This window comes from Bufo gargarizans, chromosome 2 (genome assembly GCF_014858855.1).
Source record: "Bufo gargarizans isolate SCDJY-AF-19 chromosome 2, ASM1485885v1, whole genome shotgun sequence".
Taxonomy (NCBI): domain Eukaryota; kingdom Metazoa; phylum Chordata; class Amphibia; order Anura; family Bufonidae; genus Bufo; species Bufo gargarizans.
This window is the reverse complement of record NC_058081.1, coordinates 142,415,401-142,559,579: the sequence shown is the minus strand read 5'-3', so window position 1 is coordinate 142,559,579 and position 144,179 is coordinate 142,415,401. Positions and strand designations below refer to the sequence as shown.

The 144,179-nt window shown below is 43.3% G+C and overlaps 2 protein-coding genes across 6 annotated transcripts; both read left to right on the top strand.

The window, feature by feature from the left end:
• The first annotated feature begins 7,723 nt into the window (after window positions 1–7,723).
• LOC122927582 (cytochrome P450 1A1) lies at window positions 7,724–18,997 on the top strand. The gene is made up of 7 exons (XM_044279545.1): window positions 7,724–7,832; window positions 11,203–12,041; window positions 12,184–12,310; window positions 13,292–13,381; window positions 13,730–13,853; window positions 16,271–16,357; window positions 17,115–18,997. The coding sequence occupies exons 2-7, from the start codon at window positions 11,208–11,210 to the stop codon at window positions 17,416–17,418; spliced, it is 1,566 nt and encodes a 521-aa protein (XP_044135480.1). The 5' UTR covers window positions 7,724–7,832; window positions 11,203–11,207; the 3' UTR covers window positions 17,419–18,997.
• Window positions 18,998–66,387: 47,390 nt separating this feature from the next.
• EDC3 (enhancer of mRNA decapping 3) lies at window positions 66,388–142,879 on the top strand. 5 transcript variants are annotated; one of them, XM_044283238.1, is made up of 9 exons: window positions 66,388–66,448; window positions 68,402–68,591; window positions 72,587–72,855; window positions 79,274–79,330; window positions 83,032–83,076; window positions 116,813–117,166; window positions 131,985–132,138; window positions 140,091–140,308; window positions 142,141–142,879. In XM_044283238.1, exons 2-9 carry the CDS (start codon window positions 68,428–68,430, stop codon window positions 142,473–142,475), a joined length of 1,596 nt encoding a protein of 531 aa, XP_044139173.1. In that variant the 5' UTR covers window positions 66,388–66,448; window positions 68,402–68,427; the 3' UTR covers window positions 142,476–142,879. The 5 variants fall into 5 exon arrangements, with proteins under 5 accessions (XP_044139173.1, XP_044139176.1, XP_044139177.1 ...); XM_044283239.1 differs by having other exon boundaries at window positions 66,403–66,455; XM_044283240.1 differs by lacking the exon at window positions 66,388–66,448 and adding an exon at window positions 66,549–66,786.
• Window positions 142,880–144,179: the final 1,300 nt, after the last annotated feature.

The following is a 144,179-nucleotide window of genomic DNA, read 5'->3' as shown; positions in this document are numbered from 1 at the left end:
GTCTATGGCCTGCATAACAGATCCGTCCCGTTTCCGTTATGCAGGAGAGGACTCCCCTGCATAATGGAGACGGAACGGATCCGTTTTGCAGCCAATAGACTTCTATTATGACGGAATGCATTCCGTCATAGAATTGAGTTATGGCCCGTGGTAACGGAATCCGTAACGATATTCACCTTTTAGCACCAAATGAAGTGTGAACGAATTTTTCAAAATATGAAATTCGCTCATCTCTAGTAATAACTGTATATATAAATCCCTCACTGATGAAGGGACTACGGGTCCCGAAACGCGTATGAGAAGGTTGGGGGAACTACAGTATTGGCTTGCAAGCAGGATATAACTACAATTGGACTTTTCACTAAAATACTGAAGAAACTAAAAAGCTCACAACTATATCCGCAGAAGAACCGGTTCCAATTTATCACAGTGTCTCCGGACCGCTCCACTTCACACCGCTACAGCGCGGGTCACATGAGATGAAGTAATCGCTGATGTCAACTCTTACATACAGAGGCGACACGCACCTGCATACTCTACGCGGGACAACGGAGTACTCAAACACAGACGCATCAAGCACAGACGACATATACGGGACTGCGAGGGGGGCAAACGAAAAATATTTAAAGGTAAGAGCCGTCAAGTACCAAAGAACACGCGGGACGCCGTATCTAGGTGCATCGGCCAGCAACCCCCTTCCCCTGCACGTAAGTCCGACATACCATTTACCTAAACGCTGATGGCGATATTATAATCTGCAGCAGTTATATTGAATATAGTGAGCCTGAATAGAGCGGGACTATTAACATTTTTATTTGAGGAATAATAATTGAAAATAGACATTCTGGGCATTTATTGATACCGCTGATGTATACAGTGTTACGTTTATAGTGGTCCCATTGACACAATACCTTATTTGAGGATTGACTGACACCCTGGTGTTTATACCATTGGTTTATCTGGATCTGGAGGATTGCAGCTATTGCTACTCATTGATTTATGCTGCTAATCTGAATTCTCATACTGATATTGAACTAGTTCCACTTATTCATGCTGCTAATTTGAACTCTCATGCTAGATTTTTTATGTACGCGATATAATATCAACTTGCTATATAATTTTATATATTTTATATGTGTGGGTTTATTTTATTTTATTATATATAATCAGTTTAATAAATAATATGTTACTCTAATTGCAAGTGTGCCTGCTAATAATTCAAATAATTAAACATAGAAACATAGAATGTGTCGGCAGATAAGAACCATTTGGCCCATCTAGTCTGCCCAATATACTAAGTACTATGAATAGTCCCTGGCCCTATCTTATATGAAGGGTGGCCTTATGCCTATCCCATGCATGCTTAAACTCCTCCACTGTATTTGCAGCTACCACTTCTGCAGGAAGGCTATTCCATGCATCCACTACTCTCTCAGTAAAGTAATACTTCCTGATATTACTTTTAAACCTTTGCCCCTCTAATTTAAAACTATGTCCTCTTGTAGCAGTTTTTCTTCTTTTAAATATTCTCTCCTCTTTTACCTTGTTGATTCCCTTTATGTATTTAAAAGTTTCCATCATATCCCCTCTGTCTCGTCTTTCTTCCAATCTATACATGTTAAGGTCCTTTAATCTTTCCTGGTAAGTTTTATCCTGCAATCAATGTACCAGTTTTGTATGTATCAAAATTATGTTTTAATGGCGAAGTACTTACAGAAATTAATATGAAACTTATTGGAGAATAAAACACCTCCTCTAAACATATGTCCATATTTATGTATGGGCCTGAGAAAGGTCCCTGCAAGCGGACCGAAATGTCGCATGGGTGAATAAAGGTCCCCACTTTCTTTTTCACCATTGGATGTGCTGCGGTGTCTTTATTCATTTTGCATTATACACCTTGGTAAGGTGTCATCATCGCCGGCACGCAATCACTTGCCACAAGGTGTGCTGTCCTGAACTTCTGTTATATCATATTTATGTATGTATATATTGTATGTATAAATTATTAACACATTGCTGGAATTTTAAGCACACAAAAGGAGTTGCCAAATCTCTTGTTATTTTATGCAACGGTTTGATCAGTTGCACAAAAAAAGTACAAACAGCCAAGGCTACTTTCACACTAGCATTAATATTTTCTGGTTTATTGTCAATGGGGACAAAACGTAACTGAACAGAATGGAATGCTCCAAAATGCGTTACGTTCCGTTCTCATACCGGAGAACAAACATGGGATGCGGACCCACAATGCAAGTCAATGGGGACGGATCAGTTTTCTCTGACACAAAAGAAAACTGATCTGTCCCCCATTGACTTTCAATAAAGTTCATGACGGATATGTCTTGGCTATGTTAAAGATAATACAACCTGATCCGTTCATAACGGATTCAGATGGTTGTATTATCAGTATCGGAAGCGTTTTTGCCGGATCCAGCCAAAACGCTAGTGTGAAAGTAGCTTTATTCAGGTATAAAACAAATATGGACATATGTTTAGATGAGGTATTTCATTCTCCAATAAGTTTCATATTAATTTCTGTAAGTACTTCACCATTAAAACATAATTTTGATACATACTGTACATAAATTATTAAATTAAAATGTTGATACATAATCATTAAAGTATAATTCTGATACTAGATATATAGACTAGATAGATAGATAAATAGATAGAGAGATAGATAGATAGATAGATATGAGATAGATATCTGATAAATGGATAGATAATATATATGAGATAGATATCTGATAGATAGATAGATAGATAGATAGATATTAGATAGATAAATAGATAGATAATATATATGAGATAGATAGATAGATATTAGATAGATAAATAGATAGATAGAGATATTCGATAGATAGATAGATAGATAGATAGATAGATAGATAGATAGATAGATAGATAGATGAATAGATAGATAATAGATATGAGCCAGGTAATTAGATATCTGATAAATGGATAGATAGATAGATAGATAGATAGATAGATAGATAGATATTAGATAGATAAATAGATATATAATAGATATGAGGTAGATAGATAATATATATGAGATAGATAGATATCTGATAAATGGATAGATAGATAGATAGATAGATAGATAGATAGATAGATATTAGATAGATAGATAGATATTAGATAGATAAATAGATAATAGATATGAGATAGGTAGATAGATATCTGATAGATAGATAGAGATATTCGATAGATAGATAGATAGATAGATAAATAGATAGATAATAGATATGAGCTAGGTAATTAGATATCTGATAAATGGATAGATAGATAGATAGATAGATAGATAGATAGATAGATAGATAGATAGATAGATATTAGATAGATAAATAGATATATAATAGATATGAGGTAGATAGATAATATATTCGAGATAGATAGATATCTGATAAATGGATAGATAGATAGATATAAGATAGATAAATAGATAGATAATAGATATGAGATAGGTAGAAAGATAATTGTAGCTAGTCATGAAAATCTTAAAACATTCCGAGCATTCTAAATTGCCTTTCAGTTCCATTGGGATCTATATGGTTTCACATAAAAAATTATTGAAATGTGTCATTGAAATAATTGCCTATACATTTACAATTACAGGTTTATATTAGTAATATTAGAGATATAAATAATAGAATATTGTCAGGCATTTTACAATCTGTTTCAGTATTATAGAGGACTTTCTGGCCACAACTGATAGTATTTGTAGGAAATAACCTTTATTATCATGGATTGCCTCGCAGATATCGGGATATGTATGTACACAAGCAGACATGGTATATGTACATTTACAGTCTCAGCCCCGCTGTATGCACTGACATCATTAAAGGGATACAACACTGTAGAGATCAGGCTCCATAGCCGGCTCCTGCCCCGGATTCCAGGCCACCTTAAACAGTTAAGGTGGAGCTCCAAGTGCAAAAAGTGTAATCTCCTCCTTTGCTGCACTGTCTCTTTCAGTCCGCCCATTGCGTGACTGACCCAGGAAAGTTTGGCAAGTTTTGTCCTGAGAGTTAAACCATCTCCCAGTCCCCTTGTCACGCAATGCCCCAAACACAGTGACCTCTCTCCTCTCTCCCTGCCAGCACCTGGAGGGAGCTCTCTCCCCTCCCCCATCTAATGCAATGCAGAGACACAGCTGCAGGCACAGGGGATTCACATACACTCCACACGTCTATGTATTAACACGATGCTATGTAACCTATTAGTAACCTAATACCCCCCACCAGCCAGAACAGCCTTACATTGTGCTCACAAGAAGTCTGGATCCAATATGACAACTCAAACAGCTATCCATAAGTGGAGGTGTAAACTCATAAAGTGCAGTAATAATAATAATAATAATAAATGAATCAATTATCATAATCTTACTTTCATCATGAAGTGTATAATAATAATAATAATAATAATAATCATATAGTAATAATCATCATCATAGTAATACTGGCACCACTCATTCAAAAAAAAAAAAATGGTAGTAATAATAATACTAATATTTTTTTCTGTACACATTTTACCTGTATAATATTTGACCAGAAGTCTACATATTTAGTGATGAGGAGATCTAGAGACTACAGGCATGGTGTGATGCTATAATACAAAGCATATTTCCTATGTACAGGTCATGCTTATCTGAAGGGGGGCTGATATACTGGTTATTCATGCAGATTTATTGTACAGTATTTATTTTTTATGCAATTTGCTATTGTAACTTTTAATTTGGTTTAGTGTAACTGTCAGCTATGTTTATTTTTTATTTTTTTTATGGGGGGTGGGGGGAGGCAGTGAAATACATAATATACTTGTATAATGACAGACCAGAAACTATCAATAAAGCATTATTGTATTGTGCCACTAATGAAAGGCTTATGTAAAGCAGATAATAAGTGAGAGATCCCTGCCCAGTGCCCAGACCCTATTCCATAACTCATTTCCCCCTTGAAAACCATGGATACCCCTCATGCCAGCACACCTGACCCTTATCAGGGCACTGCTCCACCTTCAGCCCAAAGCTGTCACGCACATTGGCCAATCTTTAACCGGTCAGGGCAGGGTAAACGTTAACCAGAGTGCTGCTGGCTCTGACACTGGAATAAATCACTACCTACCTATTGTCCAGAGCCCCACAGCCCTGAAACTACTGTAACCAGCTACAGAACAGGAGCGGTCAGTGCTCAGTGCATATGAGGCATGGGGCACCATTATTTTAGGATTGTATGTTATTACTAAAGTTATACAGTCATAACTGTATACCTCAGTACAGTATAGTACAGTATATTTTATTTTACTGAACCATCACTCCACAAATCAAATATCCATTTATCTATCTATTATCTATCTATCTGTAATAAACTGGAAAATATAATTTGTTATTCTTTCCTGGACCTACACATCAATGTATATTAAACATTTGGATATTATAATTTGTTTTAATCTATCTATCTATGTATGTGCAAAAAAAAGCCAAGGCAGCACTCAAATATCCGTGAAAAAAGGGTATTTTAATCACCCATGTGGTAACAGCAACGTTTCAGCTCACTCCATGGAGCCTTTGTCAAGCCTTGACCTGAAACGTTGCTGTTACCACATGGGTGATTAAAATACCCTTTTTTCACGGATATTTGAGTGCTGCCTTGGCTTTTTTTTTTACACATATCTATTAGGACCTGTCGTGGTCTTCAAGGAATTGCACCAGTTTGGATTTGTGTGCTGCTCATCAACCTTTTTATACATATCTATGTATCTATTAGCTATCTCTCTGTAATAAACTGAAAAATATCATTCGTTATTCTTTCCTGGACCTACACATCAATGTATATTAAACATTTGGATACTATATATTTTTTTAAATCTATCTATTATCTAATCTATCTTTCTATCTGTAATAAACTGGAAAATATCATTTGTTATTGGTTCCTGGACCTACACATCAATGTATATTAAACATTTGGATATTATATTTTTTTTTATCTATCTATCTATGTATCTATCTATCTATCTATTATCTATTTATCTGTAATAAACTAAAACATATCATTCGTTATTCTTTCCTGGACCTACACATCAATGTATATAAAAAATTTGGATATTATTACTTTTTTTTATCTATCTATCTATTATCTAATCTATCTTCCTATCTGTAATAAACTGGAAAATATCATTTGTTATTGGTTCCTGGACCTACACATCAATGTATATTAAACATTTGGAAATTCATGTTTTACCTTTATTACTGTATTCGTTACCATACGATGCCCCTTGATCAGTATTGAAGCCTATTTGGGTTACTTTGGTAAGATCATCTGTAAACGAAACAATTGATGGCAAAACTCTTATTTCGTTATGCAACGAATAAATATAAAAATTACTCACGGGAACGCAAATATGAATTGCTATTAAATACTGAATTTGGTTATTATAATTTTAGGATAATAAGTGAGGTAACAGCCATTGGTTAATGTATGGGCACATCGAATGCGATCTACCTGAATATTAGAACAGTAATGTAAAAGGAATGTTGTAACAATGTGATGAAGCAGGACACACAAAGTCCCGACTGTCCCGACATTAGAGGGAACTGCCTATACAGCACCTACACAGTAAGGGAGAAAACTCCATAGGAAATAAAGTGTCTTTTTAGAAAATAATATACTGTACAGAATACAGAATATACAGTGAGCATTCACTGTAATTGTAAAGAACTGTAATATCTGATGGATGTTCATGTCATTCTGTTAATATTATATCATGTGAAGGTGACCAGACCATGTAGAGCAGTATTTCGTTTCTATGTGTGTGCTCCTGCTCAGGACTACGCCCGACTATTAGTCGCTACAGAGGTGAAGTCGGCCGATCACACAGGGGTGATGTACTATTACATCTACCCCTGTGCAGGTGACCAGACCATATAGAGCAGTATTTCGTTACTATGTTTGACTATTAGTCGCCACAGAGGTGAAGTCGGCCGATCACACAGGGGTAAATGTACAGTTATCAGCGCTCTACCCCAATTTAGGGGATTATGATGATGAAAGGGGGGGAGGTCTGTCCCTGCTGATATCACAGACCTGCTATTACCTTTAAGTTCAGCATCACATTATAATGATGGAGGTATTCAGCAGAATATGTGCTGCACATATTCTAATAGGAGAGGTTATGGGACTGAAGGTGTCCTGGGAAATATGCTGTAAGACACTGCAGTGCATGCTACAACCTGCTATAAGGCTATATGATGGGGGGGGCTCGTGTCTGTGCACCCACATAATATCCAGTGCACGCAACCTCTTCCACTATTTCACGCTTAGAATGATAGGTTCTTGTGCTAATGACTGTGACATATAGCTGGAATGATGAGAGGCGTAGTCCCTGGTCTTATAAAGGATGTGACAGCAGCCGTGCAGGATGGCTGTCATACAGTATATAATTGGGTGGCACATACAGAAAATCCTGTCTGCTGGGGGAATGGACTGTAGCAGCAGATGCACGCTGTGCTGTAACATTCTGCCTGAGCCTGCAGCTAGCACGGTATCATGCCCAGCCTGTAATACATCCTGCTGGCAGCGTGCACTTCTAATCTGCCCATTAGATCTGCTCCGGGAAGCGCTGGCTCCAGGTCTATGCCACCCCCTGCACCGGTGCCCGGAGCGCTCCTGTACTGTGGTCACGTGAGGTGGAGGCCTGGCCAATCAGGAGTCAGGGAGGAGTATATAAGAGTGAGCTCAGGCAGCTCACACACTATGGTCCTCCTGTAGGTCTTCTTCTGCATTGAAGCCTCCTCATCCATAAGATCTTCTGCTCACCTCCTGTTGAAGGTAGGTACTGAATGCTGCTGTTCGTTACTTTTGGGGCATTTAGAGTACTGCCTAGGTGTCTATGTTTGAACTTGATGAGCATTGTTCTGTGGGGTCCTGCAGCTCCTTTAGGAAATGTAATGCAGAAGTGAGTGTACAATATACAGGAAGGACTTGTGTGATGCAGGTCCATGGCTAGGATTGCAGAGGGGCTACCTGAAAACTGATTCTTTAAGACTTTGATACTGGCTTTAGTTAGAAAGGATTAGACAGTATTATAGAAGCTATGCTTCTGCAACATATTGTAGCTTATACTATTCAATAATCAAATGTATATATTTACATATCCGTCTGAAACATAATGGATAGTAAATCCAATATTAGGATAATTTCATGTCACACTCACTTGGGTGCTGATATGGAGAAGCTTGAAGGTGAGATCTGAGAACTTCTCTGACTAGGTTCCCATGCTGATGGTCACTGAAAATGTTTGAAGTCTCTAACCATGCAGAGAAGGATCACTAGTGGTGAATGCCAGCACTAGGAAGGTCCCTGCCAAACACCCTATAACTTACTTTTCTGAACCAACATGAGTATTAGGGCTCATGCACACAACAGTGTCCGTATTGGGGTCCGCAAAATATGGAGACCTTCTGGTGCAATGTGCATTTTCTCACTCCCCATCCATGTAAAGGATTATTCTCATCCACAAAAGAATAGGACCTGTTCTATAATTTGAAGACTGGATGTAGAGATGCAGACAGCACATGGATGATAGCTGTGTGTTGACCATTGATTTGCATATCTATAGAGATGAATCGGTCAGTTTGCAATTTGCAAAAAAAGCGTATCGGACACTAATGTTTAATATGGTCATGGGGGCGTAAACCCTTTTAGTTGGAGGATTGAGTGGCTTTTATATCTTTTTTTCCCCCTGTATGGCGTCAACATGTTCCACAGTGCTGTACACTGATGGTCTCCAGTTATGACAGCCAAGAACTCGCTCATACCATGCACTGTTTCATCTTTTATGGTGATTGCACTGTTAATTTTAATGGTTGCAATTGCTCTTGCGCACACATTATAAACACCATCTATAACAATAAATCATAGAAGTTACCAGTTTTAGCTAATATTATTGACTCATGCATTGTAGAGTCCTATACACAGTATAAAATGTATTCTGTTCAGTTACATAGGCTGGGTGCACGTACATCAGTAGTGTCTGGCATCTATAGACTGATAGAGCTGGACAGAAAAACATAGCATGCAGCATTTTTATGTCCAGCATTATTTTACATCTGGCATCATAAGAGTACGAATACTATGGAATCTGTTCTAGATTCAGTTTCTCTCTGGCGTCCTCTGCATCACGCCAAGGGGAAACTAAGCCGAGTCACTGGATATACGTGAAGAGGATCTTAGTGTTATTATTGGAGATGTATGTATACAAGAAACAATGTGTGCCTAGTTTGCCAATAGGTGTGTTGTAAGAATGGTCTGTAACTGAGGTTTTGATTTTAAAAAGGTTAACGCAGGTATGGGAATACCTGGGCAGTCTTGGTCTGCATCTACTTCAGCAGCAGGGTGTGGCTTGGTTACTATTATATGTTTAAGGCCTTATGCACACAAACATATTTTCTTTCCGTGTCTGTTCCTTGTTTTTTTTTTTTTTTTTGCGGACCGTATGCGAATCCATTCATTTCAATGGGTCCACCAAAAAAAAAGGAAGGTACTCCGTGTGCATTCTATTTCCGTTCCGCCAAAAAAATAGAACATGTCCTATTATTGTCCGCATTATGGACAAGGATAGTACTGTTCTATTAGGGGCCAGCTGTTCCGTTCCGCAAAATACGTATTGCACACGGACGTCATTCGTATTTTTTGCGGACCGCAAAATACATAAGGTCATGTGCATGAGGCCTAAGTCTGGGGCTACACTGCGATCTTGGCTGCGAAACTTGTCACGCCAACAAGGATCTCTGTGTTGCACCACAGCCATAGAACTGAGTGGGGTCGCAGCATGACACACAAGTTACTACTAATATAAAAATCAGCAAAAAAATTCAACCCTTTTGGAAGTTTTGTGATTCTGGGGTTGTGGAAACTTGCAAGTTCATTCAGTTGTACGACTGCGGTGCTACACAGTGAACACGTGATGGATGTAGCGGCCAAGATCACTGCCCTAGTGTAAAACTTTGTGCACATAAGTTTATATGTGCTAGTGTATCCTATTTATTGAAGCGATTATACTACCACCTCTTCAATTATTAATGATCACTTTTTATAATACTAGTTTACTGTGCAATATTAGTATTGTCATGTTAGCGACAAGTATATGATGGGCAATCCCAATTATGATGTAAAAATGATTTAAAAAAAATACAATATGGATCAAGTATGAAGAATGATAATATACATTGGGGGTCATTTACGAACAGATATACACCACTTTTTGGCATATATTTGTTGCAGATTGTGGCGCAAAAGTTATTTGCGTCACAATCTGCGACTTTTTCCCCTTTTTCAACACGCACACCAGATCTAAAAAAGAGGGGGAGTGGCGTGGGTGGGGAAAAGGGCGAGCAGGCCCCTCTCATTTATCATTTTCTACGCCTGTTTTAGGTGTAGAAAATGGTTTAAATCTAAACCAGCAAAGGAGTTGGTGTAGATTTAGACAAGTGTAAAGTCTGCCTAAGTTATGTTAACGTAGGCAGATGAACCGGCAGCGCAGGAGGGACAAAGACTAGTGTCTAAATTGCTGGTCTTCATAAATGGCCCCTATAGTAAATATGTATGGCAGTCGTCTTTACTAGTTCTCTAGAAATATTAGTAATTGGCCCAGACACACATTCCTCTTTTTCTTTCTGGAGAATGCTTCTATCAACAGTCATGTAAGAACCAGTGACTACATAAAAGAACATTTTATATAACCATCAAAGGCCAAAAGAGCTATTAACATTATATGGCTTGGGCCTAGGCTTTACACTACTTCATAGGATTTTACTTCAATTCTAGTCTTTGATGGAACTATTATTCATGGTTTTCCAACTGTGAAGTAACATGTAGGAAATGTTTCCTGTCTAGAGCCTTAGACAACCCACCTTATCCAATTACAAAGAACAGAACAATACAATGCCAAGATCTGAAAACTACTAGCATTTGTCTTAATGACTGTGATATAACTGAGGCAGTCTACATAATCATGCACGCCTTTGAAATTACATTGTCAGCTTGATTTCATTAAAAAATTGGGGCTATTACTACTATATAGTAACTGATGGTTTCGTGTTCAACAAACATTGTATTCCATAACACATGATCATATGTCTCGTTATAGTTAATCATCCTTCTTCATTTTGGTCCTTATGTTTGTATTTTTGTTTTTTAGACAAAATGATTGATTTAATCAGCTCCTTTGGGATATCTGCCACAGAGGTACTTGTTGCCTCTGTGATCTTCTCAATCGTCTTCCTGCTAATCAAGTCCTACAGTAAAAATGTCCCAAAAGGAACAAAGCCACTGCCAGGCCCAACGCCTTGGCCACTGATAGGAAATTTGCTCTCAATAGGCAAGAATCCACATATTAGCCTCAGCAAGATGAATGAGACCTATGGAGATGTGTTTCAAATCCAGATTGGCACAAAGCCTGTTTTAGTGCTAAATGGACTGGAAACGCTTCGACAAGCCCTGTTGAAGCAAGGTGATGTATTTTCTGCACGTCCAGACCTTTTTACCTTTCGCCTGATTGGTGATGGGCAGAGTCTGACATTCAGTCAGGATTCTGGTGACGTATGGAGAGCACGTCGTAAACTGGCACACAATGCTCTTAAGAACTTTTCCATCTCTCCCTCCTTGGGATCTTCTAACACAACTTTAGTAGAAGACCATATATCTAAAGAAGCTGAGTATCTAGTAAGGACATTCCAAAAGCTAATGGAAGAGAAAGGTGAATTTGACCATTATAGGTATCTGGTTGTTTCTGTAGCTAATGTCATCTGCGCAATGTGCTTCGGAAAACGATATGACCATGATGACCAAGAGTTTGTGGACATAGTCAACTTGACTGATGAGTTTGGGGCAGCTGCTGCATCGGGAAACCCAGCCGATTTCATCCCTATTCTTCAGTATCTACCAAGTCGCACCATGAAGAACTTTATTGATATCAATAAGAAGTTTACATCCTTCACACAGAAAATTGTTCACGAACACTACAGAACATTGGATAACGTAAGTACTTGCTGTAAATACTAGCTTGTGATATGGAGTTTTTATTATTTTAATATGTAGTTACAAGCTCTACTAAAATACTAAAACTTCAATTATAGTTTGATAAATGGATCTTCAAAAAATGTACCGTTCTCCATTTCAGAATGCCATTCGTGATATTACTGACTCCCTTATTCAGCATTCTCAAGAGAAGAGATTAGATGAGAACTTCAATGTCCAATTGTCAGAACAGAAAATTGTAAACATTGTAAATGACCTTTTTGGAGCTGGTGAGTTTAAACTATGTCCTAAAAGTGGATACCCTAAAAATTATCATGAAATCATTAATTAGTATCACTGTAGTATCTCGCTGAAGTATTGCACTTTAAAGAGGACCTTTCACTTGTAAAATCAATGTGAACTAAGTATGCTGACATGGAGAGCGGCACCCGGGGATCTCACTGCACCTATTATCCCCGGGTGCCGCTCCGTTCTCCCGCTATGCCCTCCGGAACCTTTGCTCTGTAAGTTATAGTAGGCAGTGTCTGCCCTTGTCCTGTGGGCGTCTCCTTCTCCTAGGCTGCAGCTCTGGCCAGTCGCAGCTCATAGCTCACAGCCTGGGAGAAGGAGACGCCCACAGGATAAGGGCAGACACCGCCTACTATAACTTACAGAGCAAAGGTTCCGGAAGGCATAGCGGGAGAACGGAGCGGCGCCCGGGGATAATGGGTGCAGTGAGATCCCCGGGCGCCGCTCTACATGTCAGCATACTTAGTTCACATTGTTTTTACAGGTGAAAGGTCCTCTTTAATAACTTCTTTATTTTGATGGTGTGTATATATAAGGCATTAATATGCATTTCCTTTAGTCTAGCTTCACATATATCAATTGTGCCTGGTCAGTTGCTTTATGCTGGAGCTGGATGCAAGTGATATATGTACACTGCAATTGGTGCACAGATCCGGTGTCTGTACACTGATAGCGCCGGACAGAAAAACTATATGACATCTTGCATCACAACTGATGCGACGGATATATGAAAACGATCCTATAAAAAAACCATGGGCTCAGTACTTGCTCAGTTCTCCTCCTGCTTTTTGTACTTCACTCCGGAGGGGAACTTAGCCGGATGACAGGATGTATGTGCAGGGGGCCTTAGTAAGTTGTCCCTGTTTGCATTGCAGAGTACCTTATTTACTTGCATGATTGTTCATAATGACAATTCTCATATTTTATGTACAGAAGCTAAGACTGCTGCATTGTTTTTATAGGGTTTGATACCATTACAACTGCTTTGTCATGGAGTCTCATGTACCTGATTGCCAACCCAGAAATACAAGAGAAGATCCATAAAGAACTTGGTGAGTTACTCCCCGCTGAATGACCTGTGTTAAAAAGCGTAGTGTTAAAATACTATTCGAATTGGATCAGATTAGTATTCATTTTTCTGGATCCCACATTTGTAAATTGTTTTAACTATTACCATTGTAACTATTGGTGTCCCTAAATAAATATATATATATATATATATATATATATATATATATATATATATATATATATATATATATATTTTTTTTTTTTTTGCTAAACACCTGTTTTGTCACCTACAGTATATTCATCACATTGACCACATACTCTAAGCACCTTGAGTAAACTATGATCATGTGATTACTTCTTCTACATGGGATATTGTTATTGTGTTACAGATCAGGTCATTGGTAGAGAACGAAGGCCAAAGTCATCAGACAGAGCTCAGCTGCCTTACACAGAAGCCTTCATCTTAGAGATGTTCCGTCATTCATCCTTTCTTCCCTTCACAATTCCACACTGGTGAGTAATGATATCATTGTGCATTTTAGACAAAAAAATTAAGACACTTATCAAATCTTTTACATTCCACAATAAAAGTGGAAAATTTAGTGTACACTGTTTCCGTGGCATAATTTTTTAATTTTTACCTCTTGCCACTTGTTAAATGTGCTTAGCGGGAGGGGGCAGCTTTAGAAACTGGTATAAATGATAGCTGAAATTTGGTGCATTCCAAGCCAACGGAATTAGGAATTGTAATCCCAGTCTTAGTATAACTGCCCCAATGTTTATAAATGGTGAATTGAAGTGACATGGACTTTATTTATACACTACGTGCAGAATTATTAGGCAAATGAGTATTTTGACCACATCATCCTCTTTATGCATGTTGTCTTACTCCAAGCTGTATAGGCTTGAAAGCCTACTACCAATTAAGCATATTAGGTGATGTGCATCTCTGTAATGAGAAGGGGTGTGGTCTAATGACATCAACACCCTATATCAGGTGTGCATAATTATTAGGCAACTTCCTTTCCTTTGGCAAAATGGGTCAAAAGAAGGACTTGACAGGCTCAGAAAAGTCAAAAATAGTGAGATATCTTGCAGAGGGATGCAGCACTCTTAAAATTGCAAAGCTTCTGAAGCGTGATCATCGAACAATCAAGCGTTTCATTCAAAATAGTCAACAGGGTTGCAAGAAGCGTGTGGAAAAACCAAGGCGCAAAATAACTGCCCATGAACTGAGAAAAGTCAAGCGTGCAGCTGCCAAGATGCCACTTGCCACCAGTTTAGCCATATTTCAGAGCTGCAACATCACTGGAGTGCCCAAAAGCACAAGGTGTGCAATACTCAGAGACATGGCCAAGGTAAGAAAGGCTGAAAGACGACCACCACTGAACAAGACACACAAGCGTCAAGACTGGGCCAAGAAATATCTCAAGACTGATTTTTCTAAGGTTTTATGGACTGATGAAATGAGAGTGAGTCTTGATGGGCCAGATGGCTGGATTGGTAAAGGGCAGAGAGCTCCAGTCCGACTCAGACGCCAGCAAGGTGGAGGTGGAGTACTGGTTTGGGCTGGTATCATCAAAGATGAGCTTGTGGGGCCTTTTTGGGTTGAGGATGGAGTCAAGCTCAACTCCCAGTCCTACTGCCAGTTTCTGGAAGACACCTTCTTCAAGCAGTGGTACAGGAAGAAGTCTGCAAGGTAAGAAAAACATGATTTTCATGCAGGACAATGCTCCATCACACGCGTCCAAGTACTCCACAACGTGGCTGGCAAGAAAGGGTATAAAAGAAGAAAATCTAATGACATGGCCTCCTTGTTCACCTGATCTGAACCCCATTGAGAACCTGTGGTCCATCATCAAATGTGAGATTTACAAGGAGGGAAAACAGTACACCTCTCTGAACAGTGTCTGGGAGGCTGTGGTTGCTGCTGCACGCAATGTTGATGGTGAACAGATCAAAACACTGACAGAATCCATGGATGGCAGGCTTTTGAGTGTCCTTGCAAAGAAAGGTGGCTATATTGGTCACTGATTTGTTTTTGTTTTGTTTTTGAATGTCAGAAATGTATATTTGTGAATGTTGAGATGTTATATTGGTTTCACTGGTAAAAATAAATAATTGAAATGGGTATATATTTGTTTTTTGTTAAGTTGCCTAATAATTATGTACAGTAATAGTCACCTGCACACACAGATATCCCCCTAAAATAGCTAAAACTAAAAACAAACTAAAAACTACTTCCAAAAATATTCAGCTTTGATATTAATGAGTTTTTTTGGGTTCATTGAGAACATGGTTGTTGTTCAATAATAAAATTAATCCTCAAAAATACAACTTGCCTAATAATTCTGCACTCCCTGTATGTTTACTACAAATTTACAGCACACTGTTTCATATATTACTAGAAAAGCAGAATTCTTAGTATGCTTGTAGTAAAAACTTCTTAATTAAGCTTAAGGGTATATTAGACGGGCAGATTTTCTGCCTGATCGCTGAGCAATTATAGTAATGCTCGTTAGCAATCATCTGGCAGTGTAATAGTGCCACTGACTGCACGATGAATGAGCAATCCAGATTTTGCTGGCGGCAGATCGTGCTGTCTAATTCACGATCTGCCGCCAGAAAACCACTGTAGAGCATGGTGTAGCGATTGCTTCTCCCCATGTTGCTGGGAAGATTACTGCATGTAATAGCAGCGGTCTCCTCAGCAAGTGAGCAGTCGATTGCCTGGGAGGGAACACTTCCCTCCCGACAATCGTCTGTGTGATCGGGGTGTCTAATACAAATCGATGACTTAAATGAGTTTACAAGACTAGTAACAATTTGGTCAAGGGTGGGAAGGCATTAAAGAAAAAAAAGCTGTACTTTTTATTCTACAACTAAATTTCCACTATATTTGAAATAAAATGCGTGTCCTCTTGTTACAGCACAAATTCTGATACCGTACTCAATGGTTACTTCATCCCTAAGGGCATATGTGTGCTAATCAACCAATGGCAAGTGAATCATGACCCGTAAGTATCTGAATAACAAGAAAATTTACTTTTACATATTTTAAAAAAAATGAAACACTGAAACAAAATGCTGAGAAGACGACAATAACTCCTAAAGGGGATGGCACCTTACAGAATATTCTCTGGGAGCAAGGAAATGGGATAAAACAACTTAAAATCACTTACAATAACAAAGTTCCCAGCAGCATCAGAAAATAAAAAATGCTACATGCATGTAACATTTCTTAGAGTCCTCAAACCTATTAAGTGCCACTAAATAGTGCAATTGCAACAGTCTAAGCAAAGGGACATTCAAATTGCAATGTGCATAAAAGTTGTGAGCATATGTAGCACCAATAAGGTTGGTGTGGAGATTTTTTGTTTAAAGTAGTGAGTATAGAACATATTATACCATACATTTAACTTGCACATATGAATGGAGCAACATCACATAGAGGCATAAGAGGCCCTGTTTGGCTGAGAAACTTTCAGATCACTCAATTGGGTCGGGCAGTTGTAATTACACTGCGCCACTACTGTAAGGGAGGCAGCTTGTAGGTAAATACTGAAGAGGACCCAATGCTCATGGGCGCAGAGGCCGCCGCTCACTGGTGGTGGTGTCTGAAGTCGGACCCCCACCGATCTCATATTAATTCAAGATAGGTCATCAATAGTATGCCACTGCACAACCTCTTAAAACCTTTCTTACCGATTGCATTTTATTTATGTTGTTGGGTTTACTTCCTCATTGAAGCTCAGTACATTTTTCTAATTCCAGGAAACTATGGAAAGATCCATTCAATTTCTGCCCAGAACGTTTCCTGAATGAGGATGGCTCATCAATCAACAAAAATGAGTCTGAGAAAGTCATGATCTTTGGTCTGGGCAAGAGAAGATGCCTTGGTGAAGCCATTGGAAGAATGGAGGTGTTCCTATTCCTCACTATTATGCTTCAGCAGATGCAGTTCTCCAAACAAGAGGGAGAGAAATTGGACATGTCAGCAAAATATGGACTGACAATGAAACATAAGCGGTGTTATCTTACTGCCAAACTCCGTTTTCCAATGATGCCTACTAGTTAGAAAAGTTAGCACTGTCTAACTGGACATGCTCACAGTTGTGTTCACATGGATATCCTGAACATTTTCTTTACTTTGACTTAAGTTTGAAGTCAAATATTGCATAAGCACGACGTTTAACAATTCATAAACACACAATGTAGGAGTGATACAAGAGACATTGTGGGTAACCGCACAGACTTTTCCTAATGCATAGGGTGAGAATCTTTTAAGAAAAAAAATCTCATGCCAATTGTCCTATATGAAGGAAACCAATATGTTTGAGCCAGCTATTTTTGTTAAGCTATCCGATGTGCTTAGGTATTCTTGCTTAGATTTTATATAGTACTTGTCTGTGCTGTAAAATATTCCTAAAAAGACCAAGAAATTAAGAGAAAAAAAATTATATCTAAATGTAATCTTTATATTTCTACCTGCCACTAGCTATGTACAGTAACTAGTAATTAATGAATCCTAACCACTACTCACTTTCTGATATGTCATCCAAGCCAAGCATTGGGCTCCCTTTTACTGCTGGCACAAAGGAAGCACATGGACAGCACACCGTTATTTTTTTTTATTTTTTTTTATACTATCTGTTGAGGAATCCTTTGCATTTTGCCCCCAGGAAAGGCTATGAACGTGAAGTTCCATTAAAGGAATTATCTGGGAGTTGGTGAAATTTGCCTACAAGCAGGGACTATTATTAAAGGGTCACTGAGCTTTCATAAAAGTTTGAGTCAAAAGTTTTGATTTGTGGGGGTCTGAATGCCAGAACCCTCCTGGGCACTAGAAGAAGTGCATATGGCGCGCTCTCTCCTCACTGCAGGGGATGGAATTGAAATGGACTTTCTATTAAGTCCATCTCTCTTCATCCCCTGCATTAAGGAGAGAGTGCGATATGTGAACGCTTCTCTCTCCTTATTCTAGTGATCTGTCAAAAGTTATGAAAATTCAGTGACCCTTTAAATAAACGGAAAACCAGCCCTCACCTGTGAATTCCCCGCCCCGGTGGTCACTGCCAGTACTGCATTGATTATTGCATTAACATGACCCTTGCAGTCAATCACTGGACTTAATGCCAATGCCAACATGTGAATGCTGAGGCCAATGATTGGCTGCGGTGGTTATCTCAATGATGTAAGCGACATCAGAACTGGAGCAGTGGGTGAGAATCTAATGAGGAGTACTTATTTTTACGTAATTCATTCCCTGCTTGTAGCCAAATTTAAAAGGTTCTCCTATAGCTAAGGATCCTTTAAAAATTTGCCGTTATATAGCAAATTCTTATTAACCATTGTATATAAAAATAATGCCAAATCTTGCCACACATGCTTAAGACATGAAGTGAACCACGTCTGGACTTGTATATTCACAGATCGAATGTAGTTCATGTTATACTGTGTCTCTGGTAGAAGAACCCATGCTACAGTTACAATAGGTATTAAATACAAGTTTCACTTTTAGGTGATGGATGTCTTAAAATATTCAGAAATAAGCTTTATGTGAATGGTATATTTTTGTCATGTTATAATGAAATACTTTGTGAATATTTGTATACTCTTTTGATCTCTGTGAGATAATAAAACATCATGGACAATAATCTTTATTTATATAGCGCCACCATATTCCACAGCCCTTTACAATTCAGAGGGTTCATGTACAAAACAAAAGAGATCACAAAGTTACCGGCTAATGTACAAGTGAAACACTAGGAGTGAGGGTCCTGCTCCTAAGCGCTTACGATCTATGAGGAAGTGGGAGTGACACAAAAGGTAGTTGATTGTTTTATATGAAGCGATCCAGTCGTCTTTGTACTGAAAGGAGAGGTGTAGGCCGACCTGCTAGTGCTTTGGGTTTGGGGATTACTGTCAGAAAATTGAGTTCAGGTCAGAAGAGTTGGGGGGGGGGGGGGGGTTTACTAGGGGAAGAGACAGTATAGGTAGCGTGTAGCTTGATAATTTGAACTGCTGCATCTCAAAATGCCCATACTATTATATATAAATGTATTTATCCAGCGCGGCGAATGCTGTAATAAAAAATGGCCGATTCACAGCTTCACCTCCCCAAAAATTGAATAAAAAGTGATAAAAAAAGTCACGCCCTCCATAAAAGTATAAAGGACAGATGACCCTGCAATTAATGAGACCTCACACAGCTCCGTAGTCTTAAAGGGGTTATCACAAGACTAATGTAAAAGCTGAATATCAGACATCATATAGTACATGACAGTCTCTTTCTAACAAAGCTAGAACCAGCCCTGTACCTCACATGGATCCAGAGATTATTATTTACTATTAAAGCGCCATTCATTCCATAGCGCTGTACATATGATAAGGGGTGCACATACATAATACAGACAATTGCGCTAAGCATAAACAAGACGAGTTACAAACTGGTACAGAAGGAGAGAGGGCCCACAATCTACATGGTATGGGAGAAGGACACAGTAGGTAAGGGGGAAGCTGGTCATGGTGGTATAGTGGCCGCAGGCTTGTCTGAAGAGGTGGGTTTTTTAGGTTTCTTTCGGTGATAGTCTGATATGTTCGGGTAGCGAGTTCCAGAGTGTGGGGGATGCACGGGAGAAATCTTGGATTGCTCTGCTAGATTTATGACAAGTTGGGGGCTCAAGGGGAGTGTCTTTTCTGCTGCAGCTCCGGGGGTGTGTCTCAGCTCTCCCTATCACAGCTCAGGAGGTAGTTGAAGGAGAAACTGAGCATGTGCGGCCATCTCAGTGAGCAGGACAAAGAACAGCAAAAGAACAAACAGCAGGTGGTGCTATACAGATACATTTTATTGAAAAACTCAGTTGGTATTCTACATTTTTTATTACAGGCAATTACAAAAGAATTCAAATCCAGGTGCTGGTTTGAAAATTTTTGACTATTTTTCATGGGACAACCCCTTTAACTATAAAAAAGTTATAGAGGTCAGAATATGGTGATGTAAAGAAAAAAATATTTTCCAATGTTTTTTTTTTTTTTTCCAGTATTAAAACACATTATACAAAAAATACTATACTAATTAAATGTCGCATTACTGTAATCATACTAACCCAATGAATTAAAGGAGTTCACAGGGGTTGTCTGTCACGGCTGAGGATGGGGCAAACCCTCAGCCGTGCGATGCCCGTAGATGTTAAGCGCTGCTTGGCCAGGACGACAGTATTAGGGAGCAGGTCACCTCCTATCGCGTCCCTAAACTGACCCTGACTCCTAACCATATGAGTCAACCCTGAAGGTGGGAGGACTCATACACCGGATGCCTTGGGGTCCCTGCTAGCCCTCAGGATTGCCCTGGAACAAGGAGCAGGGTAAGACAACCTGTTCTTCCTAGGCACGGAGGAACAGGAGTCTCACTAGCCAAGCTGCAAAGGGAAAAGAACATAAACAGCCTATGGATATGGCAGGAGGATGAAAAGCACTTCCACACCTACCTGCCACAGACAGACAGACTGGATCCCGTGCAATACAAGCAAGTGTCCACACCCAAACACCAATGGACACAGCACACAAACACACAGGAACCCAGATCCATAGGTGCATAACATAACAAAGGAAAACATCAAGTGGACATCAGCATAAACCTAACAGTCACAGTTTGTTTATGACCACAAGGGTGGCCCCCCACTGGCAGATGGAAATACCAGGAGAGTGTCTCCAGCAAAGCATGGCTGAAGCACCCCTCAGCTTCTGATCTCCAACAAGGCTTTATAGCCCAAAGTGGCCACACCCACACGGACACACCCAGTGCTCACAGCCAAGGAAGGGAATTAACCCTTCACACACCAGACAAGGGAAGACAGCAACTTAAAGGGGAAGTGAACACACAAACAACCCCGTGCACACCAAACATGGGAAGTGCACACCAATCACACAAGTTGCCAAGTGCAACCGCACGCACAACACAGCAAGCTGCCACGACACAGCTCAGGCTGCCATGCTGCCACATAAATAACTGTTGCCAGCGGCAACCACAGGTGAGGCAAATACCACAGCCCTCACCTGTGATTGAAAACCAAACCGCTGACAACCGCATGCGGTTCAGGAGTCACGGTCATGGCCATGGCCGTGACATTGTCTGGTTAGTATATTGATGACCTATCATCAGGATAGGTCAACAATATTAGATCGGTGGGAATACCGGCATTTGGCAGATCAGCTGTTTGAAAAGAATGCAGCGCTTGTATGAACGCGGTGTTCTCTTCTCTGTTTGCCTGCTTGCTGTCGACATTGCAGCAGTATACAGGTGTAATTGCAGCTCCTCCATCCCCATTCATTTCAGTGGGAGAGCTCCTTCCTATTCACCTTTTCAATAGCTCACGCTCAGACAGTAGCTGAGAGTAGCTCAGACCGAGACTTCCTTCACCCCAGTCACTAGGGCTGGCAGACCAGTCACTCTGTGACTGACTGAGGGGGAGAGATGCATTCCCCCCTGTTCAGAGCCCACCTGACAGTCTTCCAGTTTATTTCCCTTCACCAGCAGTGGCTTAGAAGAGTAGGGGTGTGGCTACAGTGTCCGGGGATGAAGCAAGTGTCCACCCTAGGTAAATCACAGGTTTTAATTAATTTTCCCCTATAAAACAATATATCAATCTGCTCAGCTCCTTCTGCTCTCCTCAACTCAGACACGTTGTGCAATGTGATAGGTTCCCTTTCAACTCCCAATAGTCGTTTTAGAGGGACAGTGTCATGGAACCATGAACCAGACGTGCAACAAGAGATGAGTGGAAATAAGAAGGCTTTATTGAAAATAAAGCTGTAAGGCAAAAGTCCAAACGGATGGCTAAACCGAAGCAGGGTCTTGCGAAACCAGAGATCAGGAACCAGAAGGGTAGTCAGATGAAGCCAGGATCAGGAACCAACAGGGTAGTCAGACGAAGCCAGGATCAGGAATCAGCAGGGTAGTCAGATGAAGCCAGGATCAGGAACCAACAGGGTAGTCAGACGAAGCCAGGATCAGGAATCAGCAGGGTAGTCAGACGAAGCCAGGATCAGGAACCAGAAGCAGCAGCAGTCTTAGAAGCATGTGAGCACAGGAGGACCAAGCAGGGAACTGAAGCCACAGACCTCCTATATATATGAGCTAGGCATCCAGCTCCTCCCAGTGGGAAGGAGGAGCCGCAGGGTGGGAGGCTACAAGAAACCCAGAAACCAAGATGGCCGCCAGCACATGTCAAACGAAGGAGAACAGCAAGGAGGTAAGACCATGACAGTACCTCCCCTCAAGGGCCCCTCCTCCGCGGAGTAAGGAACGGTTTCTGAGGGAAGCGTGCGTGGAAGGCTCGGAGCAAGGCAGGAGCATGGACATCTGCGGAGGGAACCCAGGAACGCTCCTCTGGACCATAACCACGCCAATGGACCAAAAACTGCACCCGGCCGCGGACCAGGCGTGAGTCCAGGATATTGCTCACCTCATACTCCTCACGATTGCCCACTTGGACCGGACGAGGCCGAGGAATCGAGGAAGTGAAACGATTACACACCAGTGGCTTCAAGAGGGAGACATGAAACACGTTGGAGATCCGCATGCCAGGAGGAAGCGCAAGGGCATAGGCTACCGGGTTTACCCTGCGAAGCACTCGGAAGGGACCAACAAAGCGAGGCGCCAGCTTGGGAGTGGGCACTCGAAGGTTGAGGTTGCGGGTGGACAACCATACGCGGTCTCCGACCTGGTAGGAAGGAGCGGGCGCTCGTCTGCGATCAGCCTGGAGTCTCTGGCGCTGCGCAGAGACCTCAAGGGACCTCTGGATCTGTACCCAAGAAGTACGTAGGACGGAAAGGTGATCCTCCACAGCCGGAATATCCTGGGGAGAGAATACCTCCGGTAACACGGCAGGTTGGAACCCATAATTGGCCATGAAGGGAGACGTCCCAGAGGAAGAGTTCACCGCCGTGTTCCTGGCAAACTCAGCCCAAGGCAGGAGGTCAACCCAATTGTCTTGGTGATCGGAGACATAGCAACGAAGGAATTGCTCCAAGGCCTGATTGGATCGTTCTGCGGCCCCATTGGACTGAGGGTGGTAGGCCGATGAGAAAGAGAGATGAATCCCCAACTGGGAGCAAAAGGCGTGCCAGAACCTGGACACAAACTGACTCCCCCGATCCGACACAATCTCCTTGGGCAAACCGTGCAACCGGAAGACCTCCCTGGCAAAAATCGAGGCCAACTCTTGTGCAGAGGGTAACTTCTTGAGAGGTACACAGTGGCACATTTTGGAAAACCGATCCACTATCATGAGAATGACCGTATGGCCTCGGGATGCAGGGAGGTCCACAATGAAATCCATCCCCAGGTGTGACCATGGACGCTCCCCGGTGGCTATGGGTTGCAAAAGGCCCAACGGAAGGTGCCGAGGGGACTTACTCTGGGCACAAACGGAGCATGCCGCTACATATGCGGCGATGTCGGAACGTAGAGAAGGCCACCAGAACAGACGTGAAACAGCCCAGGACAGCTGATTCTTTCCAGGATGCCCCGCGGCCTTGGAGTTATGGTAGGTTCGCAACAACCGAGTGCGCAACTCCTCAGGCACAAAACACCTGCCGTTGGGTCTCCCAGAGGGAGCACCAGATTGAGCCGCCAAAATCTGCTCACCCAGGGGAGAGGTCAGGCTGGTGCAAATGGCGGCCAGGATCTGATTCGGAGGTATGACCGAAGTCGGAATCGACTCCTCCCCGGACAGCTCGGAGTACTGCCGTGATAAGGCATCCGCTCTGATGTTCTTGGAACCGGGTAGGTAGGAGACCACGTAATTAAAACGTGACAAGAACAGAGCCCATCTGGCCTGACGTGGTGTCAATCTCTTGGCCTCAGAGAGGTAGGTCAGATTCTTGTGGTCCGTCAGGATGAGAACCGGAACCACCGAGCCCTCGAGCAAGTGCCTCCATTCTTTAAGGGCCTGCACGATGGCCAATAACTCCCTGTCACCAATCTGATAGTTGCACTCCACGGAAGACAGTTTCCGGGAGTAAAACCCACAAGGAAGCAGAGGACCCTCTGGTGTTCTACGCTGAGACAGGAGGGCGCCTACTCCCGTCTCAGACGCGTCCACCTGGAGGACAAACGGCAACCCAGGGTTGGGATGCGACAGAATCGGAGCCGACACAAAGGCGGACTTTAGAGCCTCAAAAGCTCGGATGGCCTCGGGCGGCCAGACCTGGGGATTACTGCCCTTCCTGGTCAGATCTGTGAGAGGCTTGGCTAGCATGGAAAAGTCCCTGATGAACTTCCGATAATAATTGGCGAAGCCCAAAAAGCGCTGCAGGGCACGAAGACCACTGGGCTGGGGCCACTGTAAGACAGCCGAAACCTTCTCAGGATCCATGGAGAACCCCTCAGCGGAAATGATGTAACCTAAGAAGGTTACCTGGGATCGGTGAAATTCGCATTTCTCAAGCTTACCGAACAGCTTGTTCTCTCGTAACCGTTGCAACACTCGTCTGACATCCAGAATGTGGGCCTCCATGGATTCAGAATATACCAAGATGTCATCCAAATAGACCACCACACACTGCTGCAACAGGTCACGGAAAACATCGTTGATGAATTCCTGGAAGACTGCGGGCGCATTGCACAACCCAAAGGGCATAACCAAGGATTCATAATGACTGGTCCTGGTGTTAAACGCGGTCTTCCACTCATCGCCCGCCTTGATCCTTACCAGGTTATATGCCGCCCTCAGGTCGAGTTTGGTAAAGACCGTGGCCCCTTTGAGGCGATCGAACAGCTCGGAAATCAAGGGTATCGGGTAAGCGTTCTTGATCGTGATGCGATTGAGACCCCTGTAATCGATGCAAGGCCTCAACTCACCGCCCTTCTTTTTCACAAAGAAAAATCCAGCCCCTGCCGGGGACGAGGATTTGCGAATGTGTCCGCGTGAAAGCGCCTCCCTCACGTACTCCTCCATGGCCTCATTCTCCGCTACCGACAGTGGATAGACTTTGCCACGAGGAGGAACGGCACCAGATTGTAACTCTATGGCACAATCGTATGGGCGGTGCGGAGGTAGGGCAACCGCACGCACCTTATCGAATACATCCCGGTACTCCTCGTATTCAGGAGGCAACAGAGAGTCCGAGGAAGTACACAGCAACTTGACAGGCCCATGGATGCAACTAGCCCCACACTGCGGTGACCACGAGAGGATCTCGGCCGATCTCCAATCGAAAGTCGGATTATGCTTCTGGAGCCAGGGGTACCCCAAGACCACCGAGTAGTGTGGAGACGAAATAACCTGGAGACAGACCGACTCTCTGTGAACGGCACCAATGGCCATCCCCACTGGAAGGGTCTCCTGAGTCACGTGTGGCGGCAGAAGGGGTCTGCCGTCTATCGCCTCAAGAGCCAGTGGGGAACCTCGAGGCTGCAGAGGAATGGAATTGGCGGCAGCGAACACACTATCAATGAACAAACCACCAGCACCAGAGTCCACCAACGCCTGGGTCGTCACCGAGCCCCCGACCCAGGAGAGGACAACAGTAATCAGTGGTTTGTCAACACGGGAAACCGGGGACGAGGAGACTCCACCCAAGATCTGCCCCCGACAGGATCTCAGGTGCGAGCGTTTCCCGGACGGTTCGGGCATGCCAACCGAAAATGCCCACCGAGACCACAGTACATGCATCGGCCCTCGCGTCTCCGGAGTACCCTCTCCCCCTCGGACAGGCGAGCAAACCCCAGCTGCATGGGTTCACCCCCAGACAAGTCATCCCCAGGAGGCGTGGGAGGAGAGGGAGGCACGGGTGGGACAGCAAACGTAGGCGCCAATCTGTTAGAAGGCCTCCGCAGGCTCTCCTGAAAGGAAGGTCTCTCCCTGAGTCTGGTGTCAATCAAAATCAGGAAAGAAATAAGAGACTCGAGCTCCACAGGTAGGTCCTTAGCTGCAACCTCATCCTTCAAGGCATCCGAGAGACCATGAGAGAAAGCAGCGACCAGAGCCTCATTATTCCAGCCCACCTCTGCTGCCAGGGTACGAAACTCAATGGTGTATTCAGCTACGGATCGTGAACCCTGTCTGATGGACATAAGGAGCTTCGCAGCAGAGGCAGCACGAGCCGGCACATCGAATACCTTCCGAAGAGAAGCAACAAAACCGGAAAACTCGGCAACCACCGGATTGTTGTTCTCCCATAAAGGGCTGGCCCAGGCCAAGGCCTTGTCCGAGAGCAGCGAGATCAAGAAGCCCACCTTTGATCTCTCAGTAGGAAAGGCATGTGGCAGCAACTCGAAGTAAATGCCCACCTGGTTAAGGAAACCTCGGCACTGAGTTGGCTCTCCCCCAAAGCGCTGTGGAAGGGGGGCAGAACCGGTCATACCCCGAAACACCGCAGGCGCAGCAACAGGTGTCGGGGTAGACTCTGGCGCAACAACCGGAGCGGCAGTAGGAGCGGGCCCAGGAGCGACAACCGACCCATCGGCAACGGAAGCTAAATGAGCCGTGCGTTCAAGCAGGGTTTGCAACGCCACAGCGAACCGACCCAACAGGTGATCCTGCTGATCAAGTCTGGCAACCAGCGTAGGTAGCGAGGATGGCCCTGTACCGTCAGAATTCATGGCTTGGTCCTAATGTCATGGAACCATGAACCAGACGTGCAACAAGAGATGAGTGGAAATAAGAAGGCTTTATTGAAAATAAAGCTGTAAGGCAAAAGTCCAAACGGATGGCTAAACCGAAGCAGGGTCTTGCGAAACCAGAGATCAGGAACCAGAAGGGTAGTCAGATGAAGCCAGGATCAGGAACCAACAGGGTAGTCAGACGAAGCCAGGATCAGGAATCAGCAGGGTAGTCAGATGAAGCCAGGATCAGGAACCAACAGGGTAGTCAGACGAAGCCAGGATCAGGAATCAGCAGGGTAGTCAGACGAAGCCAGGATCAGGAACCAGAAGCAGCAGCAGTCTTAGAAGCATGTGAGCACAGGAGGACCAAGCAGGGAACTGAAGCCACAGACCTCCTATATATATGAGCTAGGCATCCAGCTCCTCCCAGTGGGAAGGAGGAGCCGCAGGGTGGGAGGCTACAAGAAACCCAGAAACCAAGATGGCCGCCAGCACATGTCAAACGAAGGAGAACAGCAAGGAGGTAAGACCATGACAGACAGTCACTACTTTTGACCCATGTCCCTCTGTCCCTCTTTGTTCCTTAAATGTCCCTCTTTTTGATCACAAGTATGGAATTGTATTATTAAATTTACAATCAGTGGCATAACTGGAAATGAGTTGGCCCCACAGCAGATTTTGCACCCACCCCCCCCTTCCCCAGCAACTTCGTCACAAAACCGCTCTTTCCGTGCAATTTCCACTCCTGTGTCTAGTCAAGGTCAGACCAGGCCTGGCAGCCTCTGTCTGTTTCCTACACATATATACTGTATGTCATGTCACTGTATAAAATATCATTATATAATACTGTTGAGGTGGCCCTGACAAAATCTTTTAGTCCTTCTCCTAAATGGGCCCCTTCTGAGTTTGGGGACCGTAGCAGTCACTTCCCATTCTTCCACTATAGCTACGCCCTTGTTTAAAATATTGATCCAGAACATGTTTGTCCAGTTCCTATCTGTATATTAGAGCCTGTGATAGATAGTAATTTATTATTTGATATAAATCGGATTTTAAAAATTTCTATATTTGGATAATATTTGCGTTATTATGTAAAATAAAAAAATTGAAGTGAATAGATATGCATTTACACAATGAAGCATAAGTGAACCTCTTTGACCATCCAAAAAGTTGGAAGGTACAGTGCCTTGCAAAAGTATTCACCCCCTTGACTTTTTTGGTATTTTGTTACATTACATTAAGTTCAATGTTTTGTTAATCTGAATTTTATGTGATGGATCAGAACACAATAGTCTAAGTTGGTGAAGTGAAATTAGAAAAATATATAAATAAAACTATTGTTTAGAAATAGAAAACAGAAAATTGGCATGTGCGTATGTATTCACCCCCTTTGTTAGGAAGCCCATGAAAAGCTCTGGTGCAACCAATCACCTTCAGAGGTCACATATATAGTGAAATGATGTCCACCTCTGTGCAATCTAAGTGTCACATGATCTGTCATTACATATACACACCTTTTCCTAAAGGCCCCAGAGGCTGCAACACCTAAGCAAGAGGCATCATTAACCAAACACTGCCATGAAGACCAAGGAACTCTCCAAACAAGTAAGGGAAAATGTTGTTGAGAAGTACAAGTCAGGGTTTGGTTATAAAAAAATATCCAAATCTTCGATGATCCCCAAGAGCACCATCAAATCTATCATAACCAAATGGAAAGAACATGGCACAATAGCAAACCTGCCAAGAGACAGCCGCCCACCAAATCTCACGGACCGGGGCAAGGAGGTCATTAATCCAAGAGGCAGCACAGAGACCTTAGGTAACCCTGGGGGATCTACAGAGTTCCACAGCAGAGACTGGAGTATCTGTACATAAGACGACAATAAGCCATACACTCCATAGAGTTGGGCTTTATGGCAGAGTGGCCATAAGAAAGCCATTACTTTCATCAAAAAACATAAAGGCACATTGTGAGTTTGTGAAAAGGCATGTGGGAGACTTCCAAAATGTATGGAGGAAGGTGCTCTGGTCTGATGAGACTAAAATTGAACTTTTCGGCCATCAAAGAAAACGCTATGTCTGGCGCAAACCCAACAAATCACATCACCCAAAGAACACCATCCCCACAGTAAAACAAGGTGGTGGCACCATCATGCTGTGGGGATGTTTTTCAGCAGTCGGGACTGGGAAACTGGTCAGAGTTGAGGGAAAGATGGATGGTGCTAAATACAGGGATATTCTTGAGCAAAACCTGTACCACTCTGTGCGTAATTTGAGGCTAGGACGGAGGTTCACCTTCCAGCAGGACAATGACCCCAGACACACTGCTAAAGCAACACTTGAGTGGTTTAAGGGGAAACATGTAAATGTATTGGAATGGCCTAGTCAAAGCCCAGATCTCAATCCAATAGAAAATCTGTGGTCAGACTTAAAGATTGCTGTTCACAAGCGCAAACTATCCAACTGGAAGGAGCTGTGATTGCTGCAAAAGGTGGCTCTACAAAGTATTGACTTTAGGGGGTGAATAGTTATGCACATAGGGCCAGATTTATCATTACTCTGACAGCTCACTCCACTTTCACATATGGCTAAAGTCAGTTTTAGCCAAGTCAGATTTATGATCGGCCCTTTAAGACTGTAATAAATGTGGTTTGACGGTAGCAGTTTATCCGTCAGTAAGGAGCTTTACAAAAGTTGCACGTCTTTACGAAAAAGTCGCATGTTCTATTAAAGAGTCACATAAGATAAGCATGGTCCTCACTGGAGTGAAATTGCGAAATTTTTTGCAACTTTTTAAATAGTTGCAATAGTAAATCTGTCTAGAGAATCATTTATATAAGAAAACTAGCCCACTTTCAGAAAACTGGTGAGTATAGTGAAGAGCCAATAAAAGTCAAAAAAATTTCCGCAGTTTAACCCCTTAAGGACACAGCCCTATTTCACCTTAAGGACCAGGCCATTTTTTGCAAATCTGACCACTGTCACTTTAAGTGCTGATAACTTTAAAACGCTTTGACTTACCCAGGCCGCTCTGAGATTGTTTTTTCGTCGCATATTGTACTTCATGACACTGCTAAAATTGGGTCAAAAAAGTTAATTTTTTTGCATAAAAAAATACCATATTTACCAAAAATTTTGAAAAATTTGCAAATTTCAAAGTTTCAGTTTCTCTACTTCTGTAATACATAGTAATACCCCCAAAAATTGTGATGACTTTACATTCCCCATATGTCTACTTCATGTTTGTAGCATTTTGGGAATGATATTTTATTTTTTGGGGATGTTACAAGGCTTAGAAGTTTAGAAGCAAATTTTGAAATTTTCAGAAATCTACAAAATCCCACTTTTTATGGACCAGTTCAGGTTTGAAGTCACTTTGTGAGGCTTACATAATAGAAACCACCCCAAAATGACCCCATTCTAGAAACTACACCCCTCAAGGTATTCAAAACTGTTTTTACAAACTTTGTTAACCCTTTAGGTCTTCCACAACACTTCATGGCAAATGGACATACATTTTTAGAATTTAGATTTTTTTGAAAATTTTCCAATATAATAAATTTTTTCCAGGAAAAAAACAAGGGTTAACTGCCAAACAAAACTCAAAATGGGTTGCCCTGATTCTGTAGTTTGCAGAAACACCCCATATGTGGTCGTAAACTACTGTTTGGCCAAACGGGAGCACGTAGAAAGAGGGGAACGCCATATGGGTTTTGGAAGGCAGATTTTGCAGGACTGGTTTTGTTTATACCATGTCCCATTTGAAGCCCCCTGTTGCACCCCTAGAATAGAAATTTCAAAAAAGTGACTCCATCTAAGAAAGTACACCCCTCAAGGTATTCAAAACTGGGTTTACAAACTTTGTTAACCCTTTAGGTGTTCCACAAGAGTTATTGGCAGATGGAGAAACAATTTAGAAATTTCTATTTTTTGGAAAATTTTCCAATATAATCAATTTTTTCCAGGAGTAAAACAAGGGTTAACTGCCAAACAAAACTCAAAATGGGTTGCCCTGATTCTGTAGTTTGCAAAAACACCCCATATGTGGTCGTAAACTACTGTTTGGCCGAACGGGAGGACATAGAAGGAGGGGAACACCATATGGGTTTTGGAAGGCAGATTTGGCAGGACTGGTTTTGTTTATACCATGTCCCATTTGAAGCCCCCTGTTGTACCCCTAGAATAAAAATTTCAAAAAAGTGACTCCATCTAAGAAAGTACACCCCTCAAGGTATTCAAAACTGGGTTTACAAACTTTGTTAACCCTTTAGGTGTTCCACAAGAGTTAATGGCAGATGGAGAAACAATTTAGAAATTTCTATTTTTTGGAAAATTTTCCATTTTAACCCATTTTTTCCAGCAATAAAATAAGGGTTAACAGCCAAACAAAACTCAATATGGGTTGCCCTGATTCTGTAGTTTGCAAAAACACCCCATATGTTGTCGTAAACTACTGTTTGGCTAAACGGGAGCACGTAGAAAGAGGGGAACGCCATATGGGTTTTGGAAGGCAGATTTTGCAGGACTGGTTTTGTTTATACCATGTCCCATTTGAAGCCCCCTGTTGCACCCCTAGAATAGAAATTTCAAAAAAGTGACTCCATCTAAGAAAGTACACCCCTCAAGGTATTCAAAACTGGGTTTACAAACTTTGTTAACCCTTTAGGTGTTCCACAAGAGTTATTGGCAGATGGAGAAACAATTTAGAAATTTCTATTTTTTGGAAAATTTTCCAATATAATCAATTTTTTCCAGGAGTAAAACAAGGGTTAACTGCCAAACAAAACTCAAAATGGGTTGCCCTGATTCTTTAGTTTGCAAAAACACCCCATATGTGGTCGTAAACTACTGTTTGGCCGAACGGGAGGACATAGAAGGAGGGGAACACCATATGGGTTTTGGAAGGCAGATTTGGCAGGACTGGTTTTGTTTATACCATGTCCCATTTGAAGCCCCCTGTTGTACCCCTAGAATAAAAATTTCAAAAAAGTGACTCCATCTAAGAAAGTACACCCCTCAAGGTATTCAAAACTGGGTTTACAAACTTTGTTAACCCTTTAGGTGTTCCACAAGAGTTAATGGCAGATGGAGAAACAATTTAGAAATTTCTATTTTTTGGAAAATTTTCCATTTTAACCCTTACTTTATTACTGAAAAAAATGGGTTAACAGCCAAACAAAACTCAAAATGGGTTGCCCTGATTCTGTAGTTTGCAGAAACACCCCAAATGTGGTCGTAAACTACTATTTGGCTAAACGGCAGGACATAGAAGAAGGGGAACGCCATACGGTTTTTGGAAGGCAGATTTTGCTGGACTGGTTTATTTAAACCATGTACCCTTTTCAAGCCCCCTGATGCACCCCTAGAGTAGAAACTCCATAAAAGTGACCCCATCTAGGAAACTATGGGATAAGGTGGTTGTTGTTTGGGTACTATTTTAGGGGTAAATATGATTTTTGGTTGCTCTATATTACACTTTTTTGAGGCAAGGTAACAAAAAAATAAAATTCTAAAATTTTTCTACATTTGCTATTTAGTTTTGTGGAACACCTAAAGGGTTAACAAAGTTTATAAAGTAACTTTTGAATACCTTGAGGGGTGTAGTTTCTTAGATGGGGTCACTTTTTTGGAGTTTCTAGTCTAGGCTACATCAGGGGGGGCTTCTAATGGGACATGGTGTCAAAAAAAAAAACTGTCCATCAAAATCTGCCTTCCAGAAACCATATGGAGTTCCCTTCGTTCTATGCCCTGCCGTGCGGCTATATAGCCATTTACGACCACATATGGGGTGTTTCTGCAAACTACAGAATCAGGGCCATAAATATTGAGTTTTTTTTGGCTGTTAACCCTTGCTTTATTACTGGAAAAAAAGGATTCAAATGGAAATTTTGCCCAAAAATTGGTGTTTTGGCACCGTTTTTATTTTATATTTTTAACACCGTTCATCCGAGGGGTTTGGTCAAATGTTATTTTTATAGCGACGACTTTTACGCACGCGACGATGCCCAATATGTATGGCTCTCAGACTTTGGAGACACTAAGCAGGCATCCTAAAACTGCGGCCCTCCAGATGTTGTAAAACTACAATTCCCACCATGCCCTGCTGATGGCTGTAGGTTGTCTGGGCATGCTGGGAGTTATAGTTTTACAACATCTGGAGGGCCGCAGTTTGAGGAAGCCTGCACTAAAACTAATATTTTTTGGGGGAAAAAAAATTGTTTCTGTGTCTCCAAAGTCTGAGAGACATAGTGTTTTATGTTCTCTAGGGGACTGTTGGAGATTATAAAAATGTAGTACTCCATGGAAGTGTGATACTCCCTGAAGCAATCGATAACGCAGAGGCCCGGATGATCGGGGCAAGTGTCACACTGAGTAGTGGTGTCCTTCCGTATCCCCCTCTTGTGACACACTCTGCATCTTTTTTGGGTTCGTCCCTTCTTTCCAGTATGGGGGACCACACCTGGAAAGTGTTGGCCAGGGACGATCCGGGCGCCTCCAGTTCCCGAGGTACTCCGGCCTGCTCTTTCCCGGTCCGAAAAGATCAGGTCTTTGAGGACTGCCTCATAGAATTGGAGGAATGTCCCTGTGCTGCCAGCGCTTCGGGATAGTACAAAAGAGTTGTACATGGCAACCTGCACCATGTAGACCGCAACTTTTTTGTACCATGCCCGGGTTTTGCGCATGGCATTATATGGCTTGAGGACTTGATCAGAGAGATCAACTCCTCCCATATACCGATTGTAGTCGACGATACAATCGGGCTTGAGGACCGTTGCCGTGGTACCTCGCACAGAGACTGGGGTGGTGCTGTTACCGTGGATTGTGGACAGCATAAGGACATCCCTCTTGTCCTTATACCTGACCAGCAACAGGCTTCCACTGGTAAGGGCACGGGTCTCACCCCTGGGGATAGGTACCTGGAGGGGGTGGGCAGGGAGGCCGCGTTGATTTTTCCTCACGGTCCCACAAGCGAACGTGGATCTGGGCGGGATGCGGGGGGGGGGCAAGTGGCAGAGGGGGTCTGGGGTCTGGTAGCTGAAACAAAAAAGTTTGGAATAAATGTGCTTTTTTTTTTTTTTCTAACTTTTCCCTTCTATCCCTGCCTAAAGGTGCCTCTCCCTCACTGATCCTAACCTACCTGGGTGGCGATGGGTGCAGGAGGGTGATGGATGCCGATTAGGGGGACACAGGAGCTGGTGCTGGACGATGCTGCACGGTCAGGGTGCTGGACAGGAAGAGGAGGGGAGAGAGGAGCGCAGGAAGTTTGAATCTCGCGCCTCTCTCCCCTGCACCAATCAGCACCCTGGACAGCGGCGTTCAGCACCAGGGCCAGCTCCGCCTCTGCAAATCCTCGGACTGCGATTGGTGGTGTAAAATTACGCCACCGATCGCAGTCTTTCCGGTTCATCGGGTCACAGGACACCCGAATGGACCGGAAACGCAGAAATCCGCAGGTCTGAATTGACCTGCGGTTTTCTGCGATCGTCGATGCGGGGGGTCAAATGACCCCCCCTGCATTGTTACAGGATGCCGGCTGAATGATTTCAGCCGGCATCCCGTTCCGATTAACCCCCGCGGCGCCGGCATCGCTATTTAAAGTCATGACGTACCGGTACGTCATGTGTCCTTAAGGACTCGGGAAACATGCCGTACCGGTACGTCATGTGTCCTTAAGGGGTTAAGCGAATGTGCAAAAATTTGCGACTTTTTCACTCCATTATTCTGACTTGAGCTAATGATTAATCTGGCCCATTGAGTTTTCTGTAATTTTGTACTATTTGTTGTTTGCTTCACAATAAAAAAAAAACATCTTCAAAATTGTGGGCATGCTCTGTAAATTAAATGATGCCAATCCTCAAACAAACCATGTTAATTTCAGGCACAGAAATACGAAAAAAAAAAGTAAAGGGGGTGAATACTTTTGCAAGACACTGTATGTCTTTCATGGCACGTGGGCGAGCTCTGCAGCCTCTTTATGGTTTACATCCCACATCCAACTACAGAACAGTGACTTCAGATTGCAGACAAGTTCCTGGAAACCTGCCAATTCCCTAATTGTCTCAGAGCTGTGGATGGGAAACACATAAGGATTGTAAAACCTTCCGGAAGAGGCTCTGAATTCTATAACTACAAGAAATACTATTCAATTATCTTGATGGCCATTGTGGATGCCAATTATTGGTTTGTCGCCGTTGACATTGGAGCTTATGAGTGGACAAATGACTCGATGGCTTTCAAAAACTCAGTAATGGGACGCCTCCTGTATTCAAAGGACTTTGGATTGCCACCTCCGAGACCTTTGCCAGGTATGATGGCCCTCTAATGCCATTTGTGGTAGTAGGGGACGAGGCGTTCCAAATGTAAGAGAACCTCATCAAGCCGCACTCTAGCCGTGACTTGAACACTGCTAAGCGTGTGTTTAACTACAGACTGACACAAGCTAGACGACTGGTGGAGTGCGCCTTTGGCATTTTAGTTGCAAAATGGCGTATTCTCACCAAAGCCATAAATCTTAAGGTTCAAACCATAGACAATATAGTCAAAGCTTGTGTAGTTCTACATAACTATCTGTTATCAGAAGAACCACTGCGCCTGGACCCGCAAGAAGTTGATTGCACACTCACTAGGCTGCAACATCTGGGATATCGTTCAACCCTTGCCGTGGCCTAAATGATGGAAAGTTTCACCGATTACTTTGTTTCTGAAGCGGGCAGAGTGAGTTGGCAAGATACTGTTGTTTATTGTTGTTTAATCTGATCTTCTATTAAAGTTATTTTTTATATACACCTTGTGTCTTCATCTTATATATTTTTTTCACACAAGCTAATGCCACCCCATGCCATAGTTCACGTTGCAGCATCACTCTTGTGAACATGCACACAGTCCTGATCCTCATGGGTGGCATTAGCTTTTGTGAAATAAATGTGAAGGGTAGTAGCCACACATATGGTTATTAAAGGGGCTGTCTCATCTTAGAAAATTGGCGCATATTGCTAGTATATGCTCCACTTATAGGTGCGGGTCCAAAACGCTGGGACTCACACCTATATCGGTGACATAGCCTCACAAGGTGTTGTCTGTCTGGGTTCAGCTCTGAACCCGGACAACACCTTTAACAGCAGCGTGTCCCAGATTTCCCACGACCCGTTCTCAACCATGTTTTTGAACTCATGCACCTGCTCGGGCGACATTTGGTCCATTACAGGGATTAAGGTTAGCACATAAAGGTGGTGAGGGCTGAGTTGGGTTGAGTTGAGTCCCAGCGGTGTATCAAGTCATCCCTCATTAACATTATTCTGCAAAACCTTCTAGAGATTCAGACACGATCTCTACTAGGTTCACAAAATCACTGTGATGGCTCCTACCGGATCTTTGGCTGTTCAACAGGGCTCTAAAATTCTGGCGGAAATTTAAGAGCCTCTGTTTAACATAGGGACCCGGTAGGTGACCGAGACTGTCCTGAGCAGGTGCATGACGGACAGGAGGGCTGGGGGTGGCGGTCGGTTCCGGGTCTGCCTCAAGAGGTGGGTCAGGAGCCCGAGTGCTGCTGGCAGTTCTGTAGGAAGAAAAAAAAGTTAATAATTGGCCTTCAAATACTGCATCCAGGTTCTATGCTATGGCTACCTCCGATCGTAGACTGCCCCTTGCACTCAGAGGGAGAGGAAAGCAAACGCTTTTTCCAGTCCCCCCCCCCCCCCCAAAAAAATGACCTTCTTAGTGCTAGCGTCCGTCTTAGGATATATGGCGGCCTTGAGGTTTCTGCGGATCCACTCAGGGCCTGAACCTCCTGGTTGTAATCACTCTTAAAGCGGTCCCGCATTGACCGCCACCGAATGAGAACCTTTGGAACTGTAAAGGCCTTAACATAAAGCCTTAACATAAGGCTATTTAAAATCACATCTCACATACAATGACAGCAACCTATGACAATTCATTCAACTTATTAGCATTTAGATTAACCTTGGTCAATATGTAAAATAACCCTTACATGTAATTTTTATAGCAGATACCAGTATTGTTTAACGAAGTTTCACTTGTATCTTGACAGACACTATGTTCCCACCCCCAAAGCCCTCTAAGTAGGTGCTGTGGAATAAAGATTTTAGATATTGACAACCCCTGTTCAATCTGGGCTGTTTTTTATCTCCTGTCCAGTGCAAATATTCATTGCACAGGGAAATATTCACGGGTTGGAGGTCTGATGCCTCAACGTAAAACCATCATAAACCTGCCTGGAAAAAAAACGCTAACAGTTCCTAACAAAAAAAAAAAGTTAAACCAGAATTATATTTTCTTCAAGAGAATATATATAAATATACTTACAACTTGCCGGCCATGGTCCCTGCTTGGTTCACCTCCCCTCCTCTGCAGATGATGAAGAAGACTACAATAAAGTACATATCGATTAATGCAAAGAATACAACTGTATTTCAAACTCCAAGCATTGCTTGCTACTTACTGGCTGCGCAATTCGCCTTCTGCTTCTGGGTGGGCTTAGATCCTCAGATCGAGATGGTGGGACATAATACAAGACCAAATGCAGATTAAAAACGGTATATGAACATGTTTAGAGCGCCATTAACAGAGATATCACATTTATAAAATATTTGTTTCAAGAACTTACTTTGGAGTAGAGAAGCTCGTGCTTGCCCACCACAGAAAATCCATCCTATCTTTTTTTTTTTCTTTTTGTTAATGGCTTTTTGAAGATGCAAAAAAAGTAATAATTCCTACGATCATGTTTGTGAAGTAGAAAAAAAAAGGGCGTGTGGATGTGAGGCATGGCGGCAGATGTGAGGCACAGCGGAAAAAGTGAGGCACGGCAGCTGAGGAGAGGCATATGACAGCTGAAGAGAGGCATATGGCAGCTGGTGAGAAGCATGGGGTCTGACGAGAAAAACGGTGGCAGTTATAAGACATGGGACTCTAAATTGAGGTCTGAATGGGGTCATTCACATTAGGGTCTGAGCAGAGGTCTGATTGTGGGTCTGATCTGAGGTCTTGTTGGGGTCTGACAGAGGACTGATTCTGGGGCAGGGCCTCTTGGGCAAAAAATAGGTTGTATAGCTTTTTTGTATAGCTATATTTGTATATACAGTAGAGACCAAAAGTTTGGACACACCTTCTCATTCAAAGAGTTTTCTTTATTTCCACGACTATGAAAATTGTAGATTCACACTGAAGGCATCAAAACTATGAATTAACACATGTGGAATTATATAAATAACAAAAAAGTGTGAAACAACTGAAAAATATGTCATATTCTAGGTTCTTCAAAGTAGCCACCTTTTTGCTTTGCTCTTGGCCTTCTCTTGATGAGCTTCAAGAGGTAGTCACCTGAAATGGTCTTCCAACAGTCTTGAAGGAGTTCCCAGAGATGCTTAGTACTTGTTGGCCCTTTTGCCTTCACTCTGCGGTCCAGCTCACCCCAAACCATCTTGATTGGGTTCAGGTCCGGTGACTGTGGAGGCCAGGTCATCTGGCACAGCACCCCATCACACCTCAGTCTGGAGGTGTGTTTGGGGTCATTGTCCTGTTGAAAAATATATGATGGTCCAACTAAACGCAAACCGGATGGAATAGCATGCCGCTGCAAGATGCTGTGGTAGCCATGCTGGTTCAGTATGCCTTCAATGTTGAATAAATCCCCAACAGTGTCACCAGCAAAGCACCCCCACTCATCAGACCAAAGCACAGATTTCCACTGGTCTAATGTCCATTCCTTGTGTTCTTTAGCCCAAACAAGTCTCTTTTGCTTGTTGCTTGTCCTTAGCAGTGGTTTCCTAGCAGATCTTCTACCATGAAGGCCTGATTCACACAGTCTCCTCTTAACAGTTGTTCTAGAGATGTGTCTGCTGCTAGAACTGTGTGGCATTGACCTGGTCTCTAATCTGAGCTGCTGTTAACCTGCGATTTCTGAGGCTGGTGACTCAGATGATCCTCCGCAGCAGAGGTGACTCTTGGTCTTCCTTTCCTGGGGCTGTCCGCATGTGAGCCAGATTCTTTGTAGCGCTTGATGGTTTTTGTGACTGCACTTGGGGACACTTTCAAAGTTTTGGCAATTTTTCGGACTGACTGACCTTCATTTCTAAAAGTAATGATGGCCACTCGTTTTTCTTTACTTAACTGCTTTTTTCTTGCCATAAGGCCTCATGCACACGACCGTTGTGTGCATCCGTGGCCGTTGTGCCGTTTTCCGTTTTTTTTCACGGACCCATTGACTTTCATGGGTCCGTGGAAAAATCGGAAAATGCACCGTTTGGCAGCCGCATCCGTGATCCGTGTTTCCTGGCCGTGAAAAAAATATGACCTGTCCTATTTTTTTCACGGCCAAAGGTTCACGGACCCATTCAAGTCAATGGGTCCGTGAAAAATCACGGATGCACACAAGATTGTCATCCGTGTCCGTGATCCGTGTCCGTGATCCGTGTCCGTTTTTTCCTATCATTTCAATGGCAAACTTGACTTAGATTTTTCTTTCATTTTTCATGTCCGTGGATCCTCCAAAAAACAAGGAAGACACACGGACGAAAAAACGGTCACGGATCACGGACCTACGGACCCAGTTTTTGCGGACCTTAAAAAAAAACGTTCGTGTGCATGAGGCCTAATACAAATTCTAACAGTCTATTCAGTAGGACTATCAGCTGTGTATCCACCTGACTTCTCCACAATGCAACTGATGGTCCCAACCCCATTTATAAGGCAAGAAATCCCACTTATTAAACCTGACAGGACACACCTGTGAAGTGAAAACCATTTTAGGTGACTACCTCTTGAAGCTCATCAAGAGAATGCCAAGAGTGTGCAAAGCAGTAATCAAAGCAAAAGGTGGCTACTTTGAAGAACCTAGAATATGACATATTTTCAGTTGTTTCACACTTTTTTGTTATGTATATAATTCCACATGTGTTAATTCATAGTTTTGATGCCTTCAGTGTGAATCTACAATTTTCATAGTCATGAAAATAAAGAAAACTCTTTAAATGAGAAGGTGTGTCCAAACTTTTGATCTGTAATGTATATTAGGGCTGCAGCTATCGATTATTTTAGTACTCAAGTAATCTATCGATTAATCCAACGATTAATCGAGTACTCTGATAAGAAAAAACGAATAAAAAAGAATGTTTTCCTTTATAAAATTTCATCAGACCCCTGTGCCATCAGTCCTCTGTGCCATCACCCCCCAATGCCATTAGTCCTCTGTGCCATCAGCTCCCCCATGCCATCGCCCCCCCTCAGTGCCATCAGCTCCCCCAGTGCCATCAGCTCCCCCATGCCTTCAGCCCCCCAGTGCCATCAGCTCCCCCAGTGCCATCAGCTTCCCTCAGTGCCATCAGCTCCCCCATGCCTTCAGCTTCCCTCAGTGCCATCAGCTCCCCCATGCCTTCAGCCCCCCCCTCAGTGCCATTCGCTCCCCTCAGTGCCATTCGCTCCCCCCAGTGCCATCAGCTCCCCCCCAGTGCCATCAGCTCCCCCAAGTGCCATCAGCTTCCCCCAGTGCCATCAGCTCCCCCATGCCATCAGCCTCCCCTAAGTGCCATCAGCTTTCCCCAGTGCCATCAGCTTCCCCCATGCCATCAGACCCCTCAGTGCCATCAGCTCCCCCCAGCGCCATCAGCTCCCCCATGCCATCACCCCCCCTCAGTGCCTTCAGCCCCCCAGTGCCAGCAGCTCCCCTCAGTGCCATCAGCTCCCCCATGCCATCAGCCCCCCTCAGTGCCATCAGCTCCCCCATGCCATCAGCCCCTCCTCAGTGCCATCAGCTCCCCCATGACGTCAGCCCCCTCCGTGCTATCAGCTCCCTCATGCCATCGTCCCCCTCAGTGCCATCAGCTCCCCCCAGTGCCATCAGTTCCCCCATGCCATCAGCTCCCCCCATTGCCGTCAGCTCCCCCCATGCCATCAGCCCCTCCCCTCCTCAGTGACATCAGCTCCCCCCAGGGATAGATAGACAGATAGATAGAAAGAGATAAAGAAAGAAAGATAGATAGACATTAAAACTTTTTATACTTAACAGCCTCAGCTCCCCCTCAGTGCCATCAGCTCCCCCCAGTGCCATCAGTTCCCCCATGCCATCATCTCCCCCCAGTGCCATCAGCTCCCCCATGCCATCAGCCCCCCCCTCCTCAGTGACATCAGCTCCCCCCAGGGATAGATAGATAGACAGATAGAAAGAGATAAAGAAAGAAAGATAGATAGATAGATAGACATTAAAACTTTCTATACTTAACAGTTTGTTTGTCTTCCAAGATGGACGATCAGAATGGCTTCTGGGGGAGGGGACAATTCTTGAGCATGCTCAATGAGCAAAACGTTTTGAAACGGATCCACCTCAAACTGAGCCATTACAAACATTACATCACCCATTGACAATCATTATATTGGATGGTTGATCTGTTTGGATCCGCTTCATTAGGCGGACAGCAAAACGCTACAGGCAGGCTGATGCATACTGAGCGGATCCTTTTCCATTCAGAATGCATTAGCGCAAAACTGATCCGTTTTGGACCGCTGTTGAGAGCCCAGAAACAGAAAGCCAAAACGCTAGTGTGAAAGTACACTTAGTTTTACTCTCTTAGGCAATGAATCTCAATGTCTCAAGCTTGGCCGCTTTTATCTGTCTTTTACACCAGGGATGTCAAACTTGTGGCCCTCCAGCTGTTGCAAAACTACAACTCCCATCATGCCTGGGCATACTACAGCTATCAGGGAATGATGGGAGTTGTAGTTTTGCAACATCTGGAGGGCCATGAATTTGACATCCATGTTTTACACATTCAATTTTTTTTCCTTATAGTTTTTCAATGCTTCCTTGCTACCCTCCTGTTTTAGTGATTTGAATGCTTTGTCATGTATTGCTCCCTTGAAATTTCTATTTATCCACATTGTTTTTGTCTTGTTTCTCACCCTTTTATTCCCAAAAGGTGCGTACCTCTCACAATTAGAGTTCAGGAATCCAGAGGAAAAAACAGCAGTCTGGTTTGAAGTTGTTTGGCAGCAACATTTATACAAGCAGACAATGAGCGGTTTTTTCTCATGTTTGATTTCCAGTGTATTAAATGTTTGACTAGAGTACGTGACTTGAGATTCAGAGACTTTAGGAGGAGACTACAGTAAATCAGTTGCTTATCACTTCACTGTATTTTTTCTTTCTCTTTTTATTGCGCAATCCCCATTAGTATGTGTTTCATTACGGACAACGCAGTCCAGTGCATATCTTGTCTAATGTATGCAGTCCTGGAACAGCCGTTTGAGGGTGCATATCTTTGCAAATTACTTGTTTAGAATCGCACATCGTGTATCTAATCTCCAGCTACATATGTTTTTATTTTATTGTATTTTATTTTATTTAGGGACACATAATACAAATATAATGTGTTATCAATTGAGATGCTATATAAATATTGCCATTGACTGAGATATAAATATTGCCATTGATAGAGATGACTTGTGATGCTATATTGGGGTGGGTATATAGTCCAATCTAGGTTTTATTTGTTTAATTGTATAGTCTGGTCCACATTTTATTTAAATCCTTATATATAAAAGGAAGCTATAGTCCTATTTAATTATTATTGATACCACTGAGGATGAAACTCACCTGTTAAAGAGACGACTATATTCTATATAATGTGACAGGTTTGTGAGTGTCACTACCAGAGCTTTGAGACGTTCTCACAGCTCTGTGTCTCCACCCCTGTGATGATGTCACTTAGAGTTTGGAGGTGTTCTCACTGTTCTGTCTCTCCGCCCCTGTGATGAGGTCTTCACTCCCAGCTGTTCCTCCTGCGTTTGATTTCCCTGCCTTTAAATCACCCCTCCTCCTATTGCAGGGCGTGGATTATATTTCTCTTTTCAGTTGTAGCTCTGCCTTGAGTATCTTCACTTGTTAAGCTATTAGTTCTCTGGACCTGTGGATCCGTCTTCTCTGCGGCTGCAGCTCCATCAGCTAAGTGTGCAGACATTGTTGTGTACCTGGTGATTTTCTGACTGGATCTGAGGTGGCCACGGTTCCCTCCATATTCTGAGCAGGGCATCGGTGGCCGTGCCCCTTCCACTATTGTAGGGGGTTACAGGGCTCATCAGTCTTAGGCACGCGGGCATGCCTCGTTCCACCACATGGATCCGGGCATGTGCTTTAGCAGCATAGGGAGAGTGTTGAGGGTCTGACAGGGGTCACCCTTTCTCTTCCCTAGTTTGGGTCCGGTCAGTAGCTCTTTTTACTGTGTATGCTCTTGTTACCCTTAAACAGCCGTGACAGTGAGTGAGAGGTTTGGACTGGGAAAATAGGTATTTTCCTCCCAGTATGTGCTGCTGGGCTGATTTACAGCTAGGTGATGTCGAATACCGGACTAGATTTTAAATGCCCGTCTGGGTTTTGGCAGCACCTGGCTGTCCTTAAATAGGCAGCTGGGCTCAGAAGCCAAGTATCTGTGTTGGGATCTGGGAGCCTTGTATCTGGATGAAGGCTTGCTACCTGTTTGGCGTGAAAACAAGTTGGTGCTGCTATGAGCAAGGACTCAAGAATTGCTGCATGGTGTGAAATACCACCAACACCGCAAGGTTAGGCCTCTTTCACACTTGCGTTGTCCGGATCCGGCGTGTACTCCACTTGCCGGAATTACACGCCGGATCCAGAAAAACGCAAGTGTACTGAAAGCATTTGAAGACGGATCCGTCTTCAAAATGCTTTCAGTGTTACTATGGCACCCAGGACGCTATTAAAGTCCTGGTTGCCATAGTAGTAGTGGGGAGCGGGGGAGCGGTATACTTAAAGTCCGTGCGGCTCCCGGGGCGCTCCAGAGTGACGTCAGAGCGCCCCATGCGCATGGATGACGTCCCATGCGATCACGTGATCCATGCGCCTGGGGCGCCCTGACGTCACTCTGGAGCGCCCCGGGAGCCGCACGGACGGTAAGTATGCTGCTCCCCCGCTCCCCGATACACTTTACCATGGCTGCCAGGACTTTAGCATCCCGGCAGCCATGGTAACCACTCTAAAAAAGCTAAACGTCGGATCCGGCTGTAACGGACCGTTTCAGCAGAACAAGGGGTTAAAATCCGTTTAGGCGATATGCCCCTTTCTGAGAGACAGGCACAGCTACTGCAGAACACCAAACTCCCGAACTGGATACAAAATAGCACTCCAAACTGGAACCTCGCGAATAGCTGCTAGAAGACGAACAGGAAAAGCATACAGTCAGCTTACACTCCTGGCACTCAGTCTCCAACAGCATACAGGGAATCCCCCCAATGACGAGACAAGGCTCTGTGTTGAGGGTCAAGCAGTGGTCTGACGTGCTTCAGATACAGCCTCTTTTATTCATAAAAAACAAACAAACATAGTACTGCCCACAGGGTTTTGAAATCCAACCAATCAATATCTTACAACACACACAATGCAAGTACAGCAACCAATCGTTCACGCCCCCTAGAGGACCAGAAGGGAGACTGCGACACAGGACAGATACAACACATCCCCACAATGCATCATGGTTTCCTCCTCTCTGTCCCGGAGACAACCGAGGGCAATCCAATTATCTCTCAGGACAAAGGGGAGATCGCCAATACACATGTGGAGACAACAGGACAGACATCACCATTTAAACACACAATGGGACAATAGAAACACACCCAGCATATTCCTCCCAAGCTGACAAGTTACACTTATTATAAATTGATACAACTTTGTGAGGTTACATTGTCCATACATATAACTTACATCAATTTAAACAGTATAACTTGGGGACAAACCTATCCAAAATTCACTTGAATAGGTTCAGGGGTTTAAAAGTTAGCAAAAGTATCTCAAAGGGCCGTAATCCTGGGGCAGGAGGCCTTCAAACAGCCCCCTCCAAAACACCGGGGCGAGGTTGGTTTCGCCACACCGGCAATGCGCCGAAACGACGTTTAGCTTAAGGCCGGATCCGGATCAATGCCTTTCAATGGGCATTAATTCCGGATCCGGCCTTGCGGCAAGTCTTCAGGATTTTTGGCCGGAGCAAAAAGCGCAGCATGCTGCGGTATTTTCTCCGGCCAAAAAACGTTCCGTTCCGGAACTGAAGACATCCTGATGCATCCTGAACGGAATTTACTCCATTCAGAATGCATTAGGATAAAACTGATCAGTATTCTTCCGGCATAGAGCCCCGACGACGGAACTCTATGCCGGAAGACAATAACGCAGATGTGAAAGAGCCCTTACTTTTTATTTGTGTAAAAAAACTGATTTGATACATATGCAAATTAACCTGAGATGAGTCCTGTCCCTGACTCATCTCACGTACAGGACTCATCTCAGGTTAATTTGCATATGTATCAAATCGTTTTTTTTTACACAATAAAAGCACACAGAGCTATGGGGACTGGTTATTGCAGATGTTCTAGCGGCCATCTAGCAACCCATGTCCTCAGCTCTATACACAAAATCCCGGTGACAGGTTCCCTTTAAGATATATAATAGATGAAAGAGCAACAGTGGAAAGCTCACCAGAATAGAGCACGACACGCTACCATCCAATAGCTAATACAACTTGATAAATACTCTGGTGGTCGGCTCACAAGAAGTCAGGATACTTATTTATTATTACAGGAGTCACAGCTGGAAGAAACGTTGTGCTTAAGCTAAAACTTACGATTTAATAGATATACACTAAAACTAGTGTAAGATCCCTAAATCTACAAACAAACACAAAATATTGTTATATACTATATGTTGATGCTAGACGTATACAAGATGCGTGATGATCCCACCAGTACATGTGGCTGCACTAGGAGGTGCGGAGCAACTACAGCATCAACTAGTCATACAACATGTGTATAGTTGCTGGATATAAAATGGTAACCTCATGCACTGACAACACCTGTGTCAGAACCACTGTGGCGCGCTCAGATCACAGGAAGTCATATGCTATGACACAGGGTTACCCAGTTTAGGACTAAAAAAGTTGCCAGGGAGGAGGGGAGTAACCACATTTGTATAGGTGACCCTCAAAAATGAACACCAGGTAAGAAAATCCTCCCTACAGACCCCTCCATTCAGCAAAAACTCAAAGTCCTAACTAATCCAGCTGACGGCTATCTGCCTTGATTAGCATGTGGATGCGCTCTGTCCATGCCCTAAACCTATGTTCAAGCTCAACGTTACGCCTTGTGGAGGCTCATCAGGAGCTAGGTTAACTATAGGACAAACAAACCATAGGCGTGCGCACGGGGTGTGCCGGGTGTGCCTGGGCACACCCTAATCACACCCCTGTGCTCCGCCTCCTGCACTGCCTGCCAGCCGCCCCACACTAGTGTCCGACCGCAGTGCGCCGCACAGCTGCTTCATCATCATGTCAGAGACAGAGAGTGTGACATACTAAACTACATACTGCTGGTCTGGATGCTGGTCTCATCAGTGTAATCGGATTATCCACTAATGCATCCAGTCCAGACTCCACCCCCACTGCTCCGCTGTGCTGTGCTCCGCCTCCTCCTTGTCTCAAGTCTCCCGGCGGCCTAACGTAACGTCACTCACTCCGACGTCACGCGCCTGCTCCGCCTGCTTCTAAAGTGGGAGGAGCATGCGCGTGCGGCGTGACAGAGTGAGTGACGTCACGTTGCCGCCGGCTGCCTATTTTGAATGTGAAGAGCGGGAGCCTGCCTGCCCGCGCCCAGTAGTGAATGGATTCAATTTCTGATCTTCTTTTGTGCACTGCCAGCGGCCCAGCAGTCTGCCATAGTAAAAAGAAAAAGTCTGGAGAGGAGTCCTGACTGTCCCCAGTAAGTTAGTGAAGTTTCAAGTGATAGATAATGATTGTGGATTATTAGATAGTAGTATACATACTAGTACATACTTTGCACAAGTTTATTATTTACAACTTAAAGGGAACCCGTCACCAAAAAATCGCTTATTAAGCTGTTAATACTATTGAGGTTCCCTTTAAGTTGTAAATAATAAACTTGTGCAAAGTATGTAGTAGTATGTAGTACCTTATAGTGCTGCATAGTAGTTTCCTAATGCACTTTTTCTTCGTTTAGCCGCATTTAGCCTCCTGGAGAAATCAATGTTTTATTCAGTCGCTGCCCCCTGCTTCAAGTCAGGTTTTAAGTCAAGGGGGCAGCGGCCTAGGCGTCTCCAATCCTGCTCTCCCCGCCTCCGGCCACCTTTATTGACATGCCGGATCTCAGTGCTGGTACCGCGCTCCCAGCCCGCATGCGCAGTAAAGGGCTGCTGTAGAGTGATCCCGCCTCTGGCTCGTACACTCAGCCTGCTTCAGTTTCGCTACTGCGCATGCGCCCGGCATCTTCTTTAACTGCACTAGTATGTAAGGCTGGCGGGCGCATGCGCAGTAGCGAAACTGAAGCCGGCTGAGTGTATGAGCCGTTTTGATCCAAAGTGTGTGTGTGTGTGTGTGTGTATGTGTAATATATATATATATATATACATACACACACACGCGCGCGCGTGGCACGCATATATATATACACGCGCGCGTGGTGTGTGTTTGTGCTTTAGGGTGCACACCCTAATGCAATAGGCTGCGCACGCCTATGAAACAAACATGTAGGTGCCGTCAGCCTCTGGTGGTGAGGCGACAGCTCCGGCGCTATGATGGCCGTAATACGGCCGCCACTCTCTCCAGTTTAAATAGGGAGAAAAACCCCTCCCATGGCTGGGCGGATCCAGCAGCAGCTGGCGAGTCACATGAGGTTAGGCTACTTTCACACTTGCGTTCAGAGCGGATCCGTCTGAGACGGATCCGCTCATATAATGCAGACGGTGGATCCGTTCAGAACGGATCCGTCTGCATTATATTGTAAAAAAAATTCTAAGTGTCAAAGTAGCCTCAGACGGATCCGTCCAGACTTTACATTGAAAGTCAATGGGGGACGGATCCGTTTGAAAATTGAACCATAGTGTGTCATATTCAAACGGATCTGTCCCCATTGACTTACATTGTAAGTCTGGACGGATCCGCTTGCCTGCGCACGGCCAGGCGGACACTCGAACGCTGCAAGCAGCGTTCAGGTGTCCGCTTGCTGAGCGGAGCGGAGGCTGAACGCTGCCTGACTGATGCATTCTGAGCGGATCCGCGTCCACTCAGAATGCATTAGGGCTGGACGGATGCGTTCGGGGCGCTTGTGAGCCCCTTCAAACGAAGCTCACAAGCGGACACCCGAACGCTAGTGTGAAAGTAGCCTAAGTGTGTGAGAGACCCGCCTCCTTTCATGCCGCAATCCTGCACTGAATGTCAACACACTCAAAAAATATATATTTAACAGGGAACAATCGGCGATTCATTTCAGTACAATGCCCATGAAAAAACACAGATTGGGACAGAATAGAAATAGTGCTGAAGGAAGCAGCAGTATGTCATATCGGCGATCAGTCATCCATGTACCTGGATTTTCTGTCAGATACATTAACCCCATGTGTGCTGAGGTCATAGACACACGTATACATGAGCTCATATATGGGGAAATAGAGAATGATGACTCTGTTTAATTGGGACAGGGACCAAAAGGAAAAAAGTTTATTGGATCCATGGATCCGATGTGTATGGATCCGACAGTTCATTGGATCCATGGATCCGACGTGTCTTGGAGCCACATGTACTGGTGGGATCATCACGCATCTTGTATACGTCTAGCATCAACATATAGTATATAACAATATTTTGTGTTTGTTTGTAGATTTAGGGATCTTCATACTTCTCCCTAGTTTTAGTGTATATCTATTAAATCGTAAGTTTTAGCTTAATCACAAAGTTTCTTCCAGCTGGGACTCCTTTAATGATTGTGAAACGTAAACTTCCTAGCCGAGTTTTTCAGAAATATTTATTTATTATTACCACTAGATTAACATCAATAAAATTATGATTTTTAATATCGCATAAAAAACGCAGGACTATCGCAACTATTAAAAAAGTGGTCAAAGTAAGATACTAAAATAGAAGTGGATACACATAAGATATAAACTGTCAAATCAGCCTGAGCTCTGCTGAATGACATTTACGCTGGGTTCACACCTAGGCGTACTCTGTTGTGCTCTGTATGTGCGATTGTATTGGGCGTTTACATGCGCGGCTCCGGAAACAAGCACCATCCATTGTCGCGGGTTCCCGGAAGTCTATGTGCGGGAACACGCAACATTACGCCCCAAAGAACCTCCTGTACTTCTTGGGGCGTAGAGCGTTTTACAGCGCGTTCGTACGCGCTGTAAAATGCTCAGGTGAGAACCATGCCCATAGGGAATCATTGGTTCTTGCCTGTTGAGCGTTTTACAGCGCGTAGGAACACGCTGTAAAACGCTCAAGTGTGAACCCAGCCTTAACCACTTCAGCCCCGCTAGCTGAAACACCCTTAATGACCAGGCCACTTTTTACACTTCGGCACTACACTACTTTCACCGTTTATCGCTCGGTCATGCAACTTACCACCCAAATGAATTTTACCTCCTTTTCTTCTCACTAATGGAGCTTTCATTTGGTGGTATTTTATTGCTGCTGACATTTTTACTTTTTTTGTTATTAATCAAAATGTAACGATTTTTTTGCAAAAAAATGACATTTTTCACTTTCAGCTGTAAAATTTTGCAAAAAAAACGACATCCATATATAAATTTTTCGCCAAATTTATTGTTCTACATGTCTTTGATAAAAAAAAATGTTTGGGCAAAAAAAAAAAATGGTTTGGGTAAAAGTTATAGCGTTTACAAACTATGGTACAAAAATGTGAATTTCCGCTTTTTGAAACAGCTCTGATTTTCTGAGCACCTGTCATGTTTCCTGAGGTTCTACAATGCCCAAACAGTAGAAAAACCCCACAAATGACCCCATTTCGGAAAGTAGACACCCTAAGGTATTCGCTGATGGGCATAGTGAGTTCATAGAACTTTTTATTTTTTGTCACAAGTTAGCGGAAAATGATGATGATTTATTTTTTATTTTTTTCTTACAAAGTCTCATATTCCACTAACTTGCGACAAAAAATAAAAAATTCTAGGAACTCACCATGCCCCTCACAGAATACCTTGGGGTGTCTTCTTTCCAAAATGGGGTCACTTGTGGGGTAGTTATACTGCCCTGGCAATTTAGGGGTCCAAATGTGTGAGAAGAACTTTGCAATCAAAATGTGTAAAAAATGACCGGTGAAATCCGAAAGGTGCACTTTGGAATATGTGCCCCTTTGCCCACCTTGGCAGCAAAAAAGTGTCACACATCTGGTATCGCCGTACTCAGGAGAAGTTGGGGAATGTGTTTTGGGGTGTCATTTTACATATACCTATGCTGGGTGAGAGAAATATCTTGGCAAAAGACAACTTTTCCCATTTTTTTATACAAAGTTGGCATTTGACCAAGATATTTTTCTCACCCAGCATGGGTATATGTAAAATGACACCCCAAAACACATTCCCCAACTTCTCCTGAGTACGGCGATACCACATGTGTGACACTTTATTGCAGCCAAGGTGGGCAAAGGGGCACATATTCCAAAGTGCACCTTTCGGATTTTGCAGGCCATTTTTTACACATTTTGATTGCAAGGTACTTCTCACACATTTGGGCCCCTAAATTGCCAGGGCAGTATAACTACGCCACAAGTGACCCCATTTTGGAAAGAAGACACCCCAAGGTATTCCGTGAGGGGCACTGCGAGTTCCTATAAAAAAATAAAAATTGTCACAAGTTAGCGGAAAATGATGATTTTTTTTTTCTTCTCTTTTTTCCTTACAAAGTCTCATATTCCACTAACTTGCGACAAAAAATAAAAAAAAATAGGAACTCGCCATGCCCCTCACAGAATACCTTGGGGTGTCTTCTTTCCAAAATGGGGTCACTTGTGGCGTAGTTATACTGCCCTGGCAATTTAGGGGCCCAAATGTGTGAGAAGTACTTTGCAATCAAAATGTGTGAAAAGTGGCCGGTGAAATCCAAAAGGTTCACTTTGGAATATGGGTCCCTTTGCCCACCTTGGCATCAAAAAAGTGTGACACATCTGGTATCGCCGTACTCAGGAGAAGTTGGGGAATGTGTTTTGGGGTGTCATTTTACATATACCCATGCTGGGTGAGAAAAATATCTTGACAAAAGACAACTTTTCCCATTTTTTTATACAAAGTTGGCATTTGACCAAGATATTTTTCTCACCCAGCATAGGTATATGTAAAATGACACCCCAAAACACATTCCCCAACTTCTCCTGAGTACGGCGATACCAGATGTGTCACACTTTTTTGCTGCCAAGGTGGGCAAAGGGGCACATATTCCAAAGTGCACCTTTCGGATTTTGCAGGCCATTTTTTACACATTTTGATTGCAAGGTACTTCTCACACATTTGGGCCCCTAAATTGCCAGGGCAGTATAACTACGCCACAAGTGACCCCATTTTGGAAAGAAGACACCCCAAGGTATTCTGTGAGGGGCATGGCGAGTTCCTATTTTTTTTTATTTTTTGTCGCAAGTTAGTGGAATATGAGACTTTGTAAGGAAAAAAGAGAAGAAAAAAAAAATCATCATTTTCCGCTAACTTGTGACAATTTTTATTTTTTTATAGGAACTCGCAGTGCCCCTCACGGAATACCTTGGGGTGTCTTCTTTCCAAAATGGGGTCACTTGTGGCGTAGTTATACTGCCCTGGCAATTTAGGGGCCCAAATGTGTGAGAAGTACCTTGCAATCAAAATGTGTAAAAAATGGCCTGCGAAACCCGAAAGGTGCACTTTGGAATATGTGCCCCTTTGCCCACCTTGGCAGCAAAAAAGTGTCACACATCTGGTATCGCCGTACTCAGGAGAAGTTGGGGAATGTGTTTTGGGGTGCCATTTTACATATACCCATGCAGGGTGAGAGAAATATCTTGGCAAAAGACAACTTTTCCCATTTTTTTATACAAAGTTGGCATTTGACCAAGATATTTATCTCACCCAGCATGGGTATATGTAAAATGACACCCCAAAACACATTCCCCAACTTCTCCTGAGTACGGCGATACCAGATGTGTCACACTTTTTTGCAGCCTAGATGCGCAAAGGTGCCCAAATTCCTTTTAGGAGGGCATTTTTAGACATTTGGATCCCAGACTTCTTCTCATGCTTTAGGGCCCCTAAAAAGCCAGGGCAGTATAAATACCCCACATGTGACCCCACTTTGGAAAGAAGACACCCCAAGGTATCCAATGAGGGGCCTGGCAAGTTCATAGAATTTTATTTTTTTTCGCAAAAGTTAGCGGAAATTGATTTTTTTTTTGTTTTTTCTCACAAAGTCTCACTTTCCGCTAACTTAGGACAAAAATTTCAATCTTTCATGGACTCAATATGCCCCTCAGCAAATACCTTGGGGTGTCTTCTTTCCAAAATGGGGTCAGTTGTGGGGTGTTTGTACTGCCCTGGCATTTGAGGGTCTCCGCAATCATTACATGTATGGCCAGCATTAGGAGTTTCTGCTATTCTCCTTATATTGAGCATACAGGTAATGAGATTTTTTTTTCCGTTCAGCCTCTGGGCTGAAAGAAAAAAATGAACGGCACAGATTTCTTCATTCGCATTGATCAATGTGGATGAAAAAATCTCTGCCAAAAAAAAAAAATGGAGGGGAAAGGCGTCTGCCAGGACATAGGAGCTCCGCCCTACATCCATACCCACTTAGCTCGTATGCCCTGGCAAACCAGATTTCTCCATTCGCATCAATCGATGTGGATGAATAAATCATTGCCGGGATTTTTTTTTTGATTTTTTTTTATATATATATATATACACAAAGTGTTTGCCAAAGCATAGGAACGCCGCCTCCTCCTCAGCTCGTATGCCTCGGCAAACGTATCTGTCACTGCAGAGGAGAAAATCCCGTCTTGCAGCGCCGCATACACCGACTTGTGTGTAATCTGACAGCAGCGCAATGCTTCTGTCAGAATGCACATCGGTGCTGCAGCTAGTCAATCGGTTGGTCCACCTGGAAGGTAAAAAGACAAAAAAAAGAAAAAACCAGGCCGCAACGCAATAATTTTATTAACTTTGCAACAGAACATGTAACTTTAACTTTTTGAACTGAACATTAACGTGTTTGCTTACTGGTGTGTTTTTTTTTTTTTTTTTTACCTTTATAGAACAAACCTCTCCTTCCCCATGGGTCAATGTGCAAAGCGCAAATCGCCCAAAGATGTGGCGAAGTGCGTTATGCACTTTGTCCCATGTGAAAGGAGACGTTTGCAGCAGCAGTGAGTGAATGGGCCCTAATAGCCCTGTGTGCCTATCCTGGTGAGATGATCCCTATGCTAATAGTGTACCTGTGAGTGGTACTTCCGGAAACACTCTCCAAAGCATAGGGCAGGGTGGTCAGGACAGAAATAGCGGGTGTCACGCCTTATTCCACTCCTGCTACAGACACGACATCTTTTTCGGGGTGACGGTTGGGTTGAGGTACCAGGAACGACATTGGGGAAATGTCGCTCGTGTAGACGGCTAACTACACTGGTGGATGGGGCCACGGAACCTCCTGGGTACAGGAGGTTCTCGATGATCTCTTCCTGAAATTTGAGGAAGGATCCAGTTCTCCCAGCCTTACTGTAGAGAACAAAACTATTGTACAGAGCCAATTGAATTAAATATACAGACACCTTCTTATACCAGCGTCTGGTTCTGCGGGAAACTAAATACGGAGACAACATCTGGTCATTGAAGTCCCCCCCTCCCATGTGGAGGTTATAGTCGTGGACTGAGAGGGGCTTTTCAATGACACGGGTTGCTCGCTCAATTTGTATTGTCGTGTCTGCGTGAATGGAGGAGAGCATGTAAACGTCACGCTTGTCTCTCCATTTCACCGCGAGCAGTTCTTCGTTACACAGTGCGGCCCTCTGCCCCCTTGCAAGACGGGTGCTAACGAGCCGTTGGGGGAAGCCCGCGCGACTAGTTCGCGCGGTACCACAGGCGCCAATCCGTTCTAGAAACAAATGCCTAAAGAGGGCCACACTTGTGTAAAAATTGTCCACATAAAGATGGTACCCCTTGCCGAATAAGGGTGACACCAAGTCCCAAAATGTCTTCCCACTGCTCCCCAGGTAGTCAGGGCAACCGACCGGCTCCAGGGTCTGATCTTTTCCCTCATAGATCCGAAATTTGTGGGTATAGCCTGTGGCCCTTTCACAGAGCTTATACAATTTGACCCCATACCGGGCGCGCTTGCTTGGGATGTATTGTTTGAAGCCAAGGCGCCCGGTAAAATGTATTAGGGACTCGTCTATGCAGATGTTTTGCTCTGGGGTATAAATATCTGCAAATTTCAGGTTGAAATGGTCTATGAGGGGCCAAATTTTGTGGAGCCGGTCAAAAGCAGGGTGGCCCCTGGGACGGGAGGCGGTGTTGTCTCTAAAGTGCAGGAAACGCAGGATGACCTCAAATCGTGTCCTGGACATAGCAGCAGAGAACATGGGCATGTGATGAATCGGGTTCGTGGACCAATATGACCGCAATTCATGCTTTTTTGTCAGGCCCATGTTGAGGAGGAGGCCCAGAAAAGTTTTAATTTCGGAAACTTGGACTGGTTTCCACCGGAAAGGCTGGGCATAATAGCTTCCCGGGTTAGCGGTTATAAATTGTGTGGCATACCGATTTGTTTCTGCCACAACTAAGTCTAAAAGCTCCGCAGTCAAGAACAGCTCAAAAAATCCCAGGGCCGAACCGATCTGAGCTGTCTCAACCCGAACTCCAGACTGGGCGGTGAAAGGGAAAACTACAGGTGCGGCTGAAGTTGGGGACTGCCAATCAAGGTTTGCCAGCACCTCTGGGATTCTAGGGGCTCTACGGGCACGTCTTTGCGGTGGCTGCGACGGGGTCACTACTGCACGTGTCACCGTACCAGCTTCAACTGTCCTTCTGGTGCTCGCTACTTCACCAGGTTGTACGGCAGTGCTGGTACTAGGTCCAGGAAGGGCTGGGCTGCTGGTGTATGCCTCACCACGTAATCCGACAGCACCAGCCCCACTCTGCTGCTCTTGAAGCGGATCCTGCGCAACCTGCGGTCTAGCGACACGGGGCCGGGTACGCCTGGTTCTATCAGGGACCTCAGCCTCCTCGTCCGAACTTTGGGTCAGAGAGCCACTGCTTTCTACAGGTTCGTATTCTGACCCGCTGGATTCATCAGATGAGGGTTCCCACTCCTCATCCGACTGGGTCAGAAGCCTGTAGGCCTCTTCAGAAGAATACCCCCTGTTAGACATGTGGGCAACTAAATTTAGGGGTATTCCCTGAGACTACCCAAGAAAAAAAAAGCAAGCCTGTCTTACAAAGGGGAGCCTAGCGAAGTACCGGAGGCCGCTGCGGTTGATAAAAAATATCAAAACTGATTTTTTTATCGCCGCAGTGCGTGTAAATTGAATGTGCAGCGATAAAAAAAATATATTTTTTTTGTCACTGCGGTGGGGCGGGTGTGGGCGAACGCACGTGTGGGCGAGCGATCAGGCCTGATCGGGCAAACACTGCGTTTTGGGTGGAGTGAGAACTAAAGTGACACTAGTACTATTATAGATCTGACCGTGATCAGTTTTGATCACTTCCAGATACTATAAAAGTACAAATGCTGATTAGCGATACGCTAATCAGCGAATAACGGACTGCGGTGCGGTGGGCTGGGCGCTAACCGATCCCTAAACTACCTAACCAAGGGGCCTAAACTATACTGAAACCTAACGGTCAATACCAGTGAAAAAAAAAAGTGACAGTTTGCACTGATCACTTTTTTCTTTTCACTTGTGATTGACAGGGGCGATCAAAGGGGTGATCAAAGGGTTAATTGGGGTGCAGGGGGGTGATCTGGGGCTAAAGTGTGATGTTTGGTGTACTCACTGTGAAGCCTGCTCCTCTGCTGGATCCAACCGACGAAAAGAACCAGCAGAGGAGCAGGCAGCCATATAACAGATCATATTTACAAATATGATCTGCTATCTGGCACTTTGATTGGATTTTTTAAAAATCAGCAACCTGCCAGCCAATGATCACGGCTGGCAGGTTGCTGACTAAATACTCCTGTGCGAAATGCCGGCGCGAACTGCGCATGCGCGCGTGCATATTCGCGCCATCTCGCGTCTCGCGAGATGACGCGTATATGCGTGACTCTGCGCAGCGCTGCCACCTCCGGACCGCACATCTGCGTTAGGCGGTCCGGAGGTGGTTAAAGGGACTGAGACTATAAATTAATATATTGATTTTATATTGTTTTTATTGTGTATAGATTACATAAATTGTTGTAAAAGTCATGCCAGCCATATTTTATTTTGTTAAGTTTGCAAGGCTAGCAGATGAGGGGGATGTCAGTTCAGGGAGAGCACTGCTGCAGACAGACTCTTCCTCTGCCAGTCAGGGGAATGTCAGATCCAGTAAGCAGGGAACCAGTAGAGCAGGACAGGCCAGACAGGTGCTGGTAGTGGGAGACTAAATTATTAGGGGTACAGATAGGGCGATCTGTCACAAGGAACGCGAACGTCGAACAGTGTGTTGTCTGCCTGGTGCTCGTTTTCGACACATCGCGGATCGGGTTGACAGATTACTAGGTGGAACGTCTTTAAAAATGATTTTAGGGATTTATTACTGTGAGGGGGCACATATCTGGTCATTACTACTGTGAAGAAGGCATATATCTGTAATAACTACTGTAAAGGGGCACGTATTTGGACATAATCTGTGAAAGGGGCACAATGCTGGCATAACTACTGTGGTGGCATAAAGGGGGAATAATAATAATGTGGGGGCATTTAGGGGACTGGGTTGAATTAGTTGTTTACTTATGCTAGTGCAGAAAAAAAATTCACACAGCATATAGTGTCCCTCTTCCTTCTTTTCTAAAGTTCCTCCTCAACTGTTCTAGTCCTTCCTTCCATTCCTCCTCCAGTTCCCTTACCTCACCTCAGGTCTCTATCGGCACTATCTTCTCCTCCTATATAACGTAATTACCCTTCCCCCCAGTCACTAGATTAAATACTTCTCCCACCTTCTAGCCATCTTCTCACCCCGTTGAGGTGCAACCCATCCCTACGATAGAGCCTGTAGCTGACAGAGAAGTACGGCCCAGGATCCCACACCCCTCCTTCCTACACCAGTTCTTGAGCCACTTGTTAATCTCATGCAGCCTTTCTGGTGTGGCCCTTGATACCGGTAGTATTTCAGTAATAGATCCTTTTACTAAAAGTAAAAAGTACCAGTCACACAGCTAGACAAACAGTTAACTCTTTGTGAGAGAACAGCTCAATATTTTTAATATAGACCAAAAGAAAAAATTATTTTTATCCCAAAATGAGTGTGAGAGATGGGAATCCATTTTGTATCTGAGTACAAAGGGTCTTTAAGGAAAAATACAGAATGCTGACATGGCACTCACATGCCCCCACTATCTGTGTTCTGTTACCTAAAAATAAAATGTTGTTTCAATTTCATGACCTTGTATGATAACTTTTCTTGAGTTTGGTTTTGCTGACAACGTATGTACGCAAGCTGTCTTGTGCCTTTGGATGACAGCCAATAAACTTGCTATAAGAAGTGTGTGTTTTGAAACAGTAAACGGACTACTTGATTCAGCCATTTTGACTGTGTCAGTTTTCTCTGTGTGCGCACAAAACCTCAGTGGATTTGGACCCCGATAATTATAGAGAAAGGGTTAATTGCCCCAAAAAAACTTGGCGCCCAACGTTGGGCTCAACTAATGGCCCCTTCATCGATGTCCTGATAAACCCAGAGAAACACTAAGAGGACGTATAGACTTTCAAAGACAGTGCTGCAAGGTAAGAGCTTTTGTCTTACTTCCACTATGTGCCTCACTCGGTGTCTGTCTGAATCGGTACATCCTTGAATTGTAAAGGTCTTTTTATTGTAAAGCGAGATAAATATGGATTAAGGATCATGGATGTGAAGAAGTAGTTGACATTTGGATCAAAGTTGCACGTGAAGCAGAGACTGAGGGATGGAGAGGAGAAGTTGTTAAGGGAAGATTGCTGTATACACAGAAACAAAGAACTGACGAAACTGAGGTGACTCACAGAACAGCTGACATACCACCAACCCTTCACGTACCACCACCATATCCTTCAGCCCCTCCGAGGACTGCAAGTAACGGCCCTGAAGGGTGGACATGTAGGATTTGTGGGACTTAGAATCTTGACTGCGCAGAATGTTGTAGAGTTTGCAAAGTACCCAGACACACATCACCCGCTGGTATATATCCTGTGTTAACCAGGACCCAGATCATTCCTAACCCTCCGACTGTGACGCCCGGGTCTGCTGACAGTTCTGATGGGGAAGCAGCTCAGCCAAGCACTTCAGGGATAGGAGGACTGCCCTATACTTTAGCCGCTGCCTCAGAATATCATCCCTGGAGCCCTAAAGACCGAATAGGACTTTTGACCAGATTACCTGACCCGTTAATGAGACCCATGCCTACCGTTATGATGTTACAACAGATCCAGTCCACATATAAGGCAACTTCTAAAACAGATATAGGGAGAATGCCAGTGACCCCTGTAGCAGCTCATCTAAAGCCTAATTGCCAGCCTCCCCGGGTTAAACAGTATCCTCTTAGTCATGCACAAGAGATGGCCGTGGACAGTCAGATAGATGCATTTCTTCAGGCAGGAGTGTTAATTAAAACTATGTCTCCAGCCAACACTCCCCTATTCCCAGTTAGGAAGAAGCCAGTAAAGGGACAACCTGTTAGCTACAGAATGGTTCATGACCTGCGAGAGGTGAACAACGTAACAGTCTTGCAGACACTTGTAGTCCTAAATCCACGCACTTTGCTGTCACAGGTCCCTTCCACTGCTACCTGTTTTACTGTTGTGGATATTGCAAATACCTTCTTCAGTGTTCCTTTACATCCTGACTGCCAGTATTTGTTCACATTTACATTTAAAGGCATTGAATATTCCTGGACTGTTTTACCCCAAGGTGCACAGAATTAACCTACCATGTATATGCAGGCTTTGCAATCTGTTCTCACTAACTGGACACCACCTGGAGCGATAGTACTCCTTCAGTATGTAGATGATCTGCTTTTATGTGCGGAGAATCTAAATATCTGTAAGGAGGCTTCACTGTCACTGTTGATTTCCCTTTATCAGAATGGTTGCAAAGCCTCAAAAGACAAACTACAATTTTGCAAGGACAAGGTTGTCTTTTTAGGGCACTGCCTCTCACATTGTGCCTAGCATTTAACACCAGTAAGAAAGGCGATATATCCAGAGACGCTCTGATTAAATAGTTTGTTGTTCAATCACTTTTATTAAAGAAGTAATCACAAATAGGTAGGACATCATGTCCATAAACATTGTAGCATACACATCAAAGTATTATTCAATCAGGCTACTGAATGAGAATTGTAAGACATGTACAGAATAGCATCCCGCAATCCCAAGAACAATTGACCCACATAACACATACATATATGACAAGACAACAACATCACAAGACACACAAGGGTAGATATACAAACATGGAAGCTATCCTACCATGAAACCCAATTAATCATTCCAGAGCATCTGATGAATTATTGGCCCGAACTAACCAATCATGGAACTCTTGAGACCCTTTAAAGAGAAGCCATGGCGTCCATAATTTCAGATACTTCTGGTCCCAACCTTCATCCTCTGCTATTAACTCCTCCATCCTAAGTATATTTTCGAACGTCTCCAACCATTTCCCAACCTGTGGGGCATCCTTAGACTTCCAGTGCCTCGGCACCACCAAACGGGACGCTTGAACAAAAAATCTCAGGAGGCCCTGCTTAACTAAACGAATGGGACCTGGAACCATTGAAAGCAAAGCACCTTCTAGTGTCCATCGGGTCGTGGAACCGGACATCTTATTATATAGATCATTTAGTTCGGTCCAAAAAGGGACCATTTTTGGGCATTGCCACCAAATATGAGACATCGTACCAACTGCCCCCTCACACCTCCAACATATATTCGAGCATATCGGGTAAAAAGAGTGTAAGACGTCAGGAGTCCTATACCATCTGGAGAGGATCTTAAAATTTTTCTCCTGCAGCCCGCAACACATGGAGGACTTGTGAGATAGCGTGAATGCCTTATCCCATTGTTCTGCAGAGAATTCCCTGCCTAATTCTTTCTCCCATGCCCGTACATAGGGCAAGGAGGAGGGAGGTCCACCCCCCTTCTGAAGCAGCCTGTACATCAGAGATACCAAATGAGAAGGCGGGGATTTTTGGGTACACAGCGCCTCAAAGGATGTTAGATCCCTAGATAAAGAAGCGATCGGGCCCAGGGATGAAATTAAATTCTTGACCCCATTATAATATATCCAAGCTCCCCTCTCAGTTCGTCCCGGGAAAGAATCCAAAAGATGAAAGTGTGTCTTTGTTAACAGTTGATACACTCTCACATTATCCTCCCTACGTAAACCCAATATCTCCTCCCGCTCCACACCCATCGGGAAGTTGGGTTATTGAATATTGTCGTCATGGGACCCGGGAAGGACGTACACCCTGAGGATTCCGCACATCTGTCCCACACCTGATGGACCCCTGCCGTAAGGAACGGGAGCCTGTTACTACGTAAAGATTTAGACACCCACAGAAGATTCTGAGGGGTTCCCCCACTTCGCTCCTCTCGAAGTTAACCCATCTTTTAGAGGCCCCACCATGAAACCAATCCAATATATAAGCCTAGGATCGTCGCTCTGTTGTATAAGTGTATATCAGGGACTCCCGCCCCTCCCCTCACCTTCGGTCTCATTAGAAACTTTATCCCCAATCTAGGAGAAGAACCCGCCTAGATAAAATCCAGAAACATACTACGCATGGTTTTGAAGAACATACGCGGCATTGGGATGGGATGGTCCTAAGTAGGTACAGAATCCTGGGTAGCACATTCATTTTCAGCGCGTGTATCCTCCCAAACCACGAAAATGGTAGCTGCCTCCAAGCAGACAGCTCTATCCTAATCTCTGAAAGCAATGGGACAAAGTTCAACTGGTATAGATCCTTAAGTCGGGAAGGGATAGACACCCCCAAATAAAATATGCTGTCTGTTTTCCATTGAAACGGAAAGGCCTGTCAAGGATTGTACAATATTGTGCGGCACCGTGACATTCAAGATCTCGGACTTGTGGAAGTTCACCTTAAAGTTACTTAAATCCCCAAATGAAGAGAACTCTTTTACAATGTTCGGTAAACTGACAATCGGGTCGGAGCAATAGATTAATAGGTCATCTGCATAAATAGACATTTTAGATTCTAGGGAACCAAAACAGAGGCCCCGTATGGATGCATTAGCCCTAAGTTCCCTTGCCAGAAACTCCATGACCAGAATATACAACAGCGGGGACAGGGGACATCCCTGCCGTGTCCCATTATGGATCTCAAATGGAGATGACAAAGCCCCATTTACCCTCACCTGGGCCCTTGGCTTATGATATAAAGCCATTATTCTTAGCACCATGTTAGGACCAAGGCCAAATGCCCTCAGGGCCTCCCTCAAAAAATCCCAGTCGACACGGTCAAAAGCCTTTTCCGCGTCGACTGAGAGAAGGCATAAAGGCGAGTTCATGGACGTAGCCCTAGCAATATGTGCCAAGGATCTAATAGTATTGTCTCTCGATTCACAACCAGGAACAAACCCCACTTGATCTGCGTATATCACAGAAGGTACCTTCAATCTGTTGGTGAGAATTTTAGCATAGATCTTTACATCTATGTTGATTAAAGATATTGGTCGGTAGTTACTACAAACCAAAGGATCTTTCCCTGGTTTAGGAAGAACGCAGATGTGTGCCATCAGAGCCTGCGTCGTGAAAAGAGAGCCCTTCACAATGGAATAACACATATCCCTCATATAAAAATGTAACGTGAATCCGTCTGGACCTGGGCACTTGCCCACCTCCAGCTGTCTCACAGCCCCCTGAATCTCCTGTTCAGACACTTCCCCTTCTAGGTCTTCCCTAACCTCGGCCGACAGTTTAGGCCCCTTTAATCCCGATAAGTACTGTCTAATCTTCTGAGCTTTAAGTTCTGGAGCCAAGTCTGCGTATTTCCTGGTCAGATTATATAGATTCTCATAGTAGGCCTGGTATTCCTTCAGTATGTCCCTGGTAGCCTGTACCTTCCCACCTACTCTGCAGTTAATGGATTGAATATAACCCGAGGCCATCCGCGGTCGTAGTGTCCTCGCTAGAAGCCTGCCACTTTTGTCCCTCAGTTTATAAAATAACCGTTTAAGCTTACCCTGGCCACTAGATATTTCTGGTCAATGAGCTTCTGCAAAGTGGACCTGGCATCACACAGTTTCTGATATACCTTCAGGTCAAGGCTGTTTTTATGGCTCCCTTACAATTTTTGTAACAGCTCAAAATTCTGCGTGGAGAGCATTTTCTTTAACCTAGATGCGTGTGAGATTAATCGGCCCCTAATCACACATTTAAGAGCCTCCCATTTAATGGTAGGACTAGAGGGGTCTGATTTGTGAACCTCCACAAAATCCGAGATAGACGTTTTAATGTCAGCCATGCATACACTATCCCTCAACACATTATCATTTAATTTCCGAGAGCTTTCCGAGACCTTTGTACGGATGGGATCTCGCAAACCCAAAGCCACCCACGTCAGCGAGTGGTCTGAGAAAAGAACAGGTTCTATCCCGGCTTCCGGGCGTAGGTCCAACAGGTCGTGTGAAATGAATACATAATCCAGGCGGTGATACGAGTTATGAGACAGGGAGAAGAACGTGAAGTCCTTCACTGTAGGGTGGAGAACCAGCCATACGACCACCAAACGGAGCGAGTGTAGGTGTCTCTGAAATCCCGGGCCACCCCAGAAGAGATAGAGGACCTACCTGAGGACATATCCAATTTAGCTTCCAAAGGGAGATTAATATCCCCGCCCAGGATAATCGTCAGGCCGTCCGCAAAGTCCTCTAACGCCACAAATGCCGCATCCGCAAAACCCGTCTGACCTGTATTGGGACAGTAAATATTAGCAAGGACCAACAATCTAGAGGCAATATTTACTTTCAGAAACAGATAACGGCCTGGGCCGTCCTGGATAGAGTTCAGAATGGTGCACGGGACATACTTGTGAATGGCTATGGCAACCCCCCTGGACTTAGAATCAGCATTGATTCAATTGTTTGAACAAGCCCCATCTGAAGAAAAAGAACTATGGACTAAACAAGGGGCTGGGCCAGATGACCAGGGAATATGGAGAAACAAAGACAGAATTTGTCTACCATGCCCTCAATACCCTGCTATGGCTCAGGAGGCCCATGGGGCTACACATCTGTTGAAAGGTGCCATGGTAAGTGTGGTTAATGCAGGGTGGATTGCCCTGGGTTTTTCTACAGTAGCTGCTCGATTTGTACAAGGTTGTATGGTCTGTGCATTGAATAACCCTGGCCAAGTGCTGAAGACTCCAAGCAAGCACACCCCTAGGCCACTTTACCCGTTTCAGAGACTGCAGATAGACTACATACAACTGCCTAAGGTAGGAGTATAGGAATTTGTTCTCGTGTGTGTCAATCACTTTTCAGGTTGGCCAGAAGCCTTTCCAATAGCCACAGCCAGTTCCAAGGAACACTGCAAATAAACTGGTCAGTGAACTGATATGTAGGTATGGTGTTCCTGAGGTTATTGAGTCAGATAGAGGTTCTCATTTCATGGGTGAAGTGATGAGGGAAGTTATGCAAGCATTAGGGGTGACCCAAGCTTTCCATATGGCTTACCATCCCCAAAGCAGAAGCCGAGTTGAGAGCCTAAATGGCACACTGAAACTGAAAATATAGAAAGCAATGCAGGAGAACCAAAGGCCCTGGATAGAGTGTTTTCCATTGGCTCTATACTCAGTAAGGACTACCCCAAACAGGAAGACAGGGTTATACTCATTTGAGATCCTGTTTGGAGGTGCCTCTAGGATAGGGCTGTACTTTCCCCAGCAGTTGCAGATGAATAATGACAGTTTGACCAGTTACATGCAGGCCCTCACAAAAAGGTTGGAACACACATAAACAAGTGTTTGCTTCACTTCTAGATCCTGGCTCAGTAGAAGGAACTCACAGTCTGCAACCAAGTGACTGAGTGGTGATAAAGAGTCATGTGAGAAAAGGCCTGGATCCCAGATTTGATGGTCCTTTCTAAGTTCTGCTGACTACACACACAGCGGTGAAAGTAGAGGGAAAACCCAACTGGATTTATGCCTCACACTGCAAGAAGGTGCATCCAAGCTCATCATGTGAACCTGAAAAATGACTGCCACAATGCCTTTATCAAGCATAGTAGTAGGAAAGGTAGTAGGGAGGAATCGGGCAACTATAGGCCAGTAAGCCTGACATCAATAGTGGGGAAATTAATGGAAACCATACTTAAGGAGAGGATTGTCGAACATCTAAAATCCCATGGATTAAAAGATGAAAAACAGCATGGGTTTACTTCAGGGAGATCATGTCAAACTAATCTTATTGATTTTTTTGATTGGGTGACTAAAATAATAGATGGCGGAGGTGCAGTAGACGTCGCTTATCTAGACTTTAGTAAGGCTTTTGATACTGTCCCACATAGAAGGCTTATCAATAAATTGCAGTCTTTGGGCTTGGACTCCCATATTGTTTAATGGATTAGGCAGTGGCTGAGGGACAGACAACAGAGGGTTGTAGTCAATGGAGTATATTCAGACCATGGTCTTGTTACCAGTGGTGTACCTCAGGGATCTGTTCTGGGACCCATATTGTTTAATATCTTTATCAGCAAAATTGCAGAAGGCCTCGATGGTAAGGTGTGTCTTTTTGCTGATGACACAAAGATTTGTAACAGGGTTAATGTTCCTGGAGAGATACACCAAATGGAAAAGGATTTAGGAAAACTAGAGGAATGGTAAAAAATCTGGCAACTAAAATGTAATGTTGATAAGTGCAAGATAATGCACCTGGGGCGTAAAAACCCAACAGCAGAATATAAAATCAGTGATACAGTCCTAACCTCAGTATCTGAGGAAAGGGATTTAGGGGTCATTATTTCAGAAGACTTAAAGGTAGGCAGACAATGTCACAGAGCAACAGGAAATACTAGCAGAATGCTTGGGTGTATAGGGAGAGGAATTACCAGTAGAAAGAGGGAGGTGCTCATGCCGCTCTACAGAGCACTAGTGAGACCTCATTTGGAGTATTGTGCTCAGTACTGGAGACCATATCTCCAGAAGGATATTGATACTTTGGAGAGAGTTCAGAGAAGAGCTACTAAACTGGTACATGGATTGCAGGATAAAACTTACAGGAAAGATTAAAGGACCTTAACATGTATAGCTTGGAAGAAAGACGAGACAGAGGGGATATGATAGAAACGTTTAAATACATAAAGGGAATCAACAAGGTAAAAGAGGAGAGAATATTTAAAAGAAAAACTGCTACAAGAGGACATAGTTTTAAATTAGAGGGGCAAAGGTTAAAAAGGAATATCAGGAAGTATTACTTTACTGAGAGAGTAGTGGATGCATGGAATAGCCTTCCTGCAGAAGTGGTAGCTGCAAATACAGTGAAGGAGTTTAAGCATGCATGGGATAGGCATAAGGCCATCCTTCATATAAGATAGGGTCATGGGCTATCCATAGTATTCAGTATATTGGGCAGACTAGATGGGCCAAATGGTTCTTATCTGCCGACATTCTATGTTTCTAAGCATCATCGGGTCATGTTGAAGAACATGACAGGTGCGGATAAATATAAAACTGTTGGATCTACACTCACAGTCCTGTGAGTTCAAAGACTATGCCTTATCTGGCCATTCCAGTACCGTGGTCAGAGCTAGCCGATATGAACTTCAAAAACTTCCAATCGATCAGGAGGCCAGAAAGTGATAACCTCAACTTTAATTCTATAGCAGTCCCCCTTCCTATTGCAGGGTGGGTAGAGGTCCTTTGGTGGCAAGCCAATGTTACTGCCCTTAAAGACAAAACTGTTTGAGTATGGGACTTTGATGGGCGAAAATGGGCCAGAATGAAAGTGCTGAGGCTTCATTTAGAAGACTTTGACTTCCCAGTGTTAGTCTCTTTTGCACTCGCTACAGGATATGACCAAACTGAAGTTCCTATTATAACAGGGGTACAGAAGACCCTTCATAACGCATAATGGGGACATAATGACAAGTTTAAACAAGCAATAAAAGGATAGTGAAGATTGTAAAAATAATACTGGGGCTGTAGCTACCCCTAAGACCAACATGGCTGCTTTTCCACAACTGTTTAAGCTGAGCTGCGATTGGTTGTTATGCCTATCAAGGCCACGTTTCCCTATTCCTTCTATGGAGCTCAATGTCTTTCACTTCATCTAAGGAGCAAGAGGTGGCCACATTCCACACTCAATAAAACACGCCTACAATTGCACTACTGTGCACGCGGACATTTGAGAGTTGTAAATAGGAAGGCGTTTGCCGCTCGTTTCCATAGCAACCGCACACACTCCTTACACACCGGCAGTGACGTCGTTAAGTGGGCGCCCGGAACCGGAAGCTGTTCTTGGAGACTTCTTTGAGGTAAAAGGTGGGTTTATAACTGTTTACACTTGTGTTGTTATCTCCCTGCCTGGGCACCGTCGCAGGTTTGTTCAGTGTGCGGGTACGAGGCGGCATTAGCGGGGCTATATACTCACTGTATGTGCTCAGTGAGGGGTCCCATAGTGACCCATGTGCCCGCAGCTGTGGGACAGGTCCTTGCTGGAGACTCCACGTGTGGTCGCAGGGTTTCTTCAGATGTTCCCGCCCCCAGGACGCGTCATATAAATAGGAGACGGCTTGTATCCCTTGTCACCTCATGTAACGTGTCAGCTGGAAACCTGATTTACACAGCGGAAGACCTGAACGAGCCCCTGGCTGTATGTCCCCCATAAACATGGCGTCAATTGTTCTTTGTCGGGGGAGACTCGATAAAACAAACCCAGACACCTTCATAGCGGCCATATATTGTCATTCTGGAGTTTGGGAAGTTGTGTGACAACCCTTGTGGGAATTGTTGTGGTGGCCATTGTCCTTAACTCCTCAGTGACAACACTGATTCCTAACCATAAATGACCCCTCATTCCCTTGTGCGGCAGCGGTTCTTTTAGGAGCCTTCTTTGCAGGTTACAAGAAAAGCGCAGGAGGAAATATAGCAGCATGCAGAAGTATTTTATTTTCAGATGTGGATGTGATGCCCCCCATTATAGCCAGTGGCGGCTGTGAGTCGCTGTTGGTGTCTGGCTTATGGTGGTTCCAGCACTTTAGGTTTGTTTTTTGTCCTCCCTATACTGGAGCAGACAAGCGGTGAACCTGGCTTAAAGGGATTGGCTGGGCTTTTACTGTTTCAGGATAGGTCATCAATAGTAAAAGCCCAGACAACCCCTTTAAAAGGGTTGTGTGACAATGGGAAGGTTTTTGGTCCCCTGCACTTTAATTGACAGGGCCAAGCAGTGTAAATGTCACCCCACCTGGCCCTGTCAAAGTGCAGAGGGCGTGGCTGTTTCGGAGAAAGCAGAGCCTCTAGGTGTAACAGCAACGCCCCAATTGCTCCTAAAGGCTCATTAGCTTATATTATGCGAGCACATATGAACATGGGACCAACGCAGATGCCTTCAGCTGCCGAGTGCACATGTAACGGGTCAGCCAGTTTCATAGGTGCAAATAAGATGCCCTTGTAGTGATAGGCTGTCACTAGCTGCTTAGCAGGCACCCTCCTTAGGGCTTGTTTACACGACCGTGTGAAGCCCGTGCTGTGGACCGCAAATTGCAGTCCGTCCATGGGGCAGCCACGTGGGGATGGCAGACCTATTCACTTGAATGGGTCCGCGAGCCGGCCGTTCCTGGAAAAAGATAGAACTTGCTCTATCTTTTTGCAGTGCGGAGGCACAGAACGGAATCCCAGAAAGCACTCCGTAGTGTTCCGTTCCGTGCTTCCGTTCCGCATCTCCGGATTTGCGGACCCATTGAATTGAATGCACACGGAACGGTGCCTGAGTATTTTGCGTATCCGCATTGCGGCAACGGGCAGCACACGTTCGTGTGAATGAGCCCTTACTCTGGTGCCAGAAAGGGGCCTTACAGTGGAAGGAGCTCGTTACTACAGCTCTGCTCCCATTGACTTCAGTAATTGTAGTAACAAGCTCCCTCCACTGCGAGTTTGACAGAGCTGTTTATTTATGGCGCAGACTTCCAGCAACAGAGCTACACCCAAACAACTGATTGTCGGAGGTTTGGGGCGTTGGACCCCCCACTGATCAGCTTGTGATGGCCTGTTCTGAGAATAGACCATCACTTAGTAAAGGCTGGACAACCCCTTCAAAGCTGTGGTTGAATACGTTTATGTATGCATATGATTCCATAGACTCTTGATCACATCTTTCTGCGATGGTAAAAGGTTGCATGTGGCCAGATATCAAGCCTTCACCTAGTGTGATAATGTCTACTTCAACTTATATTATTATAATGCTTTTTACAAACTTTTATGTCTTCTAGCACTCTGGATAACTGAAGCCTGTACCATGGCAGGAGATTGGCTTGGGAGCATTGTATCTATAAATTGTGGAGACACCCTCGGAATGTACCAAGGCTGTGTATCTGCTGTTGATCAGATCAATCAGACTATATCACTCATGCAGCCCTTCCACAATGGGGTTAAGTGCCTCGTTCCAGAGGTTACATTCAGGTGAGTTGATAACTTTTTCTCATAGGCCCGTGCTTTTGGTGGCCATACTCAGGGTTTCAGGACTAAAGGTTTTATATGGAAGGATACATTCACTCAGGGTGGTATCAGTGCATCATTATTATGATGGTTTTGTAGTGCAACTGTCTGCAGTATTAATACCTGCCCATATGATTATGCCATTGAAATTCCTTTGTCATCCTTCCCTGTAGACATGTAGTCAAATGTAAAGCGCAATATAAAATTATGATGTTTATAAAGTTAGGTTCACATTGCATCTAAGGCTCTGTTAGGCTGAGTTCACACGAGCGTGACAGATTAGGTCCGGATGCGTTCAGGGTGCGTTCAGTTAAACTCGCACCATTTTGCAAGCAAGTTCAGTCAGTTTTGGCTGCAATTGCGTTTAGTTGTTCAGTTTTTTCCGCGCGGGTGCAATGCGTTTTGATGCTTTTTTCACACGCGTGATAAAAAACTGAAGGTTTACAAACAACATCTCCTAGCAACCATCAGTGAAAAACGCATTGCATATGCAGATGCAATGCGTTATTAACGCAGCCCCATTCACTTCTATGGAGCCAGGGCTGCGTGAAAAACGCAGAATATAGAACATGCTGCGATTTTAAAGCATTGCAGAAGTGATGCATGAAAAAAAATGCTCATTTGCACAGCCCCATTGAAATGAATGGGTCAGGATTCAGTGCAGGTGCAATGCGTTCACCTACTGCATTGCACCCGCGCGGAAATCTCGCCCGTGTGAACTCAGCCTTAGGGGCCTCCTCACAGAAGAAATATAGCACAGCATGCTGCTCTGTTTTGTCAGGTAAAATGCTTACCTTCACGCTTCTCCATCATTTGATGCGGAGTAATGTGACAGGAAAAGGTCAAGGGCACCGAAAGAGATCAGGGTACAGCAGAGTGATGAATGCCAGTCTGTGTAATGACTATGGGCCAGATTTATCATTAGCTCAAGTCAGAATAATGGAGTGAAAAAGTCGCAAATTTTTGCGCAATCACTAAAACTGCGCAAAAATTTGCGACTTTTTTCTGCTCTGCACTATACTCGCCAGTTTTATCAAAGTGGGTGTGTTTTCCTATGTAAATTAATCTCTAGACAGATTTACTATTGAGACTATTTAAAAAGTCGCAAAAAATTGCACAATTTCACTCCAGTGAGGACCATGCTTATCTTATGAGACTTTTTAATAGAATAAACTTAAATATGGATTATTTGCATATAATCACTCACATAAATCTTTGAAACCGTATTTTAGTGATCTGGATGAATTAAAACTTAGCTTTTATTCTAGCTCTTATAAGATAAATAAGATTTTGTTCCTCAAAATGAAAGTAAAGAGGTAGGTAATCGTAGATTGCTCACAGTATCCCACGATATACGGGACTTGTACTGAGGGCAATACTGAAATGTCCACAAGGGCAAAATATAAAGTGGCTGATGTATTCCAAACGTGATGTTTCAAGGTCTAGACAATTTGGATGGTACGCATCAGTATTCAGGCCACAAGTGGTCAGGTTTTGGTGCACACAGCCGCCAATATCTGACACGTCAAGGTGGACACATAACAAATATTAAACAACAAAAAATCTATATGCACAACGACAAAAACAACATAAATAATGACATGGATGTATGTGTATATCCGTGTTACATATTGCACACTCACACATCCACAGCATATAGGTGCACGGCGGCACCGCTTAAGAAAAAGACACACCACCAGGTGTCCTACCGTACAGATTTGATATACTCCAGGCACCTGTGTTCTTTTATGTCTTTATCAGGCAGGGTGGTCCTTTTCGGCAGTTGGAGGCTATTTGAAGGGAATAAAGACGATGATTTTTCTTTTCTATCCCTATAAGGCCCTCGCAGCCCTACAATAAGCCTCCAAGACTAGCCACGGGGTGTCCCACTAGTTGGGCCCCCGTCCGGAACCTAGCCCTGGAATTGTGGTCCCTAGAAAGGCCCTACAAGGATCCCTACATGCACGTTTCTGGGGTAGGGCAATGAGCCCTTCCCCTCATCAGGGGATATAGTTTCTGAGGGCCGGAGAATACAAAAAGAGAGTCACCAAAAGTGGTGACTCTCCTATAAAGTAAGGCGCACAGGTGGGTGTGCAACCGGCAATGGGAATGAAGGAGAGGAGACAGATAGAATAACGTCTCCTCCCTTCCGTCACTAAGGTGGAGCGCACAGATAGGTGCACAGCCACAGTGTAAAGTGGAGTGCACAGATACGTGCACAGCCGCAATAAGGATAGAGAAGGGGGACAGATGAAAGCGCCCCTTATCCTCTTAAGGTGCACAGGTTGGTGCCGCAGGCATATGTCTTACCTGGTCTGGAGATGTACGCGTCCGCTCTTTTGAAGGTTCGCGCCGGGATATCGGCACGTCGCACGCCATGATGACGTCAGCCCTTCCCTCAGTGCGGCGGCGGGCAATGATGACGTTTTGCCCTTACTTTGCGTGTCATGCCCATACGCCGATTGTGCGCTGCGCATGCGCGACAGTACGCGTACATTATGTTTCCAATACCATCGCATTAGTGCCTGAAATAATGTATCCAGGCCGTAATGCACAAGGATAATTATTGGATTCCAGTATACAGCCTCCATAGGTCAATGTTTATATTTATATTATACCAGCAGACCATCGTACTGGTAACTTGACTCTCATAGTGGGGCTGTATTCAAAAAAGGTGCTGTTGTTTTATTTATATGTCGTTGATCAGGTACTACTATCAGCGACACACAAAAGAATAAGAGAGATGGAGTATACATCGGGCGCCAGACAAAATAGTATATGTTGTGCAGGCGCGCTGTATAGACCTACAAATATAGAAATACGGACAAGGGATAGATATATGTATTTTCTTGTCCGTATACACGGGCGTATTGATATATAAGCTCCGTATAGGGGTGAGTCTGTGGGCAGCGGAACACGTGTCCAACAGATTCACTCAAAAACTCTGATGTGGGTATACAACATAAATTATTTAGTGGTATTTGTTGCGGTCTTGTTGATTTCGTTTTTTAAAAGGTGGTCAGCAAACAGTGACACCAAGCAGTTAATGGGTATTCCATCCCATGTTTCCCATGCAACCGAAGTTTAGTAAGGCAGGGTGAGGCAGTTTTAGGTATATATTTTTAGTTAAATCTGTATACAAAACAGATTGAAGGGGTATTCTTAAAGGAAACAACCAAAATGGAGGGACTCATTCAAACCCTTGGGGGATACCGTGTCCAGTTGGAAGGTCCAACGTGCTTCTCTTTGAAGTAGGAGACTTTTTAATAGAACATGTGACTTTTTCGTAAAGATGTGCGACTTTTGTAAAGCTGCTTACTGACGGATAAACTGCTACCGTCAAACCACATTTATTACAGTCTTAGGCTCCTTTCACACCTGCGTTCAGGTTTCCGCTCGTGAGCTCCGTTTGACGGGGCTCACGAGCGGCCCTGAACGCAGCCGTCTGGCCCTAATGCATTCTCAGTGGAGGCGGATCCACTGAGAATGCATCCGTCTGCCAGCGCTCAGCCTCCGCTCCGCTCAGTGAGCGGACAGCGTTCGGGTGTCCGCCTGGCCGTGCGGAGGCGAGCGGATCCGTTCCGACTTACAATGTAAGTCAATGGGGACGGATCCGCTTGAAGATGACACCATATGGCTCAATCTTCAAGCGGATCCGTCCCCCATTGACTTTCAATGTAAAGTCTGAACGGATCCGCTCAGGCTACTTTCACACTTAGAAAATTTTTCTAAGTTATAATGCAGACGGATCCGTTCTGAACGGAGCCACTGTCTGCATTAATATGAGCGGATCCGTTCAGAACGGATCCGATCAAACGCAGGTGTGAAAGTAGCCTTAAAGGGCCGTTCATAAATCTGACTTTGCTAAAACTGACTTTAGCCATATGTGAAAGTGGAGTGAGCTGTCAGTCGTGATAAATCTGGCCCTATATGTTTAACACAATTATTTTCTCATATAGGGCAGGAGACATTGTAGAGCTGAAGATTTTGGAGATTCCTGTAGATAGCGGACGGCAGACAAACATAAGTGTGACTACAGACTACGTAAATGGTACAGCAAAACAAAGGCCAATAGAGACAAGTAATGCACAGAACATCCCCCGTAGACCAGATGCGAGGAGCAATGATTCTGTAGGCACTTCCCCGCAACCATGCCCAAAAAGTTATGTGGACAGGCAAAGTGAAGGCCTCAACCAGCCCAAGAACTTTCGTCGTCGGCACAACTCATGTGAGTACTAACATGAATGGGAATAATGTCATTTAACCATGAGCAGATGGATTTTCACCACTTTCATGTTCCCTATATTCGGCTTTCAAATAAATAGCGACAGTCGTTCGTATTTCATTGTGTGCAATATATCACAATATCAAATTTTTCTGTAAAAAAGACATCTTTTTATTATTCCATGTACATTTTCTTCTTTTCTGCCTTCTGTTTAATTTGTTATAGGGAGTTTCAGATTTCTGTGACTGGTAAGTACTATGTTAAGTCGCTCTGGTTACTAATTGAGCTTTTTCATCAAGAGCTATGTACTATAGGATTCCACACAGATGTAGGTCAGGAGTTCTCTTCCTTGTTCACATCATTTATGATTACCTTTCCTAAATTGGTTCCATAAACCGTGGTTCTCTTTAAAAATACAAAATTATTATTGTGTTAATTTTATTGTCCGTAAAAAATAAAGTATTTTGTAAAATTTTCAGTTTTCCAATATATTTTCTGTATCCATACATCAACATTAAGGTCTTTGTTTTCTGACATTTTAATAGCTACCTTCATTTTTCACATTAGGTTGATAAAAATCTGTTAGTCATGTGATAGTACTCTTACTAGTATTTCCCATAGACTGCAAGCAGAGATCTTTTAATTAATCTTTTCACTTGTTTGTTGTTAAAGTATTGATACATAGCAAAACGTATATAATTTTGTATTGCTGGAATAATACTGATCCACAGAATAAGGCCTCTTGCACACGTCCTTTGTGTGCATCCGTGTCCCTTGTGCCGTTTTCCATGATTTTCTGTGGACCCATTGACTTTCAATGGGTCAGTTGAAAACTCGGAAAATGCACCGTTGTTCATCCGCGGGCGTGATCCCTGTTTCCTGTCCGTCAAAAAAATATGGCTTGTCCAATGAAATTAATACAGTAGAGGGGGGGGGGGGGGGGCGACCGCACTGGCCACCAATTAAATTAATACAGTAGAGGGAGGGGGTCTGCTGCCTGGCAGCTCCTGATCCCTTACAGGGGGCTATGATATGCACAATTAACCCCTCAGGTGCTGCACCTGAGGGGTTAATTGTGCGGATCACAGCCCCCTGTAAGAGATCAGGGGCTGCCAGGCAGCAGGGGCAGTCATGTACACAGTTCTTAGACTATTCTAACTTGAAGCGTCCCCATCACCATGGGAATGCCTCTGTGTTAGAATATACTGTCGGATCTGAGTTTTCACGATGTAACTCAAATCCAATGGTATATTCTAACAGAGGCGTTCCCATGGTGACAGGGATGCTTCAAGTTAAAATAAACCGTTTTTGCAGACTGCAATAAAAAAGTCAGTGTACATGAGGCCTAAAGCTAACTTGTCATTTTTACCACAAAGCAGGGCTCCAGACTAAAACAAATATCAAGGAGCCATTGGCTCCTAACCTGAAAAATTTAGGAGCCAAATTTAAATTTTTTTAGTTGCCAAATTTAAAATGCATATAATTCTGGTATAATAAAAAAAAAACAAACACGCATGTCTTACCTAGGATTGTCACGATACCAAAATTTGGACTCCATTTCGATACCATAAAAAAGTATTGTGATACTCGATACCACGTGAAAAAAAAACGCCAAAAAAGCCACGTGCGTTTTATGGCACGTCTGGACCATAATAGAACAGTCCTAACCTAATTTTTGTCGGGACAAGGTTACAAAAAAAAATGGCAAATTGCACGTTGTTTTTTTAATAACTACTCCCCCCCCCCCCCCCCCCCCTTAGGGGCTAGAACCTGATAGATATCTAACAGGGTGAATAGGACTTCACTCTCCCTGCTACCCTGTGCATAGTACACACAGCAGCAGGGAGCCGACTATGGCAGCCAGGGCTTCAGTAGCGTCCTGGCTGCCATGGTAACCCATCAGAGCCCCAGGCTTACACTGCTGGGGCTCCGATCGGAACTGCCACCGGAGTGCCGCCCCTGAGGTGTTAATAGCGGCGGATCGCAGCGCGCAGTCAGAGGCGGGGTGCCGGGTATGGGATATGTCTGGCACCCGCAGCGCAGCCTGCGTTTTTATTAAGCATAAACTATATTCATTAGTGATTCAGTGGCCACAGCGCCTCCCCTCCTCCTCCCTGCTATCAGCCCATTGGTGGCAGCAGTGGCACAGGGGGAAGGACTGCTTCATTCTCCCCTGTGCTGTTGAGAAGAACATAAGACGCGCTGCTGTCAGCGCGTGCCATGTCAGTTTGTGAAAGCGGCAGAGCAGTGGAGGGTCTAGGCGCAATTGGCGACAAGACTACAAAGTCTTGTCGCCATTTAGCAATTCTAGGTCGCATTTTCGACCATTTTGGTCGCCATCTGGAGCCCTGCAAAGTGAACGTTGTAAAAATGAAACCAGTAAAACACAGCAATTGTGCATTCATCCAATTCCACACCATTATTCATTTGTTTTCAGCTTCTCAATATATTGTATGGAATATTAAATGGTCCCATTAGAAAGTACAATTTGTCCCACAAAAAACAAGCTCTTAAATGGCTATGTGAACTGAAAAATAAAAAAATTATGGCTTTTGGAAGACAGCGGAAAATAACTGTTAGGAAGGGGTTAAAATATGACTTGTCCTGCAAAAAAACAAAACAAGCTTTCATTATAGCTCCTCTGTATTTAAACTTTTTTTTTTTCTTTGAGTAAAATGTGGTGGTGTGCAAAAAAAATAAAATAAGGAGAAAACAGTACTGACCTGTAGAATTTTATTTATGCTGCATGGGGAACAGTGTCAATTTAAATTGAATAAAATGACTGCATTTTTTCCCCCCCATTATCTCATAGAAACATTTAAAAGGGATAAGCCCTTTAGTACAGTGTTCTCAACTCCAGTCCTCAGGGCCCACCTACCGGTCATGGTTTTTAGGCTTTCCTTAGTATTGAGCAGGTGATATAATTAGTGTCAATGCCTAGGACTTACCACAGGTGTTCATTCTGTGGGATATTCTCAAATCCTGACTGGTAGGTGGGCCCTGAGGACTGGAGTTGGGGAACTCTGCTTTAGTAAACGTTAGTAATTTTTTTTTTATGTACCGCTCTTTATGGTGTCCAAAGGGGTTGTTTACACCTTTTACTATTGATGGCCTATCCTCATAATGGTTCTTCAATATCTGATTGGCGGTGGTCGTCTTGGAATAGGAGCCGTGCCGCAGTTACAAATTCCAAACTCCATCCACTGCACAGTCGACAGAGCGGTGTATTTGTGGCACTGGAGCCACTTTGAAATAAATATATATATATATATATATATATATATATATATATATATATATATATATATATATATATATATATATTTATATTCAGGCTGATAGCAGATAACTTATACTGATATTCTGTGCATTTTTATTTTAATAGTTTAAACTTTTTGGACGTGGCAGTATGTAATTTATTTATTGTTTTATATATTTTATATGTAAAATTTGTAAAGGGGGTGATTTATACTTAATATTTATTTTTTAAACTTTTTATTTTTTTATTTTTCATTTAAGAACTATTTCCCCCTTAGGGGCTAGAACCTGGAATCTTTTCATCCCTTTTCCTACTCGCCCTAATAGAGCTCTATTAGGGTGAATAGGACCTCACACACTCCCTGCTGCCCTGTGCATAGTACACACAGCAGCAGGGAGATTACCATGGCAGCCAGGGCTTCAGTAGCATGCTGGCTACCATGGTAATTGATAGGAGCCCCAGGATTGCACTGCTGGGGCTCCGATAAGAAGCTGCCACCAATGACTTTAATAGTGGGTGGGTGGGAGGGCGCACTGCGCCGCCAATGATAATTAACGTTTAATACAGGAGGCGGGTGTGTCGGAGCAGAATCGCATAGCCTGCCTCTGACACCTGAGGGGTTAACTGCCGCTGATCGCAGCCTCCTGTATTTGTATTATACGTTAATTGTCATCGCTGGACGCATTATCGGCAAGGTTAGATGCCGATAACTTTGAAAATCATTAATATTGGTAGCGCTAATAATCGGTCGATCCCTAGTATGGGGTTTAGGCACCCTGACAATCAAGTATTGGTAGCATGTCCTGAGGGTAGACCATCAATAGTAAAAGCGTGGACAACCCTTATAATGGAAAAATGTATTCTTTCCTTAAACTGGTATTCTGGTTGGTACAAATCATCCCCTATCCATAGGATACGTAATAACGTTAAGATCGGTGGGGATCCTACCGCTGTGATCCTCACCACAAGAACGGGGACTCCGTGCCCCCTGGGGGCCCCTTGCAGCTCCCCTGAACTTACTGCAGCGACTGGTCACACGTGTGCGGCTGCTCCAGTAATTTCTATAGGAGTTCTGGAGATAGGTGAGCACTGTACTTGTTATCTCCAGAACTCCCATAGAAATGAATAGAGCGGCCCCTACCCTTTGTATAGAGGGGATAACTTGAACCATTCCAAATACCCCTTTAAGAACTTAAAATTGTGAAGAATTCATATGGAAATAAAATGTTGCTAAATTGTATAAGTTTATACTAAAGCTGACCATACACATTAATCTAAGGTAACACAAGTGTTAAAACGTAGCTTTTAATAATCAATACTAAAATAAGAAGGTAAACACAAAATTATGGTGGGTTTAGTCTGTAAAAACCCCTATCTGTCTTGTGGTAGGATAAACAAATCTATAAAAATGTGGAACAGTCTTGGGTGGTAGAGGGGGAGAGCGTATAGATATACAGATATAGCCACTTGCCCTAATGATATCACGTAGACCGCTATCACTTTGTGGCACCCCGCAAAATTAAGCCAGTACAGACTAGTACCGGAACCTACCCTACGTCTTGTCCTGTGGCCTAACTGTGTTTGGCGCCGCTACATACTGAAACAAGCATGCCATTTGGTGCTGCATCTGAAATGAGGATGCGCTCCACCCTGGACCACGCCGTTGATACCAGAAGTGACTAATAAATCAATGCGCAATAGATCTATGTTGCTGAACTTGCCAATTTTGCCAACCATCTAATGCTTTTTGGACCTTTCTGACTTTCCCGCAATAATTGATGTCTGAATATTGCGGGAAAGTCACTATATTGCGGGAACGTTCATTAAATATGCATGGTTGGCCTAGCATGCATATGTATGGGAAGATCTAGTGAGATGGCTATTAGCTGACCATTATGTTGTGTAGGGTTAGCTTAGGGCTGCTTCACATCTGCATTGGAATCTCAGTTCGGGGCCTCCCTCGCAGAGTCCATCAAAAAGATTGGACTTAAAGGTCCTGCATGCAGTGCTTTCTTGTCCTGGAAAAAAAAAAAGGATCCTGAATGGAAACAGAACAGGTGCCATTTTAGTAAATGGAGTTTGTTCATCTCGGTTATGTGTGTATTGAGTCTGGCACTTCAGTTATTTATGTTGTAGTCCTCTAATGATGCAGAACAATGGAAATGTATAGTGGTTGTGTAAACTCCCCCTTAAAGGGAACCTTATGCCATAAAATGCAAATTAATCTGCAGGCAGCATGTTATAGAGCAGGAGGAGCTGAGCAGATTGATGTATAGTTCTGTGGGAAAAGATTCAGTAAAACTTATTTGGTTTATTAAAAAGTTAAAGTCAAGGAGACGGTCCTATCAGCGACTGACCGCCATCTCTGTATACACAGTCATAGAGGGAAGGCTGCCAGTAACTGATAGGACCACCTTGACTTCAAAGCATGGATGTAAATGGAGAAATGACAAGTTTTACTGACTAACTACTCTTTTCCTATAAAACTATATACAATCTGCTCAGCTCCTCCTGCTCTATTACACGCTGCCTTCAGCGCTGACATCCTGCTCAATGTGACAGGTTCTGTCACGGTCAACCTCCCTATCCAACTATCCTTATAGACACATGGCTGTAGTTCACCTGCATCATCATTGTTTCATCCAAGCTCCACTCATTTCTGTTACCAACCACTCTCGCTACTTTGCCAAATCAGCAAAGGAAGGGTGTCGAGAGCAATGTTGACACCCTCATTGCATCAAAAGAATAATTTGCATATTAGGAAAAAGTATTTCACGAGTGGAGCATCGGATTAACAAAAGAAAGAAGGTGTTGTAATCTGGTAAACTATAGAATTGTTGGCTCGGGAGGTTGATGGTGACAGGCTCCCTTTAAGAATACCACTTTAGCAAAGATAAGAGTTAGACCTATATGTACCTGTAACTACATTGAGTGAATATATGTATCCATGATTTGCCTTTTATTGTCACAAAAGACCTGTTTTTCTAGTAAGTGGACACAGTGATAATATTGCAAAGGCATGACATTATACATGGTGGAAACAGTGGTCATGATGCATGACCTTATCTGATTAAATGCTCTAACTGTAATGCAATCCATGTAGGAAGACTGGGTATTTATTTCCATTATTTCATTTGTCTTCTCCCTATTGCTTGCTGGCAGCCCCTCCCAAATGCCTTGGATTTTCTGTGGGGAGGAATCAGGAAGCGGATTCAGCAGGTATTTTAGCTGTTTAGGTGACTTCCCATTAACTGTAATTTTGAAGTATATCTGTGTGTGTGTTTATATAGAGTTGTATGTCCCTTTTTCGCCATGCAGTGATGCGTACATATCGGGCTACTGTGTACATTATGTTTTCTATAAATACAAATTAGTTTACATTTACTATACATTTATTATAGCTGTGCTTGAATTCTGGTATATATTATTTTTTTTTTTCTTTGTGATCCCAATACCAGTATTTTAGTCAGCAAAAGTACTGAACCTAAAACAAAAGCATGTTTTAAAAATCCTATTCGAGGCACCACTTTTTGAAACCTATAACTAAAAACTGCAATCCTTCGGTCACCTACATATTACTTTAGAAAGCATTATTGTGTGTCAGCATAATACTGACAAACTATTAGGCTGAATTTCTGGCCTAATTGACAGATGTAAATGGCAGATTTGTAGGCCATGGTCAGTCCCCCCACTAGCATAATAGAGTATCAGCCACCCAAAATGGCAAGGCGGGGAGTCAGAGGGTGATAGAGGGAACTCCCACCCACTGTTAAACTCCTTGGATGCCGCTGCTGACTGCAGTGTCTAATGAGGTACCTGTCCCAATTACTTACACCAGCCATGCTCATTTCCCACCACTGGGTTCATTCTTGCAGTGAGCAGGGTGTGAAAGGATGAGCCATGCCACTGCTGTCTCCGGATGATTCAGGGATGCCTGTTCACTCCTGAATACTGTAGAAAGTAGTATGTCCAGGAAGCAGTTAAGGCTACTTTCACACTCGCATTTGGTGCGGATCCGTCATGGATCTTCACAGGCGGATTAGTTCAGATAATACAACCGTCTGCATCCAGTCAGAACGGATCGGTTTGTATTATCTTTGTATTATTATTACAAGGACGGATCCGTTTTCTATTGTGTCATAGAAAATGGATCCATCCCTATTGCCTTGCATTGCGTTTTTGGCTCAGTTTCATCAAACTGACACCAAAACGCTGCAAGCAGAGTTTTGGTGTCCGCCTCCAGAGCGGAGTGGAGACGGGACGGAGTCAAACTGATGCCTTCTGAGGGTATCCTTTTCTATTTAGAATGCATTAGGGCAAAACTGATCCATTTTGGACCGCTTGTGAGAGCCCTGAACGGATCTCGCAAACGGAAAGCCAAAACGCCAGAGTGAAAGTAGACTAACTTTGTACAAGTGTTATCAGATGCTGAATATGGACCTTTTCTTTGCTAACCTTTTCTTTCATTGCTCTGTGTTAACTTTCCAATACTCTTATCTCATTGACCTTATCTGTGACTATAGTCATTGCACTGTATATTATCTTGGATATATGAGCTATACGTGCTTGAAGTCAAGAAGTCCAGTAGTATAAGTGTTTATGATATAGAATGGCTCCACCAAGTCAGATCATCATTGTAGTTGCAGGCAAAGGGTGCTTGACTGCAAGCAGTTTTTCCTAAAGTTTATTTTCTTATAAGTGTGCGCCCCGTGGCCATGCTGTGGGCCGCAATGCACCAACACCCACTGTGGGGCAGCCGCAGCGGATCGCCTACCAATTCACTTTAATGGGTCCGCGATCCGACTGTTACGCAAAAAGATAGGACATGTTCTGTCATTTTTATGGAATGGAAGTACAGGTTGAAACCCCACGGAAGCACTTCTTAGGGTTCTGTTCCGTGCTTTCATTGTGCACCATTCCGCATCTCCAGGTTTGCGAACCCATTGAAGTAAATGGGTCCGCATCCATGATGCGGAATGCACACGGAACGGTGCCCGTTTATTGCGGATCCCCAAATGCCGTCCGCAATACTGCCACGGAGCCCACTCGTTTGTGTGATAGAGGCCTTAGATGCGTAAGGACCCTCCTACATGGGACAATAGACCCTACCATGATCTGGAATGAGGAAGTTCATTCCCTATCATTGGCCGCTCATTAACGGCATTTATATGCAGCGCTTATAGCTGATGTATGCTGACAAACAACCATTACTTTGCCTATTCGTCTCCCTGTAAAGTGATGGCACCTTTACACAGCCAGTTATCTAAAACAAGCTTTCATACAAATGTAAGTTCCTGATAACTTGCCTATATAAAAGAACCCTATGATGAATAATCTTTAAATATGCAAATGAGAAAATATATCGGTAAAATGGGATGGCATCAAAACCAAATCCATTTGGAACCTCCTCTTCAAGAGGACAGAAAAAATTAGCCTGCATAATTTTTGTGTGCAGTTGAACCCTGATTTACAGTACACCCACATGTTGTGTAAATGCTGCAGACAATCTGCATCAGAATTTCATGCGAAAATATGCAGCGTTAACAGTAGCGGTAACATGTTTTGAAATGTTCAGGGGAAACTATGCCCATCAAACCCCTAGCTACTGCTAACCACGGATTAACACCCTGTTGATGGATGCGCACAGCACAGGAACCTACCTCTAAGCGACCCTAGTTAACCCCTACGCTATATAAGGAATACAAAATTTCTGCCCGGAACTGTCGGTCAATGGGCATCTGTGTTTTTCAGTCCGTTACAGTTTTTCACTGGGCATTTGTTAGTGTCCGTCTGTAACTGTTGGTCAGTGGACGTCCGTTACTGTCCATCACACCATTGGGGTCCATTCACACTTCCGTATGTGTTTTGCGGATACGCAAAACACGGACACTGGCAATGTGCAGTCTGCATTTTGCGGACCGCACATCGCCGGCACTATAATAGAAAATGCCTAATCTTGTCCACAATTGCGGACAAGAATAGAACATGTTCTATTTTTTTCGGGAGCCGCGGACCGGAAGATCGGCGGCGCATTCTGGAAGATCGGCAGGCGCAGTGGAGATGTCTGAGCAGAGAAGCGGTCGGACATTCACTGCGCATGCGCCGAATACAGCCGCGCACGGCGCATGCGCGTGAAGTCGTCCGTTTGATGCATTCTGAAGCAGATGGGCGGGCTGGAGGGAGGCGCTGAGCGGCGGCATCTTGAGAAGGTAGACCGATCCTCTAGGTGCTAATGACGCCCCCATAGCACCTAGAGGGTCATTAGCATATTAATAAAAGTTCTTTTTTTAGGTAAACGGCTGCCCCAAAAGCTATTATAGCAGGATAGTTTGGCAGAGCAGACACTAGCGGAGCGCTAGTGTCTGACACCTAATTATGTGAAATCCAAGTGGTAGAAACCCTTTAAGAAACGGCGGTATGATGTCTCTTAATATCGCGGTATATTGCCCAGAGTAGTATAGCCTCTATAGGTTTTGTGAAACTAAAAGTGACATGTCGACATGCCCCTTTTGCCTCCCATAACCCCTCCCATCCCTCCCAAACCACGCCTAAACACCGCCCATTCAACACCTTATTTTGTCATTGTGTCAGTAATTCAATTAAGTTTTAATATCTTTAAAAATGAAATATTAGGCTTGTATTAACCTCTTGCTAATCATTATAAAAGCAATTATAAATATTGACAATGGCTAATTGATTCATCTAGCTTCCTAAAGCTAAAGGACCTTTGATGTAATACCGCCCATTCAACGCCCCTTTTATTCTGTTAGATCTGATAATGCGGCAGTAATTTTAATTGTTTTAATTTCTTTGAAAATAAAATATTGTATTAACCTCTTACTAAGCCATTATAGACGGATCAATTAGCCGTTGTCAACGTTTATCTTCCTAAAGCTAAAGTAGCTTTGATGTCACCACAGGTCCTGGAAGGGGAACTGACGCAGTCCCTTTGTTAAATCCGGCAGGTGAGATGATTAAAATTTGCTTTAATTATATACGATCCTGTTTAAAAAAAAATCTAAGGCACGCATGATTGAAGCAAAATATTTGATCACATCTAACGCATATATGTATCACTTATAAATATTAACAATAGCTAATTGTGGCATCCAACTTTCCCGGGTGCCAATAACGCGTATCTATCTTCTAATACACCATCTGTTCATCAATTTGTACAAACACCTACTAAATTTAGAAGTCCACAATGTTTATACATGTGTCACAAGACAGTCACCCTTATGTACCAGCAGCTGTGACAATAGCCAACAGTTGTCAAAACATGCTCGGACACGTCCTAATATCTTTAAAAATAAAATATTAAGGTTCTATCCTAACTATCTATCTTTCAGCTGTAGTTAATTGGCGGTATGTAAAAGAGCACTAAATGCTCAACAAAAATATAAACCTTTTTCATAGCCTTTTTTACAACCGCCTATGCCAGACTCGAATTATACACACTCCTAGACAGATTGCAAGAACATGGTCTTTATCACGACACAGACTCCGTCATATTTGTAAGTAGAGATGGCGACTGGAACCCGCATTGGGCGATTTTCTTGGTGAACCAACTAACTAGTGAAATACTCGCTGACACGTACATTGCCGAGGTGTGTATCTGCGGGTCCGAAGACGTACGGCTACAAACTCCACAATGGGAAAACCGTATTAAAGATTAAGGGTATAACTCTCAATGTTGCTAACACTCGACTTAATTTTGACAGCTTAAAAGACCTTGTGTTGGATTACTCACGCAATCCCAAGACGCAGAAAACAATAGATGTAGAACAAAACTGCATTTTTAGAAATAGGAAGCCTTGGGCCATAGAGACAAGACCGTTACGTAAAACGCAAAAGTGCGTCTTCACAAAGACAACTGCCGACGTACTTTACAACATTACCTTTCGGCTATTAAACATGGCCGTGCAATTTCAACACCCGTTTTCTTGTATTTTAGCAGGACCCTCAAATTCCGGAAAGAGTTTTTTTTGTAAAACGGTTAATACAAGCGGATACGCTAATGTCGCACAAACCTGACAATGTCATTTGGTTTTATGCATGGCAGAAGTTGTACGACGAGCTAACCCGTTTGTTTACAAAAATTAGGTTTATCGAGGAATACCGCAAAATTTTACAGACTCTGACCTATTCCAGCAGGACAAGGTAAATTTGGCGGTTGATGATCTTATGGAGGCGGCTTGCAAAAATTTTGAAATGCAAAACGCTTTCACCAAATACGTGCACCACAGAAATGTTGAGCATTTTTTTTGTCAGGGTAAGAAAAGAAGGACCATAAATTTAAAGAGGACCTTTCACCGATCCTGACATTGTGAACTAAGTATACAGACATGGAGAGCGGCGCCCGGGGATCTCGCTACACTTACTATTATCCCTGGGCGCCGCTCTGTTCTCCCGCTATGCCCTCCGGTATCTCCGGTCACTAAGTTGTGGTAGGCTGAGTCTGCCCTTGTTCTGCTGTTGCGATGCGATTGGCCAGCGCTGAGCTCACAGCCTGGGAGAAAATAACCTCCCAGGCTGTGAGCTCCGCGCTGCGATTGGCCAGCGCTACAGCAGAACAAGGGTAGACCCCACCTACTATAACTTAGTGACTGAGATCTCCGCCTACTATAACTTAGTGAGCGGAGATACCGGAGGGCATAGCGGGAGAACAGAGCGGCGCCCAGGGATAATAAGTGCAGTGAGATTCCCGGGTGCCGCTGTCCATGTCTGTATACTTAGTTCACAATGTCAGGATCGGTGAAAGGTCCTCTTTAAACACTAAATACATGCTCCTTTTTAAGAACCCTCGTAATAACCTGTAATTTATTACGTTGGCTCGGCAAATGTACCCTGGTAAAACACGTTTCTTTTTAGAAGCATTTGAAGATGCTACACAAGCGCCTTACGGCTATTTACTCGTAGATTTAAGAGCTGATACATCCGAGTAACCACGGCTAAGAAGTGGTTTGTTCCTGCCAGATCTTCCAGTGGCTTATGTGTGCAAAAAGAAGCTCTAAAATGTGATATTTTGCATCTTGACTGTCATTCTTGGTAGCATCGCCTCTCCTGTAAAGATGTCAAACGGGATCCGACGTAATTGGGATCTTCTAAAAGCGTTGGTCAAAACAAAACCGAAAAGCAATGTTATGCAGCGCCAGTAATGATTTGATATCTGCTATTGGTGAGATCGCTCTCAACATCCTTAAAGGAAAGATGCCTTTTAGAGAGCGACTAAAAATTATACAGAAAAGATGGCGCAAGGCTTTAAAGAAATTAAGCGATAAAAGCCACCCCATTAAAAACAAGAAGCACATTGTGAACCAGAGCGGCGGTTTTATTGGTTCGCTGCTCGGCTTTGCAATACCTTTTAATCACTAGCTTTATAGCTAATAGAGTCGGCGGCTCATAATGGAGTATGCAGAGAAAAAATAAAATAAAAAAATCCGTAGAAACAACAGACATGCGCCAAACCGCTACGCAGCGTTTAGACGTCGAAATTAGCGAAATACAACACAGAAAATACCTTTCAGATGATGAAAAAATAGAGATACACTAATGTGTTACAGAGATACTTAATGCTCAACAAACAGACTGGTAAAGAAATGTCAACCCTAACTTTGATTACGCAGCCGCAACCCGATCAACAACGATTGACAAATTACGTTTCTAGTGGAGACAATGTTTAAGAGATACTTAATGTTAGGTATAGGAAAAATGCTGAACTTTTGTTGAACAAACTAGGACAATTGGCTAACAAGCCGTACTGGAACGCTAGGGGTGAATTCATTTACAAAAATCAAGTTATACCAGGATCCAAAATCGACCAGATTCGCACGGCGATGCAGAGTCACGGTTTGCTTAACCCCTTAAGGACTCGGCCCTATTTCACCTTAGGGCAGGCATCCTCAAACTGCGGCCCTCCAGCTGTTGCAAAACTACAAATCCCAGCATGCCCGAACAGCCTACAGGTATCAACCTATAGCAGGGCATTGTGGGAGTTGTAGTTTTACAACAGCTGGAGGGCTGCAGTTTGAGGATACCTGCCTTAGGGACTTGGTCATTTTTTGCAAATCTGACCAGTGTCACTTTAAGTGCTGATAACTTTAAAACACTTTGACTTATCCAGGCCATTCTGAGATTGTTTTTTCGTCACATATTGTACTTCATGACACTGGTAAAATGAAGTAAAAAAAAAAAAAATAATTTTATTTTTAAAAAACAATACCAAATTTACAAAAAAAATAGTAAAAAATTGCAAATTTCCAAGTTTCAATTTCTCTACTTCTATAATACATAGTAATACCTCCAAAAATAGTTATTACTTTATATTCCCCATATGTCTACTTCATGTTTGGATAATTTTGGGAATATTTTATTTTTTGGGGATGTTACAAGGCTTAGGAGTTTAGAAGCAAAACCCAATTTTTAGGGACCACTTCAGGTCTGAAGTCACTTTGGGAGGCTTACATAATAGAAACCACCCTCAAGGTATTCAAAACTGATTTTACAAACTTTGTTAACCCTTTAGGTGTTCCACAAGAATTTAATAGAAAATAGAGATACAATTTCAAAATTTCACTTTGTTGGCAAATTTTCCATTTTAATATTTTTTTTTTTCCAGTTGCAAAGCAAGCGTTAACAGCCAAACCAAACTTATTATTTATGGCCCTGATTCTGTAGTTTACAGAAACACCCCATATGTGGTCGTAAACTACTGTACGGGCACACGGCAGGGCGCAGAAGGAAAGGAATGCCATACGGTTTTTGGAAGGCAGGTGGCCCCATTTTAGAAACTACGGGATAGGGTGGCAGTATTGTTGGTACTAGTTTAGGGTACATATGATTTTTTTGGTTTCTTTTATATTACACTTTTTGTGAGGCAAGATAACAAGAAATGGCTGTTTTGGCACCGTTTTTATTTTTTGTTATTTACAACATTCATCTGACAGGTTAGGTCATGTGATAATTTTATAGACCAGGTTGTCACGGATGTAGCTTTTTTGAAACAAAAAAAAATGATGTTTTAGTGTCTCCATATTCTGAGCCATAGTTGTTGGTGTTTTTTTTTTTGTTTTTTTTTTTGGGTGATTCTCGGGTAGGGGCTAATTTTTTGTGGGAGGAGGCGACGGTTAGATTAGTACTATTTTGGTGGGCAAAAACCTTTTTGATCGCTTGCTGTTGTACTTTTTGTGATGTAAGGTGCCCAAAAAATTGTTTATTTAGCACAGTTTTTATTTTTTACGGTGTTCATCTGAGGGGTTAGGTCATGTGATATGTTTATAGAGCCGGTCGATACGGGCGCGGCGGTACCTAATATGTATTCTTATTTCTTTTACCAATTTTTTTTTTTTTTTTTTTTTTTTTTTACTTTATTTGTGGAAAATGACATTTTTGTTTTATATTTACATGAAACAAAATATTTTTGGGGGAAAACCTTTTTTTTTTTTTTTTTTTTGTCCCACTTTGGGACCTGAACTTCTGGGGGTCTAATCCTTTACAATGCATTCCATTACTTCTGTTTTGGAATGCATTGGCTGTATGAGTAATACTGTGTGTATTACTCATACAGCTTCCGGCCCGTGAGATCCAGGGGGCTGGATCTCGCAGGCATCGCACTGCCTTCCATGCCATCGGGTTCCCCCTACAGCCCCATGGGGACCCGATGGCACCGCCGCCATCGCTTCAGGTAAAAGCTGCAAACCGCAGGTTCACGGGACCCCCCCCCCCCCCCCCCACGCATTTAACCAAGGTGCCTGCTCAATGATTTGAGCAGGCACCGGGTTCCGTTCACCGGGCGGCGGTAATCGGAACTGTCATGGGCCCATCTAGTCTGCCCAATATACTGAATACTATGAATAGCCCCTGGTCCTATCTTATATGAAGGATGGCCTTATGCCTATCCCATGCATGCTTAAACTCCTTCACTGTATTTGCAGCTACCACTTCTGCAGGAAGGCTATTTCATGCATCCACTACTCTCTCAGTAAAGTAATACTTCCTGATATTACCCCGAGATGTGTCCTGTATGTGAGAAGTCCAGCGCGAAGGAGTGCAGCACTACTCCGCATCCTCAGAATCTCCTCCTTGCTTCCCGATGTCAGCCAGCGCGCCGTAATCTCGCGATGCGCGAGCTAGCGCATGCGCATTGTCCTCAGTGTTCCTTCCCTGTGCTGGCATCAGCCTCAGGGAAGAAACGGCGCTCGCGCATCGCGAGATTACGGCGCTCTGGCTGTCTGACGTCGGGGAGCAAGGAGAAGATTCTGAGGATGCGGGGCAGTGCTGCGCTCCTTCACGCTGGACTCATCTCACGTACAGGACACAGCTCGGGGTAATTTGCAAATGGATCAAATCTGTTTTTTCCCCACAATAAAAGCACACAGAGCTATGGGGACTGGGTATTGCGGATGTTCTTGCAGAGTTCAGGAGATGGTTCCCGCCGCTTGCTTCTGCGTAAGTCCTTCTTTCAGGGCAGCCCCGGGCAGCAAACGGCTCATATCAGAGCCTACAGAGGGGACGGACGGCACGCGAGACGCTGTTAGGCTGAAATCTCGCGAGATCGGGTCACATGGTCACGGCACATACCGCGAGACTTCCCGCCCGTACCCTGTCACCAGGAAGTAGTTAAGAAGGAGATCGGGACGCTGTGCAGAGGATTTTTGGCGTTCCGGTTTATACACTCGCTATGTCTCTCCCTGTGGAGAAGCCGTCCGATACCCCTAAGGCCCTCAGCCCGGTAAGCCTCCTCTTCAGAGAAAATTATATTTCTATCTTCACATTTGTGCCACTGTTTTGGTTCGCTGGTGGAGGTTCCCCACTCATTTCCTACTCCTTAGTTAGGAGGAGTTTTCTGTGCTTTCAGAGCAGAGATGTCGGAAGGAGTGGGGAAACTGCGCAGAAAAAGAAATGTGCGATCTGTAAAAAGCAGTTGGCAGGTCACAGTAAGAGACCCATCTGCCAAAAATGCACAGACAAGATTGTCTGATGAGGCCCCTTCCTTGGTGGATAATCTGAGAACCATCATTAGAGAAGAAGTCAGCTCGGCCGTTGAGGCAAAAATAGCCTCCCTACCCCAGAAACCCTCCACCTCTAGATCTAATATAGAACCCCAGATGGATTGGGACCTGGAGGTAGCATAAGGCATGGATTCTTCTGAGTCGGCCTCTTCCTCTGAGGATGAAGCAGGCAGACCCCTGGTGTTCAATAGAAGAAACAGACTCTTTCTTTTTTTTTTCTCTAAAGGCGATTCGATCCACCTTAAACATTGAGGAGTCAAGAGGGATCCAGTCCGTTCAAAATCAGATATTCAGGGGTCTAGGAAATAGTAAGAAAAGAGTTTTTCCGGTCCATGACAACATTAAAAAAACTTATTTCTGAAGAGTGGAAGGATCCTGAAACAAGGGCTGGTACATCTAACGTATTTAAAAGGTAATATCCCTTTTAACAAGGATGACTCAGCCCACTGGGATAAGACTCCGAAGGTAGATGCGCCTATAGCCAGAATAAAAAAAAGCATTCCGGCCATTTGAAGACGTGGGGCTCTTAAAAGACGCCATGGATAAAAAGTGCGAATAAGTTCTAATAAGATCCTGGGAATCTAATACCGCTGTGTTAGGACCAAGCATTGCAGCTACTTACACAGCTAGGTCCTTATCCTTGTGGTTGTCGCAGCTGGAGGAACATTTGGTCTCAGGCACCCCCTAGAGAAGACATTTTATCTTCTCTGCCGATTTTGAAACAAGCTTCTAATTTTTTTTAGCTGACGCTTCTGCAGACTTGGTTAATTTATCCGCTAGATCTGCAGCTCTTTCAAATACGGCAAGTAGGTCTTTTTGGTTAAGATCCTGGACAGGGGATGCTGCTTCCAAAAATAGACTTTGTGGTATCCCCTGTGAAGGAGACAGACTTTTTGGTTCAGTTCTGGGTGATATTCTGGAAAAAGCTTCTGATGGGAAGAAAGGGTTCCCGACTGAGACAAAGTTCTTCCAGCAGCGGCGATCATTTCGAAACCAGAAAAGGGGGAGGCAAGAACAGAGAAAAAAAGATAGCTTAGGTTCATGGCATCAAAAGGTAGAGGTAGAGGATTCCTCTTTAACTGGGACAAAATTTCTAAGCAGTCAAGTTTATGACGCCGGAGATTCTGTAGGGGGAGACTAAAAAAGTTCTGCACGGCATGGGAAGGAATCTCCAACTCCCCTTGGATTCTGGACATAATCAGGGATACAAGCTAGAACTTTCCTCTCCACCTTCAGACAGGTTCGTAATAAACAAGAAACTTAGAGTAGATCACCATCTCTTAGCGTCTCAGATTCTCCTATTGTTAAAGAAAGAAGCCGTTATTCCAGTCCCAGAAGACCAGATGGGCACAGGCTTCTACTCCCCAATATTCCTATTAAAATAAACAACTAAAGGCTCCTTCAGAGCTATTATTAACCTAAAATATCTCAGGTTAATCCAATACAAGAAATTCAAGATGGAGACTGTGAAATCAACAATCAATTTGTTAACACGGTATTGTTACATGGTAACGCTCGACTTAGCGGACGCATATTACCATGTACCAATTTATCAAAAACATCAAATATCTACGATTCACAGAATTCTTGGAAGATCACCTTATACATCTACAGTTTCAAGTTCTAACTTTCGGCCTGGCGTGAGCTCCCAGGGTATTTACAAAAATAGCTGAGGTATCAAGTTTTTTTCATCAGAAGGAGAATTTTTATCCCATACCTAGACTATTTCCTCATTTCAGCATCCTCACAGATACTTCTGCAGGATCATCTGAGGACTGTTTTAACTGTCCTCAAGTCTCTGGGCTGGAAGTTGAAATTGGAAAAATCGGATCTAATACCCACCAGAGTAAAGGTATTTTTGGGGATACAGGTGGATTCCCATCAAATGATCTCCTTTCTTCCAGAATCTAAGAAAAAATACCTCATTTCAAAGATCTCTGCTTTTCAGCAGCTCAAAAAGGTTTCCTTCAGGAGGATCATGAAAATTTTGGGGCTTATGACTTCAACAATTCCGGCAGTCAAGTGGTCTCAGTTCCACGGAAAACCCTTGCTGAAGTTTCTCCTGAAACATTGGAACAGAAGTTCACGGTCATTGGACAGGTCTGTGACCCTCTCCCTGAAAGTCAAAAGCTCCCTATATTGGTGGCTGAACATGTCTAACCTGAAACAGGGAGTTCCTTGGCGGGCCACAAATCAGGTGGTCATAACAACGGACGCAAGCGGGTCAGGTTGGGGGGCCCACTGCAAAGAGCAACTAGTACAGGGAACATGGGACCCAGACATTCTCCCATTATCCTCAAACGCAAAAGAGCTACTGTAACGGATCTCCTAGCACCCCGACCGGGTTCCTCCGTTGATGGATGCTCCTACTGCTTCCCGAGGACTCCACGCACTCCACTTGACACACACGTAAGCACTGCAGACCCCACGAACCGCCAAAGCTTGGTTGAGGTCTAACCGTCTCCTACCCACTCTGGACCTATGACAAGGCTCCAGTGGTTGAACCTCTCCTAAATCCAGAGAGCAGGATCAGCTCTTAGAGAAGAACTAGTAGTTATAGCCAGGGGAGTATAGCAAATCTTCAGCGTATAGCAATCCCCAGTATCGATCAGTTACCCAAACACCAGCCTCAACATGATGAAGGGTAAAACAGGAACTCTCTTTATTGAAGATCAACTCGGTATACATACAGTTCAAGAAGTCTAAAAATATAACTCAATCAACCATGAATAACATGCAAACAGACATCTTCACCCCCTCCATAATGAATGAATAGGAAGAGAGGAGACACATGTGATGGGATTATCTCCTGAGTGTATCATAGGGTGATCTACTCATCTAGGAGTCGGCTGCTATTCTAATTAGCTACTTAATCCCATTACTAACATAATCAGTGGGAGTCTCGGTGCAGAATTAACCCTTTTTGTGTTGCTGGATCCACACCATGCACCTTTTAAGGGGCAATAGGAAATATGTGGAATATAAATTCCACACATAAATCAGGGTTCATAGTTCCTTGTAACCCCAAAAGGTCTGAGGGGGTCTCCATAATTCTGGGTCCATAGTCTGTAGGAAGGAGGCTGGCCCTCAGGCTTCTCCATCAGCCCCAGTGACAGTTCAGTCCGTCACAGCTACTAGCAGTATTTTTGGCTCTATGGGCGTTTTTACCAGTCATTCACTTCCAGAATGTCAAGATCCTCTCAGACAACAGCACTATTGTTGTATATCTAAACAAACGGGGGCACAAGAAGCCGGACTCTGTGCCAAATTGCATCCCGGATTTTTTCTTTTTTCCTGGGCCAAGACGCACATAGTCAATCTCCTCAGTCCATCTGAGAGCAGAAGAGAACATTCTAGCAGACTTCCTGAGCCGGAGGGTTATTCCCAGGAGAGTGGAGCCTCAAGAGATTAGTCTTTTTTTAAAATGTGCTGCAAATGGGGACATCTGAAGGTGGATCTCTTTGCTTCTCAGAGAAACGAGCAAACAGATCCTTCTTTTTTTATTTTATTTTATTTTTTATATTCCCTCTCATTCAGGGACAACCCAACAAGAGTGGATTGCTTTTCAGGGCCTTGGCTGCCAGATCTTCTATATGCCTTCCCACCAATCCAGTTGATCACAAAAGTCCTGACAAAGATTGCAGAAGAACGCTCTCATGTGATCCTGATTGCCACATTTTGGCCAGAAAGGGCATGGTTATCCCTACTTCTGAGTCTATCCAGAAAGGTACTGGATTCTTCCTCAGATCCCGGACCTTCTGCTGATTTCAGGCATCCAACAATCAGCCAGTTAAAGCTCACTGCCTGGATTTTGAACGGTCCATCCTGAAATCAAAAGGATTATCCGATTCAGTCATCAACACTTCTTTCCAGCAGAAAACCGGTCACATCCATCATCCATCTTGGAACTTTTCCAAAGACTCCTGGAAGCCTACTTTACCACCTGATACTAAGGTAATTTTAGACTTTTTGCAAAAAGGTCTCGACAAAGGACTCAGAGTTAGCACCATTAAGGTCCAGATGGCAGCTCTTAGTGCCTTTTTATGGAGGTCAGGTTGGCCGGGTTGGATTCGGTCAAGAGGTTCATTAAGGGGGCCAGTAGGCTGCATACTGTTCATAGATCTACGATCCCTCCCTGGGATCTTAACCTGGTCCTTTCTGTCTTAATGGATCATCCATTTGAGCCTCTCCACAAAATCTCTCTCGGACTCCTATCTCTAAAAACAGCCTTTCTTATAGCCATCACCTCGGCTAGGAGAATCAGAGAAATTCAAGCCTTGTCCTGTAAACAGACTACTTCTTCTTCTGATTTTTATTTTTATTTTTAAAGATTTTTATTTGACGTTTTTTGAAAATTACAAACATACAAGGAAAGAAATTAGCCTGCACACAATACATGCAAATAATAGTATCACAGTATTACATGATAGGCAAAGAGTAATGTAATGTAGTGAGTATGTAATATAACAGGCATATCATAAAACAGACTACTTCTAAGACACGAACCTTCTTAATGACCAAAAGTGTTCTCGAAATTTCACTGTCAGCAGGAAATCTTGTTGCCTACATTCTGCGCCCAAGCAAAATCATCTAAGGAATTGAAGTTTCATCATTTGGATGTGCGTAGATTCGTGCTGTCTTATCTAGATTCTACGAAAGAACTAAGGAAAACAGACCGTTTGCTGGTTCAATATGCAGGACAAAATCGGGGACAGGCAGCTTCTAAGGCTACCATCGCTCGCTGGATTAAAATGACTTCAGCATGGCATATAAAGAAAAAGGACTCTCTCCACCAACTGAATTAAAAGCCCATTCCACAAGAGAAGTGTCTGCCTCTTGGCAGAAAATGCCTCAGCTTCTTTGTCTCAAATCTGCCAGGTCTAGTCCATCAACATTTTTTTTTTTTTTTTTTAATCACTATAGGCTGGATGTACAGTCTAACAGGGACTTGTCCTTCAGATGAAAAGTTCTGTCTGCAATAGTCCCTCCCTAGCCTGATTTCTTTGTTAATCCTCCTGCTTAGTGCTGTTGGTGAGGCGTACGGAAAAGATGAAGATTACTCTTACCGGTAATTGGATTTTCCGTATAGCCTCCACAACGGCACTGGGTTTTTTTTCCCACCCTGATACTTTTCGATTGTTACGTGCTAATGAATGAAAAAAAATATCTCTCTCCCAAAATAAGTCTCATTTTCTTCAGCATCATCCTTGGGTATTTACTGGAGAAGGTAAAGGGGAGGAGGCGTTTTAACTTAGTTCTCTACGTTGTTTCCTGTCCCTGGGAGGTGGGGTACCCTCCTGCTTAGTGCCGTTGTGGAGGCTTTACGGAAAATCCAATTACCGGTAAGAGTAATCTTCATCTTATTTTTAAATCCATCCATGCTGGAAATACAGGGGCTTGTCGAGCAGTGTGCAAAAATAAAATGATGTTCCCACAACCACTGCTATCCAAGTGTTCGGAGAGTGGAACATTCTTCAGACTTACGGGTGACCAGCTACTTACAGCAACGTGAAAGGGCAGGAAATCTATTTATATGCTCACCACTGTACATGCAGACACCATCCTGGCAGTTAGGGAGATTGTGGCTACTGAAGAGCACAAGCCGTTCTGTGTAACAGACTATAACAAATTTGGGGAAGGTGTCGATATTTTTAAATTACCCCTGTTTTGAAATGTACCATATGGTTTCCAATTATTCATTTTGTTTAATACCAAAAAGGGATCTATTTAGTAAGTCAATTTGAGTTTACACTTCAGTTATTTGGTCAATTATCTCCATCAGTTATACCCTAGTCACACAACTGTATTTTTAGTCCTCTTCTGATCCGCATTTTTTGCATTGGATTGGATGCAGACCCATTAAATTCACTGGGTCCACGAAAAATGCAGACTGCACACTCTGTGCTATCCACATCTTTATGCCCATTCCGCAGCACCCGCAAAAAATAAAACGTGTCCTATATTTTACTTTTTTATGGACAAGGCTAGGACTGTTCTATAGGCAGGACGTTCCAATTTGCAAAATGCGGAATGCTCACGGCCAATAACTGCGATTTGGGGACTGCAAAAACTGCAATGGCTATGTGCATGAGCCCTTATTGTGAGCTAAAACCAGCTGTGGGTCAGAAAACGCAGAACAGGCTTCACTACTGGTTTTGCCTCCCAATAACTGACCAAATAACTGAAGTGTGAACTCTGTCTTATGTTTTGTTTAGCTTGTGGGCTTTCCAGGGAGGGAGAGATCCTTTTGAGAGGGTCTTTGCCAATGGCAGGCAATGACAGGGAGAAGCCTCCCTAGCATCGCGGGTGACGCTAGGGAGGCTCGTACCCATCACCGTCTGCCGTTGGATGTTTTCATCCGCACAACAGGGAGATGCAGCGGCAGCCGTGCAGGCTTCAGAAGTGATTCGGGTGCCGGTAAGCCTGGTAAGTACATTGTGTGGGTATATTGATGGGGATGGGGGGGGGGGAGGGGGCTTCGCATTTCATTGGTAGGATGTCCCCTTTAAAGCAGTTTACTTTGCACAAGCCCACATCCGTCTCTTCCAGTATGTACTGCACAGCATTGAAACAGACCCTCAAAACTTGTCCCGTGGTAGGCAAAAAAAACTATATAAAAATTGTTTTAAAACAAATTAAAGGTTAAAGTATAAAAAACCCTTTCTCTAAATCAAGCCATTTACAATAAATAAAAAAATATATAGATGCATTGGTTATTGTCGCATCTGTAATAGCTGGCTTTAAAAAGTATGGTGTAGTGGGAACACTGGAAAAAATCCAAATGGGGCAGAATTGGAGGAAAAAAACTAAACACATAATTGCATAATATTATGGGGTTAGTTTGTATGGCGTTCCCTATGCAGTAAACTGACCTGTTCACTTTATTATTCTGGTCTGTACAATTACAGCAGTAACACATTTTATATAGTTTTTCTTGTGTTTTTAATACTTAAAACAAAATAAAAACATGAGGGGTCATTTATTAAGCTGAAATACACCGGCAGTGGCGATCAAATATATAGAGAACAATACACAATTTCCAAAATGTCAGTCATAGTGTAGTCCTATGTGAATATATCCTAACATGAGTAAAATAGCAGTATTTTAAGATTATTTTATAAATTGTATTTATTCTAAAGCACAGAATAAAAATGTAAATGAGAAAATTGAAAAAGAACACTGATCAAAATTATAGAACACTTTCAGATACCTGCAAGTTATTGGTGTTAATCTGGCAACTGGTGCTAATTTCCTTAATGATCTGGCAGCCTAACTTTCCAGTTTACACTGACTTTGCCAAAACGGTGTGCCGTTCCAAAGTGACTGAAACCCTCCGGCAGCAGGTTGTCCAGATGAACGCCAAAGGGGGTTACCCTATCAGCCATAGCAAGAGAAGTTGGTTGTTCAAAGTCTGTGATTTCTAGAATATTGCATCTTTACAACATCACAAACTCATTCAAGTCCCCCAAGTCATTCAAGTCCCCCAAGAAGGGTGGTCGCCCTCGAAAGAGAAATGCAAGAGAGGACAGGATAATGCGGAGAATCTCCATGGGTAATCGTTTCAACACTGCAGCTGGAATTGCTTGCCAGTTCAGCACTGAACAGGGTAAGGATCTGTCTCGTCATACATTGTCTCCAGGTGACCAAACCTCTCATTAGCAGAAAGAATCAAAAGGCTAGACTCGCCTTGCTGAGGAGCATGTTGTGTGGACAGAGGAGAAGCAAGCGGTCCAGAGTTAATGTTAGTGATGAAAGCAAGTTTATTTATTTGGGTCTGATGGGAAACGTTGTTCGTCGACAAACTGGGGAAAGACTGAACCCAAAGCGTGTAAAGAAGTCGGTGAGGAAGTGTCATGGTTTGGGGAATGTTTTCTGCAGCAGGAGTTGGACCTCTCATACAGCTACATGGCAGAGTGAATGCAAGTGTGTATCAGAACCTTCAACAACAAATGGTTCTTTCCTTGCGTTGAGTTCATCACTCAATCAGCCAGCAATTTTCATGCAGGACAATGCCCCCCGTCACACAGAAAAACGGGTAAAGCAGTTCCTTGAAACGGGAAACATTGAAACAATGAAATGGCCAGCCCAGAGTCTTGATCTAAACCCAATAGAAAACCTCTGGAAAATCCTTGGTGACAAAGTTATGGTCAAGAAACCCACAACAGTCGCAGAACTGTTGAAGAGACTGGAAGAAGAGTGGACCAAAATCGCACCAGAGCAGTGTGAGAGACTAGTGATGTCCTGTGGTCGCAGATGTGCTGAAGTCATTCAAAGCAAGGGCCTGTACACTTCCTACTGTTTGGTGACTGGTGTAACCTTCAGAAAATTTTGTTAGAATATTTCTCTGTGCTACAGTCATTGCTGTTCTCTAATTATGATCATCAGGTTTTCTGAAAAATAAAGGTTTTATGTTGCTATACTTTGGTTATTTTGGAAAACACTGTTCTAATGGCATGGTGTACCCCGTACAAAAAAATCCTTCAAATGATGATCAATGTAGATTACATTATTTCTGAGAAAATCAAGTGTTCATAAATTGTTCTCCAATTTCAGGCGCAGATTGCGGCACAACAGCTAGCAATTTGCGACTTCTTCTCTCCGCTCAAATCAGGTCTAAAAAAGTGGACGGTCCAGCGGACCTGTCTCATTCACCGTTTGCTACGTCTGTTTCATGCGTAGAAATAGGGCTAAATCTAAAGACGGCTTAGAAGTCTAAAACGCCTTCTTAATAAATGTGCCCATAGTTTTTATTTATTAGCAAATTCTGGACCCCATAATTATTTTTTTAAATAAATATATAGTTGTGCAGGCAGTATATCTTGATGACCTATCCTCAATAGCCAATCGGTGGGGGTCCAACACCGGCACCCGCCACTGATCAGCATGCCTCCTAACTTTTGAAAAGAAGGGAGAGGGACACCTACTTCCAGCCAGTCCCCTAAAGGCCCCAACATAGTAATTATTCCTCCTTTTATGCCTCCGCACAGTATTTTTTGCCCACATTGTGCCCCTTCAAAGGTTTTGTCCAGATATGTGCCCCCCTCACAGTAATATGCCCAGCTAAGTGCCCCCTTCACAGGCAGTAAAAAAAAAAATAACTCCACATACTTGCCTTGTTCCCCAGCAGCAGCAACACCAACAGCAGGACACACGGAGCACTCGGCCGGCCCCACTCCCCACTCCCTGTCCAGACCTGCAGTGTGGAGAGCACACTGGGAGTATTGATGGAGCAGGGAGCCGACGGACTGCTCTTTCTTCATCATTACAGGCAACTGTCTCTGCTTCCTAGAATACCCCTTTCAGTCTATAAAGTCGTATGAGGGCCCTTATTTTTGTGTGATTTGTAGTTTTTACTGATGCCAATTTGGAATGTGTAAAAAAAAGCATTTTATATATTTTTTTTTTTTTTTTTTTTTTTTTTTTTTTTTTTTTTTTTGTAGGTGAAGTGACAGAAAAATGGCAAATTTGGCTATTTTCTCACTCCCCCCTCCCGCCCTGCATTCACTGTGCAGAATAAATACATTTATATTTTAATATGAATTTTGGGACATAGCAGTGCAAATAATCTTTTATTAGTAGTAGTAAAGGGGATAATTTCCATTTATTTTTATTTTTTTATATGCTATCTTCAGATGGCTTCTCCTATACACAGCAATTATCATTGTAGTGTATAGGAGATCCGCTATGGTCTTGTGGAGCCCTGCCACCTGCATAAGAACTACAGCCATAATAGTCTCAGATTTTTCAGAGAGACCAAAGCTATTGCAGAGAATGAACAGCTTCCCCCATCCCCATGCATGGAAGCCATTGAGGCCCTGGGGATGCTGGGCTCCTAGGAAAAAAGCCGCCTTGAATACTGTGATCACAATTGACCGTGACATTTGAGGGGTTAATTTTCTTCAAAACCCTGCAGCTATGCTGCCTTCTCTGAAGAGGGTGCCATCTTTAATGACCCTACTACTGATATCTATAGAAGTATGGTGATGGAGATACGGTTAATGAAGATTAACATATAAATGTACTCCAGCTCACCTTATACAATAAAGTCCAGTGCACGCAAATGATCAGGTTAAATCCGAAAGACATGAAAGAAGTAGGATCCAGCACTCCACAAAAGCATTTGACGTGTTTCAAACACAGGTGTGTTTAATGAAGATGTCTGTTTTTTTGACTCATGCAGAAATGTCCTTATCCCATAGGACATGTTCTATAATTTTTGTGGTGGCCACGGAACAGACATACAGACATGGAGAGTGCACGGTGTGCTGTCTGCATCTTTTGTGGCCCGGATTAGAGGCGGCCTGAACATACGATTGTGTGCCTGAGCCCTTAGTCAGGTTTCAGATGGGCAATGCTTCCAACAGCACCGAGACTTTTTTTTTTCCCCCTGCCATTCAAATGAGATAAAATGGGCTGTAGACATCATGTGTGCGTGTTTTAGACCCCTGCCACGTTAACCGTCCAGAACATGGACAAGTTCCTATCGTCTGCCTGAAGGGGGCATAAACTGCATGAAAGGTCACCTAATCATGTTTATATTTATCTGTAATTGAAGTGCTGTCTTTGTGTAATGAAAAGTAGTGCAGAGTAGTCTGAATTGGGTCCACTTGTGTTTCAATTCCTCATAGTTTATAAGACCTTTGCTTGCTGTTATGGAATGGAAATGTGCGAACAGCAAGTCCTGGTAAGGGCTCATGTACACTTCTTTTGTTTTTGTCCGCATCTGATCCGAATTTTGTGCAGGTCGGATGTGGATTTATTTATTTTAATAGGACCACAAAGGATGCAGACAGTTTTGTGAACCGCAAAAACGGCTATAAAGCTTCCATTCAATCAGGTTTTCGTTACCCTTATAGGCAGGATAGGTTAGTCTGTAACAAAATTGATCCATCATGGATGCTGTAAAATTGAAACCAGTGACTCCATCATGAACAAAGCCTTAGCTGAAGACCATATAGCATTCCTGGATAGCTGTAAGCTATCCAGGCATGCTAGGAGTTGTAGTTTTGCAACAGCTGGAGGGCCGTACTTTGGACATGCCTGCCATATAGGAACCTTTATACTTATATTGCAACTGGTGAAATCTTGCTGAATACATAGCGGTATGCTAAAGAATGCCTTCTATTCTTTAGCCTCTCGCAGCTCATAATGGCTTGTCTCAAGGTGACAAAGATGTTCATATTGTTATAAAACACAGTATATAAAATCTAGAAAGCATTGCAGCACTTTGCTTGCTACTTCTGGATTAACAGTACATTTTGCACAGGTTTTGACATTACAAATTTTTTATTTTTTTTTATCACTGCTGTCTCTGTGGTTTATAAGACTGGCTTAAAGGGAATATGACACCTATAATTGTAGATTATTATTTTTTTATTATATTTCCTGATTAGGTGGACAGCCATCTTGCCTAATCTGTTAACAGTATTTAGAGAGGTTTTACAGCAGCCACTGTAGGCCATAGACACAATTGACAGGAGGGGATGCATTGAAGATCTATACAATATTTTTCTAGACCTGCTCTGTGATTTGTGCAAATGTCATTGTGCAGAAGTAGTTGATGATCTGTGTTTATATTGGTCTTGTTCTGTCTGATAATGAGATGACTGCTATAAAGTGTTATTAACATATAAGGTTTACAGTGCAAAAATTGCTGAATTTTAGGATCTTTTATTAAATAGTGACATGGAAAAAGTAAAGAAAATCACCAAAGATTCTAAACAAAAATATGATTTAACCCTTTTAAGACGTTGGGATTTTCCATTTTTGTTTTTCACTCTCTGCCTTCCCAGAGCCATAACCTTCTTATTTTTCTGTTCACATATCTGTATGAGGGCTTGCCTTTTGGCAGGACAAATTGCAATTTCTAATGGACCATTTAATATTGCTTCCAGTGTAGTGATAAGCTGAAAAACAATTGTAAATGTGGTGAAACTGGAAAAAAAAATGCTATTTCACCATAGTTTTAAGATTTTCATTTTTACGGCATTCCCTGTGCCGTAAAAATGACCCGTTCCCTTCATTCACCGGGTCCGTACGATTACAATGATACCACATTTGTATAGTTTTTCTTGTGTTTTAATACAACTAAAAACTTTGGAAAAAAGAAACCTGATATTTGCTTTGCATCACCATGTAATTTTTCAATGTTTGTCTATGGCGCTGTGTGGGGGCTCAATTTTTTTGCGGGGTGATCCATAGTTTTCAGTGTGTATGCCATTTTGCTCACTTTTTATCAAATTTTTGGGGGGGAGATAAAGCTCCAAAAAAATTATGAATTGGCCATTTTTTTTTTTTTTTTTTTTTTCGTTACAGCATTCGCTTTAATAGTATGGGCATTATGGGATGCAGCTGTGCAAATTATTATTTTTCTTTTTATGGGGAAAGGAGGCTGAATTGATGCCAGCACAGGGAATGAACATGATGCCGACACTGTGTATGCGCTAGCTCGCGCATCGCGAGATTTCGGCGCTCCAGCTCTGTGACGTCAGCCAGCAAGGAGGCGATTCGGAGGACGCGGGGCGGTGCTGGGCTCCTTTCCGCTGGACTCATCTCCGGATACAGGACACATATGAGGTTAATTTGCATATCGATCAAAACTGTTTTTTAACACAATAAAAGCACACAGAGCTATGGGGACTGGGTATTGCAGATGTGCTAGCGGCCATCTAGCAGCCCATGTCCCCAGCTCTATGGCCAAAATCCTGGTGACAGGTTCCCTTTAATTTTGGTCATTAGCAAGTACTGTATATAGCGCTGCGCCATGATAAAACTTTGCAGCTAGTTGGTTAATAGCTAATTGGAGTAGATCAGGGATCAGCACTCTTGCAGTTGTGAAACTACAACTCCCAGCATGCCCAGCTGTTCTGTGAACTCTAATAGAAGGGTCATGTTTCAAAACAAGTTTTAGAACTGAAGTGCCAAAGGTTGCTGAGCCCCGAGAGCAAGCCTATATGCATTAGCATAATATATTCCATATAATGGTTTGAATACACTAGTAATTTTATCTTTTTACATTCTGTCAATTATCAACCGTGACATCCTACTCATTTTAGTGGACATTAGAAAGTGTCCCCGACAGGATGTTGCATGCAATGAACTATGTTTATCAAAATCATTGTTGGCAAGTAACAGACGAGAGAGATGATAGGAAGAGGCAGATTACGTAAGTGCTTTGGGTCGTTTCAAAGGACGCTGCCATGACCACAAAAGCAGCGGTTTAAACTTTGCTCCATCTATTGACACCTGATTCCTGTGATGTGTATTCATTTAATAGTGGCTACTGCTCAGATCTCATTACTTCATGTGAACTTATTGCATCATTCAAGTTAAAGGGGTTTTCCTTTTGACTAATGTAAAAAAATAAAAACCCGTCATCATATAGTCCATGACAATCTCTTTCTAACAGAACCAGCTCTGTACCTCACATGGATCCAGAGATCTCCCCATTCATTGCTCTGCTAGATTTATATCAAGCTGACAGCTTAAGGGGAGTGTCTTTTCTGCTGCAGCTCAGGGGGCGTGTCTCAGCTCTCCCCATCACGGCTCAGGGGGCAGTTGAAGGATGAAACGGAGCATGTGCGGCCTTCTCGGTGAGCAGGTCAAAGAAATAAAAAATAAATAAAAATAAAAACAAACTGCAGGTGGTGCTATACAGATATATTTTATTGAATAACTCAGAAGCTATGCAAATCACATATTGTACTTCAAGATAGTGGTAAAATGGAGTTAAAAAAAGTCATTTTTATTTATAAAAAAATAACAAAATTCACCCCGAAAAACTTCCAAATTTCAATTTCCCTCCTTTTTATAATAGTAATACCTTCAAAAATGTTAATTACTCTATTTTCCTGCGTGTAAGACTACTTTTTAACACATGAAAATATTCTCAAAAGTCGGGGGTAGCCTTATACGCCGGGTGTCGTCTTATATGCCGGTATACAGCGTGCTGAAATTTACTTACTAGCCGGACTGGAGGCTAGCTGGACCACCGTGCACTGAATCCCGGCCAGCTGCTCCTGAAGCAGCCCCCTCTCCCAGTGGTTTTCTCATGCCGGCAGTATCGCATTGCGTACTACCGCTCAGATCGTCTTGAAGACGGGGAGGGCTGGGCAAGCAAGGAGAGCTTTGTATGCAGTCCAAGCTTTGTATGCAGTGTGCACAGAAAATACCGGTACATCGCTTGCAGTGATTGGCTGGTTGTTTGTATACTGGGTTGGATTGGCGATTCTGAGGGAAGGCAGGGGGAAGCAGGAGTATCTGCACTTCAGCCAATTCTAATGTTAGAACGACTGATCTCTAATGAAGTTTGGTGTGCATCTTATCTGTGGTGAAAAAACAGTCTATTAGGGAGCAGATACATGTGGTGGTGAATACAGTACATCACCAGTATCTGTACCGGTTCATACAGTACAGTATACAAATGGCTAACAGTCAAGACCCCATCATGGCTCTACCAGCAAGAAGAAGGAAATATGAAGCCAGTTTCAGACTTAAAGTTATAAACTTTGTCATGGAACATAATAACTGCGCTGCTGCAAGGCAATATGGAGTAACAGAAAAGATGGTTCGGGACTGGAAAGCAAATGAAAACGCATTAGAGCAGGGATGTCAAACTCGTGGCCCTCCAGCTGTTGCAAAACTACAACTCCCATCATGCCTGGGCATACTGCAGCTATCAGGGAATGCTGGGAGTTGTAGTTTTGCAACATCTGGAGGACCATGAGTTTGACATCCATGCATTAGAGCATACCAAGGGGTAAGTGTGCATTAAGAAGAGGCCCACATTGGCCAGAACTCGAAAAACACTTAGCAGACATGGTGAATGAGCATCGCCAAAACGGAAAAATGTAGTGACACGGGATAAAATGCGTTTGTTTGCACTTCAGTGATCCTAATCTAACCCAGATCACAGCAACAGATTTAAAGCCACTGTATCCTGGTGTACTAGAGTCTTGGAAAGGCATAATATTGTACTGAGGCAAAAGATAAAAATTGCCTAATGATCAGATTTTTTATTTTATTTTTAGATTTTGTTTTATCACATGAGTTTTAAGTATATAGCTTTTGGAATTAGTGACTTTTAAAAATACCTTTTATTAATGATAGTGCGGGTATAGGTATGTATATACCGACAAGGTGTACTACATTTCAAAAGGGTTATATATAAATTTCTTTTGACAGGGGAGTAGTGGCCCCTACACAAAACATTTACTAGTGACACAACACTGTCTATAGACTTGGCGGTTCGAGGAATAGACCAAACGAGGACAGGGTCTGAAAAAAGGGCAGGGCAGACACGATGCTTACCCTAACAGCCCTAATAACTGCTCAGCCCAGGGTGACCCCCTGATGGTGGGGGTTCCCTGTCCCTGAACCTAAGGCTATGAAATCCCTAGATTGACCCTAACCGGGGAAAAAAAATATCAGATATAAACTCTCGATAAGGGAAGAGACACCGGAGGTGGAAGGTGGTTCAAATGATGGGGTCGCCACCTGCCCTCTCTGAAGGTAAAATACAATTATTACAGATACAAAAAAAAAAAAGAGAATAATGGAAGGCGATCCAGATTCTGGGAAAATCACCGTTCCTCTCAAATAAACAATACGCACGTTTTTTGGTATGCACATCTTATTACACGAACCTCAACGCGTTTCACCTGTACAAAGTCAGGCTCATCAGGAAGTAGGTAAACATTTGGACATAGTCCAACCATGATATAGATGTGATAAATGATACAAGGGCGATAGTATAAATGGAGCGATACTTAGCTAGAGATGTTCAAAAAAGGAGGCGTAGATAAAGCGTTACCAGAAGGCAAGATATTAGCATCCCAACAGGAATTACATGATGTTGATGCCGGCCAAAAGCTCCCCCAGTAGCCTGCTCAGATAGATCAAAGATAAAAATTGCACAACAATTACCTGCAGATCTTGATGCCAAAGTAAATAGTGTTAGAGGGGTAGTATTATACGGCGAGTATAGCCCAAACACTATATTTTAACTGGAAAAGTTGGGGGTCGTCTTATATGCTGGAAAATACGGTACTTTACATTCCCCATATGTCTACTTCATGTTTAAATCATTTTGAAAATGACATTTAGAAGTTTAGAAGCAAATCTTAAAATTTTTAAGAACCTTTCCAAACTCAAATTTTTTTTCAGGACCAGTTCTGTTATTAAGTCACTTTCTGGGGCTTACATATTAGAAAGCACCCATAAATCACCCCATTTTAGAAACTACACCCCTCAAGCTATTCAAAACTGATTTTACAAACTTTTGTTAACCCTTTAGGGGCCCCACGAGAATTTTTACATTTTTAATCTATTTTTTTTCTTCAACACATTAAGAGTTAACAGGCAAACAAAACATAAAATCTATGACCCTGAATCTGGAGTTTACAGAAACACCCATGTGTGCTCAAAAAAACGAAGTATGGGCGCACAGCAGGCTTCAGAGTGGAAGGAGCACCATACGGCTTTTGGAGAGCAGATTTAACTGGAATGGTAATTGGGAGCTATGTCGCATATGAAGACACCATGAGGTGGCCCTACAATGGAAATCCCCAAAAAGTGACCCCATTCTGGAAACTACACCCCTCAAGGAATATTTTAAGGTGTGTAGTGATCACTTTGACCCATCGGGCGTTTCACAGAATTGGGAAACGCTTTGCTGTGAAAATGAAAAATTAAAAAAAAATTCCCGAAAAATGTTGCTTTGCACCCACATTTTTCACTTTTACAAGGGGTAACGGGACAAAATGCACACCACATTTTGTTACCCATTTACCCCTGAATACGCCAACACCCCATATGTGCTCAACAAATTATGTATGGCCGCACGGCAGACTTCAGAGTGGAAGGAGCACCATATGGCGGTTAGGAGAGAGGATTTAGTTGGAATGGTAATTGGGAACTATGTCACATATGAAGACACCCTGAGGTGGCCCTATAGTGGAAACCCCCAAAAAGTGACCCCATTCCAGAAACTACACCCCTGTACGAACATTTTAAGTGGTGGTGGTGGAAAGGGTACTTTTTACCAAACAGGTGTGTCTCACAGAAGGCAGAAATGAGAGAGATTCAAAGCACACATTTGTAAAAATTGAAAATTACTAGCAGACCCCAATTTTTCACTTTCACACGGAGTTAAAGGAGAAAATGCACCCCAATATATGTTCCCAATTTTCTCCCCATTTTGCGAACACCCCATATGTGCTCGTAGCCTGCTGTATTGACTCACAGCAGGTCTTCAGAGGCAAAGTGCAAAAACAGTTTTTTTGCAGGCCTGAATAAACATACATGTATTTAGGTGCCATGTCGCATTAAATAAATTTCCTGAGGTCCAAAGAAATGAAAAACCCCAAGTGACCCCATTTCGGAAACGGCACCCCCGTACGAAAGGGTAGAAGGGTACTTTTTACCAAACGGTCTCGCAGAAAATAATATGTAGTGGTTGTTGGAAAGTGGATATTCAAGCGAGGTGGACTAAATCAGATATAAAGTGGAAATCTTTCAGGGAGCATAAAAATTACCGTAATATTCCATGGAAGAATTCTGAAGCAGTCCTGCATGAACAGGCCAGGTTTTTCAGGGCAGCTTTCACATTGGTAAATGGTGTCTTTCCTTATCACTCTTTTTTGTGACACACCCTGCATCTTTTTTGGGTCCTTCCCTTCCTTGCTGTCTGGGGGACTTGACCTAGAAAATGTTGCCCTGGTACAACTCTGGCACCATTACTTCCTGGGACCCTCCCCAGCCTGGGTTTGTGGGGGTTCTATTCTGGAATCTTTCCCTTCTTAAACGCAGAATTTGTGGGTGTACCCAGAACTACTCTCACAGAGTTTGTATATTTTTATGACATACATTGCGCGTATGCTACGCAGGTATTGGCGGAATCTAATCCCCCTTTGAACAATAATAGGGACTCATCTACACTGACATATTTTTCTCTGGGTTGTACACCTCAGCAAACTTGTTTCTGAAGTGGTCAATGACAGGCTTAACCTTAAGCAGTTAAATGTTGGGTCGTCTTGGGGTGGGCACTGTTTATTGTCATTGTAGCGTAGGAATTTTCGGTTTGATTCAAATCTCTTCCGGATCATGGTCTGACTGTGTAAGGACTCATGTAGACGACCGTTCTGTTTTTTGCGTTCCGCAGTTTTCAGAACGGCACAGACAGCCTTTAATATAACTGCCTATTGTCTGCAAAGCGCGGACAAGAATAGGACAGGTTATATTTCTTTTGCGGGTCCACGGAACGGAGCAACAGATGCGAACAGCACACGGAGTGCTGTCTGCATCTTTTGCGGCCCCATTGAAGTGAATCCGCTCGGATGTGGACCAAAACAACGGCCGTGTGCATGAGGCCTAAATTGGAGTCTGGTAGAAAATGTCAGAACTCCAATATTGCCTAACGTTTTGGATTCTTTACTACGCCCATATGCAGCACGACTCCCCCAAACTTCTTGTTCTTTGTTGCATCTACTGGGGTCCAACCTAGGGGTCTAGCGTATGGCGAACTAGGGTTCTGAGCAATGAATTGTTAGGCGTACAAATTGGTTTGGGCCACCATTAGATTTACAAAATCTTCTGAGCTGGATTTTTTTTATTTTTTTTTTCAAAATCTTCTCTGAAGTCTGCACAAACTCAGACATTTGGGGCTGATAATCGTCAGAGGGTGGGGTCCACGTGGGCTCACTCTGGGGGGCTGCCTCTGCTGCTACCCTGGGGCGTCTTTTAGAGGGTTTCTCATCAGCGGATGATTATGATAATGAGGGGGTAGAGGAATAGTGGAAAGTGGCATCCTCTTCTCCCTCACTGGCAGACTCAGTATCTGAGGCAAGGATGGTGTATGCCTCTTCAGCTAAGAACACTCTCTGGGATGAATGGGACATTTTTTCTTTTTTATTGGGGTGTAATGTGTGAAACGCGTACACCTTTATTTAGTGTGGGGTGTGTATGTAGGGTTTCTTGCACGTGAAGGGGCTTGTAATAAATTTTGAAATTAAAATTTTGAAGAAAAGTAAAAAAAAATAATAATAATTTCTGCACAAAAAACATGCAGCACAAACTGGGCAGACTCTATCGGTAATGGACACTACTGAATGGTGCTCAGTGGTTGCAAAATGCACGTGCGCTGATGGTGCGTAGGCTTGAGGAAGGCTCGTGTGAGCTGAAACGTCGCAAGATTTGCCACATGGGTGAATAAAACTTTTTTCCTTTCACCACTATTTCGAGTGCAGTCCTACTTTTTCTGCTTATACTATTGGGGATTGCCGTTACCCCACCTTGGACTCTGCACCAACACCTTGGCTGGTGCTCCCGCTGGATATATGGAAAATATAAATATATATATATATATATATATTACACACACACACACTCTGAAGGCATCAAAACTATGAATTAACGCATGTGGAATTATATACATAACAAAAAAGAAGTGTGAAACAACTGAAAATGTCATATTCTAGGTTCTTCAAAGTAGCCACCTTTTTGCTTTGATTACTGCTTTGCACACTCTTGGCCTTCTCTTGATGAGCTTCAAGAGGTAGTCGCCTGAAATGGTCTTCCAACAGTCTTGAAGGAGTTCCCAGAGATGCTTAGCACTTGTTGGCCCTTTTGCCTTCACTCTGCGGTCCAGCTCACCCCAAACCATCTCGATTGGGTTCAGGTCCGGTGACTGTGGAGGCCAGGTCATCTGGCGCAGCACCCCATCACTCTCCTTCATGGTCAAATAGCCCTTACACAGCCTGGAGGTGTGTTTGGTGTCATTGTCCTGTTGAAAAATAAATGATGGTCCAATTAAACGCAAACCGGATGAAATAGCATGCCGCTACAAGATGCTGTGGTAGCCATGCTTGTTCAGTATGCCTTCAATTTTGAATAAATCCCCAACAGTGTCGCCAGCAAAGCACCATCACACCTTCTCCTCCATGCTTCACGGTGGGAACAAGGCATGTAGAGTCCATCCGTTCGCACAAAGACACGGTGGTTGGAACCAAAGATCTCAAATTTGGACTCATCAGACTTTGGACTTATTGCTGGAAGTCATGTGACTTTATTGCTAACATGTGAGTTGTGGGTATATATACCCAGTATTTTGCACTGTTGTGTAGCTTGACAAAGACCTCATTGAATAGGCTGAAACGTTGCTGGGAATGAAGTTTTGGGGTCTTCACCCTGCCACCGAAATCTGGAAGTGCTGCTTCGTTCTTTGAAAAGTGTGTGTGTGTGTGTGTGTGTGTGTGTAAAAAAAAAAAAATATATACCCACCCTACCGCAGCGCTGGCAGGGGACCCAAAACACTGGTGTTCCCTGCCTCATCTCGGATGTGACCGGTGCTAACCAGTTCAGAACCGTCCATTGATCGGCCAATCGCAGCGCTTGGAGCTGCAGGTGGGTGGATCGGCACCGTGCGGCTCTTTCCCGGCATGGCTGCCTGCCGGTAATATCGGCCATGGTGCATCGATTTCCCCCCGCCCCCGGAGCCTCGCAGATCTCATGAAGTACATGTACGTCATGGTTCTTTAAGTCACGTCAAGATATGACGTATATGTACGTCATGGCTCCTTAAAGGACATATAAAGATGCTGCATGCTAATGAGCTGATCTGAGTCCAGCGTGATGTCATTGAGTCCAGCGTATATTTAATTCAGAACTATAGCCACTCCCCTGCCCACCTGCTGCTGATTTCATATGGAAAAAACTGTCATTCAGCAGCAGGTGGGCGGGGAGAGTCAGAAGCTCATGAATATTCATGACTCATCATTATCAGCTGGAGCTTTTCAGTACAAGATGTTGGCAGATTGACTGGGTCAATTAAAGAAAGTGACCCAGCATTTTGCTAAGAGAATCAGTCACTTATTTATATTGCCCTTAGTTAGGACACCATAAAACTGGTGACCGGTTCCCTTTTAAGGGGTTAATTGCATACAATTACGGAAGTATTCAGATCCAGGTGCTGGTTTGAAACCTGTAGAATATTTTCCGTGGGACAACCCCTTTAACTTTTATTTCAAGTTTACATGTTCCCCCAAATGGTGCTAAAATTCTGGAATTTGTCTTTCACAATTAAGGAGTTAATGGGGAACTAAAGTGTTTGGGTTATTTTTTTTTTTCTTCTGCACTCTCCTGACAGAGCTAAAACAAGGATGTAAAACCTATGCCATCCCCTTCTGCAACTGTCCTAGCTATTGAATATTTGTAAAAAAAAAAAAAAGCATTTTTGACACAACAATAAAATGGCTTGCTATCTGCCACACTTGTGCAAGGGTGTGAATGTATACTATGTAAACGTTACTATAATGTTTTGCAAAACGAAACTTGAGACTTTAGATTTCCTAAGCCTGACCTTATTTTACTTCCACCAGACCTCTGTGCCATAAGATGTTCCCTCTCAAAAATGGTTTTGTCTTTGCGCCTAAAAGCTTTACATTCCATTACATATGAGCTCTCTAACTTCTTGAGCATCTACAGAATGAGGTGACTAAGTGACTTGGCTGATTTGACGTTGCTAATAGAATACCATTTTTGCATTATAGGTGTGTAAAGTGAGTTTGCCGTTCTATTTTCAGTGTATCTCTCCTGTATGATAAGTGATTTCCAGGGCATTTCAGGCTTTGAGGATTTGCTCATTTTCCCACCACTGAAAATGAGCAAATCCTTACACGCAGCGTTCCTGCAGGAGCGGAGACCCTGTTTGTTTGCTCTTTCTCTTTGGGGTCTCATTGTAGACCTCTTTCTGCCAAAAAGAAAATGCTGCTTAATAAGCTCTACACATACACAATTAGATTAAACATTGCCTAGGCTGGGGTAGACAGAGTTCATGTCTCCATGCGTGCGCTGCCTCGCAGCTTCACTCCTACTGTCACGGAGATACAGTGCTGCAGTTCATCCCCCAGGAGGTGGGAATTCCTTCCTCGGCACGAGATGTGAACAGGTTGTAAGCCACAGGCACGTACGCTGTCACTCAAAAGTAGGACATTGCTGTACTTTTTCTCAGTGTATGAAGGAGAGGGGGGGGAAACATGGCTGCATACGAATGCACATACATATACCTGTACTGTACACATGGCACTGTAGATGGTTTTCTTTCTTGCAGAATAATCACCACTTCTGATAAGTTTAGTTTTCTTTTTGTGACCAAAAATTTTATCTGCCAGTCTGCACATTTCTTAATTCCATTTCCTGAACATGATTATGGGGGTGGCCATCTTGCCTGAGCTGTTCTTAAGAGGATTTACACAGTAGTATTGAAGATTTCTTTCAATTTTATGCATCTTTAAAGGGAATTTGTCACCAGTTTTATTGTGTCCTAACTAAAGGCAATATAACCTAGTAACAGATCCCCTTAGCAAAATGCTGGGTCACTTTCTTTAACCCCTTAGGGACCCATGACGTACCGGTACGTCATGAGTTTAAATTGAGATTGTGGCGCCCCAGGGGTTAATCCGCACAGGATGCCGGCTGAAATCATTCAGCCGGCATCCTGTCACAACGCCTGGGGGGGGTCATATGACCCCCCCCGTATCGGTGATCGCAGCAAACCGCAGGTCAATTCAGACCTGCGGTTTGTTGCTATTTCTGCTGTTTCTGATCGCCGCAGTCCCTGACCGCGGCGATCAGAAACTTTAGTGTGGCACAAATCTATAGTTATCACCCCCCCCCAGCACCCCTGCATGATTTTAGCCTGGTGGGAGGTGCAGGGGGGGGTGTTGCGGGCGGTGTGGGCGGGCGGTGCGGCAGGCGGGATCGCGATCCCCCGCCCGCCTCCCGCCGAATAATCATTGGCTTCTAGTGGGTATACCAGGGTGCCAGCACATTGCTGGCACCCTGGTATAAACGGCTGACATCTGTGAATGGATGACAGCCGTTTAACCCTTTCCATACAGCGGTCCGTACGGACCGCTGTATGGAAAGAGTTAACAGTAAGATGCGGCTCCCTCCCTCTCCCATCGGGGGGCTGCTGTGCCTTTGCAGCCCCCCGATGGGAGAGGGAGAGAGCCCCCAGACAGCCCCCCGAAGCCCCAGTCCTTACCCTTCCCCGTCTGCGAAGTTGTGGCAGACGGGGAAGGTTCCCATGGCAACAGGACGCCTGCTCAGGCGTCCTGCTGTCCATGGTGCTGAACAGATCTGTGCTGAAAGCATAGATCTGTTCAGTGTAAGTAAAATACAGTACAGAACCTTATATAGGTTCTGTACTGTATTATGCAGACACCAGACCCACTGGATCTTCAAGAACCCAGTGGGTCTGGGTCAAAAAAAAAGTAAGAAAAAGTGAAAAAAAAGTGAAAATCAAAAAACACATTTATCACTAATTCAAAATGAAAAAAATAAAATTCCCTACACATGTTGGGGTATTTTTATAAAGCCGGTCGATACGGACACGGCGTTACCTAATATGTATACTTTTATTTATTTATGTATCGCCGTGTCCGTATCGACCGGCTCTATAAAAATACCCCATGAGTTAACCCCTCAGGTGACCACCGTAAAAAAATAAAAATAAAAACGGTTTAAAAAAAGCAATTTTTTGTCATCTTACGTCACAAAAAGTGCAATAGCAAGCGATCAAAAAGTCATATGCACCCCAAAATAGTGCCAATAAAACAGCCATCTCATCCCGCAAAAAATGAGACCCTACATAAGATAATCGCCCAAAAACTGAAAAAACTATGGCTTAGACTATGGAGAAACTAAAACTTTTTTTGTTTTAACAATGAAATCATTGTGTAAAACTTACATATATAAAAAAAAAAGTATACATATTAGGTATCGCCGCGTCCGTGACAACCTGCTCTATAAAATTACCACATGATCTAACCTTTCAGATGAATGTTGTAAATAACAAAAAAAAAAAAAAACAGTGCCAAAAAAGCTATTTCTTGTTACCTTGCCGCACAAAAAGTGTAATATAGAGCAACCAAAAATCATATGTACCCTAAACTAGTACCAAGAAAACTGCCACCTTATCCCGTAGTTTCTAAAATGGGGTAACTTTTTTGGAGTTTCTACTCTAGGGGTGCATCAGGGGGGCTTCAAATGGGACATGGTGTAAAAAAACCAGTCCAGCAAAATCTGCCTTCCAAAAACCGTATGGCATTCCTTTCCTTCTGCGCCCTGCCGTGTGCCCGTACAGCTGTTTACGACCACATATGGGGTGTTTCTGTAAACTACAGAATTAGGGCCATAAATAATGAGTTTTGTTTGGCTGTTAACCCTTGCTTTGTTACTTGAAAAAATATATTAAAATGGAAAATCTGCCAAAAAAGTGAAATTTTGAAATTGTATCTCTATTTTCCATTATATCTTGTGCAACACCTAAAGGGTTAACAAAGTTTTTAAAATCAGTTTTGAATACCTTGAGGGGTGTAGTTTCTTAGATGGGGTCACTTTTAGGGAGTTTCTACTCTAGGGGTGCATCAGGGGGCTTCAAATGGGACATGGTGTCAAAAAAACAGTCCAGCAAAATCTGGCTTCCAAAAACCAAACGGCGCACCTTTCATTCTACGCCCCGCTGTGTGGCCGTACAGTAGTTTACGGCCACATATGGGGTGTTTCTGTAAACGGCAGAGTCAGGGCAATAAAGATACAGTCTTGTTTGGCTGTTAACCCTTGCTTTGTTAGTGGAAAAAATGGGTTAAAATGGAAAATTAGGCAAAAAAATGAAATTCTCAAATTTCATCCCCATTTGCCAATAACTCTTGTGCAACACCTAAAGGGTTAACAAAGTTTGTAAAATCAGTTTTGAATACCTTGAGGGGTGTAGTTTATAGAATGGGGTCATTTTTGGGTGGTTTCTATTATGTAAGCCTCGCAAAGTGACTTCAGAGCTGTAGTGGTCCCTAAAAATTGGGTTTTTGTAAATTTCTGAAAAATTTCAATATTTGCTTCTAAAGTTCTAAACCTTGTAACATCCCCAAAAAATAAAATATCATTCCCAAAATAATTCCAACCTGAAGTAGACATATGGGGAATGTAAAGTCATCACAATTTTTGGGGGTATTACTATGTATTACAGAAGTAGAGAAACTGAAACTTTGAAATTTGCAAATTTTTCCAAATTTTTTGTAAATTAGGTATTTTTTTTATGCAAAAAAAATAATTTTTTTGACTTCATTTTACCAGTGTCATGAAGTACAATATGTGACGAAAAAACAATCTCAGAATGGCCTGGATAAGTCAAAGTGTTTTAAAGTTATGAGCACTTAAAGGGACACTGGTCAGATTTGCAAAAAATGGCCAAGTCCTTAAGGTGAAATAGGGCTGAGTCCTTAAGGGGTTAATTGACCCAGCCATTTTGCTAAAATCTCGTATTCCTGCCTTCACTGGCATCAGCATCCCGTGATCTATTTTGCAGGGTGCCGATGCGATACACAGAGTCCGCTCCCTCTGCAACCGCGTGCATGTGGTAAACGACATTGCCCGCTACATGCATGGGGTTAAACAGCCCGGATCCGGACTCCTGCCTGTCCGGCCTGTTGGAGTAGGAGCGCAGCTCTCGTGTGAGCTGAGCCCCCACTCTGTGAAATGGCAAAGGTCCATTAGTGACAGCCGTAAAAAAAAAAAAGAAAAGAAAAAGGCGTATGGGGTGTCAAAAGTGAATCGGGCTGAGGCGCTGTAATTGCACTGCTCGCCACTGCAGTGTTGACAGTGAGCAGGCAAACGGTGAAGAGAAGACAGTGCTCATATGAGTGCTGCAGTCTCTTCAAATAGCTGATCAGCCGGCTGTTAGACTCCCTCTGAACTGATAGTGATGACCTATCCTGAGGATAGGTCATCAATATCTGAAACCGGACAACCCCTTTTGTCTAGAAATCACACTGTTCACTGCAGGTGATGCTTACAGCTTGCCTTCCTTTACCGCTTTGCACAATTAACTCAGGACAGGTCATAGAGCAAGTCCATAACTAGAGTTGAGCGAATCTGCCTTTTGGCAGGTTCGAGTTTAGGTTCCGGGTTTAAATTAATTACGTAATGGATTCCTTTCTCACAGAATCCGTAACGTAATTCAATGCTGGCGTGCCAAATGGAATGCCTTTAGAAGCATTCTGTTTTGCATGCCGTAATGATACGTGTATGGCCAGCAAAACAGAACCCTCGGAGCTGGCCATACACTTGTATTATGCGACATGCCAGCATTGAGAACAGAATCCATCACGTAATTCACTTAAACCCCGAACTCTGGCAGGCTCCTTTTGGTAGGTTCGCTCAACTCTATCCAAAACACTTTTCAGTAGTCCGTATGCCATCTGCAGTCTACAAGTTTCTATGGTTCATGTGACTGCTGTGCACCATATCTCTGAATGCTGTTAAAGGGAACCCATCAGGTTGAAAATGCAGTCCAATCTGCATGCACCATGTTTTGAGTGTAATAAGCTCAGTAGATTGATATAGTTTGTTTAAAAAGATGACTATAGCGTTATTTGTTCAATTAAATTCTTTCATTTTCTATGTATATTAGTCATGTGGTGGTCCTATTAGTGATTAATAGCGGAGTATGCATACAGAGATAGCTGCCAGTCCCTGAATAGGACTGCTCACATGACTCCTAAGCATAGAAAGAACAGGCAAGATGGCCTCCCTATATTCCCCATATTCATGTACAGAAAATAGAATACATTTTTTTTATCAGAAAATAGATTTATACAGTATTTTTGCCCTATAAGATATCAAGGATTTAGAGGAGGAAAATAAGAAAAAATATATATATTATTCATTGGACCTCAGATCAGACCACCAACCAGAGCCCCCAGTGTTAATCAGATATCAGCTCAGTGCCCCAATCAGATCGCCAATATTAATAAGACCCCCATTCAGGCCTAAGATCAGACCCTCAATGTGAATGACAAAAAAAAATATTATAATCAACTTACCTCTCCTGCACCAGATGTCCCCACCACCCCAAACATCCAGTGCTCTTCCCGCCGTGCTGTGACCAGTTGTCGCACAGCATGTGGTCGCAGAGTGTTGTCAACCCTGTTCTGTGCACAGCCAAGGAAGACCAGGAAGCCATGGGTACAGAGCCCGGGGAGCGCTACTTTAACTGCTTCCCCTGCCTCCTGTACTTACGGAGTGCTTTCATAATCGAAACCCTCATTAGTATTCGCCTCATAAGGGAAAAAAAAAGTGCGTCTTATAGAGCAAAAATATAGTAGGTTATACATTTACTTTTAAGAAAAATGTTGACTGAACTAACCAATTTCAATGGGACCAGCTAACTCCTCTGGCATTGTAGGAGAAAGATAGATAGGGCATGTTGGGCAGCTGAGAACCCACATACAATCCCCAGTACAAACGAGTAACCGTTTTTACACTGCCGTTTTTTCCGTAAAGTTTTGCATTTGTATTCTATTGTGTGTAGTGTGACTCAGCATATGACCTTACTTATCACAGGTTCCCTAAGGACACCACTCTGTTTATTTGCTACTGGGCTCTACTTGAAAGACAGATCTGTGTGTAGGAGAATTAAGGAACAGTGGAACGAGTACAATATATAAAATAAATCCTTGTGTCAAGTACATAATGTGCTAATGTCAGGAAAGCACAGAAACATGTCACCAGGCTTTCTGGTGTGTGTGTGTTTTATATGTTAAAATCGCAGTCCATTGTATAAATCCATCAGGAGCTCCATCAGAAATGCAACACACAATGATAATCGTGATTCTTTATTTTTATTTTTACTTAGGGTCATCAAGCAGCCGGTATCCTAACCAAGTCACCCCTAAGAAGAGTGGCCCCAAGAATGGGCCACTGAAAACTCGAGATGACGAGTGCTTTGGAGAGGACTTGGAGGAAATTCCAGATGCAGATTTTGACTTTGAAGGAAATCTTGCTCTTTTTGACAAAGCAGCGGTCTTTGAAGAGATAGACACTCATGAAAGGAAGGGCGGAGGAGGCACTGGTGGTGGGTCAAAGTCTCGTGGAACCCCCAGTGACAGAGCCCCAACATACAGACATGATGAAAACATACTTGAATCTGAGCCAATCGTATATAGGAGAATTATAGTACCACAGCCAGGTAGCAAGGAATACTGCACAGGTAAGTAAAGAGAGCCTGTTATACTAGTCACAGTCATGTCTGCCTAAAATAAAAAGAGAAGGGGGAACAGTGGGATGTTGTGGCCGTCTGCAGTACCTTGAAGGATCACTCTAAATAGAAACGGTTTTCCATGTGGTACAATGCATTGGTTTTCCATTAAGGACCTGATAAAGGTCCACACCATTTATCTGAATTCAGCTGCAGAAACCCATGCACATGCTGCAGAAACAAACCCATTCAGATGGCTGGAACTGATTTGAAGTCACAGAAAGCAGCCTGAGTGTATATTTTCTACATGTGAATATACACTAGTGAAAAATGATAAAACGCCTGGAAAACTTAAGGGGAAACTGTCATAAACTTTATGCTGCCCATACTAACGGCAGAATAAAGTAGAGACAGGTGAGTTGATTTCAGCGGTCTGTGATTTAAAAGTTAATGGTTGCCGAGAACCAACATCACAATCATTGCAGACTGGACCTGGAAAAGAGTCACGGCCACCTGAGAAGAGTCCTGGTTATACATGAATTCCTGCTCTCCTGACCACCTGCTGATGGTTGACAGGCTTCTACCTAGTTTTCTCCCTTTCTCTATAGGAGAGAACTGCCAGCAGATGGGCGAGGAGAGCAGGAGATTATGAACAAGGGACCATTCAGACGTCCGTAGTGCATTGCGGATCTGCAATACACCCAGCCGGAACCCCCATAGAACTGCCTATTGTCCGCAATTGCGCACAAGAATAAGAGGTTCTATTTTTATTTTTTTTCCAGAGCTGCGGACCGGAAGATCGGGGCTGCGCTCCGGAAATGCGGAGAGCACATAGTGTGCTCTCTGCATCCATTCCGTCCCCATAGAGAATGAATGGGTCTGCACACGTTCCGCAATTCTTTTCAAGGCCTGGGCTGCAATGATGATGATGCTGGTTCTCAGCAACCACTTACTTTTATCTCATGAGTGACACACCGAAAAAATCTGAATTTCTGTCACTACTTTCTGCTGCCCTCAGTGAGGTTAGCATAAAGTTGATCCAAAATACAAACGATAATCCCGCGGTGCAAAGAACCAACATTTGATGTCGACACAAACTTGGTTTATTGATTTAGCATATACCATATGCTAAATCAATAAACCAAGTTTGTGTCGACATCAAAGGATGGTTCTTTGCGCCGCAGGATTCTCTCTTTGTATTTTGGATCCATTTTGCCTACTTGGGGACTCCAGGCATCCCTACGTGGAAGTGCTCGTATCCCTGGCTGCATGACCATTTATTCCTGGGGTTTATAATACCCTTTTTCAAGCCCACAGTAGTGTTGTGCCTATTATACGCACAACCCAACAAGGTGAGCCTCCCTTTGGAGTGATTGTATTCCTCTTATATGACTATTACCCTATGGTGCGCCTATTGTGTTTTTCATAGAGAAACCTTGCCTGTTACATTGAGCATAAAGTTGATGACAGGTTCCCTTTAATGCGATTCAGTATAAACTGTTTAGTGATGCTTGGTCAACAAGGTGTTGCATCCCTTTATTTTGGGTCTGGAGCAGGGTATATGTTGATGCAGGGTCACATTAATACTGGGTGGCATCTCCCCTTGGTGTAATGCAGGCTGCCAGTTTGGCATGGTAACAGACGTACAGATAATAGTTATCCATCTTTGGAATGTAATTTCAACTTGGACCTATAGGGCATCCAAGATGGTTGTTGGCTGTTGTGCATGGGAGATCTGTCACCCTATCCAGTTCCAGACATTTGTGATGAGGGAGAGATTTGGCAATCAAGCTGGCCATGAGAGTTACTGGATATTCAGAAGGGCATGTTTGGTAGTGCGGGCAGTGTGTGGGTAGGTGTTATCTTGTTAGAACACAACCTCTCCTGAGTCAAAAAAAGGCCGTAGGGCTGGTTCTACAATGTTCTGGTCAGTCTTCTCTCCATGAATATCAGACTGGTATGGCATGGTAGCTAATGTGTCTCTGCACTATGTATGATGGCAGTAGGTAATCTCCAGCCCTTCTGCAAACTGTGATTCATTCTTCAGAAGTACCAAGGCAGAACCTGCTTTCATTACTGAGCACTATTGTTTGCCCCTCCTTCTAGATGTTCTTTTTGTTTTAGTTTTCCAGCAGTGTATCCTAAATGAAGCCTAGTGGAAGTGTTATGGCAGACAGGTTTTATTTTAATTGATATTTGATTTATGTGTGAGCACTCGCAGTATAGGTGATAAATGTCTGATTGTGGAGACCCCTACCAATCCTGAGATTGGGGATTCACAAGTCCCCACTGGTGTAACCATTGCTCCTTACATTTTGGGGACCACTGTTCTCTGGATTGCTGGAAGTCCCAGTGGTTGTACCCCTGGCGGTCATACCATTTTTATCATCTATTTATATATGCCATGTCCTACCTTTTGTAGGTCTTTCCTACTGCCCTATTATGAAAGTAGAACAGATGTAGATAGAATGTAATGTCCAGCACTCGCCAAATCTGCTCAATTTTTTTTCCTTCGTATTCCACAAAGAAACTATTCAAAACCAACGATGAGTTTCAAACGCTAATATATGTAGATTTCACGAGGGACATTTATCAAGACTGGTGTTCCCATATGCTAGTCTTGATCTAATTTTTGACACCTAAATTATTTGTCTCTTGCCCTCCATGTGTCAGAATCAAAAGTCTAGGCCAACTAGGGCCTGGCGTAGACTTCAGCTATAAATCTAGTTGGCTACGCAGAGCCTCACCTCTCCCACCAACCCCTACCTTTTTCTTGCCACTTTAGAAAAACAGCGAGAAGGTTAAAAAGTCACAAATTATGGGGGAAATATGTTGTGCGCCGTAATTTGCTACTTTTTACGCCACAATAGCAGTATACAAACTTGAGTAAATGCCCCTCAGTATATTGTGTTGATTTACAAAATAAATGACGTACTGTGAAAAAAAAGAATAATACAAGACACCAGTAACAACAAGTATCTAAAAGCTGTAAAATGTTTCATGCAAGTTTCAGCTCCTCTGAAATGAATAGAAAGATTGGCATAAAAATAATAATAATAATTTCGATTCATGCAACTCCTGCGGTCATATCCAGGTACAGTAATGGGCCCTTACGCCTCCTGCTGAAGCTGTGTTTCTGCCGTATACAGCAAATAAACAGCAAAAATACAGCCCAACATACACTGATGAATTTGACTGCTTACAAACTTTGTAGCTTTATCATTGTGCATTGAAATAATTAAGAGTATGTCATTCTGCAATGGAAATAGTCACATTTCTGACATGTATCTGAAGATGCAGCCATGCTGTGTCCATTGACATGTACTCTGGGGCTTGCAATATTACTACTTGGGGCCGAATAATTCTTCCCATAATCTGCGGGGAAAAATATCTGTAAAACTGGATGTACAGCATGGGCCCAATTACAGTCGTGTGCAGGAGGCCTTGCCCTGATTTCTTATAACATTTCTAGACCAATGTGATTGTTGCAGACAGAAATGGGTTACTGGAGTATTGTATGTATTACAAGTGACCCCTGCCCCTTCCCACAGTGTGAATGATTGCCTTGCATGTGTTGCGTGTTAAGAGTGCTGCTCAGTCAGTATCTGCCTAGCTTCACTACCAGCTGTAAAATCTCCTAGTAAAGTTTTCAAACAGCCCCCCTCCCTCCTCCTCTTTTCTGGGCCTCTTTAATTGCTTGGCTTCCTGAGCAGCCAAGCCTCCCCCCAGCTTCCTATCCACAGCGTGCCCCATTGTGCCTGAGGTTCAGCTTGTTTAGAAGCATATACATTTTACTTCATATTTTATGTTCGCCTTCCAGCTTTCTCATCTCCCTGAGGAGCTTGTGCTCCCTCTCTTTACCACTCTGTAAAGTTTATATTACGTTCTTTATTACTTCTGTGGTTTGACTAGAATTGCCTTGCGTGTGTGTGAGACGAGAGGCGTTCCTACTCCACTCGCACATATGTCATCCAGTAATTAAAAGTCTAAACATTAGCTTTAGATTCTTCCTCCTTGCGTGACAGGACTTTCTCCTTCACCCACTCTGCCCTCCATTAGGTTGTGTGCGATGGACCAATTCACCTTGGCAAAAGCCAAGGAGTTAAATCCTCTTCCTGGAAGTTATCTTCCTGCTATAGTGTGAGCGTGCCAGCGGCCGGGATAGTGTTCTGTGGCACGCAAGGTGTCAGGAACACAGGCTTCTGTTATTAAGAGTCGTTGCATCACGTTCATTTTGTTTGCTTTCATTAATCGCTTTCATTAATCCTAATCCTGAAGCACTACGAATGCCCCTGTATCTAGCACATCCAATAGTCAAGGATAGTCACGGTTTTAGTTTTAGGCAGGTGTGGAAAAAAGGCTGCAAAGTAATTAAATCAAAGTGTTAATGTGTGTGTGTGTGTGTGTGTGTGTGTGTGTGTGTTTTTTTTTTTGTTTTTTTTTTTAATCAATGAACAAAATGCAAAGGTGAAAGAACAGAAAAGTCTAAAATCAAATTAGTATTTGGTGTGAGCAGCGTTTGCCATTCAACACAGCATCAGTTATTCTAGATGCTGTAAATTATCAAGGATAAATTGCTTGTATAAAATTATATTGATAAGTAGGGATCGACCGATATTGATTGTGTGTGGGTTTTTTTTGTTTTTTGTTTAGAGCAGATACCAATAATCTGTGAACTTTCAGGCCGATAGCCGATAATTTTATACTGATATTTTATATCTCATATTATATATTCTATTAGTTGGTATTCACTGAGGTGGTGGATATTTGCATTTGGCAATAGTACATATTATTATAAATGTCAATTATAAATTAAAAAAAAAACCTTAGTTGGTAGTCAATTTATAATTTACATTTACAATAATATACTGGTGCCAAATGCCAATTTCCACACCATCCCCCCTCCTCACTGACTTTGTAAACCCCCATCAGACCTCAGATCAGCCCTTTATTAACCCCTATCAGAGCTCAGATGAATAAAATAAAAAAACTCCTTACCTCTCCTGCGCCGCGGCTCCTCTTCATTTCCGGGTTCGGTGTCTCTCTCTCCCCTGTGTTCTCCGCCCTGTGCTGCACTGTCACCTGACAGCGTGCAGCCCCAGGTCATAGTGTGCGCACTATGTCCTGACGCTGTACGGTATCAGGACAGTGCAGCGCGGGCCCCATTAAAGTAGACCAGGGAGGGTGAGTATCGGAAGTGCTTGCTGCACTTCTTCCCCGCTCCCGGCACCCGATGCATACTAGTGTGCACATTAATAATGGAAGCGCTCACTAGTATTAGTTTTATACGCATTATAATGTACAAAATCCTGAATATCTGCTGATAATATCAGTACTTCCGATAATTGGTCAATTCCCTACTGATAAGTAAAGCTATGGGGACACGCAAAGCAACCACAACATGGCGACGTACAGTCTCTATCAAGTCAGGTACAGTTTTCAAATTGATGTCAGCGCTGGTTTTTCAAGTAAATACTAGTTTTACCTGCAACATCAGTGTGCAGCAAAATCCACACCAAATCCACGACAAAATCTGTGTTACTTCAGATTTCACCCTCTGGTTTACAAAGTCTGAAATTTGTGAAATTTATTTATTTTGGCACTGTTTGCTGTATGCGATAAATATATTTATATTTTGATAGTACAGGCGTTTTCGCCAAATGTGATGCCCATTATATTTATTTTGTTATTTTTAAGGAACTATAACAAGCAGTCATAGACCCCAATGCATTAGCATTCGAGTCTGAGTATTACACTATGTTCCTATAGAACAGGGTCTCCATAGGTACTTATGTGTAGCACCCTCAGATCATACAAAGTAAATGAGGATGCCACACACACTTATCAGACTTCCCCACTCCCTGCTGAGGGGGTCAGTGCACGCCTGGAAGCACGCGCCTCCCGATTTTTGTGTTTTTGCTTCCATATTCCGTGATCGTGTTGGAGCACAGTATTTGAGGGGTTAAATGTATGCGATTAAGGTTACCGTTAATTGCATACATTAGCAACTTGTTTCTGCTGCTTAAAACAGAAGGCACCCAGCGGCTATGGCGCTCACTGGGCTTGCAAGAGAAAACCATGGACATGGGGGCTAGTCTCCTACTAATCTCCCCCCCATCTGTGGCTGTTGGTCAGCTGAGGAACTACTGTAGGCTTAGGCAAGGTGCATCTTACATTGACGTTTGACTTTTTGACAGCAAAGTGAAAAAATAAATAAAAAATCATCCAAAACAGCATGCAGTTTTTTTGTTTTTATGACGTCGCAGAGTCTGAACATTTTAGTACATTTTATTCTGAAATGTTTTTCTCGTAGTGTATTAAATATCTTTTTGTGCCACTGCAAACAGGGTCGAGGTGACAAGTTCCTGCTACAGCCAGTTGCCCTACAATGAAGGCTATGGAGTTAGCCAGTAGAAATGTAGCTTCAAAATAAAATATTGACTCCTTCCCGTACTATATCAGGAGTTTAAAGGGGTTGGTCACATTCTGGTGACTGTTGACCAGTGTGTTTGTAAGATGGATGTATGGCACTCACTAAATGTAGTGTTTGTTGAAATTCTATGCCATTTTCTATATTTCATAAGGCATTTTTGCCAAATCTTTTCTGCTGTCCACACAAAGGTCCTGTGTGATGTAGTCTCCATTCAAATACAAGTCTGGTCACATGACCCTCCATCAGCGGCCATCTTATGGACAGGACCTCTGTGGACAGCACAGAAGATTTACCTAAGAGTTCATGCACAGTGACAGTTTTTTTTTTTTTTTTTTGGTTGGATGTGGACCCATTCATTTCGATGCGGACAGCACACCATATACAGTTGCAAGAAAAAGGTATGTGAACCCTTTGGAATGATATGGATTTCTGCACAAATTGGTCATAAAATGTGATCTGATCTTCATCTAAGTCACAACAATAGGCAATCACAGTCTGCTTAAACTAATAACACACAAATAATTAAATGTTACTATGTTTTTTTTTTTTTTTTTTTAAAACACACCATGTAAACATTCACAGTGCAGGTAGAAAAAGTATGTGAACCCTAGACTAATGACGTCTCCAAGAGCTAATTGGAGTGAGGTGTCAGCCAACTGGAGTCCAATCAATGAGATGAGATTGGAGGTGTTGGTTACAGCTGCCCTGCCCTATAAAAAACACACACCAGTTCTGGGTTTGCTTTTCAGCATTGCCTGATGTGAATGATGCCTCGCACAAAAGAGCTCTCAGAAGACCTACAATTAAGAATTGTTGACTTGCATAAAGCTGGAAAGGGTTATAAAAGTATCTCCAAAAGCCTTGCTGTTCATCAGTCCACGGTAAGACAAATTGTCTATAAATGGAGAAAGTTCAACACTGCTGCTACTCTCCCGAGGAGTGGCCGTCCTGTAAATATGACTGCAAGAGCACAGCGCAGACTGCTCAATGAGGTGAAGAAGAATCCTAGAGTGTCGGCTAAAGACTTACAAAAGTCTCTGGCATATGCTAACACGATACGTAAAACACTAAACAAGAATGGATTTCATGGGAGGATGCCACAGAGGAAACCGCTGCTGTCCAAAAAAACTATTGCTGCACGTTTACAGTTTGCACAAGAGCACCTGGATGTTCCACAGCAGTACTGGCAAAATATTCTGTGGACAGATGAAACCAAAGTTGAGTTGTTTGGAAGAAACACACAACACTATGTGTGGAGAAAGAGGCACAGCACACCAACATCAAAACCTCATCCCAACTGTGAAGTATGGTGGTGGGGGCCTCATGGTTTGGGGCTGCTTTGCTGCATCAGGGCCTGGACAGATTGCTATCATCGAAGGAAAAATGAATTCCCAAGTTTTGTTAAGACCTTTTTCAGGAGAACTTAAGGCCATCTGTCCAGCTGAAGCTCAACAGAAGATGGGTAGTGCGACAGGACAACGACCCAAAGCATAGAAGTAAATAAACAGAATGGCTTAAACAGAAGAAAATACGCCTTCTGGAGTGGCCCAGTCAGAGTCCTGACCGCAACCCAATTTGAGATGCTGTGGCATGACCTCAAGAAAGCGATTCACACCAGACATCCCAAGAATATTGCTGAACGGAAACAGTTCTGTAAAGAGGAATGGTCAAGAATTACTCCTGACCGTTGTGCACGTCTGATCTGCAACTACAGGAAACGTTTGGTTGAAGTTATTGCTGCCAAAGGTGGTTCAACCAGTTATTAAATCCAAGGGCTCACATACTTTTTCCACCTGCACTGTGAATGTTTACATGGTGTGTTCAATAAAAACATGGTAACATTTATTTATTTGTGTGTTATTAGTTTAAGCAGACTGTGATTGTCTATTGTGACTTAGATGAAGATCAGATCACATTTTATGACCAATTTGTGCAGAAATCCATATCATTCCAAAGGGTTCACATACTTTTTCTTGCAACTGTACTGTTCGCATCTGCACGTCCATTCTGCAGCCCTTCAGAAAAGATAGAACATGTCCTATTCTTGTCCATTTTGCTGTCAAGGATAGGACATTTGTGGGATACATGGCTTATTCAATATAGAGAATGGTGCAGAATATCAACAAAGGCTATTGGAAAGTGCTGTATAGTCATCTTATATACACATTGGTCACAAGCAGCCAGAAAATGGCCACCCTTTTTTTTTTTTTTTTTTCTTTCACATTCTGAGTTTTTTTTTTTATCATCTCTCCCCCCCCCCCCCCCCCCCCCTCAATTTATTAAAACTATAGTGTTTTATATATTTCTAATTTAGAACAGGTTTTTTTTTTTTTTTTTGTTCAGAAATTGGATTGCAATAAATATATTGTTCTAAGTAACCTGATTATTTACATCAGGGGCGGGGAACCTCTGGCCCGCAGGACCATTTCATGTGGCCCCCTGCCATAAAATTCTAATGACCGCTTCCATTATGGAAGCGGTCATTAGCATGCGGGAGGCACAGGAAAGGGAGAACAGCGCATTGCTAGCTGTACCCACCTTCCCCAGTCGTCTTATGGCCCCACTCTGTGTCCTGATACGTACAGCGTCAGGACGTAGTCCATGATGCTGTGAACTGTCAGGTCGCAGTACAGTCTACAAGAAAATTTAGATTAGCACATTCACATTCATGGTCACAGGTGCATATCCATAAAGCAAGCATACAGAGAACTAATAAAAGCATGGCTGCACAACATTTCTAATGCAAACAATAGAACTATTCTATAACAGTTCTATTGTTTGCATGTGAAATGTTGTGCGGCCATGCTTTTATTAGGTCACAGTACAGCGCGGCAGGAAGAAGACCAAGGAGGGTAAGTGAATTTGCCAAGAGGCAGTGCCGTCCAGAGCTGGAGAGGTAATTTTATTTATTATTTATTTATTTTAAATGATCTGAGGCTAGGGAGGGTCTGATGGGGTCTGATCTGAGGCTGGGAAGGGTCTGATCTGAGACTGATAGGCTGATGGAGGTGGGGGGCAGATCTGAAGATGAGGTAGGGACAGTTGCGAAGAAAGAGGCAGGAAGAGTGAAAGCTGTGTGGACCCTCTGGGATGAGCTTGGCTGCCATTAATGCCAAATAAAGAACTACCGTAAATATATTAACCTTCCCAACCTAAATATTACAGCTATGTGTGGACAAACTGGCGCCTGTACTATTTGTAATATATAGTGCAGGCGCCATTTTGTGCTGCAAAAATACAGCGCTCTAGATTTTTTTAAAATTGAAGTGCAATTTCTTTAACTTACCCCTAAGTCACTTATATGTTTGCCCAAATATAGCCGTCACATTTTTAAGTTGAGAATTTCGTATGCCTCCCGAACGATGTTACAAATATCCAAATGGCCCTTGGCAGCAAAAAGGTTTCCCACCCCTGATTTACATGATGCTGATGAAAAGCCTGATGGCACTATTTTACTCCAGTATATTTGGTATTACGAACTACTACATGAGCCATGCCAGAATTTGAGGGTGAGGGTGAAGCTGAGATATGGCTGATCCACTGAGAGCTGATTTCTGTTATAATTGTAATACGGGACGAAATCAGAATCAAAGGGAATGGGAAATTAAGGGAGGAAGGGCTAATTTTGACATTTTTGTGCATCTACAATGTTGAGAAATGTTCCTGTAACTTTTAAATCAGTCTGTTTGTAAATTTATTTTTTATTTTTTCGCGAGAGTGCAAAGTGTTTTGCACACGCGTGAGAAAAATCTGCATGTTTGGTACCCGAACCTGGACTTCTTCACAGAAGTTCGGGTTTAGGTTAGGTGTTGTGTAGATGTTATGATTTTCCCTTATAACATGGGTATAAGGGAAAATAATAGCATTCTTAATACAGAATGCTTGGTAAAATAGGGATGGAGGGGTTAAAAAAATAATGTAACTCTCCTTATCCAGTTGTTTGCGCAGCCCTGCTTCTCTTCCGTCTTCTTCTTTGATGCCCAGGAGGAAAAGGACCTGTGGCGACGTCACTTCGCTCATCACATGGTCCATCACATGATCTATCACCATGTGAAAGAGGCCTTAGTGTGTTCTCTCCTTGCTGCACTAGACAGGATCGAGATGGGCCCATGGACTTTCTATTGAAACTGTCTTTCTTCCTCTCCTGCAGAGAGAAGACTAAGTGAGCTAGAATTCGGTGGGGACCTCAGCGCTCAGACCCAATCAATCAAATGTTTTGATATGTCCCTATGACATATGAAAAGTTTACTGAAAGTACAGTGACCCTTGAAGGGCTTGTGCACACAGCTTTACAGATATATAATTATTATTATTTATTATTTTTGGTGCTATTTTTGAATTGTATTTTATAGGATCTCTAAAACCCTCTACTACTTGGGAGTTTAGACTTCTTAATTTGATTTTAACTGTGAGATCTGCAGTAGATGGTGTAGGACATCTGCCCATGGCTGCCTGTGTCCTGCTCTCTCCTGTGGGCATGGACAGCATGCTACTCGGCATGCTGCTGCCTCCCTGCTTCTGACAAGTATTCCAGAATCTGTCCCCTTAGGGCACTTTAAGGTCTGGTGCGTGCGCTTCCAAATATTTCCGCAGCCTATTGCTAGGGGTCCCTAGGTATTTAAGGCACCATCTCCATGTAGACAATGCCTGAGCTTTAAGGTTCCTTGTAACCATCAAAGGTGTTGAATTCTAGTGCTCCTGCGATTCTTCTGTATGTTGCCTGCGTTTGTTCCTGTCTGTACTCAGCCCTGTACTTGCCCTACCTGACAAGACTGCTCTTGTATTTTTCCAGCATTTTCTGTATCCCGAGCTGCTGGTGGGTCAGGTTAGGTCAACTGCCAACTACACCGGGACTATCCCAGGAGGTAGCAGATCCCTGTCAGGGGTTAAAGTGTGAATACCAGGAGAGCACCGAAATAACGCCCTTAGGATTAGCCTTACGGCAAACCGGGTAGATGCCACATTCACTGATCCGTAACAGATAGGATTTAAGCGCATGAATAAGAAGACAGGATTCAAAGGATCTCCAGTTCTTCAGGAGTTTTGTATTAATGGCTTATCCTCAGTAGAGGCCATCAATATCTGATTGGTGGTGGTCCAACACTCTACACGCCTGCCGATCAACTGTTCCCAAGTACCTCCTGCATTGGGACTTCACAGCTCAGAACTCCCTCCTGCAGAACAGCTTACTGCGGGGGGTTCTGGATATCAGAATCTTGTGGATAGGCCACCAATATAAAAATCCGGGAAAACCAGTTTAAGGTTTTTGTTTTTTTTTTTTTTTTTTTTTACACTGGTTGCCAATTGAAGCTGTAATCTGGAACCGGCGTTCCACTGATCACACCATGGACAAGCAAACACCTATTCACTGGATAATCCTATGTCAGCCTTGTTACCTACAGCAAGCAGAGGCCTAATGAAATTGTTCAGACACTGAATATTTTTGAAACTATTAGCAAATTGAGCAGGCTACATTGTCAGATCTCCCGATGCTGCACTGTCATGAGTGGGTTAACCCAGAGGTTAATGTATGAATGAGCACTCGTGTGAATGGAGGGTATGTTGCGTGTGGCATGCGAACAGCTGTAGAAGGCAGGTGCAGTTGGACTAACCTGTCTGACAACTCATTATCTTTTTTTTTCATGTATTTACCTTGTCAAGGAAGTCAGTATTTAGTTAGATTTTTATTCATGTAGGATGTCAGGATTGTGCACATAGGTTAATATTGGGATAAACTATCCAGAGATGACATAGTCCATATCTCCAAATCACATAGGCTCCAGGATCAGTTTAACTGGGTATGTGACGTTTAAAGTAGATTTTTGCCGTATTTATAGTATATTCCAATGGAAACGGTTTAGTCCTTACTTGCCTTTGGTGTTTTCTGTGCTACTTTTTCACTCTTCTATCTTGGTTAACCGTTTGAGTGCAGTTGCATAAGGGTACAGGGTAGAAGAGCAAGCTTTTGGCTAATGGTGAGTTCTCTGAACATAACGTGACAAGGAGACCTAGTCGTGCCAGAAGTCACCAGCTGCCTCTATTTGAGGTGAGAGGTTTGGCTGCATGCCTTGCCTCTTGTGCCAATTCCTAATCACAGCTGCCAGGCTTTCGTGCAGTAGAACAACAGACTCTGCTCCCCATGTGACTCGGGTGGCACCCATAGTTAAGTTAGTCTACACTGTGTTGCACGCAAGTCTGTAAGATGTGTGAGGAAACACATGGTCTGTTAATGCCATATCTTTCCTTATCAGAATGCTGGCCCTATTGAACTCAGCCCTTTGTCCCTTTTTAGTTTACACACTTAATTGAAATATTGCAGTCAGGAAAGAGATTAATTACAAGTTCACTTTTTACCAACTTTGGTTGGTTGTAAGAACGGTCATTCATGCCATGACCATGTGTGTTTTGAAATCAATGGGAGTGACAGACGGGAATAGTCTTGTGTGAAAAATCTTCATCTTCATGAGCACTTCCTTAGCAGGAGGATGCATATTTACAATTGGGCTAATGCATCTCAATATATCGCCTCCAGCCCTTGTTACACTCGTTCTCAGACACTGGCTTGTGAAAATGTATGTATGAAGATTCGATTGGCAGATTATTGGCCCATCTAAACACTGCATAGATCAGCCGAAAATAGACAGATGCGCTTGGTCGTTATACATTTGGCCCCATTTCAGGCCATGTAAAAGGACCATCTGAGAAGATCTATAGGACAAAAACAACAAATGCAAAAAAATAAATAAATGGTGCTGCAAATAGTAACATCAGTAATGCAAAAAAACACTGGATGATGTAAATGCGCCCAAATTCTGTCTCCAGCTGAGCCAGAATTTTAGCACAGGAGCCATGCATTATGCGGGGGAGGGGGGTAAAGGGTGTGACATAGCTCTGATGGGGTAATTGCTAAATATCTGCTAAAATTGCAGCAAAATTCAAGCGCTTGATTTGGGGTACAACGTAATCCATCTAATAGGTTGTATAAAGTAAAAGTAGACTGTCTGAAGGTGTGCCCGATTTTATCATCCAGCATCCACCACTATGATACATCTGGTGCATTTCTAGACTATCTAGTTTAGGCTACTTTCACGTCTGTGTTTTCCTTTCCGGTTTTGAGACCCTGCAGAGGATCTCAAAACCAGAGGAAAACCCTTCAGTTTTGTCCCCATTCATTGTTAATGGGGACAAAACTGGTGCACTCCATTCTGGTTTGTTCAGAGTGCATTCCGTTCCAGTTTGTTGTGTTCCCATGCCGGACACAAAACCAAGCAATATTTTTGTATGCAGCACGGGACATTGAACATGCTGGATCCGGCACCAAAAACCATGTTAATCAGTGGTGCCGGATCCTTACAATGTTCATTTTCGATATGCAACCGGATCTGTTCTGAACGGATGCAGCCAGTTATATTATTCAAACGGATGCGTTTTTTCTGTGGTTTTTCTGTGGATCAGCGAAAACGGAGACGTGACAGTAGCCTTAAAGTGTAACTGTTTCGGTTTATTTTTAATATTGTGTTGGGACAGGGATGTTGAACATTTTTGTAAGATACTTTTATTAGGGTAAGGTGTTTCTTTGGATTAGAAAATGTGTAAAGAGTTTTCCTATCAAAACTGAACAGCGTTGCTAAGGAGTCTTCAGCATTCTACTGAGCCCTGAAGACCCCTGTGTGTACAGAAGCTTCCACTACCCCCATCCCGGACGGTGCATACGTGCCCGAACTATCACTGCCCATCAATCCCGCCTATCTCAGTTGTTACACATGAGCATCCTAATTAGCACTGAAGATGCTGAAGTCAGTTAGAACTTTGCTAAGAAGACTCTCTTTATACCCTTTATTTTTATTTTTTTAAAAATAAGCCAAAACGACAGTTACACTTTAAAGTTGTTCTCTGGGAATGATTTAAATTGGCCGCCAGCAACCTGTCCTAGAATGTGATTAGGACTGGATGCCTCCAATTGCAGAGCTGTCTAGAGGGCTTAAGGGGTGTCATTTCGCTCCACACTATGCTTTGCCACCTGCATATACTACACATAGGTGAGTGTTTGTCAGGCTGCTCAGACATGATGGCATATCATAGGCAGGGGTACATAATAACCATCTATTGTAGAACAGTGTAGTTAGCCCCCCCCCCCCCCCCCCCCCCCTTCAATGGCAATGGATGACTATTGTTAAAACCATTGTGACTGGAGTCCATAAATATATGGATAAATTAGTTCCAAAGCTGCACACATGCCAGGTGGGCCCTACGGGCTATGGCGCCCCCATTCTCTTGATCATGGGGGTCTCGGCGCTAGGACCCCTGCTGATCTAATAGTTATGCCATATCCTGGGATAGCTTTAAATAACTGAAATACCCTTTTAATGTTTCCTTGATCTTTTCTTTACTCCACAGATTCAGGTCTGGTGGTACCCAGCATCTCGTATGGATTGCACAAGAAGCTCTTAAGTGTGGCGGAGAAGCATGGCCTGACAGTTGAGAAACGGTTGGAAATATCAGGAGTTTGTGCCAGTCAAATGGCACTGACGCTACTTGGTGGACCCAACAGGTGAGCTGATAATGAATGACTTGGCATGAGGAAATGTTATTTAGTGAGAATGTGAACGTTTTTTTGCACTTGACATATCTGGCCATTAGATTTCTGTTACATGTGGGTTATAACATTTGGAAAACTACTAAAATGTGCCCTTTCTAATTTGTTGTGTAAGATTAGGCTAAGTTGTTTGGAACTATCATGTTAAAGGGCATCTGTCAGCAGATTTGTACCTATGAAACCGGCTGACCTCTGTTTTGGTCCCATGTTCATATGTGCCTACATTGCTGAGAAAAATTATGTTTTAAAAAATGCAAATGAGTCTTTAAGAGCAACTGAGGCATTGCTGTTACACCTAGAGGCTCTGCTCTCTGGAACTTCCTAATGCCTGGCCCTGTCAAAGTGAAGAGGTCACGGAAGCCGTGCCCATCAGAACACAGCTCCTCTCCTCCATGTCTCTCCACCTGCTAGCCTAGCCTAACCTCTTCGATGTCATCAAGATGCTGCCTCAAATCTCAAACGGGCGCTCATCTCCTCTGTGTGCGCCTGCGCTATCTGTGAGCATTAGCTTCTTCGACTGAACTGTGCATGTGCTAATAGTACATGCAGTTCATTTGACCCGGGACCGGCTGTCTTCCTGACATGGGCTGTTCAGTTGAAGCAGCAGAGGCCCCCAGAAGTTCAGATGCACACATAAAGGAGCTGTGTGCCTGTGCAAGATTTAGCTCAGACTAGGCAAGGAGGTGGAGAGAAGCGGACTGGAGGAGTGGGGCTCTGTTCTGATGGGTGCTACGCTGTGATGCAAAGGGTTAAACATGGTTGTTGGTGGTGACAGACTCCCTTTGAGGTCTAAGAATCCAGTGAAGCATCTGGCTACAGATGACCAATCCTCAGGACAGGTTTTAAATATCAGATGGGTGATGTCCAAAACTCCACAGCCCCACCGATCAGCCGTTTGCTGCTGCTGCTGCTCCTGCTCCAGGGCCTAACAGTGTACAGAGCGAAAGTAAAAGGTACAGTACACTATATATAGTTTCTGGCTTTGGCATATTGAAATTCAGCCCTGTGGATAAAGTCCTTGAAGCCGGACAACCCCTTTTAAAGGGAACCTGTCACCTGGATTTTGGGTATAGAGCTGAGGACATGGGCTGCTAGGTCTCCGCTAGCACATCCGCAATACCCAGTGCCCATAGCTCTGTGTGCTTTTATTGTGTGTAAAAAAAAGAAAAAAAAATATTTTATTTTAATATATGTAAATGAACCTTAGATGAGTCCTGTCCAGCGTTCTCTGATTCTGAGCCCAGCCACGCACACTGCGAAGGAGCCCGCATCCTCCCAATCTCCTCCTTGCCCCATGACGTCGCAAAGCTAGAGCACCACATGTGCAGATGCGCGATGCGCATGTGCAGTTCGTTCCGAGGCTGATGCCAGCACAGGGAAGGAACACTATGTTAACACTACGCATGTGCTAGCTTGCGCGTTGCGAAATTATGGCGCTCTAGCTTTGTGATTTCGGGGAGCAAGGAGGAGGTTTGGAGTATGCGGGGTGGTGCTGGGCTCCTTCACAGTGTGCGTGGCTGGGCTCCGGAAAAGTTAGTAGCCTCATTTACATATATATAGAATTGTTTTTTTCTACACAAGAAAAGCACACAGAGCTATGGGGACTGGATATTGCAGATGTGCTAGCGGCCATCTAGCAGCCCATGTCCTCAGCTCTATACACAAAATCCAAGTGACAGATTCCCTTTAAAGTTTGTCAGCATATTATATAATACATTAAAAGTTGCCATAAAAAAAACTCGTCCTGCAGAGAACAAAACCCTCGTGTCAACTGAAGGATAGAAAAAGTTTTGCCCCTTGGATTGTAAGGGTAAAAAATTAAAAGAAAAATTAGCTGGTTCCTACGGAGTTAAATCTTGCAATATTCACACCATGTATCATGTGGCCAAGTTACGTGACTGAAGTCACTATTCACACTTAACTTTCCCTTCAATCAGTAAACTTAGTCTGGTGGGTTGTGACCAGATCTAGAGGATAAAGACTGAAACTAGTTTTGTGTGACCCAAAGAGCTCTCATCTGTGGCTGATATGTGGGTCACACACAACTATAGTCTTGTTGATGCCAGCGGTTGCAGATGATACCACTGGGACTCAATTTTGCCAAAGGTTTGAAGGCATAAACACAATCTGGCACGTATCTCTAGGAAAGTGTACTGTTGGGAAATTTTCTTGACTAGCATCAAGCACTTTGACCATTGGATGCTCCTCACATAGTCCAGTTCTCAGCCACTTAGGATCTATGGCCAGTATAAGGTATAACACTCTTTCAGTATTAGGAGGCGATACAATTTAGATGTACTGGTTTCCTTTATGAGGATCATTCTGAGCACTCTGGGCCATGAAAGGCAAGCAAGTTGTACAAAAGCCTGAATCTCTAACTGTATCAATATTTGAGTTGCCAAACCGATGTCTAGTCTTAAAACTGGGAACTGGGCCACCAAGCGTGCGAGATAAGGAGAGGACTGGAGCCAGTTCTACAGCCTGGCCTCTATTTCCCACTGTTTAAAGTGATACAAGTCTGCCTGGAATGTTCTTCTCACACGCGATGCAGATCTTCTGCCCTCCTTTCATCCTGCTCTCACACCACTCCGGTAATACCAGTTCTGCTCAAGGCTTCAGAGTACAAACCAATTTAGCAAGGTCGTGCTTAGCAAGCCTTGCGTGTGTATAAACAAGCACAAATAAATTACTAGGTGTGGGCTGGTCTTCAGAGTGTGAATAAACCGGATATCATTATTGCTGTATGAAGCACACCGACACCTCCTGGGACATAACATTCAGTGCCTGCTAACTGTCTCGTAACATAATAATTTTCCTAATAAAAGGCCATCTCGTTATGCAAATTGTCTTCTTTACTACTGTGTAATGTATATAGTGGTGTCATTGAGACCCATTTTTTTTTTTTTTTTTTTTTTTTTTTTATGTAATGTCTGTACTACTTGGTATTATTACCAAGAATTATTATACAAGGGGAGTTAGATTTTGAGCCACACTGGGAAAGAGTGCATTTACACATTCAGATAATGCATTTGATTTGGTAATTTGTTGCTGATCTTGGGGTCAAATATCGGACTGGATTTTAATTGCCGGTCCGGGTTTTTGGCAGCACCTGGCTGTCCTTAAATAGGCAGCTGGACTCAGCGGCAGGATCTCTGTTCTGGGATCTGAGGCTTGGTGCCAGGTTGGAGGGCTGAGACCCATGGGCCAAGAAAACAGGCCCGCTAAAGCCTGCCGTGGACTGCTGGAGGCAGAACTGACATCAAGGTGACTTGTCTTATATGAACTTTCCAATTTGTCTGAAGGAACACCAAGATGTACTTTCCATTGTGTGTGAGGTAAACACCAAGACTGCAAAGTAACGCATTGTTTTGTGCACTTGCTTCAAGTGTGAATAAACACTGAAGTTTTGCGTTAAGAACTTGTATTTTGCCTCTGTACTGCGTCCGCTTACCCTATCTACCAGAGCAAAACCCCACAATTGGTGGAGGATTCGGGCAAACGCAATGACGCAGTGTGATCGGCAAAGTACTTGCATTAAACCCACTAAATTTCAACCCGTGACCCTCGACAAAATGGAGGCCATAATGAAGGCTATTGTGGAGGCTAACCAGCAACAACTAGAGGTTAACAGGCAGCAGCAAGCAACAAACCAGCTGTTGTTACAACACGATGGCTATACAGACGGCAGGAACATCCCAAAGCGTCAATTATGACCAATGAAACCCATCTGGGATGTACCCACTATGGGCCTGGCTCCGTTAGTCTGCTGGCGGTGTCAGGAGCATGGCCATGTAAGGGCTGACTGTCCTCATCGGGTTGAGCCCATGGACACTAATTGTGGTTGCTGTCAGTCGTTATATGCTAGGAGGCTGTGTTCAGCGGGTACACAGGAATCTCTAGACCACTTGTGCCAGGTGGAAGTGGGAGACACTCAAGCGGAGGCGCTACTGGACTCATGATGCCTGGTGACCCTAGTAAGGGCTACCCTAGTGCGGTCCACTGAGTATACTGGCTGGAAAGTAGGGGTGATGTGCATCAATGGAGATGTAAAAGACTGCCCCACAGCGCTGGTGTCTTTAACCACGGTAACTGGCAGGTGGACCCACAAGATGGCATTCGCCACAAATTTACACTACCACTAAAATATGGTGTGCCCCAGGGCTCAATCCTATCCCCTTTGTTGTTTTACCATATACATGCTGCCACTCAGGGAAAATCATCCAAAAAAAAAAACTGTCTAACATACCACTGCTATGCTGATGACATCCAGCTATATATGTCATTCAAAACCCGATATGACAAACCCGATTATCCCAAAAATAAACACATGCTTAGCCGAGCTTCAGGAGTGGATGAATGGAAACTGGCTTAAACTAAATGCTGACAAAACAGAGGTTCTTGTCATCGGAGGCCAGTGCCTAAAGGCAAAACGGCTCCAGACACAGTCAACACCACTGAGGGTAGGGAACTCAGACCTTACTAGCTCCAACACTCTGCGCAGCTTGGGTTTACTGATGGATAAGGAGTTAAACCTTAGGAACCAAATTTCAGCTGTGGTGAAACACTCCTTTTTTCACCTAAGGAATATTGCAAAAATTCTGAAGATCTTCCAACCCTAGTTCACGCCTTCATCACATCCCGGCTGGACTATTGCAATGCTCTCTATGTAGGCCTTCCTAATAAAGACCTACACTGCCTGCAGCTAGTACAGAATGCTGCCGCAAGACAACAATGCTGTTAACAAGCCAACCCCTCCACTGTCACATAACACCAATCCTCTGCTCACTACACTGGTTACCCATAATATGGAGAATTATTTTCACAATTGGCATGCTAACATCCAAATCAGTACACGACCTAGGCCCTGGATACCTGAAGGTTTTTGTTGCATCTGCGTCACACTTCACACAACCTCAGATCAAAAGGATCCAATAACTTGACCATCCCCAGAATTCAACTAGAAACCTTTTGGAGCCAGAGCTTTCTGTCATGCTGCCCCTACCTTGTGGAATGCCCTGCCAAACGCAATCAAGACAGCTCCAATCCTGGACACATTTAAATCAAAACTGAAAAGCCACCCGTTTAGCCTGGCATTTACGATCGCATAACTTTTCCCCCCTGTACATATCACTATGTTACCGATCTGAGACCACCTTATGCACTTTGATTCCTACGGGAGAAAAGCGCTTTACAAATGTTTTGTTGTTGTTGTACACTACAAACTCATAATAGGCAGAGACTTTCCGGGCTTCCCGGCCATATGGCCTGTTGTGAGAGTTACTGATACCCGTGAGTCAGGGTAAACCCAGGAGATTGGCCTTGTTCAGGAGGAAGGCCAGAACCCTGGGAACCTGAGACTGAAGGGCCAGCAGTAGGGATGACCGCCACTTCGGTGGCAGAGGGGACAGCCTCGCTGAGTGTAATGGTGGGAGATGTGGAGGACTTGCCACCAGGTCCTGAGTTGGCAGACCTCAACGTCTCCGGGGATAATTTCGGTACAGCACAACACCAGGACCCAACCCTATCTCGAGTCTGGGAGAATTTGGTAAACAGCTAGCCCCCAGCACCTTTTCTGTAGTCCCTTTTAGTACCTCTCCTGATCATCGAGGTACCGTTTGAGCGAATCGCTATGGACCTCATAGGTCCAGTACCAAAGTCCGCTAGACGACACCAACATACTTGGTAGTCCTCGATTACGCCACTCGGTATCCGGAGGGGGTGCCACTGCTACATATAGCGTCCAAACTTATAGTTAAAGAGTTAAAAGAGATATTTTCCCGAGTGGGGCTACCTAAAGAGGTTCTGACTGACCAGGGGACCCCTTTTATATCCAAAGTCATGAGGGAACGCTCACATCAAACGGCTACGAACGTCCGTTTATCATCTGCAGACTGACTGCCTGGTAGAAAGGTTTAACCAAACATTAAAAAACATGTTAAGAGTAGTGTCTAAGGATTGGGAAGGACTGGGACCTCCTTCTGTCCTATCTTATGTTTGCAGTGCGAGAGGTGCCCCAGGCCTCTTCTGGGTTCTCGCCCATCAAACTGCTATATCGCAGACATCCTTGTGATCTGTTGGACATAGCCAAAGAGGCATGGTGGCAACAACCCACACCACACAAAAGCGTTATTGAATACGTCACCCAGATGCAGGAACATATGGAAACATTGTTGCCTCTTGTAAGAAAGCATATGGAGGCAGCTCCGCAAGCTCAAAGTCTGATCTATAATCGGCAGGCTCTGTTCCAAATCTTTAACATGGGAATTCCTGCCTAGGTGGTAGGGACTATATATCTGTTCTATTTCTCATTAATGCAATTATCTAGTCAACCAATCGCATGGCAATTGCTTCAATGCATGTAGGTTTGTGGTCCTGGTCAAGACAATCTCTTGAACTCCAAACTGAATGTCAGAATGGGAAAGAAAGGTGATTTAAGCAACTTTGAGCGTGGCATGGTTGTTGGTGCCAGGTGGGCCAGTCTGAGTATTTCACAATCTGCTCAGTCACTGGGATTTTCACGCACAACCATTTCTAGGGTTTACAAAGAATGGTGTGAAAAGGGAAAAACATCCAGTATGCGGCAGTCCTGTGGGCGAAAATGCCTTGTTGATGCTAGAGGTCAGAGGAGAATGGGCCGACTTATTCAAGCTGATAGAAGAGCAACATTGACTGAAATAACCACTCGTTGCAACCGAGGTATGCAGCAAAGCATTTGTGAAGCCACAACACGCACAACCTTGAGGCGGGTGGGCTACAACAGCAGAAGACCCCACTGGGTACCACTCATCTCCACTACAAATAGGAAAAAAAGGCTACAATTTGCACGAGCTCACCAAAATTGGACTGTTGAAGACTGGAAAAATGTTGCCTGGTCTGAGTCTCGATTTCTGTTGAGACATTCAAATGGTAGAGTCCGAATTTGGCGTAAACAGAATGAGAACATGTATCCATCATGCCTTGTTACCACTGTGCAGACTGGTGGTGGTGTAATGGTGTGGGGGATGTTTTCTGGGCACACTTTAGGCCCCTTAGTGCCAATTGGCCATCGTTTAAATGCCATGGGCTACCTGAGCAGTTCTGAAGGCAAAAGGGGGTCCAACACCGTATTAGTATGGTAATTCTTTAGGGGGGAAGGGGGGTGTGTATGTATGTATGTGTATGTGTGTGTGTGTGTGTATATATATATATATATATATATATATATATATATATATATATATATATATATATATATATATATATATATATATATATATATATCTATCAGTTCCGTCGCCGGAACTGCCTGCCGGATTCTGGGTTCATCCGGAAAACGGATCTGGCTTTTTTTTTTTGTTTGTTTGCACATGAGTAGACCGTAAGGACGGATTGCAGTATTTTGAATGCCGGATCCGGCATTTCAGCAAGTGTTCCGGATTTTTGGCCGGAGATAAAACCGTAGCATGCTGCGGTATTATCTCTGTCCTGAACAGTCAAAAAGACTGAACTGAAGACAGATTGCTCTCCATTCAGAATGCATGGGGCTAAAACTGATCAGTTCTTTTCCGGTATAGAGGCCCTAGGAAGGAACTCTATGCCTGAAAAGAAAAACTATAGTGTGAAAGTACCCTAAGTATGTATGTGTTAACGTCAGTGTGTGTATGACATGGCAGTACTATAGATATGTTACATTATATTTTATGGGGGTGACAAATTGAAGTGGTGAGTGTCTGTGTTTAGATTGTGGCACACTGAAATCTTTGATCTAGGAGGTGATGAAACGCCAAACTACTGGTTAGTCTGTGATGTACTTCTTGGGTTAGTTTTGATAGAGCAGGACGTAGACCAGTATCTTAGCTTCCACAATAATTAATGTATTAGTTTGTTTAGCTATTTGTGTCATTTGTATTTCTTTCATATATTTTCAGGCTTAATCCTAAAAATGTTCACCAGCGACCTACTGTTGCCTTTCTGTGTGGGCCGCACATTAAAGGGGCTCAGGGAATAAGCTGTGGTCGGCACTTGGCCAATCATGATGTAGATATTATCCTCTTCCTACCAAATTTTGTGAAGATGTTGGAGCCTGTTACCAACGAGCTAAATCTGTTTTGTCAGACCGAAGGCAAGCAAGTGTCAAATGTAAAAGGTGAGTGCTTTACTTGGGTGAAGAGGTTAGATTGTATCTGGATAGTGCTTGATTTTCCAAATGTATGCCAGAAAGACTCGCTGACATAACTCTGAAGGCCTCATTACACTTTAGACTATTTGACCAAACCTACCATTTTCAACAGCAGCTGCCAACAATCTGTGTATGGAGAGCTCCTGACTTCCAACAGATGTATTTTTTTTAAGGGTAACTAAACTTTTAAACAACTTCATTTAAAAATGTTGCTGTTGTCTTCCAAATAAATTTTGTAATATACTTTATAAATTTTGCCTTTTTACTAAATAGGCAGCTAAACTTTGGCTCTCCTAAGTGCTTTAGAAATCAGTACGTTTGTACGCTGCTCACATGTGAATGTGTGTATGGATTCCACTGTACTAGTAGAATGGGGCCAATGCTAGCTCTGTACCGATTGTTGCTCCTGCTTGTGCCCTCTGATCTTGGCTAAATCCTGGCACAGCACCTACTGATGCACTATGTTAGGATTAGCCAAGATCTGGGGGCACAAGCAGGAGCAAATGTACTGATTCTAAAGCGCTTAGGGGAGCTGAAGTTCAGCTGCCCATTTCTTTAGTAAAAAGGCAAAATCCATTAATAAAGTAGCGTATAGTAGAAAAATTATTTTTAGGACATTTGCAATATTTTTAATTAAAGTTGTTTTAAAAGGGGGGCGGAGGAGGATCATGTGCTTTTGAATTTCAATGCCCAGTCTGATAGTTCTGCCAGAGGCCAGCAGCTTTCTCCTCTTTTCCCATTTAATAATACATGTTAGCTGAACCATCCCCTGGCCAACAGCTGAAGGTGTGTAGGCACCAGAAGACAGGGATTATAAAATTGAATTCAGTCTCTGAATAGAGCAAACTTACGTTCATCTGCCCATAGTCAGTTCTGCAGTACAACTACTGAGGTTGTGAGCCCTTGGTAACTGCCTAGCACTGCTCAGTAAAGGTACACAACCACACGGCGCTGTCAAGCTGCATTGGTGATGCACATGTGATATAAAATTCCTATCTCCAAGGTAGATGAACAAAACATTACACACTATAGGGAAGTTTTTTTTCTGTAGTATATTAACGGTAAAGCAGATTGGACACAGCTTTTTGTCTTAAATGGGTATTCCGGTTGTTAAAAGTTTATTCTCTATCCACAGGATAGGGGATAACCATTATATCTCTGGGGTCCTACTTTTGGGCCCATAACACGAACAGGTACCCCATACCCATCAGAGCACCCTGAAATGAACAGAGTGATAGGTCGGGCATGCAAACTGCCGCTCTGCTCATTTCTATGGGAGTCCAGAAGACAGTGCTTGGATATTCTTGGCACTCCCATGGGGGAATGGAGTGGCAGTGCACAAGCTCGACCTGCCGTTCTGTTCATTTGGGGGCATTACGAGGGGTAGGGGGTTGTAATTGCAGGGGTAGGACCCTCACTGATAGTTATGCCCTATCCTGTGGATAGGGGATTAGGTTTAACAACCAGAATAACAACTGTGTTTGCTTTCCCCAAAAAAGCAGGTCATACAAATTTGTCAAAGCCACAAGCAGAAGGCACTTATTTTACTGGTGTGCAAAAGAAGGACTAGAACAAGTAATGTTCTGCTTCTCTCAGTGCAGTGCTGCCATCTTGTGGCTTTTATGTATAATGCAATAAATCACAAATTTTTACGCCTCACGTTCGGGTCACAAATTTTACCTTTTTGAAATTGGATATGTTGTATTGCTGATATAGTGCATCGTATGTTCTGACTAATGTTTTGTTTAAATTGATTTTTTTTTTTTTTGCTGTATTAAACCTAGTTATGTTTTTTCCAGATCTTCCAGATTGCCCTGTAGACCTGGTTATTAATTGCCTCGATTGCCATGAAAATGCCTTCCTGCAAGACCAACCATGGTACAGATCAGCTGTGGACTGGGCCAATCGGAATCGAGCCCCAGTGCTTAGCATTGACCCTCCAGTGGGAGACCTGGAGCAGGGTATCCATGCCAAGTGGTCTCTAGAGCTAGGACTCCCACTAGCCCTTGGTGAGCAGGCTGGGAGAGTTTACCTGTGTGACATTGGCATTCCCCAGAAGGTTTTCAGAGAGGTTGGAATCAGCTATCATTCACCCTTTGGCTGCAAATTTGTCATTCCTTTGCATTCCATGTAGGAATAATATGACCTGCAAGTCTTATAATAACACACCCCCTTCAAGATGGTGCTTTATTGTGGGCACAGAACTGCCACTGACGTCCCTCGTCACCCAAATAGTAATAGCTTTGTGCAGGGCAACCTAATTCTGGCCACAGTCACTGATTATTAAGGAGACAGGTTTGTTGTTTTTGTTTGTTTTTTGTCTTGCCCTCTCATAGCAGCCAAGTAAAACAATTTAAGAAGTGCACTTCCTAATGAGAAATGAAGGGTTTTTTATTTTATTTTTTTGTAATATAAGTCCTGGTTTAAACAGACTTTGAATTCTTGTTACTGTGTAGCATTACCAGCTGTTCATTGCCTTTGCCATGTTATCACTTAAATAATGTGGTATGTACCAAATGAAGCACTTGGTGTTCTGTGTATGTATGGTGTGGTTTGTTTTTATTTCTCGGTGGGCGGGGTACCTATGCTCATGTTCACAAGTAACACCTATATATCGATAACACAAAATCGATTATTAACAATAGTTGATATCACACTGACCCTGGGTGGATAAAAATCAATTATTTAAAAAAAATATTTTAAAAATCGTATTTTCTTTTATTTACATCGGATTGTTTTTTTTTATCAGTTTTTTTTTTTTATTTTGAATGCTTTTTGAGGAAATTATATTACCATCCAAAGGTTATTCCATCATAAAATAAAGATTTGTTTTTTAACTATGTAGAATAAGGCTGTATATAACTAATAGTTATTCTAAAAATCTTTATCTACGTGCATATTATAAGTTATACCAGCAAGAATTAGTCTTTATGTAGAAACTATCATTTAAATCAAGCCTTATTGACTAGTGATTTAAATCAAATCCACCCTGCACTAACCCCTCCACAGATCACAGGACGTGCCTAGAAAACGCATAGAAGTCGATGGGGTCAGCTCCTGTCCATTGTTCATGTAGCTGCTCTGAAAAGACAGGAAGTCTTTTTACGTTTTTAGGTCTCGTGACCAGTATGAACATTACAGGGAGAAAAACAAAGCTCACCAAATATTAAAAAAATATGTTTTAACATAAAGGAAATGTGTCATCAGAAAATAACCTATTTCAATCACTTTTTTTAAGTCCTGTTACAGACTCTACATGTAGTCCTCCTGTAGTTTATCAGAACTGGAAGTTAAAGCACCATATACTATATAACTTAACCACTTCTGATGAACCGCGGAAGGACTACCTGTTACATCTGTAGCATACTATTAAACGAGGACTTGTATTATGGTCTTGTTATTTGGTCCCACAACAAGACTTCTTTAAATAAACTCCATGATGTGTTGCTATTCAGGTAAAGGCCCCTTCACATGGTGCATGGTAGCAAGCTATTGTTGGGAAGGAAGCATTCCGATGAATGAGCGTTTTGCATGTTTATTGGGTAATCAGTGGCACCTTTTAAACTAGCAGATTATTGCTAATGAGCGTCCATACAAACGCGCTTTAGCGATAATCTGCTCAACATCAGGCAGTTTAAAGGGCCTTTAATGCATTTTAGGGAGTAGCCTAGGTAATAAAACATGCATACTAAACATGCCTGAAATACTGCAGATACCTTTATACCGGAGTGGGGAAGTTGTGATGGCTGTAGAGAAGCTTACACGATAGACATTTTGAGAATGGACATTCTAAAGCAATACATGTTGATCAATGAAAAATGAAATATATATGTCCTAT

What these genes read in the sequence shown, in the direction of transcription:
- LOC122927582 (XM_044279545.1), top strand. Translation starts at nt 11,208, where the DNA reads ATGATTGATTTAATCAGCTCCTTTGGGATATCTGCCACAGAGGTACTT. An exon ending in AAATGACCTTTTTGGAGCTG is followed by an intron (nt 12,311 to 13,291) that starts GTGAGTTTAAAC and finishes TTGTTTTTATAG; the next exon opens with GGTTTGATACCATTACAACT. An exon ending in TGGCAAGTGAATCATGACCC is followed by an intron (nt 16,358 to 17,114) that starts GTAAGTATCTGA and finishes TTCTAATTCCAG; the next exon opens with GAAACTATGGAAAGATCCAT.
- EDC3 (XM_044283238.1), top strand. Translation starts at nt 68,428, where the DNA reads ATGGCAGGAGATTGGCTTGGGAGCATTGTATCTATAAATTGTGGAGAC. An exon ending in CTACTTGGTGGACCCAACAG is followed by an intron (nt 132,139 to 140,090) that starts GTGAGCTGATAA and finishes ATATATTTTCAG; the next exon opens with GCTTAATCCTAAAAATGTTC. An exon ending in GCAAGTGTCAAATGTAAAAG is followed by an intron (nt 140,309 to 142,140) that starts GTGAGTGCTTTA and finishes TGTTTTTTCCAG; the next exon opens with ATCTTCCAGATTGCCCTGTA.